This window comes from Crinia signifera, chromosome 11 (assembly GCF_055691185.1).
Source record: "Crinia signifera chromosome 11, ASM5569118v1, whole genome shotgun sequence".
Classification (NCBI taxonomy): Eukaryota; Metazoa; Chordata; class Amphibia; order Anura; family Myobatrachidae; genus Crinia; species Crinia signifera.
Window position 1 is genome coordinate 33,023,982 of NC_139227.1, and position 144,179 is coordinate 33,168,160.

General features: G+C 47.2%; 2 protein-coding genes across 2 annotated transcripts; one reads left to right on the plus strand and one right to left on the minus strand.

Annotated features, from left to right (window-relative positions):
- The first annotated feature begins 11,451 nt into the window (after window positions 1-11,451).
- ATP2C2 (ATPase secretory pathway Ca2+ transporting 2) lies at window positions 11,452-69,255 on the plus strand. Its single transcript, XM_083163734.1, has 28 exons — window positions 11,452-11,624; window positions 14,381-14,390; window positions 16,095-16,205; window positions 19,214-19,330; window positions 20,374-20,463; window positions 21,518-21,553; window positions 22,270-22,331; window positions 24,567-24,675; window positions 29,092-29,241; window positions 29,632-29,700; window positions 30,903-30,978; window positions 31,233-31,299; window positions 32,867-32,991; window positions 33,722-33,819; window positions 35,561-35,662; window positions 37,318-37,407; window positions 38,692-38,793; window positions 39,192-39,348; window positions 40,410-40,580; window positions 49,244-49,341; window positions 49,429-49,479; window positions 49,669-49,835; window positions 60,776-60,844; window positions 62,797-62,913; window positions 64,276-64,423; window positions 65,011-65,106; window positions 65,634-65,775; window positions 68,826-69,255. Exons 1-28 carry the CDS (start codon window positions 11,452-11,454, stop codon window positions 68,942-68,944), a joined length of 2,922 nt encoding a protein of 973 aa, XP_083019860.1. The 3' UTR covers window positions 68,945-69,255.
- Window positions 69,256-70,949: 1,694 nt separating this feature from the next.
- MEAK7 (MTOR associated protein MEAK7) lies at window positions 70,950-101,367 on the minus strand. Its single transcript, XM_083164043.1, has 8 exons — window positions 101,218-101,367; window positions 95,990-96,159; window positions 95,160-95,384; window positions 93,060-93,204; window positions 91,298-91,738; window positions 90,349-90,467; window positions 71,968-72,147; window positions 70,950-71,554 (listed from the first exon to the last, which is right to left on the minus strand). Exons 2-8 carry the CDS (start codon window positions 96,131-96,133, stop codon window positions 71,441-71,443), a joined length of 1,368 nt encoding a protein of 455 aa, XP_083020169.1. The 5' UTR covers window positions 96,134-96,159; window positions 101,218-101,367; the 3' UTR covers window positions 70,950-71,440.
- Window positions 101,368-144,179: the final 42,812 nt, after the last annotated feature.

A 144,179-nucleotide genomic window follows, 5' to 3' on the forward strand; every position in this document is an offset into this window, starting at 1 on the left:
CACTTACAATTCAAAATCAAACTGGTTTTGCAGTGTAAATGATTGCCGCTTTAAGAAAAAAACCTGGAGATTTCTTACCAAATGACTCACTTTCTGAATCTGTCATTCTATTAAATTTCACCCAGAGTCCAAGGTTTTTGGAGATGGCCCTGTACCCTTAAGAGATCTTGTGTTTGGTGATCATGGCACCTCCGATGGTCTACAGCAGGCTTTCCCAACCACGGTCCTCAAGGCACACCAACAGTGCAGGTTTTAGTGATATCCAGGCTTCAGCACAGATGGTTTAATCAGAATCACTCAGGTACTAATTAAGTCACCTGTGCTAAAGCCTGGATATCACTAAAACCTGTACTGTTGGTGTGCCTTGAGGACTGTGGTTGGGAATGCCTGGTCTACAGTATTGTGACAAAGGAAAAGGGAATATAAAAATGGCCTCTGTAAACATTAAAATGATCATTCATTGGGCGATCGAAGTCATGTGAGCACTGACAATTTATCTCACACTTTGTTAAAGTTTAATTTGTTTCACAGTCTAATCTACCCATTTGTTTTATTGATCAGAATTGCTGAAAAGGTGCCAGTAACTAATTGCCATGGCAAGCTTTCTATATACAGTAGGCCTGTGTGTGTATCTCTCATGAACTTTTTACCTTGTATTGTGTTTTCCAATTGTTATTATCCTTAGCTGTTTGGGTCTATATCCCAGAGCTTTTCTGAATTCCTCTTTATCAGGACTTAGTGGACTGTACATGGTGTAGTTAAATGTATGGGGTGCCACAAATGTTGACCATATTTACATTCAGACTGTGTCAGGTGATATTTTGAGGAAAGCAAGATGGCAGCTCCCTAGAGTCAGGTTGCTAGTGGCTGGTGTACACTACTATGCATGGATAAATACATAAATAAATGAATGAAGCTATTAGGCCAGTAATGGGTTCAATCCATTAGAACCGCACTGTGCCGCTGTATTAGCCGGGAAGTGAGGATAATGAGGCCTTTACCGCGTGGATAAAGAGGCAGGAACGGTGCTTTTTGGCTGTGCTGATGCTGGTTTGCAGAGCTCTCCAGCATAACGGAACCCACTGAGATCTTTATGTCCTGATCTTCTCAGCGTCTCCGGGATGGAGGGATCTCTATGTAAGAAATACTGGCAATGGGTGGCTCATTCTGTGCTTCCGGCGTTATCTCCCATGTCCCGTCCTCTATTGGGGCTGCCCCAGCAGGTGAGCTGTCCGTGGTCTTTAATGTGGGGTACAGTGGTGGCAGAAACCCCAGTCCTTTTGGGGATCATAGAAAAGGGGATTTTTCTTACTTTATGCTTCTGTAATTTACATTAATTTCATTTGTAGCTGAATATTTCCATTATGTCCAGTCATCAGGCATTTGGTAGATCTTAGCTGTCACTTATGAGGTGAAAGCAATCCGCTCTTCATGTGGAAACCTTCAATAAATACATAATGATGGAGCTACCCTGATGTCCCGGTACTCGGTGACTACCTGAGTTATTCCCTCACTTGTTGGCTGATATAATATGACAAGGAATCACATACTCTGGATAAATCTTGTAGCAGGTAAACAGCATACCGGGTACACCGCATAGGCAAGGATGGTTACAGCATTGCAGCATACAGGTGTCATAGCATTGTACAATCTCCTGACAGTGTTCCAGTGGTCCATTCCGTAGGCCACACCCCGGCCTATCACCTGGGCTGCTATTCCACCATAACCACCTGCCCTGGAAACACTTATATCAGAAAGCAACAGGTGCTGCTTAATCAGCCAAACCCTGATCACATCAGTTAGGAAACCTGGACTGGATCTTATTTTCCTGCTGCTGCTCTAAAACCTGGTCTGGATTTTCCTCAATATCCTCATGTGGAAATATGCTGAATCTGATAAGACAGAACACCGTATTATGTTGAGGTCCACCTTCTAAGTAATTTTACCCCCTGGAGTTCTTCTTATATCCTTCCTTATTGGTGCTTGTAAACAACCCGGTCTCTGACTTGCTCTGAATGCACATTGATCTTCATGATGAAGCTTTTGTTTTGATACGGACGATTTACCGGTAGGCCTTCAAATTGAATTTAAATTAAATTTTCCCATCTGTGTGAACACTTTTCTTATATACAGGTGGGCTCTGAGCGATTCATTGTGTGACCTCTGAAGAGAACTGGTTACATCATTGTTTATTTAGCCGTGCCTTTTGTGTTCCTATGAGTGAAGCTGAAAGTCTGGACTTTAAGTTCCATTGTACTGTGAATGCGGAAGGCGGCTCATTGGCAAAGGCTGGTCTGACAAAGTGGTAAATTAACCCTTTGCTGCTCTGGGATTATTTATTGGGATAAATCATGCTGGATAAATCATTAATCAGACTTTTAGCTAGCCAAAGCGACATATTGATAAACCGGCCCTTTTGGACAGCAATAACTGACTCCTTCAAATTGTCACAGCTAAGTGAATTTTGGGAAGGAGCGTGATTATAGGAATGTACTATAATGGAGTGCAATGTATCCTGGGGATAATTAGAACCATTAGTCAGCTGTGCAACTAAGGATGGTTATCTAGATACGTCATCTCCCCCCTCCGGTGTAGCGCAGTCGTGCAGCCAGGCTGATTACCCCACTGCAGCATATTAAATGACCCCTAATTACACGTATGTGAATGGGCTCATTGATCCGCTCATTGCTGCAGTACTGGGACCACTTGACTCGCATTGTTCTATTCAACCGTGTATAAACTAGAGATGTGCGGGCTCGGATATCAGAGATCCGAGCCCCCACGGACGTCATCATTCCGAGCCCGATTCCGAGCAGCGCTCGGAGATTCCCGCCTGACTCGGTCCGTCCGCGTGATTAGAACGTCATCTCCCGGCGTCGGATTTCGCGAGGCTTTATAAGCAGCTGCCGCGCCCCCGCCATCTTCACTCCAGTTAAGTAGTGGGTTGGGAGAGGGTGTGTTGGTGCTGCTGCTGGGGCTTAAACTTGAGCTTGTCCTTGAGCTTTTGCAATCGCTGGTGCTGTCTCTCAGTGCTGCTGTGTAGTAGTCTAACTGTGTACTTGTAGTACTACTGTCTCCTCTGTGCGGTCTACCTCTGGTGTGCTGTGCTGCCTGTAATTGATTATTTTATTTGCTGGGGCTGTCTCCCTCAGTGCTGCTGTGTACTCTGTTCTCAGCTTAGGACAACAGTCTAACTGTGTACTTGTAGTACTACTGTCTCCTCTGTGCGGTCTACCTCTGGTGAACTGTGCTGTAATTAATTATTTTATTTGCTAGGGCTGTCTCCCTCAGTGCTGCTGTGTACTATGTTCTCCTCTGCTTAGGAGAACAGTCTAACTGTGTACCTGCCTGTAGTACTGTCTCCTCTGTGCTGGGGCATACCTCTGGTGCTGTGCTGTGCCATTTATTATATATATAATTATTAATTAATTATATTAAATATAAATATATATATAGTCCACTGGTGCTGCACTGCTGCCTGCACTGAATCTGCCAGTCTAGCGGTCTGTGGTCTGGGGCTCACTGGCTAATAAATAATTAAATACTGCCTGCCTAATAAATAATTAAATACTGCCGTATATCTCTACCTTTGTGGTCTGGGGCTCACTGCCTATACTGCCGTATGTACCGTCTGGTCTGGGGCTCACTGGCTAATAAATAATTAAATACTGCTGTATATCTCTACCTTTGTGGTCTGGGGCTCACTGGCTATACTGCCGTATGTACCGTCTGGTCTGGGGCTCACTGCCTAATACTGCCGTATCTACCTGTCTGATCTGGGGCTCACTGCCTAATACTGCTGTACCTGTCTGGTCAGGGGCTCACTGCCTAATTTTTTTTGGAGCCTTGAGACTTTTAGGGATGCTGTACTAGCCGACACCTTTAGGTGGACTCTGGTCTGTCTTGTATCAAGCACAGTGGTCTCATGTGCATGAGATTGTTCTCTGTCCTCTTTTAAAATTGTGTCACCATCTTTATGGGTGAGAATGTGATCTCCCTGACTTGGGGGAGTCAGGGCTGGGGCAGGAAGGGTACAGGCTGAGTGGGGGTAGGGCACCCTTGTACTCTGCTGCTTTTGCCGGCTCCGGCCGGTAGCGTCTCCCTGGTGTCTCCCTGGTGTCCCTGGTGTCTCCTCCGGCACAGTTTCATTTCACCTCTGACCTCTCCTTTTGCGCTCCTGTGCCAGTGCCCCTGTAACTGTGTGGTGCAAAATAGTACCTGAATCTGGAGCTGATTACGGCGGCAGCTTCTGGATTCCTCACGGCTTCCCTCTTGCCTCCCTCATGATGCTGGCTGCTGGCTCTCTCTGTGTGCGCTGCTGTCCATCACCGCCGGGTCTCCTGCACGGAAACGCTGCCCGGCTCTCTCCTCTCTAGCGGGTCTCACTTCTGCACGCTTCCAGGCTGCGCACTCTGCTGCTCTCCTCTCTGTGGATCTTTAGGGTGCCCAGCCTGTCTTCTCTCTCTAAGCACGTGTCATCCTCTCTCACGCTGCTGCAAACCCTCCTCCGGCACAGTTTCATTTCACCTCTGACCTCTCCTTTTGCGCTCCTGTGCCAGTGCCCCTGTAACAGTGTGGTGCAAAATAGTACCTGAATCTGGAGCTGATTACGGCGGCAGCTTCTGGATTCCTCACGGCTTCTTCCGGAGAACCTGTGGCAGGGAATGGCACAACCCAAGGAGAACCCACAAAAGACAAGGCTACTACGGCTAGCAGCAACAAATATTTATTTAAAGGAGATATGTAAATGGGTTGCTGCAATACACTCACGTACTTATGCAAAACAGTCACTTTATATCATTCAGTAATTAAAGCTATAACTAATCAATGACCAGATTAAAGAGAGAACGATTACGCAAAAAATTACATCACAACAATAACAATATGACAGAATAATATTACGTCACAACATGTCCGCCAAGTGGCGCTATGCACCCTATATACACTGCGCGGTAGTCCCTGGTGCAAAACAACACAGTTCCTGAATTTGAATAACGGTCCCGCGAAGGAAATCCTCACAAGGTGATTAGGCCATAACTTAGTGTGCACACTACTTTTATGTATAACAAAAGTGATCAAAAATCCTCTCTAAGAGGGGCAGGCAGATTCCCATCCCTTAGGGCAATCTCCTGTATCAGAGGCAAACAGGCAGTCCTGTTAGTGGGGGTATCCAACACCCCAGTACCTGAACAATCAGCTGCAGTTGCCAGCTCCTGCTGGTCACGACTCCTGGCTGGCCACTGCCTGTCTTGGGTGCTGTGTGGTCCTCTGGGTGACTCCCAGATGGGCGGCAATGTCCCTCTCTGCCTAGTTCCGTGCTGTAGGTCTCTGCAGTCACTCCTACTGGGCTCTATCTCCCTTCACATGCTGCTCACCCCTTCTTCTGGTCAGCAGTGCTGGCTGTCATTAACTGCTGGGTCCTTGCTCCCAGTGCCTGGTCTCAGATGTGTGCTTCTCTCTGCACAGCATCTCTGTCTGCATGCTTCCTGGCTCAGGATACAAGCTCTTCACCCCTCTGCACACTTTCTCTCTCTCTCACACACTGCTGCTGGGATCACCTCTGACCTCCCAGCTTCCTGTCTCATGTGCAGGGGAGCTGGGACACTAGGACACTAGCTGAGTCTGTTAACCCCTCACAGACCTGCAGCTTCCACAAGCAAAGGAGGTTTTCCTCTGAGCAGCATTGGCTGCAATTAAAATCTCTTTGGGGGCACAAGAGTACACCAGGGGTGGACTGCCACAATCCCTGGGCAGCCAATCGGGGGTGTCAGGCTCCCTGCACGTGGACTGAGCTGGGGCTGTTTAACCCCTCACATCCCTGCAGTTTTCCTCTGAGCAGCATTGGCTGCAATTAAACTTCTTTGGGGGCACTCCAGGGGCACAGGGGGTATCCTGTAGTGGGCTGCCACACAAGCCCATTCACATTTTTTGAAATATGGCTATCCACAGGTTGTTCAGTCTGCCATTTGAGATTGGGATCTTTCAGCACAGAGACAAACTGCACATCAGGGTCAGGATCAACCAGGTTGTTAAACGGGGTTTCGACCATGAATCAATCACATCAAAAAATTAATTAATAATCAATCAATCATAATCACAATCAAGCCAGATAGGGGTCTTGTTAAATATTAAACTGACCAAAACAGATACACACACAACTAATACTGCCTCATCTACCTGTCTGGTCTAGTGCCCACTGCCTAGTACTACCGTATCTACCGTCTGGTGCCTAGTACTTCCTAGTACTGCCTTATCTACCGGTCTTGTGCCTAGTACTGACTTATCTACCGTGTGGTGTCTAGTACTGCTTCATCTACCTGTCTGGTCTGGTGCCCACTGCTGAGAGTCATTCGTATGAGGGACTTGTCTTTTAAATGCATACAACTGATTGCATTCCACTAATGAGAGTAATTGATTGCTGCACCAATCGCCCACTGCTCCTCGGCTGCACTGTGTAAACAGTGCACAATCAAGCCAGATAGGGGTCTTGGTGCTTGTTTTGAGGTTGTAGCAGGGGAGTGCAGCTACGAGTCGTAACACCTTGAGAGAAGATCAGTACTTCTCTACCGGCAAAGGACATCCTCCTCGACAGAGCGCACAGCTTCACGAGGGACGCATGTGAAGCAGTGAGCAAAGGGAACACCCGCCTAGCGAGCCAGATCACCTGAATCCACCCTAGCGATCAATAGAGTTACAGAAGTCGCAGCCAGATAGAACTCTTCCAGCTGCCACCTAGTCATTGATTAGCCCCCTCCCCTCCACCCATTAGGCAATGATTGACGAGACGAATGGTAATAATAAATAATAAATGAATAATATTACTAATCACCAAATTAAAAATCAGATGAAATTAATTATAAATAATCATAATCACAATCAAGCCAGATAGGGGTCTTGTTGGATGTTAAAGTGATCGAAACAGTTACACACTTGCAGACAAACTCTGTGCTGCACAAAATGCCCACCGCTCCTTGGCTGCACATGGTAAACAGTGCATGATCAAGCCAGATAGGTATCTTTTATGGGCCTATTTTTTTAAACTGCCATCATGTCTGCCGCTGCAGTGCCACTCTTACATGAGCCACGTGTTTGTGCCGCACACTTGTGTGGCTTAGCATAGTTATCCAGCTACCTCAGTGCAAACTTTGGCAATAAAAACAATATTGTGAGGTGTGAGGTGTTCAGAATACACTGGAAATGAGTGTAAATGAATGTTATTGAGGTCAATATAGCGTAGGAGCAAAAAAACCACCAAATTCTGCCATTTTAGCTGTTTTTAGGCTTTTTTTAACAAAAAAATCAGAACCCAAAACCCAAATAAATCCAAACACAAAACACTTAGGAGGTGTTTTGCCAAAACCCATTAGAACCCAAAACCTCAAGGTAATCAGAACCCAAAACCCAAAACCCGAAAAGTGGCCGGTGAACATCCCTAGTATAAACCCGGTCAAGTTTCTCTGGGACTTGATCCGACAAGGAGTCTGTAACAATCGGGCTCTTAGTGGGGCCCCCTGGGGAGGTACTGTTCTTCAGTATAGAATTCTTTTCTTCAATGTACTTCCGTCTCACATGTATTACTTTTATACACTTCCTTTTTTTTTTTTTGGTAACATTTGGGCACATTGATGATTGATTAGTAAATGCCCAACATTTTGTGGAATTTGTTTTTATTCTTGAAATTATTAAAGTGAAATTAAACTGTAAAGTAACAAACTCTGGCGTCACCATTTTGCTCCCTACCCCCCACTGCGCCAGTGGGAGGTGGGGAGCCGGTGTATGAGACCACACCTTCTCTTAATCTACCTCTGGTAACACAGCAGGGGGGGCGCAGAAGTGAGATGTGCAGAGATCATTAACTTTGGGACATGTGTGACCGATATCAAATATAAATTGCAGTGTAAGAATAAAGCTGTCTTTGTGGGCTACATGCAGAATTAGAGAGTATTTACCCTGCATGCACAATAGTAAATGTATTTCCCCCTTAATCATTGCAACATGGTTCATGCTCCGGTTTTTGCACCTTTTATAATACATACATGCTCCGAACTCTGCCCCGCTATGTCCCAGATTATGATATGCTTCAGGTGCAGAGATGACCCATGCACAGAATTCAATACCTTTCATGGTAAGACCCACCCCAACTTTGAGTTGGATGCAGGTGCGTCTGCATCTTTATGGCAGGTGGAGTTTCTACAGCAACAGGTCTGCAGCAGCTTCACCCCTCTTAAGAATGTCGACTTAAATTCATAGTCCTTGAGAGAAATTCAATTGCTTTTCGCAACAGCTGCCTGTTCTGGGCACCTGTTCGAACAATTCAATTGTCACACCGTTTGGGTGTGAATATCTGCTGGCTCTGGTATTTCAGGTTGCAGCCTAGGGGTGGCGAGCTGAATGAGAGAATACTGCCCCCAAATGATACTTTGGTGCCCAGTAGGTAACTGCTTTATGCGGCTAAAACCAGTCTAATAAGGTGCTATAGTGAAAGGATGCCCAAAACAATTGAATTGCTTCATTGGGTGCCCATTTATTATTGCAGTAAATTATAAACACCCCCCATTAATTAGTGACCGCTGGCAATCCCAACACTTGAACTGTATTTATTGTGACCACATCTGACAGGGGTGGTAGCCATGTGTGCTAGGGGTGTTTGTCCCTTTTAGGCCACCCTTGTGCCCCCTTCCTTTTTAAAATCTCCTGGCAGAATGCCGCCCCAATAGCCCTGAAACCTCACAATGGTCGAGACAGTGCCCTGAAATTGGAATGTCTGTCTCGAAGTACATTTCCAAAATCTCCTGGTCAGAAGTTTCCACCTATGGTAACAAGGCAGAGCACAATACATTGGCTAATTATACACACACAGGGTCATTTAGTACCTGGGTATTTGTCCTAGTTAGGGTCCTCCAAAATTACATGTCTGAGGTGATCCTGCACGATGAGACACGCCAATTGTACTTTGTGTTTCACGTGGTGGGCGGGATTAAAATCAATGAGTATTTATTTTTTTTAGCAAAAGTCGCCATGTTTCCTGATGGGTGCGGAGCCCATAAAATACACTATTACATCTAGAACATTTGGCCCCAAATTGCCTCACATTTGTTTTCCCAATAAACGGTATCGGGGATTGATTCGGATTTTAATCACATGACGGAGAAATCGGCAACTTAGGGGTAATTGTTGTGAGCAGTGATTTGTCAATATCCAATTTTCTGGCGTTTATTTTCTGCCGCAGGATATAATGGAGCAATTTTAATACTAGCGAAGCTTTATTTTATTTTTTATTCTTTTTCATTTACTTTAAAAATCCTTCACTAAAACTGCGTCTGGGTGCAAATTGTGCAACAGGCTACAGTAGCCAATGGGATTCTTGCTTCCATTACCTAAGGGAAAACACAAATGAATGCTTACAGCTGATTGGCTGCTGGACCTTAAAAAAAAAAAAAAAAAAGTTAGCGATGGTAGGGCCTCATTCTATTACAGGAATTACACTCCCATAGTATGCTATTGTGCTATACAGAAATCAGTGGCTTTGTGGCGTACGTCATTGGTAGAACGTGTGTGTAAACTTACTTGGGTGTGTCAGACTCGCAGTGTTTTCCTTTTCATTATAGTGGAGCTAATTTCAGGCTAAAAATAACTATATTAACTATTTAATCTCAATGACTGACATTCTACATACATGCAGGAGAATATCCGGACATTTCATTACGATGCTGAACTTTCCCACATGAACCTGTTTATCCAGATAAACCTGTCACTGGGCTGTATCCTTGTATAATCCTTTTGCATGGTAAGTTGCCCGGTGACGATACCGTCGCCCATAGACCGTGCAATCGGCGCCATCTCTGAAGCCGCACGTCTCATTGGGTTGTCTGTTGATTTAAACCTGAATGATGTGTTTTAGGTAGAAGATTGGTGGCTTCAGTGTCCCCATATTTATCTACCCCAAGGTATGCAGTAGCGGGACCCGGGAGGCTGCTGCAGAGATGATGCTGATGTGTTATCTGCTGCGATCCCGTACGTATCTATTGAGCCCCAAACAGCCACAGGTGTCAATCGCTACCCATCGCTGGCTGCCTTGGCATGGACGGCTCATGCATGCACACAGCGTACCATGGCCATGCAGTCATCCGATAATCGCCCAGGCTGCAAATTCGCAGCCCAGTTATCCGAATCAGGCCCTATGTGCGAAAATATGCCAGTGCTGTAGATGGGTGTGGATCGTATTGTCGACCCGACTTAGGTCGACAGTCATTAGGTCGACACCGTTGGGTCGACAGGCAGCAAGGTCGATGGGTGTCTAGGTCGACATGGGACAAGGTCGACATGGTTTTAGGTTGACAAATGCGTTAGGTCGACATGGGTTAGGTGGAAAGGTCGACATGGTTTTTTACACTGTTTTTTTTACCCGAATGTCGACACAGTCAACATGGACACAGTTGGAAGTCAACCTAAGCCCCTCGCATCGCTCGCTATGCTTCGGGCACACTATTTTATTCTCCCACCACGCCCTAGTGGATGGTAGGGCATGAAATACCGCATGTCGGCTAAAAAATCAGTGAAAAAAAACCCATGTCGACCTAACGCATTTGTCGACCTTGTCCCATGTCGACCTAGAACCCTGTCGACCTTGCTGCCTGACGACCCAACGGTGTTGACCTAATGACTGTCGACCTAAGTCGGGTCGACAATACGACCATATCCCGCTGTAGATGGGGGGGCCTCGCAAATATCTGCAACTGCGCACACAGACGCAGGGGGCGGTTACTAAGCCTTCCATCTGAGTAGTCCTATGACTGCGCAGTATTACGTAGTCTTGTATTCTGTATACGCACTTGTAAGCTGAGACCAGCTCCGAAAATGGTGGTGACAGGGCTGCATTTTTGCAGACACTTCCCGTAACAGCCCCCTAAGCGCTTCCAGACTGTCACTTGCAAATAGTTCCATACTGCAGGGGACGTTGATCAGGTACCTTAGAACCTGCGCAGTGCCACCCTGGATACATGCGCAGATTGCGGATCATCGCTCAACTGCAAAAAACATCACCATGTATAAATCTGACCCAGGCCCTTACTTACAGATGGAATCAATATTATTATTATTATTATTATTATTATTATATATTTTTTTTTTGTGGCTCCTTTGATCTGTAACCCATGTCCCTACCCCACCGTTTTTGACCGTCGGGCCCCCTGACAGTGTTCTGAGTGCTGGGGCCCTAACCCCATCCTACTCGGTTACCCTGGGAACGTCTTGTGGTTGGTGGGAAGCCTGAGTAAACCATACTCTGTGTATGGTTTGTTCATACGTCAGACTACTTTGATGCCTCTGTGTGACTGCGGTCACCTCGTACCTGTGCTCTCTACTTACGGTTCTGTGGTGGACGTGGAAAATATTTGCTTATCAAAAAAAAAAAAAATGACTGCATTCCATTACAGCTGTACGAGCGATAAGATGAGTTTGTATTACCGCAACCTGATAGCCTGCGGCCCGACACCCATGTTTACCAATTTTATGGCTTCTCCAGATTACAGGACGGCTTTCTCTTCTATGCAGTACAAGGACAGTAACGGGAATTCCTGGCAGCTGTGTAATGGCATTCTCCAACTTTTACAGCCAATAAAGTGGTATGTACAGTACAGTATGATGCACTGTACATAGATACCGCAAACAGAGTACCTGGGACCATTACAGTGGGTAGTGGGCGTACACGGATAGCCTCATAAAAATCAACAATTGGTAACTTCTTACAGTGCGGTGCTCAGGTGAGATTCGTCTTCTGACCTTTGTATCCATCATCCGTATACACACGGGGCGATTTAAACCTCATTTCCTAAGCAATCTGACTAGATGTTTGGAAATCCCTCCTACGTCGCTCTGTGTGTAGGGGCCATAGCTATGTGTGGCCCGCACGTCACTATCTCTGGGAGATTAAGATTCTTCGTGCTGGATAAACCCAGTAAGATCGCCTGGCAGGACCAGCGTTCTCACCAGAGACCAATGGCCCTGACAGATCGCTCAGCACACAACGCTAACACAACACTGTGCAGTGCTGTGTGCTGAGCGATCTTGTTGAGTGATCTAGCATCGCTCAGCAGACACCCCATTGAAGATGAAGCACTGATCACTTCGTATGTATGGCCCCGGAAGACGGCAATGCTATTGCGCGGTCCCGCTCGTAGCTATCTTCTGCAGCGCTATCTTAAGCTATCTTAAGCTCCATACACATTACTCAGAAGATGCAGGCAGAGTTTTGGAACGGTTTTAAAAAGAAACAAAATGACTTTATTTTTTATTTTTTTCATATACCTGATCTACACATTGATGATGCCAAGTCTCTGAGATGGTGCCGGAACTTTTCTAGGGGGTGCAGCAGGTATGGGACCCCAGGGATGGGGCTGCCTATAGCAGCCACACATCCTCCTGTAGCTGTAAGACCGCCACTACCAGCAGAGACATGCGTGTGCAGAGCCCTGAGCGTGCTCCGCAGTGCCCGGTCTGAATACTTGGTGAACATTGATCTAAACCTCCTGTATACCAGAGCCCGTGCCCTGCGGAGAAACCATGATCTGTGTGTACCCTGCACTTCCCAGCAGATGCCGTTCAGACTGAATCATCTCATTTCCACTGAATCGGTGTAAATTCAGAACAAGGTGCAGCCAATTAGCCTGTCGGGCTCCCAGCCAGGGAGTAGCTGCATTGTATCACTTGCAGAACTAGGTCACTTGGAGGGGGGGTGCTGGGAAAAAGGGAACAGGTTCTCCAGAATTTAGAGGAAGAGCTGTCTGTGCGGGGGGTACCAGTCGCCGGAATGTTGACTTGGTGAATGGCTCCTCCACATACGTGACTGAACTGTACAATGGTGACATCATTTATTCGGCTGCGTGTTTGCTGGAAATGGTTCCCTGCTATCGCTGGGCGCCACCAGGCGCAGAGCTTTGTTACCTCAGGAAGTCTGTATAAAGGGTATCGCTGCCTTTACAAGTGTGAATGGGAAGGTCTACAGTGTTTATGTCCACACATGAAAAAGTTGACATGAGTCTTTTACTTTTTGCGTCAATGTGGACACGGACCCCCAATAAGTGTAGCGCATACCCTGGAATGGCCAGCTTTGCTCACCCTATTTCGGGAATGGCACCTCCCTCCTACTGCTGCGCTGTCAATGTTGACCTTTTGCATGTCAACGTTTTTTCAACTTTAACCTTTTTCATGTTGATCTTTTGGTGTCGACCTATTGACCTAGACACTGTAAACCAGATATTGCTTTTACTATCAGTATTTCTCATTTCACACCTGTACAGAGCTGCAGCTAGTATACAACTCGTTGGGTATATCCGTTATTTGGGCCCGCTTATCATGACAATGATATTAGTGCCCAGGATGCTGTATTTATGGAGGCATGTCAGTGACTCCTACGGATTTCCAATCCTGATGACTATATGTGAGTGACTGCCATTGCGTGGGGAACCCTCTGCTGGGTAATCCTGCTGCAGCACCCTGATACTCCTCTCGGGGAAAGAGAAGGGAGAATTGTTTTCTTTTTTGTGGGGGGTGGGGTGTGCGCATGTATTTGCAGATCAAGATGGCACCGTCAGTGTGTATTTGCCTCTGGTGGGCATATCTGGTGCCTTCCTTACTAGGTACGCCCTCATATGTTCCAGGATGTGATTTATGTACCTACACAATGGCAGGGTAGCTATGTTTTGTGACTGCGCATAGTCCGTTATGCGCATGTGCAGCCACTGTGTGCGAGCAGCCACGGCGAATAGATTATTTGCCGGCACTCGCTCACATCGGTGCTGGTGCGGGGCGTGGGTTTTCAGGCCGGGGGATTCGCCCATTGGAACACCCAGCGTTTCATGGGTGTTCCCATGAAAACGCTGCATCTGACGTCAGCGGATGTCAGATGCCCGCCCACTTCCTGTACAGGCACTCGCAGATGTAAGACACCAAAGAGGTGTCTTTCATTTGGGAGCGCTAGAAAAATCATGCGACAATCGAATGTTTTTGGTTTTTTTTGCCTGCACGCAAGGCTGCGAATGGATGAGTATGCTACTCATCCATTCTGATGCCTGCGGACTTGCAAGCCTGCAAAATTCACAGACTTGCTAGTCAACCAGAATAAGGACCAGAGGGGGAGGGGGGTGCATGTTGTCAGTGGTGATGGGGCTGTGTTCTGTACTAGTACCTGGGTGCCCCATGTGCCTTCCAGGATCTTCCCAAGAAGAATAAATCTATAAAAATCCATAGAAATAATTATTTCTGAGTGGGCCATAATGTCTGGCTAGTCAGGATTTGTCTGAGCGGATCACAGGTGTATATAACAGAGGACAGAGTTCAGCGTTTCCTGTATATTTCTGTGAGACTTCCTTGTCCCTCTCAGGTATCTCTATGTAATGAGAGCAGCTGCCATCCATCAAACTATATACATCTAGCTGGCTTGTCTGTAATCCTGACTCCTTCCTTCGTGGTCTAAGGTGGGGCAGTCACTGTATTGTGCCGGATTCCTCCGGTATCTACACTACAAACATAAGGGCATTGTGGCTTAGGAAACAGTAGGGATCGGCTTGAAGGAAATACACTTAAATATACTGCTGTGGTATGTGCCACAATGTCCCAGTGCTGTGTGGTAGCAAATAGAGTGTGTGTGTGTGTGTGTGTGTGTGTGTGTGTGTGTGTGTGTGTGTGTGCGCGCGCGCTAGGTGGATAGTATGTATTATAGGAAGTGTTTGTGTGTGTGTGTGTTTGTTTGTTTTTATTTTTTAACAGATTCATTGATAGTTTATGATTTTGTTCTATACATCTATAAATGTGTGAGAAAGTTCTACAGTACAGTCCCCTGGGTGAGGAAACTGTGGTAATACTATAGCTGAGAGTACCACCATTCAGGAAAATGCTACGGTACAGTCTCCCACGTGAGGAAACGGTGGTAATACTATAGCTGAGAGTACCGCTATTCAGGTGAATTCTATTGTACAGTCCCCCATGTGGGGAAACCATTGTAATACTATAGCTAAGAGTACCAACGTTCTGTAAAAGTGCTACAGTACAATCCCGTGCATGAGGAAACGGAGGTAATACTTTAGCTGAGAGTGCTGTGTGAGAGAGGACATGACATGATGGGGGTTGTAGTTTCACCTGGACGTGATCTTTTTCCCTCCAAGCAATATAAGTTAACCCTCATTTTTCTCATGGAAAAGGTTTTGTATAAAGGTGTACCCGACACAGGTATGGATCATATGGTTGACCTAAAAATTGCCGACAGTCATTAGGTCGACATACTGCAAGGTCGACATGGGACAAGGTTGACAGGTCATTAGGTCGACAGAAGCATTAGGTCAACATGGTCTAGGTCAGGCATTCCCAAGCACGGTCCTCAAGGCACACCAACAGTGCAGGTTTTGTAGATATCCAGGCTTGAACACAGGTGACTTAATTAGTATCTGAGGGATTCTGATTAAACCATCTGTGCTGAAGCCTGGATATCACTAAAACCTGCACTGTTGGTGTGCCTTGAGGACCGTGGTTGGGAAAGCCTGACCTAGGTGGACAGTCAAAATGTCGACATGAGGTTTTTCACTTTTTTTTACGGAATGTCGACATTGACACAGGATTAAGTGCACCGCGTCCCCTTGCATGTTTCTCTGCACTCTATTTTATTCTCCCACCACATCCTAGGTTTATGAAATACCACCTGTCGTCTCAAAAAAACTGTGACAATCCCGATGTTGACCTTTGTGACTGTCGACCTAGACCATCTCGACCTAATGCTTGTGTCGACCTAATGACCTGTCTACCTAGACCTATGTCGAACTAGTGGTGTAGACCTAATGACCATCTTTAGGTCGACCAACCACAGCCAGCGCGATTGTAAAGTATGTAAGCATTAATAATGTGTATATTTTCATGCAGTTTTGTAGGAAATTGATTGGCTCTAAGTGACATGATTAGCTGCACTGGGGAAATGTCTGTGTGTGGGCGAGCCGCCGTTACCAACTCGCTACGGTCCAGCCTGTTGCTGATAATTACTGATGGTCAGGCCACTGGGGAGTTATGTCTGTATTTATCAATAACTCTCTTACTTTCCCCGTGTACAGGCAGAGGAACAATGCGAGCTAAAATCCGTGGAACAAGACGATGACGTCACGCCGCTACCTGCCAAAGAAGCCAGCCGCCTCAGCGAGGACAACCTAATACAATATTTACATGTGAGCATTCATTTCATTTACAAAAAAAATTACAGATTACGAGAGAGCTCTAATTATTTCCCCTAATCAATAATCCTGTGACACGTTGTTTTATATGTCACCATAAAGATAAGTCATTGTAATGAGAGTGTCCTGGAGTTTAGCCTTTAGTGATCCATCATTACCTGTGTTTGTATTCGAGGTAATTATTAGGTGTAGTTCCAGGATCTCTTACAGCCATAGACGAGATGTAAGAAGCTGATTCCATTGTCAGTGTGTTTTAGAACACACCAACCTCTTGTTGGACTACAACCCCCAGCAGCACAGCAAAGTTTGGTTGTGGCAGTGGCTTCTGGGAGTTGCATGATTGGTATAGTAGGAGGCCTAATGGTGTGAGGTTCCACATTACCAGAACCCTGAAAGCAGGTTCCCAATGCTCCTTACATTGTTCTGTACCCATGGAACTCCATTATATAGGGCTGTGCATTCACCCTTCTGATCACAACAGGCAATATGAAACCAAAATGTGCATCCTTTATCTAATAACCAATCAGTGTTCATGCAAACCGCCCCAAACTAGCACTTTTTTGTCGTATACTGAAGTCACAATTGCGTATATATATGAAGCAGTGATAAGGGAGGAGAAGTAATAAAGTGCCTGGTACTTTATCACCGGCCAATCAGCTCCTGACTGTTCAGTTACAGGCTGCGTTTAAAAAAGAAAAAGGGGGTTTGCTCTACCAGAGAGCAGTAAGGGCGCCTATAGTATGTGGTGTGTCTCCAAGCGGCTGCTGGGGTGCAGGGGAAGTCACTCCCTGCGGGTTGTTTTTACAAAAAAAAAATTTGTAAACAAAAAGAAGATCGAAAGAGCAGCGCTGAGTTTACAGTGAAAAGAATTGACCAATTGGCAATAAAAAATTACTTTATATAGCAAATGAAAATATATATAAACAGTACATATAATCACATATATTATAACATAATAAAAAGATAAAAAATGATATTAAAATTCTCACTCTTGGATTGGATCAAAATCTGGGGTGGCCAATGCCCAATTAGATGTCAGTCCGAATGGAAAGTGCACTTAACCATTGATCATTCTGCTGAGTTGGGAAAACAGGAATCAGGGGTATTGTTGGAAGGAGATCCACCGGTCCTCTCTAGTAGTGCGGATGGATGTTAATGCCGCTGGAGGAGTCGATGGAGGAATATCCGTACTGTAACCCTCAGGAGTTCCTCTATCAGTTAAATGGAAGACATCCTTTGGCTCAAGGCCCAATTTGAACACCTCCTATTGATGGTAAGAAAGTCACAATAGATGTTATAAAGGAGGGTGGGCGTCTATTCTCCAATCTGGACTTGATTTCGGGGGAGGGGGGGAGGCAGGACTCTGACAGGTGGCTGGGATGGTAGTCTGCTCACCCGGAGGGATACACTGCCAGTAACCCCAGTCGCTTGTGATGGAGACGGCCAAGCTCTTATTGCAGACACACTATTCTCAACAGGTGGCAGAGGATGGCGTGGCTCACCTGGAGTTAAGTGTGCTGAGGGGAATCCTGGAGGGAAAGTCGAGAAGAAGGTTCCCAATTTGAAGCAGCAGTGGACTGAAAGTGGTTGGAGGTCCACTCAGATGAGTGAGAGGCTGCACCTAACGCGTTTCGCCACTAGCTTGTGGCTTTTTCAAAGGCGTTTAAAAAAGGACAGTTAGGAACTGATTGGCCGGTGATAAAGTACCAGGAACTTTATCACTTCTCCTCCCTTATCACTGCTTCATACATCTACCCCAATGTTTCTAGATTGGTGTCTCCAGCGTGACTAGCTCAGTAAGAATAGCGTATTACAACACTATTTACTTCTTTTAGAGTCATATTTTCATTTTTCTCACAGTATTGGTGGTCAGTTTACTAAGTGGGGTATCTTATTAGTGGCGTTGATGTACTGCCGCAAATAGGTTTGGCCGGGGCTATCCTATTAGCCCAAATGCCAGCATCCTTTCCCCCGATAACCACCATTACCCAGGTGTTTTTGCCAGATAAAAATGTCCGCTTATTGGATACCGTGATAATGACCAATGGGCCTCAATCGCGATATCGGAATTTTTAATAACGGCCGGAAGGACTTCGGGGATAATAGGGTAACCCGCTAAATCTTCTAAAAATGAAGAGGTGCTTTTGCCCATAAAAACCAATCTGATTCAGTGAATAAATCACTTTTCTATTGCATCCTAGAAAATTATAGAGAATTTGATTGGTTGCTTTGGGCAACATCACCTGTTTTCATTTTTAGAAGCTTTAGAAAATGTACCTCATGGTATACTTTGCATCATTTTGTAGTGATGTATAGAGACTTTTTCATCTACGTTGAAAGTAAAGTTGTTAGCCTGGATTTTTTTGCCTTCCCTACCATCACTGCCTTACTGCATTCCTATGAGGTGAGAATGATGTTGGTGCACAGGTGTAGGCATTACTAACTGTCACATTGTCAAACCTGCTGCATTCAATCCTACTATAGATCCACAGGTTGCCTGAAATACATGAACTGTTGGTAGATCCTGCGGACAGGTTTTGCCGCCCCTGCTCTAGGTTACTTATATGGGGAGTTTGTGTACATCTGGTTGCACCTCTTACTGCAATGCACCACTCTCTGTCATGTTACTGTGGGCAGATTCCTCTGAGAAAGAGCCTGTACTAAGGAACAAGGACATTTCCAGAATGCCTAAGGCATTGGCTAGTGGTGACAGAGCGGTCAAGCGCAGCTTCTGGGGTATAATCTGGAGCAATGGCAATCAGATACAAGGCCTTGGAGTTCCCACCAGAATATATGCCCCCTTTGGGGACCGAGTGCCCATTTTGTCTCATGACCTGATATCCATGAGAAGCAGCCATGATGTATTATTATAAGGATAGTGCATAGTGTTTCCACAGGCCTCACGCCTCTCAGTTACTAGAAGGGTCGCTGCTGTCAGGGCTCAGCGATGTCCTATTACTGTGTCTGGATTGTGCGCTTATCACCCGTTCTCTCTCCTGTAGGTAAACGCGGACCGTGGACTGTCGGAGTGCTCTGTGTTACAGCGCAGGGTGAAACATGGCTGGAATGAGTTTAAGGTGGACAATACGGATCCCGTGTGGAGGAAATACCTGGGACAGGTGCGACACATTTACTATGGGGCCTGTGGAATAACGGGGCGTCTGGTCTTCTCTTCTCGTATTATTCCACAGTGTAATGTATGGTAGTTTTGGCAGTAACGGCACAGCATATAGTGCTACAAGGTTATGGCAAGCTAGGATATTCTAGTACAGGCAAAATCACATTTATAAATATATAAAATGAGTGTCGGGGACTTCTACTAAAATGGTAGAACGCTACATGCAATAAAAATTGACTTTGGGGGTCATTCAGATGTGATTGGATTTGCTATCACTGTATGGTAAGGCTTCATCCACGTGTCTATATAAAATGGCTGCCGTTACTGTGACACTAATACAGGTCGAGTATCCCGTATCCGAATATCCGTTATCCAAATTATTCCGAAAACCATACTTTCCAGAAAGTGAAAAAAAATATTTTTTTTTGCTAAAAACTCACTGGGGACATTTGTAACAGTATCACTAGGGACATGATATGTAACTGCCACTATATATGTGCAAGACAATGATTGCTTGGCATTCAAATTCAGTGCTGAGATAGTACACACATTTTGTTTCACGTTTTGAAACCTTGTTTTTTGAACAAGTTAAATATATTTGTGTGTATATTAAGTGTTTATACAGCATAAATGCAAGATACTTCAAAATACATCATTGAAATATAAAAATATTCCGAAATACGGAATAATCCGTTATCCAAAATTCTCCTGGTCCCGAGCATTTTGGATAAGGGATACTCAACCTGTAGTTGGTCAGTAATGTACTGGATGTGGTTAAGTGAGAGATGCGCAAAATATCAGCAACAAATTTCAGTGTGTCACATTTGTAATATAGATGAAAATAAAAAATGTTATTAAAAAAAGAGAGAGAGATTAGATTTCCTATATGAGGAAACATTACAGGTCATTATAATGAATAAAAATGTTTGCTTGGCAATTTTGACAAACTTGGCACTCAAAGGGTTAATAATACCCAAACTTTTAATTCTAGCATACATGCGACCATTCATTACAAAGAACATTTCTTTGCTTTTATTTCCGTAGTTTACAAATCCCCTCATCCTGCTGTTATTGGGCTCTGCCCTGGTCAGTGTCATAACGAAGGAGTACGAAGACGCAGTGAGCATTACTGTGGTAAGTGGACTAGGCCCAGGCAGCCATGTTGGTTACTGGCAAAGACCAGACAGACTTCTCCTTCATTCTGATTTGTGTTCAGCAATACATTTGCTTCCAATCAGAGCAGAACACGTATGTGGGTATTTACCAGAAGCCTAGCCCGTGGGTTTCATAAGGAGCATGAGGGCGTTCCAACACCGTTCCATTATTTGGGATGGGATCACTTGCACAAGATGTGAGAGAATGCAGTTACCGAATAAATGCTTGCATTGCCAGGGCCAGAGGGAAGAACATTTCCCTCACTCCATTTCTGAGGTACTGTTCCATTGCTTATAATGCTGCACATTTCCCGCCTTCCGTTGTACAGTACATGTGCTGCGGGCTCATATGCAAATGCTCACCTGCTCCTGGAATACATTCCTTCTAGCCACATGTACAGATGTATAGTGACCGCTTGGTGCAGCAAGTTGCACCCGTGACTCGGAAACGCTGCACTGGGTGCCGGCTAAGGTATTCCCATTGAGTCAAAGGCTTGTTTAGCGCGCATTAATGCCAGTTCCTACCACAAACTGGGAAGAACAGCTGGACATGCTGCATCCAGTTTTGGGAAGAGGGTGAATCCTGCATTGTTTTAAGGAGATAAATCTGAGTTTTAAAGGGGTTTTTGCAAATCTCGCCATACTGTGTTGCTATTAAAGGTCCTTTAGTGTTGCGGTGCATTATAGTTGCCTTAGTGACCAATACAATGGGTTACAGGTATTAGAGCCTCTCTATCTGTTGCAAAACTGTTGGCCCTAGCATGCTCTGCTGATATTTGGGTATGCTAAAACTATGGCAGGGCATGCTGGGATTTGTAGTTTTACAACAGCAGAAGAGTTCCTGGTTGGCCGGGCCTGCAGTAGAGGCTGGTGCAGGACAGATCACAGGCCCTTTCACTGATTTCTTGCACCCAGTCTGTCGCCAAACTGCTACGAACCTGTAAATAACAGTGCCCCATGCTCTGCTATTGTCAGCCCTGTGCTGGAATTTACTGATGCCTGATGGGTGACCTGTCTCCCTGTCTCTCCCTTAGGCGATACTCATCGTGGTGACTGTGGCCTTTGTGCAGGTGAGGACTCTCCCATCTGGGTGGGGTACCTTTTAAAGGGATTTTATACAAGATATATTGAAGGTTTATGCGTATTGACACAGTAACATATTGTCCTTATCTCGTACTGTCCTCTAAAACAAACCTCACCCTGCATCACTTCTCTGCCAATAGACATTACTGTAGTGTATGTGTGTTGTATATATGTCATTAGTTTGATCGGAATGTGGCACCGCCTGCACCCCGCAGTACATGTGTCTGGCTGCTTAAGTTGGGGGGTCGCCACCACACACAGTGGCCGACGCCCCCTATATAGGAAATTCTGTGCTGGTTGGAAGCCTAAGCAGTGAGCAACCAATCAAATCTGGCCCCTAATGATGTAGATACCCACACACACCCATACATACCCATACATTTCCATTGTCTTATTCAGCAATCTACAGTTTAGTCTGTTGTATACATAGGATAGAGCAGAGGTTCTCAAACTCGGTCCTCAGGACCCCACGTTTCGAGGTCACCCAACAGGAGTACAGGTGCATTTGTTACTCGCTGACACATTTTGAAAGATCCACAGGTGGAGCTAATTATTTCACTTGCGATTCTGTGAGGAGACCTGCAAAACATGCACCGTGTGGGGTTCTGAGGACCGAGTTTGAGGACCTGTGGGATAGAGGTTCAGGTAACTGCACTAAGATGCAGTGGAAGATGTTCTCTAATTGTTTTTATATTATTTCTAGGAATATCGCTCAGAAAAGTCTCTTGAAGAGTTGAACAAACTGGTTCCGCCAGAATGTAACTGGTGAGTAGAACACGGATACACGGAATCCCCCCCCCCCCCGAGCGCCTGTTATATTTGCGTAGAAATTTTATTTCCTTGCCTCTTGGTGAGCCGCTCCTAGTACTGTGGCCCCGACCAGCTGCCTCTCACACCTTCCCAGATTCTACAGCTGTGGTAGTAATTTACAGGGGCAGATTATAAACCAGCAAACTCTCAAAGGCTTAGTAACCCTGGTGGAAGATTCCGCTACTCATTATATATAGCCGGATACTGATGCAGTGAATACGGTCATATATACATAAACATTATTCTGGTAACTAATGGACAGGTTCTCTTTTTCTAGTCCTGATTCATTGTCTATATCAAACACCCTGAAGCCTGGTTCTCTGGTATTTATGGCAGCCGTTTACACCCTGTAACTAACCTCTGAGCGATCCTGTTACCTGTACAATGGACCATTGTATATCTGACATCGTCAAGGACTTCTCCGGGACCAGTTTGCATTATTAGTTTCCCAATATCCAACATTAAATAAACACTATATAGTGTATAAGGGAAATAGTAAATGATCAGTTATATAAAGGTTTTACAATCGGGGAACTTACAGGAATAATAAATCATACGCAACAATGCTTTGAGAGTGATTAAGCGTAGAGAGTACCAACGAATCTTCCCCCAACTGTCATTTTTCAAACAATGGTCCAAATGCACTAAGCTTCAAAAAGTGATAACCAGCTCCCAACTGTCATGTTGCAGTGGGGCAGATGTACGAATCATCGTTATGGGGGAGAATGGTTATCGGCGCAAGTTACGTGCAGTGGTGTGTGCCAAATGACAGGAGTGCTATGCGCCCTTGTCCATATCGGCACTGCTATCCAAATGATAGCAGGGCGAATGTATGAACGGTCAGCAGCGCTGATCGTTCCGCCCGCTGCCGCTATCTGCTTCGCCAGCAGTAGGGTGGTGCAGCCCTATCTCCACAGCTGGGACAGCGCTGTTACTGCTGCTGGCTCTGGTCTGCACTAGAGATCTCGCGTGAGTAGCAACATCCCACGCATGCCTAGTCCAGCCGGCTGGGGGGGGAGGAGACAGCGCGTCAGTATGAACATCGCGGGCCCCGCTTCGGCAGACTAGATGTTAATACATCTTGTTGAAGTCCCTTCCTGCTTCACCTCATTAATGAGGCGAGGCAGGAAGTATTATAGGGGTGCACTAAACTCCACTATAATACATCTGCCCCAGTGTTTGACAGGAGCTGAATGGTTGTTTATCACTTTCACCGCTATCCATTTTTAAAGCTTAGTTCATCTGGCCCCCAGTCTGTAACATGGCAGTTAGGAGCTGTTTGGGCCAGATGTACTAAGCTTGAAAAGTGATTAAATGGAGTATAATTAACTACCAGCCAATCAGCTCCTACTGTCACATTACAGGCTGTGTTTGAATAATTACATTTTTAAGAGCTGATTTGTTTTTTGCCCAGAACAATGGCGGATCCAGAGGGGGGGAGCGTTAGGGGATTACTTTTCAAGTCTTCATACTTCTCGCCCTTTATCTCTATTCACTGTATTGTACACACGGTGAGATTTTGACTAGATCTGCCAGATTTTCTCCTGCTTAGGGGGGGTATTCAATGCTGTCTTTCCCGACTGCATTGAACAGGGATCTAGGCAGAACGGACCCAACTTTAGAAGCAGTTGGGCCCCTTCTGCCGAGAATGGCCGTGGATTGTCGAGCACCCTGCCGCAGCTTGACTATCCAAGGCCGTATCTCGCGTCCACGCCCCCCTTTTCGGCGTTTGGCAGGCGGGACATTGAATCCCGCCTGCCGATTTTCAAGTCGAGCTGGAAGAGAATGGGTCAGGGTCATGTCTGTTGGGCCAGCCCCACAGTCGTGACCCTGAATTGAATATCCCCCTTTGTCAATAGGTCTAGCATAGATTGCTTAGCATAGATTGACTGATTGTGCAGGAAAGGCAATTTTAACTAGATCATAGACTATAATTACTTAGACAAAATCACTTAGTCAACATCTCTAATGCATCTAGCCAAAATCTCTTCTGCATCTAGTCAAAATTGGTCATTAGCCAATATCTCACCGTGTGTACGGGGCTTATCTCTTTACAAGTGTTGATGCATTTGCCGCAAATATTTACCCACTACAGCTAAATCCTACGGATCATCATGATGACATCATCATTACACTGTATATACTATGTGTGTTTCCTTGGTTTGTAATGTGCTGCCTCTCTCTGCGCAGTATCCGGGAAGGGAAATTACAGCACTTGCTGGCTCGAGAGCTGGTCCCGGGGGATGTGGTGTGTCTGGCGGTCGGGGACCGAGTCCCAGCGGACATCAGGCTGATAGAGGTAATGTCCATGTACGAATCCATGTGAAATCAGAGCTCCATCCAAATGATGACATTATCCTCCATCTAAACGCAAACAATGAAGAGTGAAATAAATATTTAATTGCAGATACTGCAAAATAAAATGTTAAAGTTAGTTAGGCTATAAATGCGAGACAGAGAAACTCAGGGCCAAGAACAAATTCTCCCAGTCGCATGGCAGGAAATGTTTGGTCCCTGCTAGAGCCGCGTTTCACCGGAGCAGCCCATAGTATTGTATCGAGGTATCTGCTATTACCGTGACTGGATCATTGCAGTGATTGGTTCACAATGTGTAGACACGTCTTAGAAAATGTGCTCAGTGTAACCTTATTGCATTGCTATATTCCTGCGCCATCATGTGACTGTTCCCCCCCCCCCCCCCTGAATGGGATATTATGAAGCCCTGCACTATTAGCGCAGGTTTGGTGACTTTTGTCATGTTTACTTGGCCATGCTTGACGTCTCTTGCTGACCTCAAACTGGTTGTTTTAGACTACAGTAAAGTCCCACATTGGTGCTTATCCATTGGTGCATGACAGTCACCTGACCACCTGGTGCTGGATAGACTGAAAGTGTTAAAAATTCTTCTCAGATATCTGTTGTGTGCTTCCTACTTGGTAACAGCGGGGAAAAATGTGGAACAGTCCTGTGGTTAGATCAGCTGAGAAATAGTTATTTTTGGAACGCTGTGGAACAGACACTGGAACCTTTCATGTAAGTCCGGCCGCCAGTCACATTATTCCGTGCGAAGCTCAGATCGCTGACCGGACAGCAGTGCGGGTAATGCTTCCCCTTGCATTAACTCTAGACTGAGAATTTTTTTTTTTTTTAAATAATAATAAAGAAAAAAATGAGGTACTTGTGTATTATCTGGCCGCCCGATTTTATCATTGCATGCCACTACTTAAGGCATGCGATGCAAGTTTTCATTGTAAAGACCAGATTTTTTAATTGTATAGTCACCCATGGGTGATTTCATACCCCCACTATCCAACTATGCATGGAGTTGACTTTATATAGTGTGGCGAGCGCAGCGAGCCACCGAGCCTGAAGCGTGACGAGGGGACGCGGATTACGTTACATGTATTCTGCATCCCCTAACGGGGCTTGCCACGCTTCGGGCTCGCTGCGCTCGCCACACTATATAAAATCAACTCCATGCCTACTTGGATAGTGGGGGTATGAAATCACCCATGGGTGACTATACAATTAAAAATTGGGTCTTTACAATGAAAAATCTCATCGCATGAATTGTATGCCACTGTATTGCATGCGATGCTTTGCAATGAAAAAATCGGGCGCCCAGATATTACACAAGTACCAAAAATTATATTATACATACTGTATACACAACCAGAGTGTGGTACCGACCTGCCACCCTTTCTGTATGTAATATCCTCTATATAATATAATTACCCAGATAGCCGCTTTGTTTTATTCCTCAGGGCAGCATAACCAGACAGCTCTGGCTGATGATGTAATCACATGGCTGAGAAACACAGCTGATGCTGGTCAATCAGGTGTATAAGCTAATACATCAAAGTGACTGAAAGACCTTTAACGGGGGTCCCGTGCTGGGGACTGCAGGCTTGCATTGATCAATACATGAACTTAATCTCCACTATTCATTATTATTATATATTATGCAAGGGATTTTTGGTGGTGGACTTCATTAAGAGCAGAAGGAAGGAGGACTCTGCTCCTAGGAGTTTACAATCTAAAGGAAAGGAGGAGACCAACTGATGTCATGGGATGGAGCTAGTGAATGCAGACCAGAGGGCAGACAGTAAGAGGTACAGATGGCTGAGGTAAGAGGGTGGGGTAAGAGGCACAGATGGCTGAGGTAAGAGGGTGGGGTGAGATGAGGTAACCAGAGTAGAGCAGTATGATCCAGTCACATCAGCATTGGTCCAGGGTTAGCGTGAGGTGTGAGTGTAGGCTGAGAATTACATTGCATGTGCGGACTGTGGAGGGGAGGTAACAGGGTAGAAGGTCTTATGGAGGCTGTGTGGGTGGCTGTAGAATATAATAAACTTGTCTGACAAAGGTTAGCACTTGGGGAATGCTGGGTGGTTTGGAGACTAGAGGAAAGCCTATGAGGTTATTCCACAGAGAGGGCGCAGCCCAGTCACGTAATCAGTAATGTGTGTGGATGAGAGACACAGATCTTGCGTTCAGCGGAGGGTTCCAGCTGGAAGATGGTGTCATAAAAGTAATAAGATGTATGCTGGTTTAGGGTAAATGGCCTTATGTGAAAGTAGATGTATTCTGTAACATAATACAGATAACTAGTGTAGGCAGGAGTATAAGGGGACGCACGCCAGGCACTGATGAAATATATGTCAGGCCCCACACCAGTGGCTGTCTTGTCCATGTATTAACGTTTGCTGGCTCATAAGCACTTGTACAGCTAATGTACCAGTAGTCCAGTGAGGTGTGGATTATCTCCACCCACTCCTCCCTCAGCTCTCTTCGGCTCATTTCTCCTGAAGTCTCTCTAGCCAATAACCCCCCTCCGCCCATGTCTCTCCAGCTCCAAACCCCCCACCAACCATGTCTTTCAAACTCCTGAGAAATAGGGTTGGATGCATCAATGCTGAGTTTAGGGTCAGACCTCCAAAAATGCCATTTGTCTGAGGAAATATGCACCAAGATCCAGAATGCATTGGATGCGGTGGGCAACACCATAGATTGCATTGCTTAAAAGAAACCTATCTTAATAGCTTTTCCCACCTAAGAGGAATCCAATCAGATCTTCGCAGCACCTGCTTCAGTCGACACATGTTTAAATAAGACACTGGGTCATAAACCCAGAAATCCTATCATTGGAAGTACATATGCAGTTAGTATAGACGCTGTAAGTGGAGGAATGTATCGTATTGCAAACATTTTTACTTTGTACATCCTGTCCTGATTTTGTGTTGGCGTGAGGATATCCAAGGTGGAGTGCATGGCCTACACAATCTACCCTAAGGTGTAGCTGTATGAAGCAATGATAAGGGAGAAGTGATCCATGGAAACCAGTCAGCAGCTCTGTATAATTTTATATTATGCAAATTATAGATGTTAGTTCAGTGCTGATTGGTTGCCCTCGGCCACTTCTCCTCTGGCTCACTTTTCCCTTTTCACTGCTTCATACATCTGCCCATCAGTACTGCAGGCATACTGTAGACCAGCTGGTGCATTCTTCAGCCCCATTTACTGTGTTACAGAGAGCTGGGCCCGTTGCTGTTTCATGTGACACAAAACACTGCGCAGATCTTATAATGATCCTGGAACCAGCGTTTTAAGGCAGCAGCCCGTGTCAGATCCTGCCGGCTCTGTCAGCATCTGAGAGACATTCGCTGTATGATTGGATCTGTGGCTTTCTTGCATAATTTCAGCTTTTATTAAAGCTCTCTCTTTCTGTGATATATATATAAATAAATATATATATATAGCGTTTTAATACCGTCGCCTACTGCGTGCTTTGCGGCCACGTATAATGCGTGCGCAGAGATATTTGTCCTTGCAGAGCGGATACATTATGGACGGACACAAGGCTCCGCCGAAGGTTCTCACGCAGGTTCCCAGAGTCAGTGTTTGCTCTGGGCGTGTTCCCTGAGACACTTACAACATTGTGCCTGTTTTGTTTGCAGGTTTCTCATCTCCACATGTTATGAGCTTCTCTCACCCCTTTATTGTGTTAGCACAGCTATATACGGGTATACAGCATGTATTCATCTCCGCGGCAGTCACGTCAGCAGGCAGACCAATAACATCCCCACACTCTAGTTACCAGAGACTGCAAGATTGTGATAGAAGCTGAGTTTAGTGACTTTAGTCGAGAGCAGATGGTACTTCACTAGGGATGCAACGGATTGGGCTAATACGCTCTCAGCCAGCCCGGCGCTGATTCACATGGACAGTATGCAGGGCTTCACTAAACCCGTGCATTGTGCCGGTATGTCTCCATGCGCCTTGTTATTTTGGGAGGTGGGAACAGAATCCTTTTTTACTCCCAGTAATGTGGATGTGGTCTGTGACCTCATAGCGCCAAACTCATTCTAATGCTGTAGTAGAGGAGCATCAGCGTAACCTCAGCCAGTAGCATTACACTCTAATACTCCTGTCACAGGCCTGCGTTCTATACCCCAGCTGTGTACTCTAGCCGGACAGTCCAGTCCTATGCTCTGTCCCAACCCAGCCTAGTGCTGTAACCAGTCCTGTGTTCTAATCCCCTCAGTCTTATACTGTAAGCCTCCCCAGTCCCGGGCTCTGAACCGCCCCTGCCCCAGCGGACGTGGGCTCTGCACCGCCCCTGCCCCAGCGGACATGGGCTCTGAACTGCTCCTGCCCCAGCGGACCTAATCTGTTATCTGAAATATCATATAAAATAATGTTTTGTCCTTTTCAGACAACAGATCTGTTAGTGGATGAATCCAGTTTTACAGGAGAAACTGAACCATGCAGCAAAACTCACGGATCAGTGGACGAAGCCAGCGGCCTAACAACACTGAGCAACATTGTGTTCATGGGGACGCTGGTCCGATACGGGAAGGGAAAGGTAATTGCAGGCGCCGCTTTATTGAAGCATTGCAGACTGTAAAATAGGCCGTCTGTGCAGTGTGATATGATGTAAAACTCCCCATTCTCCAAGGAAATATAGAATCCCATTTTCTTTGTGCAAAATAATAAATTGTTAATATTTGAAGGTCGATATTTCACTATAAAATTGTGGAAAGCCTGTATTCTGTAAGAGCCATTTACACAGTAACCTGTTTTTATCAAAAGCATATTGTCATGGTTTTGCAGCCTACAAGGCAGACCTGCTCAGTCTGCCTTCTCCTCTCTCCTGTTTATGTACTGATACGTTATGGTTTAAAACCTTCCATCATTAGTCTGCTCTGTTATCCATGAAGTTTGTTCCTCAATCCCAATCTGTTCTGTAACACAGGGCCTGGTCATCGGTGTCGGGGAAAACTCGCAGTTTGGAGAAGTCTTTAAGATGATGCAAGCAGAAGAGGTTTGTATAACCCCCAGGGGTCCCGTCCGAATTTCCAGCTTCTCGTCAGTGAGGCCACGTTAATATAGTGATAAATACGCTCATATTGGAAACCTACAACAGGAGATCTGGTGTCTCTCCTCTGATTACTGGGGCACCTTGTCGGATGGGTTCCTGTGCGCTGTATTTTGCACCTAGTTAGTAAATCAGCCCATATTCTAATACAGTTCATTACACGCTTCTGAGATTACACTGTGTTCCAGCATGTACTGGTTGGACGGCTCGATAATCCTCCATAGATCATCTTCAATGATAGCAGGTAATTAATATTGTATGTCCCAATTTTAGATGTTAAATGCTTCATCTACATGTAGCATTTAAAGAGCATGTAAACTACGTGCTGTATATATTATAATCTATTTATAAATGGATATAATGAATTGGTGATCACCTTCTGGGTAGGGCACCGCGCGAGTACGTGACACAGACAAGTTGTCAGTCCGAATACGGCAGAAAACTCTGTAGAATCTAACATTTTGTAACTAGACATTTACTTAATGCTTAAACACGACTATAAATAACTTATAATGGTATAGTGTAGGGATGGGGAACCTTTGGCACTCCAACTGTTGAACTACACTTCCCAGAATGCCCTGCTGCAGTTTTCCTATTTAGCCATCCCTGGCCCAGTGCATTACAATACACACACTAGGTCCGATTTGATGTTCGGTCGCAAAGGGTAATCTCATGCAATGTACCAATGTTCGGTGTATTGCATGCGCAGGACCCATACAGTATGCTGTATCATTGTTCGCATAGAGGTAGCAGACATCAGATGACCGACCGCCTGCAGCCCTTTGGGGTTTTCACAAAACTGAGACACGTCACCCCATTTTATGGGAGCGCTGAGGCCAGGGTCTCCATCTCCTAAAGGAGATTGCCTGGTCCCAGCGATGCGGTGGGCCGATGCTGCATCCTTTGATCCAGCACCGGACCACGCATGCGCACAGGAAGTAAGCAGCCGATACGCTTTACACAACCGCAAGTGAGTAAGGCCCATTATGCGCTACTGCACTCTGAGATGGAACAGGTGACTCCTGGTGGTGTCTTCTCTTGTCGTCTTTGGTACAGTATCCCTTGTATCAGAGATTAGCAGGTGCCATTCTCACCATTTGCCCCATAGCATCAGTAATGTTACTGTTTTGTTTCATTTTGTTTTTTAGACTCCGAAAACCCCTCTACAGAAAAGCATGGACAGATTAGGGAAGCAGTTATCTCTGTTCTCATTCGGGATAATAGGTGAGCTAAGATAATGTTTATTAACAAGTGCGGGGTACAGGGAATGATTGGTAGCAGTGACCGTGCTCACCATGCATTACGGTACTGATATTATTGCCAAAATAATGACCTCAACATTTTACACCAGCTCTGCTTAAACCTGGATATCCTGATAACATGCAGTATTAGCAGTGCTTACAGTTGATGAGGTTGGGTCTTGCGGTCTTGTCCCTGTGATGTCAGTAATAGGAGCTGTTTCTGTGTATCTCTTGCAGGTCTTATTATGCTGATCGGCTGGCTCCAGGGAAAGCCGCTACTGAGTATGTTCACTATCGGAGTCAGGTAAGTCCCTGCCTCCCAATGTTCTCAGTGCTGAGTGATCACTGCCCTGAGGGCCCAAACCTCCCGCCCTGTGACAATATGTAGAGAAAGACACGAGCCTCAATAAGCACTCATTCCCTGGATGCTTGTAATGGAGCCAAGAGGTCAAGCTCCCAGGATTACCTCTGACCTTTGTGCTAATGCGTGCTGCCAGTGCGCTAATCCAAATAGATTACAGCAGTTGTAGGGATAGTGTGCAGCTCAGGCGGCCATCATTCTTGCACACAAGTTACAATAAGACAACTACAGTTTATGCACCTGATCCTGGGAGGGCAGCATCTGTGGACCCCCACTTTCCGCTCCTATACCTGACCGGCTTCCTATACTTTGTGTGCGATTATCTTACCATAGTTAGGGGGGGGGGCGGCGCGGCGCGAGGGATACGCGCAAGGGAATGCAGCCAATGGCCCCATGGGTAATTGAATCAATCCCTTTAAATTAAAGATATGCCGTGTTCTGGTTTATATTTTTAGTTTAAATAAATATTGTTTTAAATGTATTGGTAGGGTGTTTTTTTTTTTTTTGTATGTTTTTAGGTTACTGAGAATTAGCAACACAATTATAGTAATGTATTATTTGAAATACTACATTTTTAGCTTTTGTGTGTAAGTGATAAACCTGTCGCGTGGTATACTTGGGCAGTGAGATCAGCTGCGGACTGGGAAGGCAGATTAATTACTGGGATGAACATCTCAATAGTACATTCATCAGCTTCTATACATTTTGCCCTGAGTATTCGGCTCTGCGCTCTAAGACTATAAAATGTCTACAGCTGTAAATAGGTAGTGATGGGGATTATGTGTTGAGCCCCTCCAATGTAGGTTCTGGGGGATCCCCATAGAGCGGCCATGTTGCACATCTGAAGATCTACAATTATCGTTGTCTGGCAGACATCTTGATTTTAATGGGAAATATCAATTGGTCGGTTGCTAATCTGTCTCCTAGAGAGTTGGGCTCTTACATCAACCTTATTGGCAGAAAGTCCAAATTTCAGGAAGGGTCTGTGCCCTGGGTGGGTCGATGCCCAAGGATGAGTCAGCACTCCTATGTGTGGGTCACTGCTCCAGAGAAGGCCTATGCCTTACATTTTGAGGTAAAGGGGGTCTGGTTGATAGTGAGGCAGAGACCACTCCTCTGAGAGGGGGAGATTCCTTCGCCCAGGTAAGTCAGACCAGAAGGCTTGTAGAGGGCTCAGCTCTTGTACATACTGGGCCAAATGTAATAGGGTGAGAGTTTCAGAAAGTGAGAGATTTTGGGAGAGTTTTCCCATGTTTTTTAAAGCAGCAATTAATTACATGGCAAAATCAACCTGGTTTTGCTGTGTAATTGATTGCTGCTTTTAAAAAAAGGGGAAAACTCTCCCAAAATCTCTCACTTTCTGAAACTCTCACCCTATTACATTTGGCCCACTGTGTTTGTGGTGCTAGGAGTGATGCCTGTGCTGGTAGACTGCCCATGTTCTAGGTCTGCAAGGCCCAGCATATTTCTGCCTCCATCACCGTGACGCTGCATCCTTCACCTTTTTCAGTTTAGCTGTGGCTGCTATTCCAGAAGGTCTTCCAATCGTGGTCACTGTGACATTGGCCCTCGGAGTAATGCGGATGGCGAAGAAACGAGTAATTGTCAAGAAACTGCCAATAGTGGAGACATTGGGTGAGGCGTTCACGGTGCTGTAAAGCATAATACTGTTCTGTAGCAGGGTGGGGCTCTGGAGTATGGCGTGGCTGCATGGTGGGGCTCTGGAGTATGGTGTGGCTGCAGGGTGGGGTTCTGGAGTATGGTGTGGCTGCAGGGTGGGGCTCTGGAGTATGGTGTGGCTACAGGGTGGGGCTCTGGAGCATGGCGTGGCTGCAGGGCGGGGCTCTGGAGCATGGCGTGGCTGCAGGGCGGGGCTCTGGAGCATGGCGTGGCTGCAGGGCGGGGCTCTGGAGCATGGCGTGGCTGCAGGGCGGGGCTCTGGAGCATGGTGTGGCTGCAGGGCGGGGCTCTGGAGCATGGCGTGGCTGCAGGGCGGGGCTCTGGAGCATGGCGTGGCTGCAGGGTGGGGCTCTGTAGCAGAGTGGTGCTCTGGAGTATGGGTTGGTTGTAGAGCACGGTGTGGTTATAGTATGGTATGGTTGTAGGGTAGGGATCTGTAACCTGGTTTGGTATTGGTATGGCATAGAGCTGCGCTTACTGGCATCTGCAAGGTCTTTGAGGGAAATAGGATTGACCCCATATTCGGTGCCATTCCAAAGGTCATTTATCTGTTGGGACATTGTTCCCAGTTGAGCCCTCAGATTCCTGCACCAGAGACCCTCAGACAAGTTTGGTTATTTATACGACTCCTGCTATCCCCTCCATATTCTGATAGTCTTCCTCTATATACTCCTTGTGCATACAGGCTGCTGCAATGTCATCTGCTCAGACAAGACTGGCACACTGACAGCCAATGAGATGACTGCCACCAGACTAGTCACGTCGGATGGGTTACACGCGGAGGTGAGTCCTAGTAGCGTCTTCCATGTGTTTATATACAATTAGCCATATCTTGCTTTACAACTTACAGTCTGACCGGGGCACACAGTACTTTCTATAGCAGGCCTAGAGGTGATGTGCACTCACTTCATACCCCTTGCTGAGCATGAAAATAATATACTCCTACAAATGACTCCTCCTTGATACACTACTGGGCAGTTACTGTGTGTGTGTGTGTGTGTGTGTGTGTGTGTGTGTATATATGTGTGTGTGTATATGTATACATACATACATACATACATACACAACCCAAGACTCTGTTAACAATATCACTAATGAGCTTTTAGCAGAATAATTGATTGACGGCTGCTATACCACAATGTTCCCCGAGGGATGGATAACAAAAAAACAACATACACTTCCCAATAGTGGTTCAGCGCCTTTGACTCATTTCATAGTCCATATGTGTTCCTCCAATTTGAATTCAACAAAACTTTCTCAAAGTTAAAAGTTTATTTCCTCTTCCATGAGAAGACATTAATGTTTACAGCAATACAGTACAATCCGACGCATTTTGTCCACATCGACTTCATCAGGGGAGCAAAAGTATCTACAATTGTAAACAATGTTTGGTACTTGTGTAGAATCACGGCTCCCACGATGGGCATCGTATACGGAAAAATCGCATCGCATGAGATCGCATGCGATCTGATGCGATGCAATGTCATTTTTCACTGAAATTATGGGCATGAGTTGAAATCATGTAAAATGCACCCCAAATGTCATTTTTCACACTGTACCACCCCCACTATCAACGCCGAAGCGTGGCGAGCGCAGCGGTACGCGTCCTACGACCTTTTCATACCCACACTATCCACGTCGGCGTGGAGTTGAGAATAGAAAGTGTGGTGAGCGCAGCGAGCCACCGAGCCCGAAGCGTGGCGAGCGGACACCTGTGAAGCCCGTGAGGGGCCACGGATACCTGTGAAGGTATCCACGTCCCCTCGCGGGGCTCGCTGCGCTCGCCACACTTCGGGCTCGGTGGCTCGCTGCGCTCGCCACACTTTGTATTCTCAACTCCACACCGACGTGGATAGTGGGGGTATGAAAAGGTCGTAGGACGCGTACCGCCGCCCCTCGTAGGCTCGCTGCGCTCGCCACGCTTCGTGTTGGCGTTGATAGTGGGGGTGGTACAGTGTGAAAAATGACATTTGGGGTGCATTTTACATGATTTCAACTCATGTCCATAATTTCAGTGAAAAATGACATCGCATCAGATCGCATGCGATCTCATGCAAGGATCGCATGCGATTTTTAATAAAAACACAGTAAAATCGCATTGCATGCCACTACATATGGCATGCGATGGGAGCCGTGATTGTACACAAGTACCCAATGTTTTTGTATAGATGTCTAATCAGATGTTAAATCCATATGTCAGGATTGTATATTGAAATATTGTATACAATTGTAGATACTTTTGCTCCCCTGATGAAGTTGATTTAGACTAAATGCGTCGGATTGGGAAATATACACTATTGTGTGTGTGTGTGTGTGTGTGTGTGTATATGTATATATATATATATATATATATATATATATATATATATATATATATATATATATATATATATATATATATTCCTTTTGTAGTTGATGATCTGTGGCAAATCATCTGATCAAAAAGATATATGAATGAGAAGTGTCTTTTTCTGTCAACAGCTAAATAATTACTGATTTATTTCTGTTATTGTTGAATCCTCAGATCACAGGGATTGGTTATGACGAGAAAGGGACTGTCAATTTACTTCCATCAAATGAAGAGGTTCAAGAGTTCTCCAACGTGTCTGTAGGGAAGCTGGTGGAGGTGAGACAGTCCTCAATTTCCAGTATCCGGTCTCATGATAGATTGACTCTAGGTCGACAAGGTGAAAAGGTGGACATGCGTTTTTAAAAATAAAAATGTATTGGTATTTCACGCCCTACCATCCACTATGGTGTGGAGGGAAAATAGAATAGTGTGCCAAGCGTAGCGAGGCACCGTGCCCAAAGCATGGCGAGCGTAGCGGGCCATGTGAGGCGACGCAGTACACTTAGAAGTGTCCATGCCGACCTATGTCGACATAGACACCAAAAACACATGAAAACCACGTGTCGACCTTTTGACCCAGTCGGCCTTATGACCTAGACATTGTAGATCTAAAAAACCATAACCCAATTTCCTGGGTCAAAGGCTCATGTGAATGAAGTATTAGGAGAGCTTGTGCAGTACTGTATAAGAAATAATGTTCCCCTACCAGAGGTTCACAGTGTCTCTGGTCGGGGGTTTGGGGATTGGAAATGATTCCTCGGGCATGGCCTAATCTGTTTTACCTGGCAGGGCCTGGGTCAGCTTTGGAGGCAGAGGAATGCCCCCTCAGTGTGTAGTATACATGGTCAAACTCTGGCAAGGTCTTACAGGGTGCATCTTCGTGTTTTATCTCATGTTCCCACACATTCATGTATAAGCAGGTGTGATGTAGGAGGAGCTAGGCCAACATGCAGCACATCTGGGTATCTGAGCAGTAACTGCAGCACAGTGTTTTACCCCAGATTCCCACACCTTCATGCATAGGCAGATGTGATGTAGTAGGAGCTAGGCCAACATGCAGCACATCTGGGTATCTGAGCAGTAACCACAGCAGTGTTTTACCTCAGATTCCAACACCTTCATGCGTAGGCAGATGTGATGTAGTAGGAGCTAGGCCAACATGCAGCACATCTGGGTATCTGAGCAGTAACTGCAGCACAGTGTTTTACCCCAGATTCCCACACCTTCATGCGTAGGCAGATGTGATGTAGTAGGAGCTAGGCCAACATGCAGCACATCTGGGTATCTGAGCAGTAACTGCAGCACAGTGTTTTACCCCAGATTCCCACACCTTCATGCGTAGGCAGATGTGATGTAGTAGGAGCTAGGCCAACATGCAGCACATCTGGGTATCTGAGCAGTAACCACAGCAGTGTTTTACCTCCGATTCCAACACCTTCATGCGTAGGCAGATGTGATGTAGTAGGAGCTAGGCCAACATGCAGCACATCTGGGTATCTGAGCAGTAACTGCAGCACAGAGTATTTTACCCCAGATTCCCACACCTTCATGCGTAGGCAGATGTGATGTAGTAGGAGCTAAGCCAACATGCAGCACATCTGGGTATCTGAGCAGTAACTGCAGCATAGTGTTTTACCCCAGATTCCCACACCTTCATGCGTAGGCAGATGTGATGTAGTAGGAGCTAGGCCAACATGCAGCACATCTGGGTATCTGAGCAGTAACTGCAGCACAGAGTATTTTACCCCAGATTCCCACACCTTCATGCGTAGGCAGATGTGATGTAGTAGGAGCTAGGCCAACATGCAGCACATCAGGGTATATGAGCAGCACAAAGTAGTCAGGACCCTTTCCCACAATTATGGAAGATTGTGATGTCGGACGATTCTTTATTGTTTGTACAGCTGACTCCTTTTTCTGTTTTCTGCCAGGCTGGTTGTGTTGCCAATAATGCCGTCATCCAGGAGAACTCACTCTTGGGGCAGCCAACAGAGGGCGCTCTACTAGTCCTTGCAAATAAGGTAAGATTCGATTTGTGACTGAAAATGACTGTGATGTCATATAACGTACAGGTGGAGCACCTCTCCGCCAGCTCAGGGAATCGCCAGCTTCCCTGAGCTGGCGGAGAGGCGCTCCATCTGATTGGGATGCGCTTGTGTCAGCACGGTGGTGGGGATTCCCTGGCTTCAGGGAGATGGGCAGGGTTAGTGGGGGCTGCCGGCAGTGACAGGGGAGCCAGCGGGCAGTAATAAAATACATCGCCGCCCACCGCGATGCCAGCGCAAATGTACTAACATATGTGGCTGGCATCACGGTGCGGTGACGGAGACCCCCCGCGATACCTGTACTGTGGTGTGCAGGGGGTCTCCATCACCTCCCTGACTCCTGCTTCTCCCCTCACGCCGGGGACAGCTGTCTTCCTTACACATCACCTTGCATGGTAGCGACGAGTCTCTGTGTCGGTAGGGGGGGATTCCTGGTCTTTCCTGTGGCCGGTACATAGTGCGTTGGTTCTGTACCCGCACAATCCGTGTTCCTGACTACGGGGAAATCAGCTAATTGCTCCCTCACGCCCATGTGATGTGTAAGAACAAGAAATACATTTTCCTGCCCAATACTAAGGGAATCCATGTTGTGACGAGCGTCTGAGCGCATCTCTCTGACCTTTCTGTAAGACAGTGATGTTGTCCAAGGAGCCTCTCCAAAGATCACTGTGCTTTGTCCTTGGTGATTAGTGTGGTAGATATGTCTACAGGAGGGATCATACCTGCAGACAGTTGGAGGAAACCGGTTCTGAGAAACAGAGGACAAAAAAATTACCTTAAGTGCCAGTTGTATATGTCACAAATTGACGTTGTCAGTGTAACAATTAAAGGCCGGAGGTGAATATATCATTGCCAGGCTATTGCTGTCACTGCTAAGGTGATGTCTCCTTTACCTCCCATACCGACTCTAAGCAGCTGTTCCATAAGCACGGAATTCATCTCCAGCTCCCCCTCCTGCCTGGGGTTAGCTACTGCACTCTTTCAGTATTTGCGGTTCAGATAATAATTATCAGTTTTAATTAGCAGGTTAATCCCAAAGCAGTGTACCCATTTCCTGGATCATAATCTTCTCTCATATTCACTTCCAATAAATAGATTGTGGTTGTTAGTTGATTTGTAATAATGCAGACCATTCCCCCCCCAAAATCATACAGTAGTAGATGGATGGCCTTCCCCCAGGTCTGACAGTGTTTGCAGTTTATCTAATACAAACCAATTCTTACCTTCTGTTCTTCCAATAAATGCACCATTGTATTCCAGATGGGTCTGGGAAACGCGAGTGCAAATTACATACGCAAGAAAGAAATTCCATTTAGTTCGGAGCAGAGATGGATGGCTGTGAAATGCGCGGACAAACTGGAGGTAAAACGCGAAGCACTTCGCCAAACGGCTGCTGATACTTCACACAGTTGGGTGATACAATTGTATTCAGTGTGCACTGCTAGCTGGGGGGAGATTAGATTTTGTGTGATCGCAACAGAACAGAATAAAAGGTAATGATTTCCATGACGCCACTTACTGCCACTTACTGACGCCTATCGACATTCACAAATGCCGACATGTTCATAATGTCAACATTTTACATGTTGACACCAGAATTTTCAACAGTGCGGTTTTGTATGTCGCAGTTCTGACCGGCTCCCTCTACCAGAAAGCTGTTTATTGGTCGAATTATTTTTAGGTTTTGTTAATTGTGTTTCTCCGGAGAGGCCAGAAATGTGACTAAATCTCTCTCTTTATGGCGGTTGTTTTCTGGGAAGAATCCGGAAGAAGTGTACTTCATGAAGGGTGCATTTGAGGAGGTGATTCAGTATTGCACCACATACAACAGTGGCGGGATCCCCATGTCGCTCACACACCAGCAACGAGCACTATATCTCCAAGAGGAGAAGAACATGGGGAGCCAGGGACTGCGAGGTACGTGTCTGCCTTGTTATATTACCCCGCCATGAGCACATGTAATTCATGGTAACAGGATAGATAGGGATCCCATGTAATCCAATTTTCCTCATGTTATTTTACTTGGAGAACAGAGTTATGGAAATATTCCTACTTCACGGTCACTCTCTTATTATCTGCAATGTTCTTCCCCCCACCAGTAGGTATGGGTTATAGTCACACATATTAGGTCGACATGCATTGGTTTGACCACAGAAGGTTGACACATGAAATAGGTCAAAAGGTCAACACGAGTTTATCACATTCCCCCCAACATGGATACCGTCAAAGTGTACCGTGTCGCTTCTGTGGTCTCGCTGCACTTAGCACACTATTATATTCCACATGTCAGCTCAAAAAAAAAAAAGTGGAAAAACTCATGTCAACCTTTTTGATTGTTGACCTAATGTTTGTGTCCACCTTCCAACCCTGTCGACTTTAGTCATGTCGACCTATTCCATGTGTCAACCTAACAACCATAAACCGTAAGTATGGCTATGTGTTGCAGTTACGGTACCGCTGGATTTATGTTTGTAGGCCCATAGAACTTCATACAAAAATCTGTGACTTTGGGGCTAGAAAGGGTCATGGGGGGGGGGTAGAGTAATTATAGATGTTTGCCTGTATTCAAAGCCAGCGCCAACTATGTGGTGCACCTGCCCTTATAGGTCCTCTTGTGAAAGTAGCGTCCGTATCGGGGTGGATTTGCACCAGCCCTAACATTAGTTCTGTCTGGAATCCCTGAAGTTCCCCGGTGCAGTGACTCACCTGTGAGGCACGTATGACTGAATTACCCAGAGTTGCTTTGCACTGTGAGATGCATCTGCAGAGCGAACCTGCGTACAACGCTGACCAGCCCCTCAATGTCTCATTATATGAGTTTTTCATATGAAATATTTGACTCGTGATTCCCAAGGCAGTATGTAAGCCATGGAGTATTAGTCACTGACATGCAGACTGGGTTATGTGGATGGCCTGTGTATGTCTGTACGGTAGATAAGATGGTGTATATAACCCTGAATCTTGCTCCGTTCCTCCAGTCTTAGCCCTGGCGTCCGGCTCCGAGCTGGGGAAACTGGTATTTCTCGGAATGATCGGCATCATTGATCCGCCACGAAGCGGGGTGAGTGAAGCGGTCCAGATCCTGCTGGAGTCGGGGGTGTCTGTGAAGATGATCACAGGGGATGCACTGGAGACTGCGCAGGCCATAGGTGAGTGCGGGGGATCACTAGAAGTATGCTGTAGATTGCATCACTTGATACAGTAAAACTCCGTTCGTGTAAAGGATCCTACCTGAGCACACCTTCACCTGTTCTTACCCTAGGGCCTAAGGCATCAAACAGTTCTCTTGTTCTAACAAATAATACACATTGTTCTCATGCCAACAAGTACTAAGCTTCCGATCCTGTGTGACGTCACTGCTGGAGTGTGTGTGTGTGTGTGTGTGTGTGTGTGTGTAAAACAGCCAGTGTATAAGGGGGAATAAAACTACAGCTTGTCTGGTGTTTGTATCTTCGCACATATGACCACCAGTAGAGTTAGGGTATATGTGGGGGTCTACCACTGCAGGGGGGTCATTAAGATCACCATGCATTAGCTCAACCAATGAAGGTCGACAGTCAAAAGGTCATCACTAGAATTAGGTCGACATGAGTTTTTCACTTTTTTTGTCCTTAATTTCGACTGACCTCGCATGGCTAGGTGCCTCCCGTGCTTTGCCCATAATATTATTCTCCCGCCACGCCGTAGTGTATGGTATGACCTGTCGGTACATGTCGGCTCACAAAAAACCCATGAAAAACATGTCGACATTTTGACTGTCAACCTTCCCATTGTCGACCTAATGCTTGTGTCTACCTTAGCCATATCGACCTATTTCAGGTGTCGACCTCATGCATGTTGACTGTAATAGGGTTGACCTAATGACCTTATGCCCTGCAGGCATAGTATAGAGCAGGGCTGTAATCCAACATTTATAGTAACACTTTAGTCCCAAAATGAAGTTCCTGTACTTAGGGTAGTATATGGTATAAACCAGAGTTTGTCAGCACACAAATGGTACAAAAAAAAACATGTACACGATCTAAAAAATCTGAGCTTGTACAGTAATTCAATGCGTTTCTTCTTCACGACACAACTTCATACTGGAGATAAAGGGCTGAATGAATGTATTTATTGTAATTCTAGCTAACAAGAATGGAGGCCACATGTTCTCAAACATGACATCACTGCCTGTTCCCAAACATGACATCACTTCCTGTTCCCAGAGTACAAGAAATCACAATATAGCTACTAGGGAACAGTAATGTGGGGTACACACCACGACGACCCGCTCACGATGCACATTGTGAGCGGGTCATCCGTGTTTCTTCAGACCCGCTCACGATGTGCACCGTGAGCGGGTCCGATCCGATGGCGACCCGCACCCGGCTATATGGTCGTTCTTCAGATCCTACCTGCTGCAGGTAGGATCTGAATAACGACCGACCGACCCGCGGGACCGCGCATCGGATCGGTATCGGTCCACACCAGGACAGAAAAGGGCACAATCACCACACAATCTACATTCAATTGGTCGGAATTGGATCTAGATTGATGGGATCGGGCCCTAGTCGTCCTGGTGTGTACCAGGCATAATAAAGCCATAGAAATTCATGAACTCATGTGAATTTGTCATTTTCCTTACACACAGAATTATGTGCTTTTGCTGTGTTAAATCTTTGACAGACACTGTCAAAGACCCAGCCAATCAGCTCCCGCCCGTCATGTTACAGGCTGGGTTAAAAAAAATGACAAGTCGGTGTCAGAAATCACGGCGCGCATCTGCGTCCACGTGTCTTACCCGCGCGCTGGTGCGTCCTGTGCCGCAAGTCCCTGTTCAGTGCTGTCCCCAGGCATTCTCCAGGGCAAGATGTGCATGACCATTCCCTGGGGCTTAGTCGGCGTACCAAGCTGCATGGGCGCCGCCATGACACTTGCAGTCACATGTCAGATTCCTCCAGTGATTTCCCTGTGACCTTGTTACTCTGACCTGTGCACTTAATCATGTGATCAAGGTGTGCACTTCCTCCTTGCCTTGAACAACTAGTCTGAATCCTGAGTGACTCCCCAGAAGTTGGTGTTCTAGGCTCCAGGTTCCCTGTCCCAGAGTTACCTGTGAAGTGCCCCTGTGATCTGCTGCTGATTTTTACAAGAGCTCCCTGGTTAACCATTCATCTGCCATCTAATTACATCCATAGCTTCCAGGAGAAAGAGGTCTGAGTTTTTCCAGCTTCCACCAGCAGAGACAACCATTGGCTCCCAAGCCATATACCATCATCGACTCCCTAGTCGACACAGGTGTCGACTCTCAAAAGTGTACACAGTTTATCCACGGCTCCCAGGCCATCGACATACCTCCGGCTCCTAAGCAGGCGCAGTCCACAAGTCCCAAGCCGACACAGTTGACAGTTCCCCAAGACCACTCAGTCCACAGCTCCCAGGCTGACACTCAAGTTTACCAGCACTACCCATCACTAACCATTCCTCAGTGATTGGCCAGTTAGGTGTGGGTACTCTGGCAGAGGGCCACCACCTGTCCACCGAACCAGCAAAGTCCAAACCTCCTTACGGTGGTCCCTGGTGAAAACCATCGGTGGAGTTAGAATCCGCGCGTCTCTGCAACACTCCCACCTAGCTGTGTCATCTGTGCCCCTTGCTCTATGAACTCTCCATACCTCAAGCCTCCCATGTTCTAGTTCCCTGACCCTACCATTGGCTCAGTGCTGCCACAGATGGACACAGGTACCCGAGCCCTGACAGTCAGAGCTGATTGTTTAGCACTCTCCACTTTATCACTTTTTGAAGCTTGATGCATCTGGCCCTTTGTGAGTTTGTTCAATATGTCACCGTCACCCCCTGTCCAACCATGACCAGTTAGATAGCTTTAAAAGTGAATTGGAATTATTTTGAATATTGTGGACATGTTCAAGTTTTCTTGACCATTACAGGTGGTAACGAAGGGGTGAAACGGTCGTAATTCTTCCATTGTCGTTTTTCTAACAATTCCGATCTTCTTGTTTGACAGTTCTTCTTAGATGTCATTCTCCGGATATGGTCTCTCCTTAAATCTTTTAGCAGATGTCATTCTCCGGATATGGTCTCTCCTTAAATCTTTTAGCAGAAGTCCCTTATTTGTCACATTCTCTCTGGGTTCTACAGTTGAGTTTTATATGGCTAATTTGTGAGCAAGGAATGTTGGTTGTCCAGTTTCTGACATGACCGCGTGTAAAATGTAAATAACAATTAGTGTCCACTTGTTGTAGTTACAAGTGGCAACATACTTCTCTTTCCCTGCGAGGACTGGCTAATATGATGCGGCCAGATAATCAAAAGGACATTGATTTTGATGCTTATAAAATGTCACATGATTTAAAAAGGGTAATTGGAATAAATGTGAACTTCTTCCCAGGGGCAGGTTGGCAAAACTGGGAGCAAATATTGTCCCCATAGCAGTCAAAAGTAGATCGTCTTGAAATAAAAATAAAATTATGATGACTGTGGATACATCTAATGAAATCCAAAATCCCATTTTTATGGGATAAAGAATAAAGATGGGTCCAGATCTGTAATGTGATATCACCAACAGGCTTTCAGTCCCTTTTTCGGATGTCCTTCAGATAATGCTAATTTGGCGATTGAAAAATACAGATGGATTCTGACAAATGTTAATAATTGTGGGATTCCCTGGCAGGTTAATGAGAGGTTTCTGAATTTTTGGTAATAAATCAGTGTTTATAAAAGTCCTGAAATATTGATATTCATCTTTATTTAATAAATATGTAGGTAGTTTACTAATACCCCTTTCACAACAGCCTAAATTCCCGGGTTGAGTCCAAGAACAACCCGGTACTACCTCCTGGTGTGAAAGGTACCCGGGACAAATTACCGGGCTAAGGTAGCAGGGTTGTTCCCGGGTTCAACCCGGGGACCTGGCTGGTGTGAAAGGTGTAGGGTATACTTACCCGGGTTGCCGGGTCCTCCGTGTCCTTTACGACGGGAATTAAAGCAGGCGGCGGGCGCAATTGACTGGACAGCCGGTGGATGATGATGACGCAGCTCTCCGGCGGCAGTGAGGGCGCCCGAGAGCTGCTTCATTTGCGCCGCCGCCTGTGTGGATCCCTGGCCTGTGCGGAGGACCAGCAACTGGGGTGAGTATTCTCCTGTCCACCTCCGCCGCCGACTGCCCGACGTCATCCCGCCTCCTCCCCACCTCCTACCCACCTCCTACCGACCTCCTTCCCGCCCCCTTCACACACCAGAAAATGCAGGGACATTTCTGGTGTGAATGGGTCCAAACCCGGGAATGTCCCTGCTTGTCCTGGGAACTGAATTCCCGGGTTTGTCCCTGCATTTCTGGTGTGAAACCGTTCTGATAAATTCCTGTATAAAGCCTCCTTTTAAAAGCTAGACATGTTTAAGATCACAATCCCCCGCCACCCAATTTCCATTATCTGCTTGTTCCGCCAATGTTTCTTCCAGATAGATATAAAATATACATTACTAGGTGATTCATCGCGCCCTACGGGCGCTCTTCACACCGGCGTAAGGGGCTACGCCCCTTAATTTGTGAACATTTGTATTGTGAGAAATATGGTTAGAATTGTATGAAAGATGCCCTTTATTGCAGCTTCTGGCAGTGGGTGAGGGTCCAGCGTGGCAGCACAGGAGTACCGGACGGTGGCCCTGAGTCAGTGTCTCCTCCTACTGGGTGGGAGTTAGGGTGCATGAGAGCAGGAGGCTGGGATATGAGGCATGATAGGGGTATGTGGGCAACACAGCGTCAGCGATTACCCAGTGGTGGAAGTTACGGTTCAGGAGAGCAGGAAGCTGGGTAGTGATAGGGGTGTGTGGGCATACGGGGGACTAAAGAGGGTGGTGGACACTGTGCAGCTTCTGCCAGTGGGTGAGGGTCCAGCGTGGCAGCACAGAAATACAGGAGTCAGTGTCTCCTCCGACTGGGTGGGAGTTAGGGTGCATGAGAGCAGGAGGCTGGGCGGTAAAGCATGATAGGGGAATGTGGGCAACAGGGTGAGCGGGTCTCCACTGGCGGAAGTTATGGGGCAGGAGAACAGGAGGCAGGGCAGTGTCCTCCCACATTGATGGCAAAAGTATTCAACATCGGCCATAAACCATCGATTATTTGAAAATCATTGATGGTCGATGGGCATCCCTAGAACTGGAGGAGGGTGGGGGACAGTATGCAGCTCCCGGCAGTGGGTGAGCGTCTCCTCCCACTGGGAGGGAGTGAGCGTGCATGAGAGCAGGAGGCTGTATAATAGTGGTATGTGGGCAAGACATTGATAAAAGTTGTGGCGCTGGTGCAGAGGGCAGTGGGGAAACCTGCAGTGCGGCAGCCAGGGCCGGATTTCCCACCTAGGGGCGGTACCTGCTTGTGGTGGTACAGGATCCCCCATTGTCACGGGGGTACGTGAAATGCGGGAGCGGGGGCCGCGGTGGTCCGCTGGGGGGTGGAATTGCCGGAAGGGGGTCTGGGGGGTCTGCAAATTGCGGGAGGGGGGGTGGTGTGTGGGGATCCGCGGTTAGCGGGAGGGGGCGGGGGTCCGCAAATCGTGGGCGGGGGGGCTTGAATCGTGGGAAGGGGGGTCCGCAAATTGCGGGAGGGGGGTTGTCGGGGTTAGTGAATTGCGGGAGGGGGGGTTGCGGAGGTCCGTGAATTGCGGGAGGGGCGCGTGGGGTGCCGTGAGTCAAGGGGGGGTGGTGTGGGGGTCCGTGAATCACGGGAGGGGTCATGAATCGCAAGAGGCGGGGGTCGTGGGGGGGCTGCGAATTGCAGGAGGGGGGGTGTGGGGGGTTGCCGTGAATTGCATGAGGGGGGCGTGAATCAAGGGAGGGTGGGCGCAGGGGGGTGGTGCGGGGGGGTCCGTGAATCGCGGGAGGGGGCATGAATCGCGGGAGGGGGGGTCGTGGGGGGTTCCGAATCGCAGGAAGGGGGGTATGGGGGATGCCGTGAATTGCGTGAGGGGGGCATGAATCACGGGAGGGGGGATCCCCGAATGTGTGAATTACGGGGCGGTCGCAAATCGCGAGAGGTGCCGAGGGGGCCCGCAAATCGCGGGAGGGGGGCGCTACGGGGGGGTTTCGTGAATCGCGGGAGGGGGGGTCGTGGGGGGTTGCGAATTGCAGGAAGGGGGGTGTGGGGGGTGCCGTGAATTGCGTGAGGGGGGCATGAATCGCGGGAGGTGGGGTCCCCGAATGTGTGAATTAGGGGGCGGTCGCAAATCGCGAGAAGTGCCAAGGGGGCCCGCAAATCGCGGGAGGGGGGCGCTACGGGGGGTTCCGTGAATCGCGGGAGGGGGCGGCGCGAATTGCGGGAGGGGGGTCGCAAATCACAGTAGGGGGGGGGGGGTGCCCTGAATCGCGGGAGGGGGGGTTGCGGGGGGCCCTTTTAATGCCGGGAGGGGGGGTCGCAGGGGTCCCGCGAATCGCGGGAGGGGAGGATGCAGGGGTCCTGCGAATCGCGGGAGGGAGGGGTCGCTGGGGTCCCGCGATTTGCGGGAGGGTCGCAGGGGTCCCGCGTTTCGCGGGAGAGGGTGGTCGCGGAGGTCCAGCGAATCGCGGGAGGGGGTGGTCGGGTCTGGGACGGATATTAGACAGCACTTACATCGACAGCCATTACATCGACACCATTAGTTCGACAGCTCAATAGGTCGACATGGTTTTAGGTCGACATGTCATTATGTCGACAGCTCATTAGGTCGACATGTTTTTAGGTCGACACTGCCGTTAGGTCGACAGAGTCTATGTCGACAGTCAAAAGGTCGACATGGGTTTTTTCACTGGTTTTTGGCCGAAATGTCGACACAGTCGACATGGACACAGTTTGAAGTGTACCGCAGCCGCTCGCTATGCTTCGGGCACGGTGCCTCGCTGCGCTTGGCACACTATTTTATTCTCCCACCACGCCCTAGTGGATAGTAGGGCATGAAATACCACCTGTCGGCACATGTCGGCTCAATAAACAGTGAAAAAACCCATGTCGACCTTTTGACTGTCGACATAGACACTGTCGACCTAATGGCAGTGTCGACCTAAAAACATGTCGACCTAATGAGCAGTCGACCTAATGAGCAGTCGACCTAAAACCATGTCGACCTAAAACCATGTCGACCTATTGAGGTGTCGAACTAATGGTGTCGATGTAATGGCTGTCGATGTAAGTGCTGTCTAACAATAGTCCGGATACCGGGGTGGTCGCGGGGGTCCCGCGAATCGCGGGAGGGGGGTCGCGGGGGTCCCGCGAATCGCGGGAGGGGGGGTTCGCGGGGGTCCCACGAATCGCGGGAGGGGGGGGTCGCGGGGGTCCCGCGACTTGCGGGAGGGTGGAAAGCGGGGGTCCCGCGAATGGCGGGAGGGGGGGTTCGCGGGGGTCCCACGAATCGCGGGAGGGGGGGTTCGCGGGGGTCCCGCGACTTGCGGGAGGGTGGAAAGCGGGGGTCCCGCGAATCGCGGGAGGGGGGGTGCGGGGTCCTGCGAATGGCGGGAGGGGGGGTCACAGGGGTTCCGCAAATCGCAGGAGGGGGGTCGCGGGGGTCCCGCGAATCGCGGGAGGGGGGGTCGCGGGGGTCCCGCGATTCGCGGGAGGGGGGGGTCGCGGGGGTCCCGCGATTCGCGGGAGGGGGGGTCACGGGGGGTCCCGCGAATCGCGGGAGGGGGGGTCGCGGGGGGGCCCGCGAATCGCGGGAGGGGGGGGTCGCGGGGGTCCTGGCAGAGGGTAGGGATGTGCAGGAGTAATGGTGGCTGTGGAGTAATGGTGGATGGTGGGCGTGTACTGTAGCCCTGGCTGGGCGGGGGGAGGTGATGTCAAGGGGGTGGAACGTCAGAAACTGTTCTACACAGGAACGTTCTCCACAGGGGTTGAGTGACAGATCTGGCTAAATATATAAGAGATTCAAGCCCTAGTTATATTGTGATTTCTTGTACGGGAAGTGTTGTCATGTTTGGGCACATGTGGCCTCCAGATTTGCTATTCAGGGTTACTGTACATATGTTAAGCTAGCCCTTTAACTCCCAAGTCTTGCTGCTAAGACCAAACTTGCTCCTACTGTACCAGGACTTTCCCAGATTATATATATATATATATGTGTAGAATTACAAGCCAGCACAACAAAAATAAGTAGCCAAAAAATTATTTTATAGTGAAAAATATTTTCTGAATAACAGAGTATTTCCATCTGAGGCAACAGGTGGACACACCAGCAGTAAACAATACAGAGTCCATGTACAGAGGAATCTACCACATCCATCAGCTTTATACATGGTGGTCCACCTGGAGGGTCACTGATGTATATGTGTGTGTGTGTGTGTGTGTATATATATCTATCATACATACACACCTCCTAGCTGGCTACAGTGAACAGTGGTGCGGACTCCTATTACGGGGTGGGGAGTTGGAAGGGGACACGGTTACATAAGCACTGTTGATTATACATGTGATCGGCACAGGAGAGTAGTAAGTTTAATTTATATAGCGCACTTTCTCCACAGGACTCAAGGTAGTGACATTAGAACTGTGATTGGTATCTAACACTGGATGCTGAAAGAAAGGCTTAGCTAATAGAGTGCTCTGAATGCCGCAGTAGGATATTCCAGCTAGGAGAGTGGTCGGATTAGACGTTCTAACAAGTAGAGTGCACTGATGGAATGCCGCGGTAGGATATTCTGGCAAGTAGAGTGCTCTGATAGAATGCTGAAATAGCCTTGTCTGGTGATTTGTTCTAGTTCAGTGAGAATGTTCTAGCTATTACATTACAGATAGAATTAGATGGTGGTCTCTGTCTCTTTTATCTTCACATATTTCCCGTGTCCCATTCAGGCAGGAGCATCGGACTGTCTAATGGACACCTGAAAGCTATTTCTGGAGAAGATCTAGATCGCCTGGATGAAGTTGCTCTGTCCACAGTGGTTACCAAGGTCTTGCTGCAACTTTAGATTCCTTCTAGGCCGTTGTGTTTAACCATTCTAACCTCTGGCACTAACCATGGTTTGTGTAATTGGCAGGTATCTGTGTTCTACAGGACCAGCCCAAAGCACAAGCTGAAAATCATCAAGGTACGGTATTGCCCAGAGCGTTATTTCTGTAATGTAATGTGATGAAGTGGCTGGCTGGCCACCTAGGACTCCGGTCAGGGAAAGGAACCTTCGCCAAGGAGGGTGCCGGGGAGATTGCATCATGTCAGTTGTCTGCACAATGATTTATCAAGTGTCATGTGATCTAATAGCTGTGCTGTGTATTCTCAGGCTCTGCAGCGCACCGGTGCCATTGTTTGCATGACCGGGGATGGGGTGAACGATGCTGTTGCTCTTAAGTCGGCTGATATTGGTGTGGCAATGGGGAAGACTGGCACAGACGTCAGTAAGGAGGCAGCAGACATGATTCTGGTGGATGATGATTTCTCAGCGATCATGTAAGTAAATATCATCTCCCAAAGGCCGCTGACCTCCCGATCTCTCTGTTGTTCTTTCTATTCAAGTGATGCTTGTAGGAACAGCTTTAGTACATAATGCAGATGCGCCTGATGTTCCAGAGCAAAAGTAAGTGGTTAGATGGGACAGAGCAATGTTCTGCAGATCATCAGAGGTTTCAGCAATGTGATAATCTGCAGAATATAGCATTGTGTACTTATTAGGCAGGCATGTCCAAACTGTGGCCCTCCAGCTGTTGTGAAACTACACATCCCAGCATGCCTTGCCATAGCTTTAGCATTTCCTAATAGCAAAACTGTGGCAAGGCATGATGGGACTTGTAGTTTCACAACAGCTGGAGGGCCGTAGTTTGGACATGCCTGCATGGGGGGGGGGGGTGAATGGGCCAATGCAATGTTCTGCAGATCACTGGTGTGGTGTAACATAATTAGTATACAGGTGACCGTTCACTGTAATCGCTGTGGAGACAGGTCAGTGCGCTTGCTTCCTGGAACACAAGAAGTGCTTGCTGTGCAGTCACCCCTCTTGTAGTTTTTGCATGGAGTCTATATTGACTCTGAGTTAACAGCTGAGTCTAGTAACATTTCCACTCCATTAAGCAACATTAAGGGTCACAAACGGATGTGTAATGCTGGATAATTGAGCATAAATCTCCGTATATAGCGCGCCCTGTCTATCACAACGGCTCTCACCCCATACAGTGATAACTCACAAGTGCAGGCTCCTGTATTTGTGGAGATCAGGCGCGGAGACAGCTGTCTTCTGCCCAAACACTTATATGCTTTTCTCACATTTTATATTAATCATTGTTAGTGCTGGAGCAGAAACCTGTAATACTAACAATTATGGCTCCCCTTAAAATGGGCTAAGCAGCCCTACAGAAATGTTACCTATTCCTGCATAGATGCAGTGGCGTACTTAGTTACTGTACATTAATGGATCTCCTGAGCCAGAGCATAGACCAAATGATCAAGGACAAGTAGAAAATGTAGTTTAATTAAATGGAAAGAGGTGTAAAAATGTTGTACAGATCACATTCACATTAGGACTGAGAAGTGGTTCTGTGGTCCATGTACTTACCGCACCATTACTGCTTATCCCAGCACTAATAGGACCTTGTCCCCTGGTGAAGTAGTTCTGATTACGAAACGCGTCTGTTTACTCAGACTATTATGAATGAGAGACTTATGTGAAGTGTTACACCCTTTGGGAGTAGGGAGACCAATCCTGGGATCTGCGGGATCCTGGGATTTTGGTCTAAAAACGGCGGGATTTGAATCCCGGGATTGAGCCTTCCAATCCCGGGATTGCGGGATTAGTACCCGATTGTAAAATACCAGCAGATGGCTGTTCGGAACAGTGTGCTGTAGCGACATGGCAGTGTGACCCCTGACCTCACATCACGCTGCACAGCCCAGCCGCCGTCATGCCGCTACAGCACACTGTTCTGAACTTGGTCGCCTGCCCGCCCGCTGAGCAGCTGCCAGCCGCATGCCCACTGGAGATGGTCCTGCTACTGCCTGTCACCATGTAAGTGACAGCGCAGGGCAGGAGGGATAGTGAGAAACTGTTGGGGATTAGTCTGCCTTGGCGATATGCATGTTGGGCAGTTTGGGGAGGAGGGACGGGGGTGTTTTTTTTTTTTTTTTTTTAATCATGGAGGCAATCCCGGGATTGAGCATTTTTCAATCCCAAATCCCGGGATTTAAAAAATGTCCCGGGATTGGCATCCCTATTTGGGAGTAGCTTGTGTAGTCTTCAGATGTGGGCTTTAGTCTTAGTCACTTTCTTAAAATTTGACTAAATTATGTCTCATTTTAGTCAATACGTCTTAGTCAATATTAAGTGCATCTCCGATAACATTGTAGTCTAATTTTAGTCATTGATTTAGTCATAGCTTTGCAGATTAATGATACGGTGATAGATTTTGCCGAAGAACATTTCTCTATCGTTTCCTTGAATACTTTGTCTATCTTTCACTGTATTTAGTAATCTAGAGGATACATTTATTTATACCACGTTCTCACTGCCAGTGAGAACAACGCGGCTTTTACCTGGCATTTAAATGCCGGGGAATGCAGCGACGGACCCCTGTTCTCTCTGCTAGGCAAATTACTGCGTGAAGTAGTTCTACCCAGCAATGTGCCTTTCAACACAGGTTTTTTTGCAGTGGGAATGGGTCAACTCTGGTCTCCAACCTGAGTAAAAGGCAGGGTTGGAGACCCGGGAATCGCACTGAAAGAAAACCCGTTGAAAGTCATATTACCGGGTCGACATGCTTGACCTGCTAATTTGCTTGGCAGTGTGAACGTGGTATTAGATGGGAGTTCTATTTCACATGGAATGTGGCCAATCAGATACTATCTACTATCTTTTAGAAGGTTCTAAATAAATAAGGATTAGAATTTAATTGGTTGCCCATAACAACATACCACATGAAATAGAATTCCCATTTTAGTTTCGCTCTAGGTATCAAACAAGTTCAACACAAATGCTATTTCCTTCACCACAGGTCATTTCTTTTCTGCAAATATCAATTAAGGAATACAAAAAAAAAAAAAGTATTAAAATAATTTAAAGAATACAATAAATCACTAGAAAATTACAACCTACCGGATACAAGTAAGTAGTAAAAGTACTACAGTATTAGGCTACTGCGTAACTAATTAGCTAGCTACATAAACTGACAGAGATTCTCATGACAAGTGATTGCACAGCCGCAACGCAAATAAGTACATTTGGGGAGAGGATGGGTAAAACAGTATAAAATACAATATTATTAACTAAAGAATCCAATAAAATGGTCACTTGAAAAATACAACTTGGAGGTGTCCAGAAAAAGTTGATACAGCGTTTTCGTCTAGTCCGTTTTTGTCATGAAGGCATGGACTAATATTTTGTCAACATTTTCATCATTAAAAAATTCTTATTTTCGTTATATTTTAATCACAGAAAAAACCTTTGAGTCTAAATGAACACTGCTAAATTATGGTGTGTTTGGATCCCCAAATATGAAAGATAAGAATTAGTTGCAGTACTTGTGTATTATCTGGGCGCCCGATTTTTTTTTTCATCGCATGCCACTACTTAAGGCATGCAATGCGATTTTTTAATTGTAAAGTCACCCATGGGTGATTTCATACCCCCACTATCCAACTACGCATGGAGTTGATTTTATATAGTGTGGCAAGCCACCGAGCCCGAAGCGTGGCGAACACACGCGGATTACTTTACATGTATTCTGCGGGGATCGCCACGCTTCGGGCTCAGTGGCTCGCTGCGCTCGCCACACTATATAAAATCAACTCCATGCGTAGTTGGATAGTGGGGGTATGAAATCAACAATGGGTGACTATACAATTAAAAATCGGGTCTTTACAATGAAAAATCTCATCGCATGAATTGTATGCCACTATATTGCATGCGATGCAATACAATGAAAAAAATCGGGCGCCCAGATATTACACAAGTACCGTGGTTGCTGTAAGAGTCTGATCGCCACATGTGATTCTCAGCCTTCCCTGTAAAAAATAATAGTGTTTTTAGATTTGTGTCTCAATGTCGTTCATCCGCCTAATACCACTGTAACTGGGGTGAATGTCATTCTCATGTTACCTAGAAATACAGGGTTGATGCACATAGTAGTAGGTGCTTTACACGTAAAAATAACAAATCTCAGCACTGACAGAACAGAATGAAATAACTGTACTCAAGTTAGGATCACACCCACCACCTTTTTTTTCTGTTTTCTTTTTTTTTTTTTTAAGTTCAATCAATTTTTATTGAAGTTTTGTTGTTTACACATATTTATGCAAACATTTTTTGAGAAAAGAAAAACAGAAACATTAACAAAACAATACATGTGTGTACGTTGCTCTTACAGTTTTAGATGGCATACCAGATTTTGTGCATATACTGTCCTTGTACATATAATAAATTAACATGTATTAAACAAATCCATTAATGTACCAGTATTTATTGTGTAGTCTGTCAGTTTTCTTGCCGCACTGATTGCCCAAGTGCTCGCTGGTTTACTGCTGGCGTGCGAGCGCTTCCGGGGTATATTTGCATCACGTGCACATTATGATCGTGGTGCAGGTGTAGTTCATATGTCTATCCAAGCACATAGTTTTATTCTATACATCCCCCCTTACGTGATGAAGAGTATTTGGGTCTCTCCGTGACTGTCAGACCCGATTGGTGTCTTGGTGCATGTGTGGAGAATTTAACCATTTATTCCAAATATCAATATATTTCTTTTCGGATCCTCTGGCCAGGTATACGAACCTTTCGTGCCGCACCACCTCATTTGTTAGTGCTATCCACTCCTCCAGTGTAGGACCCCGTGAGGCTAACCAAGATCTAGCGATACATATTTTAATCAAAGTGCACATATTTGTAATATATTGTTGGGTGGGCCTATCTAAGCTGTCCTCTACGAATATGGCTAAGGTGCACATTTTTGGGGTGAGAGTATTGAGGGGGATACCGGTGGATTCTATTATGTTCGTGGTTTCCCTCCAGAAGTCTGAGACTATCCCGCAGTCCCAAAGCAGATGCCAGAAGGAACCGTCGGAGGATCCACACTTGGGGCATTTAGAGTCACTTCTCCCCCCCATTCTCATTAGTCTAATTGGTGTCAGATATACCCTGTGTAGTATATACAGCTGGATTTGTTGAAACCTGGAGGATGTTAAGGAAATGCGTGGGCTATTCAGTGCCATCTCCCAGGCTTCATCTGTTAAGGGGCCTATATCTATCTCCCACATCGCCCTCAGTTGTGGTAAATCCTGCTCGTGAAGAGAGGACAGTAGGTTCCCATAGAACCTGGATATTGCTTTAGAGGGGCAGCTTTTTTTTAGTAAGTTCTTAACAGGAGAGACACACATTAGTGGGGGGCCCGTGGGGAATTGTGTGTGGCAGGCGTGCCTGAGTTGTAGGTATCTGTAGAAGTGGACATTGGGTACCGGATATTCCACCTGAATTTGTTGGAATGATTTTAGTATAGTGCCAGAGTATATTTGCCCTATCGAAGTGACTCCCCATTGACTCCAGAATTCCCGTATCTGTATACCAGAGAGCTCTGGGAAAGCGTATGACCCATCTAGAGGGGCATCTGGATCGCATCCCGTCGCTTGAAGTATGCGACTCGCCTGTCTCCAGACCATTATCGCCTGTTTAAAGAGTGGCATATCAATTAGTTTTATATTGTCGCTAAGTAGCGCATGCATCGGCAACAGACCCGGCAGCTTTAGAGACACCAGTGAGCCTGGCAGCTTAGAGAGTGGATCCTCACCCACCCAATCCAGCAGATGGGCCAGCTGTGCCGCGTAGTAATATAACCTGAAGGATGGGAGTGCCATGCCTCCGCCACTACGTGTTCGTGTTAGAGTGTGTTGTTTGATGCGGACCCTCTTGTCAGCCCAGACAATGGATGAAAGCAGGCTTTCGATACGTTTAAAAATTTTGATGGGGAGGTATATTGGGGCGTGTTGCAATACGTATAACAGCTTGGGTTGAGCTGTCATTTTGATCAAGTTTATCCTACCTGTGACTGTCAGAGGGAGTTTTCCCCATACTGAGATTCTGGACTTTAGGTAGGTAAGTTGAGGTTGAACATTTAAGGGGACATATCTAGACGGGTCATTTGTTATATAGATGCCTAAGTACTTAAAGGAGTCAACCCACCTCAAGGGGAGGGATAACATGGGGCTATCTGGGACCTTGCCCTTAAGGGGAAGGATGCAGGATTTGTCCCAGTTAATAAGTAGTCCAGAGTAGGAGCCAAAGGTGTTTATAATATCTAGGACTGTGGGCATTGAAGATATGTAGTCAGATAGGAACAGCAGTATGTCATCGGCATAGAGGGCAATCTTATCTTCTATGGGACCTATCGACAGCCCTGCGATTAGGGGGGTGTTGCGTATGAGGCAAGCCAGAGGCTCTATTGCAATTGCAAAGAGGGCGGGTGACAGGGGACACCCCTGTCTGGTACCCCTCGCCAGTGGGAATGATGAAGAAGTGAAACCGTTCACCGATATTCTGGCCTGTGGGCATGAGTAGAGCAACTTAACCCACTTTATATATCCTGGGCCTATACCTACTTTGGACATGGTCTCCCACAGGAACGCCCACTCTACAGAATCGAAAGCTTTTGCCGCATCAAGTGACACGATTACAGAGGTACTGGCGTCCCCGTGAGAGACCTGCAGGTGAGTGAAGAGCCTTCTAAGGTTGATCATTGTGGACTTACCTGGCATAAAGCCAGTTTGGTCGTCATGTATAATTTGTGTTATTATCAAATTGAGCCTAATGGCCATAATTTTGGCTAGAATTTTGATGTCTGTGGGTATAAGGGAGATAGGCCTATAGGATTCCACTTTACTCGGGTCCTTATCCGGTTTCAATAGGACTATTATAAGTGCTTCAGACATGGACTGGGGCAGGGATCCTTTTCCGAGTAGTTCGTTATATATTTCTAATAGTTTAGGCGCGTAGAACAGGATATGTTTCTTATACAGCTCCAACGGTAGACCGTCTAGGCCAGGTGCTTTGCCATTTGGGAAGGATTTAATCGCTGCTACGACTTCATCCAGGCGCAGTGGGGCGTCGAGCATATCCCTGGCCTCTGGTGATATAGTGGGCATTGGAATTGTTTCGAGAAAGTCTCGGATCTCGGCCTCACTGCAGGTCACCTTAGAGCTGTATAACAACCTATAGTATTCTAAAAACTGTGATGCAATTTCGTGTGTCTGTGTATATTGTATCCCTGTGGGAGTGACAATCTTACATACAGTGTTATTAGTTTTATCTACATTAGCTAATTTAGTTAGGTAGCTACCAGGTCTGTCCCCGAATGCATAGTGGGAGTGTTTATTAAACAGCAGGCGGTACTTGGCCTTGTCGGCAAGTAGTTCCACCCAGGACTTTTGTGCCGCCAACCACATTTTTTTTGTAGATTCCAGGCCATCCCCTATATATTGTTGTTCTAGGTTCCTGCAGGAGGACTCTAGATCTTTCTCTACCTGGCTGTAGGACTTTTTAAGATTAGCCACTTTCTGGATCAAAGTGCCCCTCACGAAGGACTTGAAGGCGTCCCACACAACTGGCGCCTCTGCCGTGCCCTTGTTGTTTTCCAAAAATTCTGACCATAGATTTTCCATCTCACTACTCTGACCCATGCGGGTGAGCCAGAATTGGTTTAATTTCCAGAATATCTGACCTCTCTCTCCCCCCATGTTCATCTCGAATGTTAACGGGGAGTGGTCTGAGACCCCCCTTGGTTCGTATTGTATGGTGTTTATTAAAGGTATGGTATTCTTAGACACCAGGGCCAGATCAATCCTAGAGAATGCTGAGTGTGCAGGCGAGTAGCAAGAGAACTGTTTGGCGTCAGGGTATTTTTGTCTCCATGCATCTATAAGGCCCAAGCCCTCCACCATTGCCGCAAATTGTTTATGCCCACTTCTAGATCCCGACTGTGACCTGGAGTATCTATCAAGTATCGGGTTCAGCACATTATTATAGTCACCTACGCTTATTATCGGTAGGCTGGGGTAGAGGGCAATGAATTCGGCAGCTTGCTTCAATACCTCTGTCGAGTATGGAGGGGGTATATATATTGCTAGGAGCAACAGTGGTGTAGAGTGTATTGTACATTTAAGAAAGACGTAACGACCCTCTATATCTACCTTTACTTGGTCTGCGTTAAACGGGACTGATTTGCGCACCAGAATTGACACTCCCCTCGACGCTGACGTGTAAGTGGAGTGATATGACCAACCAATCCACGGCTTTTTCAAAGACAATATTTTGGCTCCCATTAAGTGGGTCTCCATCAAGCATATGACATCTGAGCCATATTGCTTTAGCTGTTTAAACACTAGGGTTCTCTTTATTTTATCGTTAAGCCCACGTATGTTCCAGGAGAGAAATTTTGTTATACTAGGAGGCATTGAAGATTACAAGCAGATATTGGTGCACAATGTGTGGCACAGGTGGAACCAGTTCGGCACATGTGAGTGATACATATAGGGTTGAATATACGTACCGAGGTCTTACATAATACACATCACAAGATTTGTACCAAGAGCATCTCATACAGAACAAATAGATAAACATAATACTGACTATTTCCAGTATGAAAACTAACCTATGTTTAACCTTAACCCCCCCCTCCCTGTATGTCCTTCGGAACTGTGACATACTTCTTCCCTTAACCTAACAAATCCCAATAGTCTATAGGTAAATACTAAAATGTCATACTACCCAAAGTGGGCAAAATATATAATGACTGAAAACGGCAAGTTGTTGCCGCCAGCCGCTGCTTATATAAATGTAAACGCTCATATATTATAACATAGTTGCCTCCTTACACAGGGAAAACATAACCACATACCCTGTTTGTCGACTAGTATATGGTGAACAGAAAAAGTATAACATAGAGAAGTGTTTAATTAGTTATAAGTTTCTTAAGGGTCTACTTGCATGGCTCTTCTGGCCGGTCTGGCAGTATCCAGCCATGCCGCAGCTTCTCTCGGAGTGGAGAAGAATTTTGATTCGCCATCTATGATCACTCGCAGTTTAGACGGGAACAGCATGGCATATGGGATATTGAGGTCCCTCAGTCGTCGCTTGACCTGCATGAATTGTGTACGATTTTTCTGCACCTCCACCGCAAAGTCTGGAAATGTGGATACCTTTGTGCCGTTCCAGAGTAGGGGGCCCTTGGCCCGGTTGAGTTTCAGAACCGTGTCTCTATCCCTGTAGTGTAGGAACTTCGCAATTAGAGTGTGGGGTGGTGCCCCCGGGGGTAGCGGACGCGTGGGAATTCGGTGTGCTCGTTCAACCGAGAAGAAGGCAGAGAATGCGTCTGCTCCATAGGTGTCGCGGAGCCACTTTTCTACGAATGCTTCAGGATTAGGGCCCTCTTCCTTCTCGGGGAGACCCACGAATCTAATGTTGCACCTCCTCAGGCGGCCTTCCATGTCGAGCATTTTATTCTGGATAGTGGAGACCTGAGTTGTTAGGTTGTCCACCTTGGTGGTCAGCGGGGTTATTTTGTCCTCCAGGGTGGACGTCCGAGTCTCAACCTCTCCCACACGCTCGCGCACTCTCTGCAGGTCATGGTGGATAATCATCAGATCGGATTGTACCTGACCTATTTTTTCAGACAATCTGGTTTCACTGGCCGTTACCGCCTCCAGTACCCTCTGCAGAGCTTCATCAGGAGTTCCCCGGGAAGAGGAGAGGTCAGTAGGCGAGGGGGTCTGAGAGGCTGAGTCGGAGCCAGCGGCCCCCGATGCAGTCTGGGGGTCTCTAGCGAATTTTTCCAGTTGGGCCGCAGTTGATGATCTTTGTGTTTTCCCCATGATGTTGTATCAGGGTAAGAAGCGGTGACCCCCACGCGCAGTTTCAGCGGCGAGGACCTGGGGGTCTGAGTTGTTATGTAGAAGTCAGTCAAACGAGAGATGCAGGGGTTTGCAGCTAGTGGTGACACTGATAGTGACTAAGGGAATGCTAAGCAGCTGGTGTGTAGCAACTGGGTTGTACAGTGTTCCAGAGGGCTTGGAGCAGTCAGTCTATGTGGGGGCACCTTGTGAAGGCCGACTTTCACATCTAACGCACAATGCCAGTGAGAGGCCAAGTATTGGTGCAGTAGCTGCAGGGTATGGGTGATCACCTACAGCAGTCAGGCATAAACAGGTCCCGCTTCTGCACTGTACAGGGTGTAGGTTATGCCCCTCAGCGCTACAAATGTCCCCAGGGCGAGCTGATCCCAGCTTCCCTCTCACCTCTCTCTGCGGTTCACAGTTCTTTTCGGGAGCAGGATCTTGTATGCCAGGGTCACTCAGGTGCTCCCCACGACGATGTCAGTCTCTGGGGGGGTCACCAGGTCCAGCCTGCCGGTGTAGAGGCTTATCTCTGCAGGACGCTTGTTCCGGGGGATAGCTGCTGCAGCAGCTAAAATGGCGGCGGCCTCCGTCCCAGCACAGTACGCCGGCTCAGTCTCCCGTCCCCACTGGGGTCCTCACTCCCCGCAGACAGGTGAGTGCACCCCGCTTTGGTGATGTGTCGCTTGGGGACTCTGTGTGTTTGTCCGGCGGGGCGCACGCTCCGGAGGGCAGCAGCCGCAGCAGCAAGATGGCGCCGGATCTCACTGTCTCCTCGCGCGCCGGAGGTTTAGTGCTGTTCTCCGGGCGCGCGTCCACCCCAGAGACCTCGCAGGGGGATCGGGCTGTGCACGGGGGTCTTGCACTGATGTGTGGCAGTTATTGAAGAGGTGAGCGCTAGTAGGATAGTGATCGCAGGATTTTTGCAGCGGGAGCAGCGAATAACGGCTCCTTCTACATGCCCGTCGTAGCCACGCCCCGCCTTCTGTTTTCTTTTTAATTATTATTTATACGGATACTGCAGAATTGTTTGTTTTGTATGTTTGTTAGTGCTGTCTTTTTACGGTTTCCGTTGCTGCCATGTTTACTGTGCTGGTTTTTATGCCATCTTTACCATAGCATTTATAACTATTGTTGGGTCTTTTAGTGAACATATATAAAGGGAAAATAAATGCCAATTATTATGATGCAGCCGGGTATAATGATATATTTATTAAAGTAAAGGGACCATACTGGTTTACGGATGGTTGGGGGGGGGGGGTTTGCAGCCTGCTCGCTAAATAAATCTGTCGTCCACATCATCAAATTGGCTGTCCTGAAATCTTATGGGGCCACTTGATGCTCTTCAGCTTCTGTGGAACTATAGGTCCCAGAATGCTCCGGCAGGGCATGGGTTTTTGAATAGCCACAACTCTTTTCCAGTAATGGTACTATATGGACATTTGGTTCTTCCCTGTACGTTGGTACTATGTACAGCGGTCAGTGACTCTCACTAATGCTGGGCTTGTACGGACTGTCTTATATTGCAGGAACGCCATTGAGGAAGGCAAAGGAATATTTTACAACATCAAGAACTTTGTCCGGTTCCAGCTCAGCACGTAAGTGACCATAATCTCATCCTCGGTAGTTGTTCTTAAAGAAAAAGCTCTGCCCAGACCGAATCCAACACGACACTATCAATGTTTCCCATTACTCTTCTCATTGCCAATTTTTCCCTGTGTACTGGATTTTTTGCTCTTAATGGTAGCTTGTAGTAAGCAACTTTTTTCCCATCGTAGGGATTTTTTTTTCCTTCCTTTTGAATTTATTCAATGTGCTCTCTTTTGTTGAAAATGAGATGATCCCCAGGCACTGTTCTGTCTGCGCTGTATGGTATGGATAAAATACGTTTTCTTGCAATTCTAGACATTATTTCAGTCCATTCCACAAAAGAAACCTACTTGTACTCAGTTTAACTCCTATTGTACATGGCACCAGTATTGTGTCCGTATTAATGCCACACAAAGCAGAAAGGATTTCATTATCAATGCTCACTAGTATACTGCAAATCTGGGTGTGTCTAGTAAATAAAAGCGCAGGATTTTGTTTATATTGTGATGACATTTTTAAGCTTCCAGCCTGTACTCAGGGGACCCCAATCCCCACAATCCCCTATACTAGCATTAATGTGTGACATAACATTACTCGCTCGGTCTGGACATGTCTGCGTTATGCGGATTGCTCTTGTCGATTGACGCTGGCACTGAAACGGTGATCGCAGTTTTGGGCCTTGCGCTCACAGATTTTCGTATATCAGCACATGGGTCTGAATTAGGCCCCAAGATCGGGATGCCTCTGAAAAAATGAGTAGTAATGCGTAAGATGTAAGATGAAATACAACTTTATAAGGTAGCCTGTACATTAAGAACATGTATGTGTTTAATGCATTGATAGGGTGAAGGATATTGCTGCTGTGTTTATCCAATCGGTACATATGAGTGAAGTCATGTGATGTGAGGCTTATTTTCCTATATATAGGTGGGCGTAGTATACAGGTCAATGTTGGGTACACACTTATAGAACATGTTAAAGATATTCTATTTAAACTAAATCATAAGAGAGTGCAGCCAATAGGAGTAATGCACCACATTTCTTACAGCTGTATAGGATTATTCATTATCCAAGCTCCTATCCAATTACCTGGATTATACTTGCCAATTGTATAGACACAGTTGTTATATCACGTTCCTGGAAGAAGCCTGATATCAGTGGGTGAACTACAATAGCCAAGCAGACTAACTCACATTACTGCTGACGCATGAAACACGCAATCCATAAACTGTACTCCAAGCAACTTCTACATATTAGCAGGTTATTGTCCACTCCTGAAGATCCTGTTACCAGCAGTGTATGTCATAGAGACTAATTATATTCGTTAAGTACAATGGCCGCATTTGAATTTTTAGCACTTTGTTAAAACCACATGAAACCAAATCTTTCCCAGAAACCACACGATACTTAATAAGGGCTGGAACAAGGAATATACGACACAAGATAATGTATTACCTGTATATAAAACAGAGAAATTCCTGATTTGGGTAAAGTTGCTTACCACACATTGCCACCAGTAGACCAAAGGAAAATCTTTATATATAGAAGTCAGTGGTCTGTTTGTGTATCTGGTTATGCATACGGCCATTTCTGTACTGATTTGGATGAAATCCACTCGTGGTGGTACAGTTCTATATTGGCCTGGGTTTTTTTTCGGGGGTGGGTGGTGGATGGACCCCAGATTGGTGTACGCTGGGCAGAACTGTGACACAGGAGCCTGTACTGGGCCCTCCACTGGATGGATTTGGGTGGAAACTTTAATAAACTATAGATCATTGCGCGCTGCAATACTGTGGTTATTTGTACAGTGCTTATCATAGAATAGCCCCACACATACCAGATGGTCCATACACAATAGGCACTGCTGGCCTCCCATGGTCAGCATGTCTGGCTAGGCCCTGAACGAATGGAAATCATTATACAATGCAGAGTGTGTGACCGGAGCTTCGTTCTGTTACAGGAGCATTTCTGCACTAAGTCTCATCACTTTATCCACCATCATGAACCTGCCAAACCCCCTGAACGCAATGCAAATCCTCTGGATCAACATCATAATGGACGGGCCCCCAGCCCAGAGGTAAGGCCATACAGTATACACACACTCTATAGACTGCATTATTATACCTAATAATAACTCATCACCTCTCAGTAATTCTGGCCAAATATGTGGCTTACAAACTAAGAGCAAACCAGATTACATAGAAAATGTCTTTAACATAATTGTGCAGAAATGACTCCTGGCACCTGTTGTATATAGTCAGCAGAGGCGAGCGTCCGCTATTCTAGACAGGAGAGTCAGATTCATCCTACAGTGCAGCAACCACCATCCCCTTCTGGTCACACATCATAAGAGGGGTAGTCCCACACCGGTGCACTCCGCTACCTTCCTGCTGGGTAACAATACTACCCCACAAGAGATGCTCCCATCCTGCATAATACCAATACTACCCCACCAGAGATGCTCCCCTCCTGCAGGGTAACAATACTACCCCACCAGAGATGCTCCCTTCCTGCAGGGTAACAATACTACCCCGCCAGAGATGCTCCCTTCCTGCATGGTAACAATACTACCCCGCCAGAGATGCTCCCTTCCTGCAGGGTAACAATACTACCCCGCCAGAGATGCTCCCTTCCTGCAGGGTAACAATACTACCCCGCCAGAGATGCTCCCTTCCTGCAGGGTAACAATACTACCCCGCCAGAGATGCTCCCTTCCTGCAGGGTAACAATACTACCCCGCCAGAGATGCTCCCTTCCTGCAGGGTAACAATACTACCCCACCAGAGATGCTCCCTTCCTGCAGGGTAACAATACTACCCCACCAGAAATGCTCTCTTCCTGCAGGGTAACAATACTACCCCGCCAGAGATGCTGCCTTCCTGCAGGGTAACAATACTACCCCGCCAGAGATGCTGCCTTCCTGCAGGGTAACAATACTACCCCACCAGAGATGCTCCTTTCCTGCAGGGTAACAATACTACTCCACCAGATACACTTTTTATTTTTATTTTTTTTATTCAATAATTTTTATTACATTTTTGCATGTATATAGCTAATGTTTATTGTTACTGGGACAACGGACCATGTGATAGTTGGGGCAAACTATACCCTTTCCTACCCAATCTAGCTACAGTAATAGGACGCTGCAGTGCTTGTATCCCCCTCTTCTATCTCAGTACTAGCAAACCACCACAAACTGATGTATGAATGTGTGTACCTACCTGGGCATCATACGAGCGATAGATGTTGTACACTGTAGCTAGTATTTGTGGGGTACAGTAGCAATAAGATGGCCAGGATTGGTCAGATTGTGCTGGCATTTGATTGGTGCATTTGAAACGTCTGCCTATTTTAGTAGATCTCCCATTCCGGGCTCCTAGCGGTTGTAGATATTTCTGTGTTGTAAAAGCTTCATTAACCATAATGTCACTGTGTGCAGTTTGGGCGTGGAACCGGTAGACAAGGACGCTATCAAACAGCCACCCAGAAACTCCAAGGAGTCGATTCTCAGCAAAGCCTTACTCCTGAAGATCCTTCTCTCTGCAGCCATCATCATTAGTGGGACACTCTTCGTCTTCTGGAAAGAGGTTGGAACATTTTAATTGCCAAAACAATTAGCTTTAACTGAGCAGTCGCTGAGGATGAGACTGTGCAGGAGCCCACAGCGCAGAGAATTTCAGGAACAGCAATTAAGCAGCGGATGGCAATTACTGATTAAACAACGAATTCCCAAAGCGAGGGCGAGATCTAAAATCTCTGTGACTGGGGTCATTCAGTAATTAGTTGCAGCCTCTTGCTCTCGTTAGAGCTATAATTCTGTACAGCAGAAAATAAACACCTACCCGGCATTAGACCCGAGCAATGTATCCGACATAATATACATAGGAGAAGATTTAGCTCAGAATCCGTCAGGGTATGTTATTAGATGCATACAGTAACTGCAGGCTGCGGGTGGATGGAGTGTAGAAAAAGAACACAAGCAAGTTTTTTGTGAACTGTGTAGCGTGGAGGTAATTGGGTAGAATAGCTTATCCATTACCCCTGCGTATGGGGGGTGTATTCGGTGATCTATCTCCAGCTAATAGGATAGATCTGAGCTTTAGTTTTCTGCACTCAGTCCTGCTCTATGTTTTTAGGCAATAGAATAATGTATTTTTCTTCTCCCAACATCTAGATCCCAGATGGGAAAGTTACCCCAAGAACAACAACAATGACGTTCACATGTTTCGTGTTCTTTGACATGTTCAATGCCTTATCGTGTAGATCTCTGGTAAATTGTTTTGTTTTTTTAATACATACTCATTTTACATTCTAAACCTAAAATACCAGTAACAGCCGACATGTAAAACCATAGCGGGAGAACCACTTCCCGGACCACACCTACATCACTGCCATACCTCATCTAACCGAGAGAGTGGTATCACCATGCCCCACGTCTGACACACGCAGAAAGAGAAGCCCCCTCAACCCACACCCAACTCAGGAGTTGTCTCCTGAAAATGACAGTGTTCATGTTTCTGTATTCCCTAGGTTCTCGGAAACAGAACGCAGCACTCCTAAAAATGGTGGTATCACAAACAGTGCTCAGACCCATTTACATACATGTCACTGGCTAGAAAACCACCAATGGGTTCCAAGCTGAAGTATAGGCTCCACCCACACAATGGCTGCTTCTCCTGTGCGCATTTCATGGCCCTAGTATAATAAAGGAGTGTACACCCCACATGTATACAACAGGTGCTATATATCTACAAGACTTACTTTGCCAGTGTAACCAACACAGATTCTCTCTTGCAGAATAAAACCATATTTGAGATTGGCATATTTAGGAACCGGATGTTCTGGTACTCAGTGATTGGATCCATCCTGGGGCAAATGTGCGTCATCTATATCCCTCCTCTACAGAAGGTTTTCCTCACACAGAATCTGCACGCATTAGGTGAGGCGCCGGCTGATGTCCTACATATGGGATTATATATTCTAAGGACAATGGGGCAGATGTATTAACCAGCGTTAAGTGCAAAAATGCACTTAACGCTGGTTAACTGAGGGGGATTACGTCTGTCCCTAATGTATTACTAGCGCACCTAACGTGCGCTAGTGACAGCCCGCCGAGTTACGCTCGGCGGGGCTGTCCCTGCAATTCCCCCCAGGGAATAACGGCCGGGGCGATGTATTAACAGCCTTCAAGGCGTTAATTCGCCCCGGCCGCTTCGCCAGCTCAGGGCTAGCGTTGTCCTATCCCCCACTATGGGGACAACGCTAGCCCTGCGTCTGGCTTGGGCTGCGCTGGAGATCTCGCGGTTTTTGCGAGATCTCGCGCATGCCCAGTAAGCCGGGCAGGGGGGGTGACGGGGAGTGCGCATGTGCGGGGCGGCGAGGGAGCCGATAAGGAGAGCCGTTAACGCTGGGCATAACGGCTCTCCTTATCGGCTTGGGGGATTTAAAATACATCTCCCCATAACGAGTGCCCGCTTCTCCTCGTTATGCAGGAGAAGCGGGACTCGTTATTTCACAAACGTTACAAGCTTAATGATACATCTGCCCCAATGTTCCAAGAACAGCAATGAACTGCAGTATAATCTCAGACTCTTCATGGAATGTCATTTACATATTTTGGGATTTATGTACTAGAATGCAGGTTTTGGACTAATTTCCCACCAGGCCAGAGCAGATAAACCACGGATTCCTCTCACATAAGTCATACTGTCCCAACATCAGGGGCTGGTAGAAACATGGTCACACACTTACAGTATGCTGCTTTCAGACTGCAAAACTGGCTTTGACCAGGTATTTTATAACGTTTCTAAAAGAGTCTGCCAAGCTAATACCCCTTTCACACCGCATGTCTTCTTAAAATGGTATTTCAATGCAGGTTTTGTTCCTTCACAACTCTGAACCCGTTTTAACCCATAGAAAACAGTGGATGAAAAAAAAACGTGTCTGAAACGGGTAGGACTCTGCTTTATTACCCTTTAGAAATACCAGTTCAATAGAACCGGTAAATTCACTCTGCACCTTTCAGACTGCACAAATTACAGTTTTAAAACGGCAAAATAACGGGTAAAAAGTGCGGTCTGAAACTGCATTAGGTGGGTAGTGTGATCAGTGCTCTAAAACTAAAGGGTACTGACATTCATCACCAGCTTGTCCAGACATACAGTGAAAATAACTTTGTCACCGACGCAGGTTTGGGATATGAGGTACAGCCTAATGCCTGTGAGGGGAAGCAGTGGCCCTGGTGAGGGGAAGCAGTGGCCCTGGTGGGAAATGAGAAGAAAATAGATATTATATACATGAGTTCTCGTTGCCTTACTTATGGGACCACCCTCCTATACACACCATCAGTGACTAAGGGGCGCATTTATCATTGGAATGCGATGCCGGGGCGGTGACATCGCATTGCGGTACCCTGCAATACCGCCGGGATGTATCATCTGGCAGGCGCAGGGACAGGGCTCCGAAAGGAGCCCTTCCCTGCGATGCTGGGAGGTCAGCGCATGCGCGGTTATGCGCTGACCCCCACCGACCCCTCTTATCTGCTCGGGCAGTGCGAAGTGTAGCCATAGGCTACAATGGGCTATCGCCATCCCAGATTGGCGATAGCCCAGGGCTGCCTGATGTTGATACATCGGGCAGCTTCGCATCCCCCATAGAAACCTATGGGGGATGCGGCCGGCGGCACTGCAGGGAGGATCGCAGCAGGGATCGGAGATCCCTGCTGCGGTCCCCCTTTGATACATTTAGGTGAAACTTAATATTTGCGGTTAACCCCCGAAAACGGGTGTTTTGGGGGATTTATCCGCAAATATTAGTTGATAAATGGGCCCCTATATGTAGTAAAAATAAGCACATCCTAATTCTCGCCCATATATTTTCACTAAACAAAGCTGCAGCATTACAGCAGAGGTCAGCGTATTGGTATAATCCCCATAATGACGGGTCAGTGAGTAATGGATGTATACTGGCTCATGTACTGTGTACTCAGGGTTACGCCTACAGCAGACCAAACCGTTCAAGCATTGTGTACTCAGGGTGACACCTGCAGCAAATTACACCCTTTGTGACCAGCAAGGAATGTGCCAGGTGCTGCTGACATTGGATTCTGTAGCAGAAGATAATGGCCCTTATTCTGGTTGGTGCGGTCAGAGCCGCACACGGGGCTCCGACCGCACAAACCAAGGGCCGCCCACCGGACGGATCGCCACGGCCGTCCGTACACGGACGGCTGGCGATCCGCACAAAAATGGTGGAGGCTACGCCTCCACCATGGTGGGAGCTGCCCCCTGCCTTCGATGGTCGACGACCATCGAAGGCAGGCCCGCACGCCGCGGCAGCTCCCGCAAGCTCAGACCACACGGACAATCGTCCGTGTGGGAGCTTGTAAGGGGGCTGAAAGCTGACATCCGGCGACGTCAGCTTTCCGCCCCCATGTCATGGTAATGAGGGCGTCATGCCCTCATTACCATGCATACGCCCCGCGTTTTCATGGGAACGCCCATGAAACGCGGGGCGTACACATAGGGAAATGAGGGGCTGAAGCCCCTCACGCCCCTATACGCCCCCTTTGCGTCGGCGAAATTTTTTACACGGTGAATTTCCCTGCACATGCGCAGAGTGACCTCTGCGCATGTGCAGAGAGAAAACATCGGCGGTACGGCCGCATGCGGGCCGTACCGCATCAATCTGAATAAGGGCCAAAGTCAGTGGGCTGCTACAGCCACACAATCCAACAGTGATTTATAGGTCTATGTATTAACATTGGAGAGAGATAAAGTACCAACCAGCTCCTGTAATGTTTTCACATGCAGCCTGTAACATACTACCTGCCATATCTCCATCCACTTCTCTTCAAGGTTTAGTACATAGACCCCTTAATCTCCCAAATGCAACAACAAATATTATTTATAGGTATATAAATACAGATTATATTAAGTCTCCTCAACTCCATTATTATAACTGATCTCTCTCTCTCTCTCTCTCTGGCAGATCTCCTCTTCCTAACTGGTCTGGCGTCCTCAGTGTTTGTAGTGTCGGAACTAATAAAGTTTTGTGAACAGTGTTGTTGCCGAAAGAAGACTGTGAAAGTTCTAGAGGAGGATATTTAAGCGGGAGCTGTTACTGGTGTACTGTCGTCATCCCGTCCTCACAGACTCTGTAACCTCCAACCCCATGATGTGATCCTCCCACGTCACCTGCCAATGCGCCATATTACATATTTATATAATGTTCTCACCACTACGTTTTATGGAAGAAAACTTTGTAACAACATGTACAAGGCATGATTACCAGAAAGACTCACAACAATATATTGCGCGTTTCTGATCAACCAACAAATAGCATTCCCTGCATCATCGTCTTTTTGTACTTTATAATTCATTTGAGAATAAAGATTAATCATTTTATTTTTTAAATAATACATGTCATGCTTCACTGTACACAAGCGGATTAACGTATGCAGTATTTGCAGCCCTGCCCCCTGCTGGCTGACTCTGGCAGTGCATCTGTGCTCCTTACGCTGCACCTACACAGTACAGGTATATAATGTACTGGGGCCTTCCAGGTGGAGGAGTCATTTCTATTTACTAAGGATCTCGCCAAGACACTTCATGGTCATCAGTTCCAAGTGAATTTCCAGGATACAATGGGTAAATCCACAAGACGCCAGCCTTGGTTCTCTAAACGGGATATGAGGCAGTGGGTAAATCTACATTTACTTGGATCTCTAAATGGGATATGAGGCAATGGGTAAATCAGACACAACAAGTTCTCAGCAATAAATACATTTTATTTAGTTAGGGTAAAAGGCATTGGAGCAAACACAGATTATAAAATCTGTGACACAGCTTCTCCCTTACACACGGCACTTGGTGGAAGCCACGCTCCTGAGATAAGTATGTGTATACAACACACTCACCAGACAATATATATATATATATATTTTCCTATTCCTGGGTGGGATGCTCTAAACCAGAAATGATGTAAAAACCCCATTATCTGGGTTTTTACTGCATTTCTGTATTCTCTAAACCCCCTACGCAGTGTCAGCGCTGCGGAGGGATTCGCCAGCAAAAGCTGACGATTCCCTTCAGAAGCCTATGGGCTTCTTACCGCAGTGCTGTGTAACAGTCACTATCCCTCCCAGCATGCTCTGCCCATGCGCAGACGGATTCCCGGGTCTTAGACCCAGAAGTCCAGCGCCGAGGCCACATCGAAAGGGACAGCTCTTATCGCAAGAGCTGTCCCTTGCGTTAATAATCGCATATGTTAGAGCATATGCGATTATCAACAATGCGGTACCCGGGGCGGAGTTAGAGGGCTGCGGATAGTAGGACATCCCGCCCACTGATCTGTTTAAAACTTTCTGAATATGGAGAGAGGGAGCTGTGAAGAGGTATGAGAGGATAGGGCCTTAAACTATCCATCACCAGTGCCCAACAAGTAGCCAGAAGCATAGGACTTAATGGAAGGAGCAACTTATTCCCCTCACCCCAGTACATATTGCTATATGGCTGGGCTACTAAATTTAATCTGCAGAGGTTACAACATTACTTGCAATAAATTCATCCCCACTACTGGTACCTCTTATTTATACATAACACAATTAATAGAATCAAATAAAAAAGGCAATAGCACCATTGTGTGAGAGCACAGATGTTAGAATAGTTCCCTAGAGCACCAGTCACTTACAGTGGGGGCGGCCATGTTTCTGTAGCCTGGCTGCTAGCACACAGACCTCAGTGATGTCATTAGCTCTTGATAGGCTACACATTCACGGATTTAGTGTGAATAATATATATTTATCCCCGACACTCTGTTGCCTCGATCTCGGTGCCTTCTTAAGGTGAACTGGTGCCCACTGTATATGCTCCTTGTAGTCGGCGGCACTCAGGGGCTCAATAGACTTTTTAGCTTAGTGAATATTTTAATCTAATTCAGATGATGAATGATTGTGATATCATGTCTATTGTACATACTTGCTAGGTGGTACCATTAGAGCGCACTCTGGACTATATATATATATATATATATATATATATATATATATATATATATATATATATATATATATATATATATATATATATATATATATATATATATATAGTGACATTCCAGACCACCATGCGACAACTCCATCCCGATCCAAAACCATGCACTTAAAAATTGGCATTAAGAAAATATTTATCTGATTCACATTATAAATATATAAAATTTGAGCCTAGGAGTCCTACATAGAGCAGAGAGCTCCCCCTAGTGGTGGTAACAAGGATAGTGGCTCTAGCACCCAGTAAAGGACACACAATAAAATCTTTAAAAATTGAAAAATAAAACAAAAAAATGAAATAATAAGCTATATACAGGGAGAGAAGACAGACTGCCGCCTTCAATCAGTGCATTTCATCTGTATAAAGCTGCAACCGCTCAGTCCCAAATATATACACCTTGAACGTGAAACCATTCCAGCACTGGGACAGAACGACCAGTAGAACCAGTGAGGTATGTGTATAGTGCGTCGCGACACCTGTTTCTGCGTTTACGGTCACCTCATTGTAAAGAGTCCGTTCGTTGTACAGAATCCTATCTGTCCCAGTATCTGGGCTCTAGTCGTCTTCCTCTTTCTCCCTCAGACCATCGCTCTGGCGGGTCCGGCCTGTCATTTCCAGCAGAGCCCGGGCCTCAGGGTCCACGTCAAGGATGCTTTTTTTGGTTTTGGCCTAAATGCAACAAATAATAGCTGTGACACAAGATCTACTGTCAGCGGTTACACTGCAACACGAATACAAAGCCTAGTACACCAGATTCAGCAGTCTCAGAGATTCCTGATATGTACAAAAATGCCCCAGCTGCCATTAGCACATTACTGCAGGACAGGACATCGATATCTAACTTTAGCAATTTGGATTTAAGTTATGCAGGGAAAATACACTGTTCAGGGATACCCTGTTATACAGTAACATACCCCTCTCTCATCTTCCATTACAGAAGTGGTTCCTAAACTAGGTGCTGTGGCACCCTGGGATTCCTAAGGGCACTTGCAGGGATGCCTCTGGGAATAAACGGCCCATGCAAATGGCGCTTGGGGAAAACAGATCATTCCAGGCAATAAATGTGGATCTCTAATACTTACCAGCACATGTTCAGGCAGTTCCCCGAGAGCCCATGCCTCCATGCCGTCTATATGGAACTCCTCTTTTGCAGACAGCTGGGGACTGTTATATGTGGTGCACCTTGGTTTGGCTTTGCTGTGACCTGTTCCGAAGTTACTGTCGATCCAAATTCCAAAATAGTCATGTTGCCCTCCCATTCCCTGCAAAGCAAAGCCAAGTTATTGGTATTATAAAGTGTTCCACCTGGTGACCGCAATGGCTGCATGTGACACCAGGGTATACAGCAACCGGGGGACACCGACAGTTCACACACCAGGTTATACAGCCGCCGGGCCCCACTGTGACCGTACACCCAGTCAGAGTATACAGCAGCTGGGCCCCTGTGACAGCTGGGGGACACTTTGGCAGGTATTCAATGCGGCCGGCGAGGGGGTTAAACAGCGAGGATTGCAGAAAACCAGCGATCCTCGCTGTTTAACCCCCTCACCAGCCGCTCGCCCTATTCAATGTTCTGGGGGAATCCTTGCCAAACAGCGAGACCCGCGGCTAATGCAGGAAACTCGCTGTATTTAGCCGCGAGTCTCGCTGCTTCTGGAGCCGCATACGCCGATTCCCCCTCGCTCAAAAAACTGAGCGAGGGGGAATTGGCGTATGAGGGGGGTGCATTAAATACTACAGGGTGAATGGTGACAGCGAGCAGGAAGCCCTGCTCGCTGTAGTCGCTCGCCCACGGCATTGAATACCTGCCTTTGACTGTACACACAACAAGGTATACAGCAATTCCTGAATGGAGCAGATATGACGCTATATAGCAGCTGCAGAAGACATACAACCACAACGGACAGCCATAGATCTTTCACAGATCACAAATCATTGATAGATTTAACGCCATTAGCATAACAAATCCTAGTTTGAGCTTCTTAACCCCTTACCGCCGCAGCCTGTTTTTGCCTTCCTGACAGCCCTTTTTTTTCAAATCTGACATGTATCACTTAAGTGGGGATAACTTTTTTTTGCTTTTACTTATCCCAGTGATTTTGAGATTGTTTTCTCATGACACATTGTACTTCAAGTTAGAGGTAAATTTTGGTCGATACAGTCTGTGTTTTTTTGTGAAAAATACCAAAATGTCGTAAAAAAATTGAAAATTTAGCAATTTTCAAAATGTTAAATTTTCTGCTTGTGAGACAAATAATCATACCACTCAAAATAGTTAATAACTAACATAGACCATATGTCTACTTTATGTTTCCATCATTATTTCAACATCCTTTTAATTTTTTTGGACACTAGGAGGCTTAAAATATGAATAGCAAATTCTCAAATTTTCAAGAAAATTTCAAACACTGATTTTTTTAGGGACCAGTTCAGTTCTGATGTGACTTTGAGGGACTTGTATGTGAGACACCCCCATAAATGATGCCATTTCAAAAACTGCACCCCTCACAGTATTCAAAACAGCGATTTGGAAGTTTGTTAACCCTTTAGGTGTTTCACAGGAATTAAAACAAAGTGTAGGTGAAATTTCAAAATTTCATTTTTTTTGCAGATTTGCAATTTTAATACATTTTTCTAAGGAACACAGTAGATTTTACTAGAGAAATGTGACTAAAAATTGATTCCCCCAATTCTTTTGTTTTCATAAATATCCTATATGTGGCCCTAGTGTGCACGTTGACCAAACCACAGGCTTCATAATAGAAGGAGCACCTACTTGATTTTGGAGCCTCCTTTTTATGAGATTATTTTTTAGGCACCATGTAGGTTTCTAGGCACCATAAGATGCTAAAAGTTAGGAACCCCCCCACAAGTGACCCCATTTTGCAAACTACACCCCTCAGGGAATTCATCTAGGGGTATAGTGTACATTTCAAACCCCCAGGGGTTTCACCAATTGTGGTACAACTGGGCTGTGAAAATGAAAAATTACATTTTGGTACTTGTTTCCTAGCACGGCCACACCGATTAAGATCGGGGTGGTCGTGCTGAAAAAAATCGGGTCGATCGCATCGCATGCGATTTGGTCGCATGCGATGCGATCGACGCGACCGACCGATTTTTGACCCGATTTTTTTCATTCAATCCAATGTAAATTGGGTCCCTGGGACCCAATTTTACATTGTATTCAATGAAAAAAATTCCCAACCCCCCCAAATTGAAGCGCGTAAACAGCAGCCCACGATAGACGCATACCCGAAGCGTGGCGAGCGCAGCGAGCCCGCGAGGGGCGGCGGTACGCGTCCTCCGACCTTTTCATGCCCTACTATCCACTAGGGCGTGGAGTGAGAATAGAATAGTGTGGCGAGCGCAGCGAGCCCGAAGCGTGGCGAGCGCAGCGAGCCCCGCGAGGGGACGTGGATACCTTCACAGGTAAACGCGTCCCTTCGCGGGCTTCACAGGTGTCCGCGTCGCCACGGACACCTGTGAAGCCCGCAAGGGGACGCGTATAACTGTGAAGGTATCCGCGTCCCCTCGCGGGGCTCGCTGCGCTCGCCACGCTTCGGGCTCGGTGGCTCGCTGCGCTCGCCACACTATTCTATTCTCACTCCACGCCCTAGTGGATAGTAGGGCATGAAAAGGTCGGAGGACGCGTACCGCTGCGCTCGCCACGCTTCGGGTTGGCGTCTATCGTGGGGCGACGACGGGGACATCTATAATGTGAAATGGGTCATATGGACCCATTTCACATTTTTTTACATTTTTACACCATTTCAATGTTAACATTTTTTTTAACATTGAATCCTATGCAAAAATCAGGGGGCATCGCGTCGGGACCAATGTTAATGGTCCCGACCGACGCGATGCCCCCGATATTTTACCTTCCCGACAAGATTTCAATGTTAAAATATTTTTTAACATTGAAGTCTATGGAAATATCGGGGGCATCGCGTCGGTCGCGTCGGGACCAATGTTAATGGTCCCGACCGACGCGATGCCCCCGATATTTTATCCTAGCCGGCAAAATGGACCTGATTTCAAAAGAAATCGGGTCCATCGTGGGTAATCGTGTCCCTTAAGTAAGGGACACGATTACTCACGATTGTGGCCGTGCTAGGAAACAAGTACCTACATTTTTTACACAAAAATGCAGTTCTGGCTCAAAATTTTTCATTTTCACAAGGAATGAAGGAGACAAAGCACCCCAAAATCTGTGCCCCAATTTCTCCCGAGTACGGCAATGCCTCATATGTGACCAAAAAATACCATTTGGGTGCATGGCAGGACTCAGAAGGGAAGGAGTGATTTTTGGATTTTGCAGCACAGATTCTGGTGGAATGAATGGTGGGTGCTATGTCGCATTAGCAAGACCCCCGAAGCACGGTGAAATGATGAACCTAATAATCCATAGATGTGTGGTATATTTTAAAGCACTCCTTCATACATAGGCCGGGTTTGTCGGGGCAAGTTTCACAGTGGAAAATAGTTTGCTTTCGTATTCCCTTTTTATAGCAAACTTTGCACCTTTTTTGTGTCCTGCCCTTTTTTCCAGTGGAGGGGATTTCGTTTGGAAAATGCTGCCCTGATACAATACGGGGGCCAGTACTAGAAGTACTGGGGCCAGTACTAGAAGTACTGGGGCCCTCTGCCTGCTGGTTCCCAAATATTAGGCCCTTTATGACTTCCTCTTGAAATTGCATAAATGTCCCCGTCTGGCTGGTAGAACGGAATAGTACGTAAGCGTTATACAGTGCCATCTGGATGATTTACACGGCCAGCTTCTTGTACCATATTTTTGTTTTCCGCAGGGCACTGTATGGCTTCAGTACTTGATCTGAAAGATCCACTCCGCCCATGTACTTATTGTAATCTAGGATACAAATAGGTTTTGAGGTGTGGGTACTGGTACCTCGTACAGGGACGGAGTTGGTACTGTCTCCGTGAATTGTTGTCAGTATAAGGACATCCCTCTTGTCCTTATATTTGACCAACAACATATTTTCGGTGCATATTCCCCTGCTTTCACCCTTTCTCAGTAATTGGGCAACGTGCGTTTTTGGGAGGCCTCTTTGGTTCTTGCGCACAGTACCGCAAGCTGCTGTACCTCTTGAACCAAGGGCCTTAAACAGGGGGATGCTGGTGTAAAAGTTATCCACATAGAGGTGATAACCTTTATCCAGGAAGGGGTGCACTAAATCCCAGACAATCTTTCCACTAACACCTACGAGGGAGGGGGGGCATTCTGGCGGTTCAAGTCTTGTGTCCTTCCCTTCATATACCCTAAACCTTTGGGTGTACCCTGAGGTACTTTCGCACAGCTTATACATTTTTATGCCATACCTTGCCCTCTTATTGGGAAGGTACTGGCGGAATTTAACCCTTCCTTTAAAATGTATAAGTGACTCGTCCACACAAATGAATTTTTGGGGGATGTACATCTCAGCAAATTTGGCGCTGAAATGATCAATGACCGGCCTGACTTTGAATAGCCGGTCAAAGGTGGGATCATCTCTGGGTGGGCACTGTGCATTATCGTTGTAATGCAAAAATTTAAGGATCGTCTCAAAACGAGACCGGGTCATGGCCATACGATGAAGTGGGGTGCTGTACAGAACATCTGTACTCCAATATTGCCTAATTTCTGGCTTTTTAACTATGCCCATATGTAACACCAGACCCCAAAACGTCATCATCTCTACTGCATCTACAGGGGTCCACCTAGCAAATGATGACGTGGGGTTTTGGGCAATAAACTGCTGGGCATATAAATTACTTTGGTCCACCATTAAATTTATAAAATCATCAGAGAAAAAGACTTTGAAAAAGTCAATTTCTTTGAGGCCTGTACTATCAAATTGGATTCCTGGGTTGGCCAAAAACTCAGGAACCTGGGGCTCAAAATTGTCTGGTGGTGGGGTCCATACGAGATCAATCATTGGGGGGGGGGGGTCTCAGCTGCTCTACGGGGGCGTCTTTGAGGGGGTCCCTCATCACTAGAGGAGGAAGAGGAGCTTAAGACAAATGCCAATTCATCGCTTACTTCACTGGCTGTGTCAGTGTCAGAGGCAAGAAGGGCATATGCCTCCTCCGCTGAAAACAGTCTTTGCGATGATTGGGACATTTTTATTATTTTTAAGTGTAGTGTTTCAACACGTGTATAGTGTAGGGGGGGGTACAGACTTTATTTCAACACGGGGGGTATGTAGTGTGTATGTAGTGCTTTAACACGTGTAAGTTTAAAAGAAAAAAAAAAAGCTCCTGCGCCAAAAATTGAGCACAGATGTTGGTCAGCAACGTCCGTCACTGATCAGCGCTCAGCGGGCACAGGACACCCACAAAAGCACCGTGGGTGTAAAAACAATAAAATAAAAAAAAAAAACCACAGCACTCTCCAAAAAAAAAACAATTAAAAAAAACTGCAGAAAAAAAATTATATCAACCCTGTGCCAAAAATGCTGTTCAGTGATGTACGTCACTGATCAGCGCTCAGCGGCCACAGGACACCCACAAAAGCACCGTGGGTGTAAAAACAATAAAAAAAAAAAAAAACACAACACTCTCCAAAAAAAAACAATTAAAAAAAACTGCTGATGACTCAAAGGTGTCACACCAGGGGGCTTAGTCGACGAGACTGAGACCTCTGGTGGGGACCTGGACCGGGGAGGTTGGAGAGGACCCTTGCGCATGGAGTACGCGACAGTGCACCCAGAGCCAATAAGCAGTCAGAGGTAAAATACAACCGGAGTTTATTTGCAGATGGTTGTAATATAAACAGGCAGTAAAGTATGCAGGAGAAATAACAGAGTTCATGCAGATTGCAATACTTTACAGATGGGATGTGATGTGGGATCGATGGTGGAACATCGGATGTGAAGACTGTGGGTCCGGAATGACGGACGGAAGACTTGAGCTTGACTGTGGGTCCGGAATGACGGACGGAAGCTTGGCTTGGAGATCCGGAATATCGGACTATCGATGATGATGTGGGAACATCGGATCCGGGTATCGGATATGGAAGCAGACTGTGGGTCCGGAATGACGGACGGGAGATGACTGTGGGTCCGGAATGACGGACGGAAGTAGGAGATCCGGAATATCGGACTAGCGATGAAACATCGATGGTGGATGATGCTGGAGCATCGGAAGGACCAGAGTCCCGGAGCTAGGCTTGGTCGCTGGGCTGAGAGGCAGGATCACAGGCGGTGGAATAACCTGGACTTCACAGGAGATGGAACAATCTGGAACACACTGCAGCAAGGAAGACAACACCAGCAGAGAATAGACTTGTACAGAGACAAGGACAGCTGACCATACACTGGAGACAACTGAAGCACTAGCAATGGTTCTGAGAGCTCCCAGCATACTTATCCCCACTGGGTGGCCAGGATTGGCCGAGGAAGTATGACAGGGAGATCAGAACCAACAGGATTGGACAGCACAGACATGTGACTGGGAAGAACATGGCAGCCCCCATGTCTGCTATGGCGGGAAAGTGTGTTTGTGCACACCATGCTGGATACTGGGAGCAATGGCGGCGGACAGGTGGATTGCCGTGCACTGGGGACTGTCACTGGGAGACAGGAGGCCGGCAGAGATGACGTCTGGACCGCAAGCTGAACCTGGGGAGGCACTTAGCCGATAAGAAAGTCTGTCTGACAGCTCGGATCGTGACAGCACCCCCCCCTTTAAGGGTGGCCCCAGGACACCTTTTAGGCTTGCGGGGAAACTTGGAGTGGAACGCCCGGATGAGTCTGGGAGCATGGACATCGATGGCATTGGTCCATGATCGCTCTTCGGGGCCGTAGCCCTTCCAATCAATCAGATATTGCAGACGACCATATCGGATGCGAGAGTCCAAGATTTTACTGACCTCATATTCTGTTCCACGCTGGGTGCAAACCTTAGGAGCCTTGGGGAGCTTGGAATGAAAGCGATTCAGAACCAGCGGCTTGAGCAGCGAAATGTGGAATATAGCTGGCACTTTCAAATAGGGCAGCAACTTGAGCTTGTAAGCTACTGGATTGACGACTCGCTCAACTGGGAAAGGACCAATATATCGGGGAGCGAACTTCATCGATGGCACTCTCAATCGAAGATTCTTGGTTGACAACCAGACACGATCTCCTGGACGGAGGGCTGGCACAGCTCTGCGTTTCCTGTCGGCAAATTTTTTGTACCTGCTTGAAGCCTTCAGAAGTGAAGAACGAATGAGCTTCCAGGATTTGACGAATTGCCGGATGGTCGTGTCGACCGCTGGAACAGAGGACACAGGTTGCAGAGTGAAGTCAGGAACTCGAGGATGAAACCCATAATTGGCAAGGAATGGAGTGACATTTGATGAAGAATGATATTGGTTATTATGGCAGAACTCTGCCCATGGAAGGAGTTGAGCCCAGTCATCTTGGGAAGAAGAGACATATGTGCGGAGAAATGCTTCAAGGTCCTGAATCACCCTCTCCGTTTGGCCATTGGTTTGAGGGTGGTAGGCTGTGGAAAACTTTAACTTGATTTGAAGCAAGGAGCACAGGCTTCGCCAGAACTTGGCTAAGAATTGGACTCCTCTATCGGAGATGATTTCAAGAGGCAGCCCATGAAGCTTGAATATCTCTTTGATGAAGAGCTGGGACAGCTTGGAAGCTGACGGAAGACCGGTGAGGGGAACGAAGTGAGCCATCTTGGTGAACCGGTCAACAATCACCCAGATGGTGGTGAACTTGTCAGACTCTGGAAGATCAGTTACAAAGTCCATAGAGATATGCGTCCAAGGACGATGTGGCACTGACAGTGGCATCAATTGCCCAGGAGGAGACTGACGACTGGTCTTGTGCTGAGCACATTTAGCACAAGAGGAAACAAAGTCCTGTACATCCTGTTTGAGGGACGGCCACCAGTAGGACCTGGTGATAAACTCGTAAGTTTTCTGAATGCCTGCATGGCCAGCGAATTTTGAAGAATGCGCCCAACAGAGCAACTTCTTTCTTAGAGCTGGCTTTACATATCTTTTCCCTGTAGGGGGCGTGAGATTTGAAACTCTCGTTGCGGAGAAGGCCACTGGATCAATAATGAAATGTTGATGTGTGGACTTGGACTCACTTTCTTGCTCCCATGAGCGGGAAAGGGCATCAGCTTTTCGGTTTTGTGTCCCTGGACAGAACGACAGCTTGAAACGGAACCTGGAAAAGAAAAGTGTCCATCTGGCTTGACGGGGATTTAAACATTGAGCAGACTTGAGATACAGAAGATTCTTGTGGTCTGTGATAATTGTGATCTCATGAACAGCGCCCTCTAGAAGATATCTCCATTCTTCTAATGCCAACTTGATGGCGAGAAGCTCTTGGTCACCGATGGCATAGTTACGCTCTGCAGGCAGGAACTTACGGGAGTAGAACCCACAGGGATGAAGACGACCATCGGGCGCTTTCTGCGAGAGGACTGCCCCAACACCCACGGAGGAGGCATCAACCTCGAGAATAAAGGGCAAGGTGGTATCAGGTTGTCTTAAAACAGGAGCGGAAGTGAACCTCTGTTTCAACAGATGGAAGGCTTCGATGGCTTCTGCCGGCCACTTCGCTGGATTAGACCCCTTTTTCGTTAAGGCAGTGATGGGAGCCACAATAGACGAGAAATTACGAATGAATTTTCTGTAATAATTGGCAAAACCCAGGAAACGTTGAATACCTTTCAGCGAAGAGGGAATTGGCCAATCTTGGATGGCCTGCAGTTTTCCTGGATCCATTTGAAGACCAGAACCGGAGACAATGTACCCTAGGAAGGGTATAGACTTCACCTCGAAGACACACTTCTCCAGTTTACAGTAGAGATGATTAGCTCGCAGCCGGGACAGAACCTCTTTGACCCAATAACGATGTTCTGTGATGTTATTGGCATAGATTAAAATATCATCGAGATATACAACTACATGACGATACAGAATGTCCCGAAAAATCTCATTGACATAGTGCTGGAACACGGCTGGGGCATTGCTGAGCCCGAAGGGCATGACGAGGTACTCATAGTGGCCGTCTCTGGTATTAAACGCCGTCTTCCACTCGTCGCCCTCTCGTATGCGGATGAGATTATATGCACCCCTCAGGTCGAGTTTCGTGAAGATGGTTGCACCGCTGACACGGTCAAACAGCTCGGTGATGAGGGGCAACGGATATCGGTTCTTTACTGTAATGTCATTGAGGCCGCGATAATCAATGCAGGGACGTAGGCCTCCATCCTTCTTCTTGACGAAGAAGAATCCTGCGCCAGCAGGAGAAGTCGAAGGACGGATGAATCCCTTTGCCAGATTTTCCTTGATGTAATTGGTCATGGCTTGAGTCTCTGGAAGAGAGAGAGGATAGGTTCTACCTCTGGGTGGTTCTTTGCCTGGGATAAGTTCGATAGGGCAATCCCATGGTCTGTGAGGAGGTAGGACATCAGCGCCAGACTTGCTGAATACATCTGAGTACTCTTGGTAGGGAAGAGGCGGAAGGTCTGCTGCATCGGCTGAAGAATGACGAGCTGGGAGTACCTTTTGGAGACAGGTACCGGAGCAGGAAGGATCCCAGGAAAGGATTTCCGATGTCTTCCAATCAAGACGAGGATTGTGAAGACGGAGCCAGGGTAAACCCAGAACCAGAGCATGAGTGGCTCGGGGTAAAACCAGGAAGGACAAAAGTTCAGTGTGCAGGACTCCCACTTTTACTGTAAGTGGCAAAGTTCTGCGGGAGACTGTCGCATCAGGAATCCTACTGCCATCCACAGCAGTAAGGAAGACAGTCTTGGAAAGACTTTCAGTGGGCAACCCCCACTTGCGGACCAGTTCTGCAGTAACAAAGTTGCCAGCGGCACCGGAATCAAGAAGTGCGGAGACAGTCTTGAAATGCTGACCAACTTGTAGGGAAACTGGAAGGACACAATCAGTTGCTGATGGAGAGGACTTAATTACTCCTAGCCTACCCTCTCCTTGACGGGCTAGGAGGAGGAGTTTTCCTGACGCTTTGGGCATGCAGAAATTTGATGTGCAGGATCGGCACAATACAGGCAGAGCTGTGCCAACCGACGACGTCGACGTTCTCCGGGAGACAAACGGAAGCGGTTTATCTCCATTTGTTCTTCTTTGGAATGGACTGCGGGAGCAGTGGGTAAAGAAGGTGGAGGAGTTGGTACTTTAACTGGAGCGCTCTTGTGACGTTCTACAGCCCTTTCTCGGAAGCGTAGGTCTACTTTGATACACAATGATATAAGGTCATTTAGACCTGAGGGTAAGTCTCTGGTAGCGAGTTCATCCTTAATACGATCGGATAGGCCATGCCAGAAAGCTGCGTATAAGGACCCATCACACCAGGAGAGTTCAGACGCCAGAATCTGGAACTGGACCAGATATTGCCCGACGGAGCGGGATCCCTGTCTGAGACGGAGGAGTTCAGTGGAGGCAGATGCTGATCGCCCAGGCTCATCGAAGATACGCCGGAATGTTGACACGAAGTCCTTGTAATTGGACAGGATGGCATCAGATCTTTCCCATAAGGGAGACGCCCATTCTAACGCTGCTCCACACAGGAGGGAGATGATGTAGGCGATCTTGACCCTTTCAGTAGGGAAGTTGCTGGGTTGCAGCTCGAAGTGAATCTCACACTGATTGAGAAAACCTCGACAGGTCTTGGGGTTCCCATCATACTTGGTGGGGACAGACAGATGAAGGCAAGGTGCAGCAGCCATTACAGGAGGATGAACTGGACTTGGAAGTTCTCTGACAGGCTCAGGGCCACTGAGAGTGGTCTGTAGCTTATCCAGCCGGGAAGACAGATCTTGCAGACAATGAATCACTTGGCTCTGCGCAGCCTCTTGCTGATCCAAGCGAACAGCCAGTTGCTGTACAGGGCTGGGTGGAGATGCTTGGTTTGCGGCTGGATCCATTTGGCTAGTGCTTACTGTCACACCAGGGGGCTTAGTCGACGAGACTGAGACCTCTGGTGGGGACCTGGACCGGGGAGGTTGGAGAGGACCCTTGCGCATGGAGTGCGCGACAGTGCACCCAGAGCCAATAAGCAGTCAGAGGTAAAATACAACCGGAGTTTATTTGCAGATGGTTGTAATATAAACAGGCAGTAAAGTATGCAGGAGAAATAACAGAGTTCATGCAGATTGCAATACTTTACAGATGGGACGTGATGTGGGATCGATGGTGGAACATCGGATGTGAAGACTGTGGGTCCGGAATGACGGACGGAAGACTTGAGCTTGACTGTGGGTCCGGAATGACGGACGGAAGCTTGGCTTGGAGATCCGGAATATCGGACTATCGATGATGATGTGGGAACATCGGATCCGGGTATCGGATATGGAAGCAGACTGTGGGTCCGGAATGACGGACGGGAGATGACTGTGGGTCCGGAATGACGGACGGAAGCAGGAGATCCGGAATATCGGACTAGCGATGAAACATCGATGGTGGATGATGCTGGAGCATCGGAAGGACCAGAGTCCCGGAGCTAGGCTTGGTCGCTGGGCTGAGAGGCAGGATCACAGGCGGTGGAATAACCTGGACTTCACAGGAGATGGAACAACCTGGAACACACTGCAGCATGGAAGACAACACCAGCAGACAGAGCCGGATTATAGCGGGGGCACAAGGGGTCAGTGCCCCTGGGCCCCCCTTTCTGATGGGGCCCCCCGTTCCCCGCCCGGATTGCTCTTACCAGCAATGAGCAATCCACCGCTGTCTAGAGCTACAGATCAGATCGGTGCTCCGATCTGCTGCGCTCCGGGGCCCGCCTCAGGGCTGGTGTTGATGCACACAGTGCGGTTGCCCGGCAGCGGCGGCTGCCGTAAATGATTGACAGCCGCCGGAGCCCGGTGTCCGCACGTACAAGTACAGGACAGCTGAGCGACGGCTCAGCTGTCCAATGGTTTTAGTAGATGCAGCCTGCGGCTCAGGGATTGGCTGAGCACGCAGGCTGCAATGAAGCAGAGGCTGCAGAGGCGTGTTTCCGGTCCGGCCTCAGACAGAGGAGCCGCCGGGGAAACGCAAGTGAAACAGGCAGGGGCAGCCCAACGCTCACCAGGCACATTATCATATCAAGGTAGTTGCTGTAGTCTGGAGTATATACATATATATCTATATATAGATATATATCGATATCTATCCATCTATATATATATATATATATATATATATATATATATATATATATATATATATATATATCGATATATATCTATAGATATATATAGATAGATAGATAGATAGATAATCTATATATAATCTATCTATATATAGATATATATCTATATATAAACATGTGCCTAATATGTTTATTCATGTAAGGAGAATCTTCCTCCTGTATTATGATAGGTTGAACACATATTTATCACTATTTCGCCGTGTGCCACACTGACAGATATGAGTGTTGAGCGCAGGGTCGGAATCCAGATATAGGCTGCTTCTTGATTGACATGTATGTTAATAATACCCGATGTGGCCTCGCCTACAATGGTGATAGGTGGAAGGCAATTGGCTATCCATCTATGCTGGCACTTTTAACATTACCTATCCCGACCGCTGTGGAGTGCACAGCCATGTTTGTTGAATGTGCGCTCCAGGTACGGCATTGTAATTTTGATATTAGACCTTAGGGCCCCCCTATCTTAAGTACCCCGGGCCCCCCAAAGTCTTAATCCAGCTCTGCCAGCAGAGAATACACTTGTACAGAGACAAGGACAGCTGACCATACACTGGAGACAACTGAAGCACTAGCAATGGTTCTGAGAGCTCCCAGCATACTTATCCCCACTGGGTGGCCAGGATTGGCCGAGGAAGTATGACAGGGAGATCAGAACCAACAGGATTGGACAGCACAGACATGTGACTGGGAAGAACATGGCAGCCCCCATGTCTGCTATGGCGGGAAAGTGTGTTTGTGCACACCATGCTGGATACTGGGAGCAATGGCGGCGGACAGGTGGATTGCCGTGCACTGGGGACTGTCACTGGGAGACAGGAGGCCGGCAGAGATGACGTCTGGACCGCAAGCTGAACCTGCGGAGGCACTTAGCCGGTAAGAAAGTCTGTCGGACAGCTCGGATCGTGACAAAAGGCAACAGAAATTTGATAAAAAAAATAAATAAATTAGATCAACCCTGTGCCAAAAATGCTGTTCAGTGATGTACGTCACTGATCAGTGCTCAGCGGCCACAGGACACCCACAAAAGCAACGTGGGTGTAAAAACAATTTAAAAAAAAAAAAAAACCACAGCACTCTCCAAAAAAAAAACAATTAAAAAAAACTGCTGAAAAAAAATTATATCAACCCTGTGCCAAAAATGCTGTTCAGTGATGTACGTCACTGATCAGCGCTCAGCGGCCACAGGACACCCACAAAAGCACCGTGGGTGTAAAAACAATTTAAAAAAAAAAAAAAAACCACAGCACTCTCCAAAAAAAAAAAAATTAAAAAAAACTGCTGATGACTCAAAGGCAACAGAAATTTGAACAAAAAAAAAAAAAAATTAGATCAACCCTGTGCCAAAAATGCTGATCAGTGATGTACGTCACTGATCAGCGCTCAGCAGCCACAGGACACCCACAAAAGCACCGTGGGTGTAAAAACAAAACCCCACAGCACTCTCCAAAAAAAAAAAAAAACTGCTGATCAGTGATGCAACACTGTGATGCAACACAGTGATGCAACACTGATTAGCAGTGAGGGGCAGCAGGCACACAACTGTGGGTGCAACCTGACAGGGTATATATATAAAAAAAAAAAAAAAAAAAAAAAAAAACCTGCACCCCAAAAAAAGGTGCTGATCATAGGCGAATCTAGGGGGTGGTCCGGGGGTGCACAGGACCACCCATTAGCCCATTTTGTAGCTGAGGGATGGGGCTTTCCAACAAGCCCAGCCCCGTGTCTCTAGCCCCCTGGGAACCAGAGATATACGGCCAGGCAAAGCTGGAACGTTTTCCCTATAGGATAACATGGGACCCGCTAATTCCGACCCCCACCCAGTTCAATGGCTGCCAGTTCCCCCTTCGGCGTCACTGAAGCTCGAGGTTGATCTCAGTCAAAACCAAATCGCTGGGCCTTCAATCTGATACCAGGCTGGATCCATATGGGTTAATTGGTTCCAGGGATATTGAGGTTAAACCATTTTTTTCATTTCTTAAATGTAATTTCATGACTGTTTATGTTCTTAGAGGGCAGATTTCTCTGGAACCAAACAGCCCAGTTTCACTGGACCAAAATCATTCTAAGCCAACTCAAAAGTTCTTCAATATGATATTACTCATGTAAATGGGTCAGTTGGTTCTGAAGATATAGCTGGTTGGTTAAAGGGGGGTAGGGAGAGGGGAGTGGTTGTCTCTCCTCCTCACACCAGAAAATGCAGGGACTAGGCTGGTGTATAAGGGGTCAGCCTGGGAATGTCCCTGCATGACCATATTCCCGGGTAAATCCCTGCATTTTCTGTTGTGAAAGGGGTATTATTTCAAACATCCATGACTTGCAGTGCTCAGAATACAGCCGGGCAGCCCCCTGCTCTCTGTCAATGACTGTCACCCCTGCAGCTTCAGCTCCAATTATTCATGCCGCTTTCACCTCAACCCGCCCCCCCTTTAATCATGTGATGCCGGCGCCCGGCGTGCTCCCCCGATGTCACGCACAACAACAGCGCGCACAATATTTAAAATGTCCACTCGGCTAGAGGGGACACCAGGAGGGGAGTGGGAGTGTGCTCTGCGCTGCGCTCTGCTCTTCTCCCCATAGAAGCAGCTACACCGCTCTCCATCTCTCCCTGCAGCAGCAGCGAAGACTCAAATAAAGATTTACAGTAAGTGGCACTTTTGGGGGCATTGCTTAAGGGACACTACAAGTGGCGGTATGTGGGGGCATCACGCATAATGTGTCGCTTAATGTGTAAGGGGCATTACGGTGTGTAGCATCATGTGTAAGCGGCATTATGTGTGCAGCATCATGTGTAAGGGACATTATGTGTGCAGCATCATGTGTAATGGGTACTATGGTGTGCGGCATCATGTGTAATGGGTACTATGGTGTGCGGCATCATGTGTAATGGGTACTATGGTATGCGGCATCATGTGTAATGGGTACTATGGTGCCATCAAGCAAGAACCCCCTAGCAATGAGCACGTAGGTAAGAAACAATTATGTGGCAAATATGTAATGGGCATTACGGTTTGTTATATAGTACGTAATGGGCATCATGATGTGTGGTGCAATGTGTAATGGGCATTAAGGTGTGTGGCCTTATGTGTAATTGGCATTACAGTGTGTGGCTTTATGTGTAATGGGTATTACGGAGTTTGCTAAAATGTGTAATGGGCATTACTGTGTACGGTCTAAAGTGTAATACCACACCCCTTTTTGTGATGCCACGCCTCCTTCCCATGAGGTCACGCCCCTTTTTGGCGCGCGGCTACGCCGCGCAAAGTGCCCCCAGCTGTTATGTCTAGATCTGGGACCACCCATTACCATAATTCTAGATTCGCCTATGGTGCTGATCACTTAGTTTATAGTGATCAGCACAAAAGGGGGGCAGCAGGGGGGAGCAGATACAAAATTATAGCACAAAATAATAGCACACAATTTAAATCTCTGCCACAATGACGCTGCTGCAGCAGCAGCAGCAGCAGCAACACAAGGAAGTCACAAGGAAGTCACACCAGGAGCTGGCAGCACGAATGCCACCAACGATCAGGTCAGTATAGGGCACAGATGGGCACGGAGACCGCTCTGCACGCTGTTCCTGACCGGAATGGCGGCTGCAGGGCTGTCTCCGTTACCTCATCTGAGGTGAAATGGCTGTGATAGGTCCGTCGGTCCGACGGACCAATCACAGCCTTTTGGGGGCAGGTGGGGTGAGACCAGTGTCACCCTTACACCTGGTGGTGATTGGTGCTGTACTTTACAGCACCAATCACCACCGATCCCTGTGTCACCGGCGAACGTTATTCGCCGGTACACAGAAAACGCTGTAATTGGCTGTTCACATTGAACAGCCAATCACAGCGATCGCCGAACGGGGGGGGGTATCGCTGCCCCCCCTGGGCAATGAGGGAAGATGTCTGCTGTCAGGGACAGCAGACATCGTCCCTCTGTCACCGCGTCTCTAGACGCGGTGGCACTTTAAAGTCATGACGTACATTTACGCCATGTGTTGGGAAGTACATCCCGGCCATGACGTAAATGTACGTCAAATGTCGGGAAGGGGTTAAAAGAGCCAAATAATCCTTTGAGCCCCTCACTGACATCATGTATTTTCTACCTTGATGTGAAACGCTGGGAGGACTTTGTTATTCTCCATATGTGATATAATAATCACCGAGTCATTGCTATGTTCCAGGAGGACTAAAAGCACTTTAAATTTGCAGGACAGAAACCATATTACTAGGGAGTGTAGCTTCTTCTGGGTGTACTCATGTACCTGGTACCATGCATTGGGGAATTGAACACAGTTCCAGAAACATAAAGCTTTCAGAAATGACTAAAAAGCCCCACAGATTGTACATCCTGCCACAGAAGTACCAGACGAGGCAGCCATCTTGGGCACCTGAGTGTAACAGGAAGACATTACAGTCCTATTGTGCGCGTCCCAAAATACAATACACAAAAGGTAGTTGTAAAAAGGCAGCAGATATGTCCAACACATACGCCATTTTACACCTAGGGGAAATATAATAGGATGAGAGAATCAGAAAGTGAGAGATTTGGTAAGAAATCTCCAGTTTTTTTAAAAGCAGCAATCATTTACACTGCAAAATCAAACTGGTTTTGCAGTGTAAATGATTGCCGCATAAAAAAAAAATTTGGAGAATTCTTACCACAAATCTCTCGCTTTCTGAATCTCACATCCTATTACATTTCACCCCTAGTATTTTGTCCGTGTATGGAATTAGGTGGTATCTGTTGCTAATTAACAGACAGACAAAAAAGAGCAGAGCAAATGTAATGCAACATATCTTTTGCTGCCATCTTGTGGTGTTCTTAGTTATTGCAGGAACCAAAATAACTGCTATAACTGTGGTAATAATCCATCTAAAATGGGCCCATACACTCACACTGGTGATCCTCTATCCACCCGACACCACTGGGCAGCAATGATCAGTGATCAGTCAGGGGATCACGGTTATTTAGCACGTTGCCAAGTCCCGATTCCGCGATCCCTACCAGGATCAGGGAATCACGATTTGTACGCATGTTTAATTATCCCCATCCCGGCTTGAAGGTTAGGGGATCTTCCGATTGTCCCAATACACGCCTGGTGTATGGGCCCCTTAAGGCAATGTATCGACAGAAACATGAGGACTTGTTTCATGATGCCAAATTATTCTTACACCCCAACACTGTCTGTAAGCACCCCGGCATGCCCTGCAACAGTTTTGCTAGAGGGACATTCTAAAACAGTGGCAGGGCATGCTGTTATCTGTAGCTCGACAGCCCCTGTAGAACTACATGTTTAATAAACATTATAGGCATAAAATCACTAGAGGAAAGTAATTTAATATGTGAAATTAATCCAAACCGAACAGAGCTCTCGAAAAAGCTAAATATGGGAGCAAAGTCTGATTCTACCGGTATAGCGAGAATACTATTGTTTTGTCCTTCAATATACAAAGGAAGCTTTCAATTCAAGATAATATCGTTTAACAAGCAACAAAAAGCATAGAAATAGCAGCACACAATAAATAGAACACAAAGGGCCAGATTCTCTAAGCTTCAAAAGTGATAAAATGGAGAGTGATAAACAGCCAGCCAATCAGCTCCTACCTGCCATGTCACAGACTGTGTTTGAAAAAATGTCAGGCAGGAGCTGATTGGCTAGCTGTTTATCACTCTCCATTTTATCACTTTTGAAGCTTATAGAATCTGGCCCTAAGTGATTACAGGACAATAGATATTTTCATGCGCACCTTGCATTAAGCGGATACTACAACATAGAGAAGCCCACGTGTGATAAGTATTGGGTTACAATCTACAAGTGCGGATGGTATACTTGCAGATACCCCAACCCATACAGAATGCAGCATCATGGGGGAAATCACCTCATGATACAACATGGATTCTGTCCTACGTCCAGAGTATATTCATGCACCAGGTTTCCGAGATTTTAATTCAGTAGAGGTCAACTAATTATTAATATTTCAAACAGAAAGTCTCCTTGTACATTTACTGGCAAACACAGGTAGTTAATAGTATGGTTGTGTCTAGATGCACTTCTGTTTTTTAACCAGGATGTGACGTAAGGTGAGGGCGGAAGTTGTTAGATGCCCTCACAGCATTTTTTGTTATCTGTAATTTACGTAGGTGTAGGTTCGCTCGCCACAGATTTATGATGGGAAAAAGTAAAAAAACAGAAGTGGTTCTAGCTGCAACCATACCAGTATTTGGGGTGGGTAGCATTCAAACAACGCAGCTCATACAAGATACAGGCACCAAACAGGAAACATTTGTACTCACCAGACCGTTTGGCATGGTCTGCTGCCCGTGATTAAGGTACATATAGTGGTCATTATACCCGGTATACGTGTACACGTCAAGTCGTGGAGAAATGCTGAACAAGAAGCATCTGCTGTCTCCTGGCGAGTACAAATAGAGATAATGAGGAGTCACATACAGAACACCCAGCGAAAAAAAATATTTTCTACATAAAAGTAATGACGCTCACTGGTGAGATCATATGGGGTGTGATTAAGACATGACATCATGAGGGGGCGTGATTAAGACATGACAACATCAGGGGGCGTGTATGTGTGAGATTTAGGTTCTCTTTAGTAGTTTTAAAACCGCTCTTATTTCAATCCTCTTAAAATTGTAAAGGAACCCGGCGCTCATTAAAGAGGGACAGTCTCCTTAAGATAAATAATTAAATTTTTTATATACAGAGGACTACTGCAATTCGTGATATTAGTCCCACGACACAAGTTGTGTCACTGCGCCACCAATTTGGCCTGAAATTTCTCCTAAAAACCTGACACTATTTTCTGTTTGGGTGACATTAAAACAGTAATTTATTTAATTTAAAAAACAATGAGATTGTGGATGATTGTTCAGATAGGCCCAATAATTAAGCCTACATTTGGCAGTGTACTACGGGCATTGTGGTGTGTGGCATAATGTTACAGCGGAATTGCGGTGTGTGGCATAATGTGTCAGGGGCATTAATTTGTTTAGTAGGATTTTTTTTTTTTTTAGATTTTTTTGTAGATCTTCAGAAAGTTTATTTTGTCCCGATTAAGGTTAGAGACCACTGGTTTATACCTACAGGAGAAGAATAATCACATTTCTATAATGTCATTGGAACGTGGCCATGGGATGTGATGCAGGCCCACATTTATGATGTGTGTTCTGTGATTTCAATAGAGAGAACCCAATTCCATAATGCGTGTAAAATTTGTCTATTGCATACCTTGAAATTGAGGTTTGACCTCCCAATTCTGTGATGCGAAGCCGCCAAAGATGAACCCATCGCGGTCCTTCAGGACTAATAAGCTGGGGCCCTGGTCCACCAGGTTGCCACACAGCTGGGAGAAGCTCTCTCCGTGGATGCTGGTGGAAAACAGGAGCCGCCACTTATGCTGCATCTCTGAGGGAAGGAGAGAGTTCAGGAACATGACAGAAGGAAAGTCCAGGAGGCTGACGAAGGGTGCGTGTTTCCCTCTCCGGTACTTCGGGACCAAACTGCTCATGTCTATGTGGTGCTCTGCATTCTGCTTCATGACAGATAACCCCAAAGTCACCACAACTCTAAGGAACATGGAAATCATTGGGACTTTATACAGCCAGTCCTCAACAGACGCCCTTGTGTAGGAGGATGTTATAAGCTCTGGTCCTTCAAGGGCTTGTCCTCCTGCAAAATAAACATATGCGAGGATACAAATGACATTATTTGCAACCTGTGGAACACCAGCACACAGCATTCTACAATCAAATTGTTTTATAGATAATACAATAGCTACAAGGAGATCCGGGTCTGGGATTATAAAGGTAATTACATTTCCACTCCCTCCATAATAAAACAACTAAAATCACATCCTACTTACTTTGATAACAGGTGATTGTTGATGCATAACAAAAAGCTGTTATAACAAAGCATAGCATGTCAGTTTTGCTTGCCATAATGTTATTGTAATGTGTTGAGTATTACAGTATATCACCAGGAGTGGGGTTGTTACCTAAAAGAAGGCAAGTTAAACGTGAATCCTAATCCTCTCTTGCTGCAATCTAACGCTACCTGCATACTAACCCCTCCCACTACCATAATCCCCACCCACATGCTCAGGATGCCCAGTGGAGATCACCACATCGAAAATGGTGGGAAAAAAAGCATGTTATTGTGGAAGACCCTGAGTGAAGGTATTTGTGAATGCTGAGGCCATAGACATCTCGACAGAACAAGTAAAACTGCAGATTAAGAAGCCCTGTGTGATGGGGCTGCGATTGCCGAGGCAAAGGAGCAGTCAAAACAGTGGACATTGAAAGTACGCTGAAAAAGGCAAAGAGAGTTGAATCAGCAAGAAAGGGAATAGCTACAGTTTTTTTGGATTCCTAAGGAATTATCCTAACTGACTAGAAGGTTGTAAAAAATAGCAGGAGAGAACTGTGCAACATTATTGGACCGTTTGAAAGAAGAGCTGGAACGTACATCCAAGATCACCGCTGTCCCACAAGTCGACCGTGACCATGGAAAAACGATGGACTTCAAACTGATTCCCCAGCCACCCTATTCTCAGGATTTGGCACCGAGGGACTTCTTCCCATTTCCAAATATGAACATCTGGCTCAGAAGTAAGAATTTCATCTAATGAGGAAGCCATTAGAAGTATTTTGAAGGCTTTGAGACACCCTACTTTTTCGAAGGTATTAAATATTGGACCAAGTGTATCGTCCTGGAGGGAGACTACGTCGAGTAATAAAGGAGATTTTTTTTTATCACAAAAAAATAGTTTTTCTTGCTTTTCTGACACAAAAGATCCGCATACATTAATTTCTAGCAGTGGGATCTCTGGCTCTATAAAATATAAAGCGAAACAATTTGCCCCTTCTCAGGACTGGAGAGAGAGGGGACAACCAGAATTCTAATTTCCTAATACAGGATCCCTGAAATAACTGTTCGTGTCTGTGGAACCCCAGAATAAATTGTACAAATTATCAATAAAAACATACAGTACCAGGTGGTTTTATCTGTGACAATAGCTGCAAGGCCAGAGCGCAGGCCCCCGTGTCACAGTCACGAGTGTTCTCCAGACTCCATCCACTCAGTGCATTGCGATGGCGCAGAACGTGAACCACCGCATGGACCAAATCTTCCAAATACTAGGAATAAGAGACAAAGTTGGGTCACATGGTCAGGATGTACAGATACAGAGATTAGGGCTTAGGCCAGTGGTAGCCAACCCTAGCCCTCGAGAGCTACCAACAGTTCACATTTTTCAGACAACCTAGCTGCTGCACAGCTGCACTCATTAATCACTGACACATTTTAAAAGACACACAGATGGAGCTAATTAGCTCACTTGTGATTCTGTGAGGAGACCTGCAAAACATGCACTGTTGGTAGCTCTCGAGGACTAGGGTTGGCTACCCCAGGCTTAGGCTATAAAATTATTGGTACTATACGTCAAAGCCCAGACACATACAGTAATACGTCTAGTGCAGGCATTTCCAACCTGCGGCCCTCCAGATGTTGTGAAACTACACTTCCCAGCATGCCTTGCCATAGTTTTAGCATTCCCTAATAGCAAAACTGTGGCAATGCATGATGGGACTTGTAGTTTCACAACAGCTGGAGGGCCGCAGATTGGACATGCTTGGTGGAGAGCAGTGGTTCTCAACCTCGGTCGTCAAGGACCCCCCAACAGTGCACATTTTCCAGGTATCCACACAAAATCACAGGTGAAATAATTAGCTCCACCTGTGGATCTTTTAAAATGTGTCAGTGCGTAATGAGTGCAGCTGTGGCTTCCTTTTTTTTTTTTTTTTCTCCTTTTATAAATAATTTCATCTAGCATTTTAATTTTATGCACACCTTAAATTAACTTGAGCATTTATTTGCTGGATAAAGATAGTATTCTAATCATTTTTAACCTGTTGCAAAGTCAGCCACTTAAAGCGATTTATAGCCCAATGTATTTTGCTTTTGGACAGTAAAATCTATAATGTGATCCAATTTTTCTTTGCATGTTTTTATGGCACAGACGGATTTCCGCAGGTTTTCAATATTTGTATGTTTTTGAAAAAAACGATCGCGTGCATTTTTTTTGTAATTGCATGCCACTGGAATCGGAGGAGTGAATAGTTGTGTTAATCAGCAATAGGGTGCGATGGGAATGTTCATTTTTATTGCACAAACCTGGTGGCTAATTGAATACGCCCCTGTTAGAGAGCCATGAGGAAAGAGTTTGGGAAACACAGCCTTGAACGTTGGTCCTGCTCCACACTTAATCGCGCAACTAAATATTACACATATGGTACTTGTGTATTTTGGCGGCGCCCCCGATGTCCATCATACGATGAACGCATCGCATGCCATGTACCCGATGGTAAAAAATCGTATAAGCACCCTAATGGGTGCTTACAATGTTAAATGCAGCCCCACGCCACCCCCCCACTATAAACGTGAACCCGAAGCGTGGCAAGCGCAGCGAGCCCGCGAGGGGCGGGGGTACGCGTCCTACGACCTTTTCATACCCCCACTATCCACGTCGGCGTGGAGTTGAGAATAGAATAGTGTGGTGAGCGCAGCGAGCCACCGAGCGGACGCGGATACCTTCACAGGTAAACGCGTCCCTTCGCGGGCTTCACAGGTATCCGCGTGCGCTCGCCATGCTTCGGGCTCGCCACACTATTCTATTCTCAACTCCACGCCGACGATTTATAGTGGGTGTATGAAAAGGTCGTAGGACGCGTACCGCCGCCGCTCGCCACGCTTCGGGTTCACGTTTATAGTGGGGGGGTGGCGGGGGGGTGCATTTAACATTGTAAGCACCCATTAGGGTGCTTATACAATGTTTAATCGCATCGCATCGTATGCATTGTATGCCATGTACAATGGCATACAATTTGAAAATTGTATGCCATCGTGCACTATTGTACGATATCGCGTCGCATCGCATACCATCGTATGCGTTATGGTATGCGATGCGATGGGCGCCGCCAAAATACACAAGTACCACACATATTGCTGTATAATAACATACACGGCAGTCAGAACTGCTTTTCCAATGTGGGAATATTACACGCAATACAAAGTGGATAATGCTGACATTAACCTGCTTGAGCTGACTTCCTGTTACTTGCTCGTTGTCAGTGCCAACCATCCGAATGATGATAGCGCTCTTCTCCTCTGCCGTTCCCCTCAGAATGTCGATAAGGAACAAAGTGAACTGCTCTTTGCCAATCTCCGAACCAGAAGTCTTGCTGGTAACGGTTATGCTTTGCATGCCACGAAAAATTGACAGGCACATGGTGGCTGGTAATGAATTCCCAATGGCATTCTGGGGAAAAAAGCAAAGGGTTCTGGGTAAAGTTACTGTACAACATCCAACCATGGCGTTATTTTGCATTTACCAAAGTGACGTTAGAACAAAAAGTACAATAGTATTTTTAATAAGACACATTAACATCATAATCATAGATCATATTAGGTTATTCCTTTCATGAATGCAGTGGTTTTAAACCTCAACCCTCAAGTACCCCCAACAGGCCATGTTTTCAGGATTTCTGTAGAAGTAGAAAGGATAATCACTAGTCACTGCATTTTTCTGCACTCAGCAGACAGTGAACTCTGCAATGACTGATAACAGAGAGCAATAGCAGGTGCTCAGCAAGACAATATGAAGTGCAAGTAATATATAAGCCGTACCCAACAGTCTCTGGGCCAGTGGAGCTTACAATCTATATTACCTATTGCATGTTTACATATAGGCATGGATTGTTTAGGTCAACATGGTTTTTTGGAAAGTTAAAGGAAATGTGGGGAAAACATGCAAACTGCACACAGATAGGACACCAGGTTTGGGCTCTTTAAAGAAGAAGCTTATATTATTCACCAATCTGTAGTAAAGACCACGATATAGAGAAACCCTTCATCGCATCCTACCTGGAACGCAGTCAGTCCCAGCGATTTCTTACTGGCGTCCTTCATCTGACATAGATCCTCAAACCGCCTCCCTACCTCCGTCTGTTCCGCTGAAGAGAGCCTAGACAGCTGCGTCTGGTAATCTCCGCTCTCCGTGTTCCCCATCACCAGTCACTGCCGGGGGGTACACTCTGCACAATAACAACACAGTTTTATGCAAATGCAGAAAACATAACAGGGCAGGTTAGATGGGCCACACGCTACTTTCTGCCATCCAATCACATTTCTATGCTACCGCAAAGTGAACTTCTGGGCCGCGCCCTATTCTCGGTCCATGCTGTTCCCTAAACAATGCTAATAAAACATTTACCTCCATATGACACGTCCATCATGTACGCAAGGAACAATATACAACAAGAAGCAAGAAATCACAAGAGTGTAGTGGCGGCGATAAGCATTCAGCAGGCAGGAGAGAGGGATTCCGGCCTGATCCCAACGGTCAGTACACAGACATCGTAATCCTGACTGACGGATATTCTCCCTCGTGGGGGGTCCACAACCCCATAGAGGGAGAATAGTAGTGTTCATTCTAGCACCCGCCATATTTGAAAACCCATGCAGTTCCTCTTCCCTGCCTGGAGTGTCGCTGTCTGCTGTGGTGTTTCTAGCACATGTCTGGTTTGCATATCAGTGCTGATATATAGACCACACTGTGCTAGAACCTCTACAGCAGACAGCGACACCCCAGGGAAGAGAAACTGCATGGGTTTTTAAATATAGCGGGTGCTAGAATGAACACTAGAACACTGTGGCGAGCACGCCACGTACCAGCGGCTGTGATTCTGATGTCGGTGTACTGAGTATCAAAATCTCGACTGTCGGGCATCCATACCACACCCAGGGAGAGAACAGGTAATTAGCTGCTGCTGGGCGATATACAGGTAGCACTACATATCCCAGAGAGGTCACACACACAGCTGAGACTCTGCATGCACTCCGGTATGGTGGGTTGTTCCTGAATACAGCGGGTGTGTGCAGAGCGGAGTATCCTGTGGCCATGCTATAAGCGTGTGGATTAGTGTCAGCAGTAATTAGGTCGATAGGTGGACCCTAAAAGTCTACATGGCAAAAAGGTTGATAAAAGAGAAGGATGGCATAAACTAGTGTTTCACATTTATTGGTGTCAGTTCGTCCATGTGAGAATGTGGCCCCTGATCAGTGTACAGCCACTAGCCCTGCTTCAGCCACATGCCTCACTCCGCTAACATTGCGCTCAGCAGGAGCAAATTTAAGGGTCAAGTCATCCCTACGCAAATATTATCGAACACCCCAAACACATCACTCCTCTCCTCATGTTAGGGCTTCCTGATTACCAACGCAACAGTAACCTAACCCCCCACCGCACTGTACTGCTCATTGCCCCCCACCCCATCCACCACCATAGTGTCCTGCTAATTTCCCCCCCATCCACCACCGTAGTGTACTGACCATTGCCCTCCCATCCACCACAGTGTACTAATCATTGCCCCCCCATCCACCACCATAGTGTACTGATCATTGCCCCCCATCCACCACAGTGTACTAATCATTGACCCCCCCATCCACCACCACCACAATGTACTGATCATTGCCCTCCCATCCACCACAGTGTACTAATCATTGCCCCCCATCCACCACCATAGTGTACTGATCATTGCCCCCCATCCACCACCCCAGTGCACTGATCATATCCCCCCATCCACCATCACAGTGTACTGATCATTGCCCCCATCCCAACCACCACCACAGTGTATTGATCATTGCCTCAATCCACCACCACAACCAGTGTACTGATCCTTGCCCCTCCAATCCACCACCACAGTGTACTGATCATTGTTCCCCCATCCACCACCAGTGTACTGATCATTGCCCCCCCCCATCCACTACCACACTGTACTGATCATTGCCCCCCCCCCATCCATCACCAGAGTGTACTGATCATTGCCCCCCCATCAACCACCAGAGTGTACTGATCATTGCCGCCCCATCCACCACCACAGTGTACTGATCATTGTTCCCCCATCCACCACCAGTGTACTGATCATTGCCCCCCCATCCACTACCACACTGTACTGATCATTGCCCCCCCCCCATCCACCACCAGAGTGTACTGATCATTGCCCCCCCATCAACCACCAGAGTGTACTGATCATTGCCCCCCAACTACCACCACAGTGTACTGATCATTGCCCCCCAACTACCACCACAGTGTACTGATCATTGCCCCCCCATCCACCACCACAGTGTACTGATCATTGCCCCCCACTATACTGATCAATGCGTGCCCGCCAACATCCACTACCACACTGTACTGATCATCGCCCCCGCCATCCACCACACCGTACTGATCATGGTCATGCCCCCCCCCCCCCATCCACCACCACATTGTACTGATCACTGCCCCCCCATTCACCACCACAGTGTACTGATCATTGCCCCTTATCCACCACCAGTGTACTGATCATCGCCCCCGCCATCCACCACACCGTACTGATCATGGTCATGCCCCCCCCCCCATCCACCACCACATTGTACTGATCACTGCCCCCCCATTCACCACCACAGTGTACTGATCATTGCCCCTTATCCACCACCAGTGTACTGATCATTGCCCCCCTATCCGCCACCACCACACTATACTATGGGAACAACCATTCAAATCGTTCTGTGCATCGTTAACAATGCGTGTACCCGCCAATCGTTAACAATGGTCTATGATCATAGACCAATCGTTTGGTGTGTACGCACGATGAACGATTTGATACACCCGTGAACAATGTCAGAACGCTCCCAGCATCATCCATGTGTGTATGCACCTTAAGTAATGGCAAAAAAAATAACCTAACCATCGTCCTAGCAGTGCGGACTCTGTGCCACCCCCTCTGCCAGCAAGTGTCACGTGACTGATGGGAAATCTACCCCTGGAACTCAGACTCAGCACACTTTGCCCATACCAATCACAGTCCGCATGTATGAAACTGATCCAAAACAGAAGAAAACAAAATCGGGAAAAACTCATGCCAGCTGCTACATTTGTTGACTATTACCATGCTGACAACATGTTGCTGCATTGGCCCTTATTCAGATCTGAGCTCAGTACAAATTTGTTTGGAAAATGGGCAAAACCATGTGCACTGCAGGTGTGGCAGATGTAACATGTGCAGAGTGTTAAATTTGGGTGGGGTGTGTTGAAACTGAAATCTCAATTGCAGTGTAAAAATAATGCAGCTAATATTTACCCTGCACAGAAACAAAATAACTCACACAAATCTAATGCTGTGTACACACGGTGAGATCCCCTTGCTATTCGACTAATGCGGGGTACACACCAGGACGACCCGCTCACGATGCACATCGTGAGCGGGTCGTCAGTGTCTCGTCCGACCCGCTCACGATGACGCGGGAGGGCACGACCCGCTCACGATGTGCACCGTGAGCGGGTCCGATCCGATGGCGACCCGCACCCGGTTCTATGGTCGTCATTGAGATCCTACCTGCAGCAGGTAGGATCTCAATAACGACCGACCCGCGGGACCGCGCATCGGACCGGAATCGCTCCACACCAGGTCAGAAAAGGGCCCAATCAGCACACAATCTACATCCGATTGATCGGAATTGGATCTAGATTGTGCTGATCGGGCCCTAGTCGTCCTGGTGTGTACCTAGCATTAAGATTCGAGTGCTATGCAATCTTTGCTATCTCTGTGCTTTTTACAAACAATTCATCCAATCTGCACTATATAGTCATTGCTGCCCTGTCTATCTGGGTTTCGATTTGTGCTGTCACAGGAGCGCGCATGGAGATAGCAAGTTAAAAAAACCTGTACGATCTGCATGCTGCACATACTTTTTGTACTGTCTTTTGATCGCATCGCACGCACAAAAAGTACAGGGAAATCGGTGTGTGTATGGGCACCTTAACTCTCTCTGCACGTTACATCTGCCCCACATGCAGTGCACATGGTTTTGCCCATTTTCCCAAAAAATTGTTCTGCGATCAGATCTGAATAAAGGCCATAGTATGGATCCTGTCCAGGATAAGCCCATGTTTACAGGTAGCACAGGACGTCGCACAGAGGAAGTGTTTCTACCCTAAATATTGATGGTAATTACAGTGTGAATAGACAGAAAACACATGACTGTGTCTGTAACCTACCTGTACACACACCTCCCCCACCACAGGATGAGAGAGCTGTCCTAGAGGTGGGGGATTGATACAGTCCTAGAGGTGGGGGTGACAGTTGTATTGAGAAGGGGGGGGGGGGGCATACTGTCCTAGGGGTGACCATCCTAGAGGTGGAGGAGTGATACGGTCCTAGAGAGGGGGCATACTGTCCCAGGGGTGACAGTCCTAGAGGTGGAGTGATACAGTTCTAGAGAGTGGGGATGACAGTTATAGAGGAAGGGGAACATACAGTCCTAGGGGTGACAGCCCTAGATTTGGGGGAGTGATACAGTCGTAGAGAGTGGGGATGACAGTTATAGAGGAAGGGGAACATACAGTCCTAGGGGTGACAGTCCTGGAGGTGAAGGAGTGATACAGTCCTAGAGAGGGGGCATACTGTCCCAGGGGTGACAGTCCTAGAGGTGGAGTGATACAGTTCTAGAGAGTGGGGATGACAGTTATAGAGGAAGGGGAACATACAGTCCTAGGGGTGACAGCCCTAGATTTGGGGGAGTGATACAGTCGTAGAGAGTGGGGATGACAGTTATAGAGGAAGGGGAACATACAGTCCTAGGGGTGACAGTCCTAGAGGTGGAGGAGTGATACGGTCCTAGAGAGGGGGCATACTGTCCCAGGGGTGACAGTCCTAGAGGTGGAGTGATACAGTTCTAGAGAGTGGGGATGACAGTTATAGAGGAAGGGGAACATACAGTCCTAGGGGTGACAGCCCTAGATTTGGGGGAGTGATACAGTCGTAGAGAGTGGGGATGACAGTTATAGAGGAAGGGGAACATACAGTCCTAGGGGTGACAGTCCTGGAGGTGAAGGAGTGATACAGTCCTAGAGAGTGTGGCTGTGGATGACCGCCGTAGTGATGAGGGGGGGGACATACTGTCCTAGTGGTGGAGGAGTGGGGGGGGGGGGGGCGACAGTCCTTAAAATGGGGGTATATACAGTCCTAGAGAGAGATGTGTGTGGGGGCGATACAGTCGTAGAGATAGGGGTGTAGGAGTAGGACTGATGGTCCCAGAGAGGTTACACTCACCCGAACAATGAATTTCGCAGCTCTCAGCACACGCCGGGGAACCATGGATGTCACTAGACTCCGCCCACCCAGCTGCACTGCCAGAAGGAGGTGGAGCCGGGGAGGCGTGCGGCGCCATATTAAGGATTGGCAGATTTTGGCAGATCCTCCTGACGCCCGTTACCTGCCCTATTTGCTGTAATGAGGGCCCTGGGGTTATCCCCGACAATGACAGGGCGAGCTGGGTCGGGTGACCGGAATTGTCGGGGTGAAGGGATGAGAACTGGGTACAGGGAGTTCCCTGCAAGGTCGGAATTAAGTAATGTTACTTTTGTTACGGTTGTAGGGGACTATGTAAAAACCGGACCGGACAAGACTCCAGACCGCCGGACAGGACATCAAAATCTGCAGTCCGGAGCTTATAGGGTCCGGTCCGGGGGGTGTCCTGTCCGGGGGGTGTCTTGTCCGGGGGGGTCCCTGTGATATCTATCACCAGGGACATGGGGAGGGAGATTACAGCCTCCCCCTGTAGTCCGGACCGTCCGTTTTTTGCTACATGCCCGGACCATACAGGGAGACTTTATTCTACCCCTCCTCCTCTACCTGGTGACAGGTGTCACAGGCAGAACCCTCAGGCAGGACACCCCCGGACAGGACACCCCCCGGACCGGACACTACAAGCTCCAAAATGCAGAGTTTGATGTCTGGTCCGGCGGTCCGGGGGTTTTGTCCTGGTCCGGTTTTTACCCATACCCCGGTTGTAGCTAGGACCCATTAGGCCGGTTTCACACACTCCGGCTCCTGCCGGACGGCGAAATCCCGCACGGCCAGGGAGCCGTTCCGCACACATTAGTTGTGAATGGACACTATTGTGTCCATTCACACGGGACGGCCACGACCCGGCCGCACGGTTGCAGCCGGATCCCGCCACTGGAAGGGACGGCTGCCGGGCTGTGGCCATCTCCTCCATGATAAACTAATGTGTGCGGCACGGCTCCCTGGCCGTGCGGGATTTCACCGTCCGGCAGGAGCCGGAGTGTGTGAAACCGGCCTTACCCCTCCAGGGAGACGTGGACCCAGTGCATGATGGGAAAGGTCTTTCCGGCGAAGGGATCTAGCTGGTACCATGGAGTAAGGGCTACAGTCACACTGCACTGCAATTGGCCACTAAAGAAGTGGAGGAGCATTGGTCAATGAATGCAGTCAGGGTAGATGCTAACCATGCAGTCAGTGCACTGCGTGGGTGTGGCTATGGCCTGGTGGGCGTGTCCTCCCCTGCACACTCCGCCCCAGTGTCTCCATAATTACATACAAATATTGAAAATTTTAAAACTTTGTGTGGACTCTGGAGGTAAAAATGCTGCAGCAGATGTAATGCCTGACTGTGCTAATTATGTGCTGCCATCATGTTGGGCCTATGGGTATGTGGGGCCTGGAGCTGCAGCGCCATCTGCAGGGTTTCTGGGGGGAGGGGTTCAGAGCTAGGGGACACAGGGATTCAGAGATGGAGGAGAGGGGTTCAGAGCTGTGAGACAGCAGGTCACGGACTCAGAGTTGGGGGAAGAGGGGAAGAGAGAACAGGATTTCAGAGGGTCAGAGCTGGGGGACAGCAGGCCAGGGACTCAAAGCTGGGGGAGAGGGGCTCAGAGCTGGGGGACAGCGGGCCAGAGGCTAGGGTCAGGGGGTTTAAGATGTGGGGTACAGGGTTAGGCACTAGATGGGACAGAGAGTTAGTGGACATGGGAAGTTAAATATACTTGCTTGACCCCTGTTTGGATTACCTCCTACAGGATGCAGGTGTCGGTATTCTGGCTGTCGGCATCCTCACTGACAGTCATCCACATGTATTTATACAAGTGGTGTAGAAAACTGGGTGCTGGGTAATCCTGAATCCCTGGTTCTCTGCACCCTGCATTTAGAAACATCAAAAACTCAAAGAACAAGAAAACATCAAACAGAAATGAGGAATACAGAACCAAAGTGAAGTTGTATCTCTATTTATTCATGTTCTCATATGTCTGAAAATGGAGAGCATCCAGTTTTCTACACCACTTGTATAAATATATGATTTCAATGTGTGGTTTTCTTTTTGGGACATAGCCTGAGGTATAGAACAGGCAGATCCCTTAGCTTTGTTACTCTTCAACAACAAACTTTTTGCATAGTCATCCATATTTATCCTGAGCTGAATTGTATGATTATATAATCTATAGAGGGTACACATGGTGAGATATTCACTATCAAATCGAAATCGTATCGAATGCCAGATGTGCGTACACACGGTTAGATCTGGCCATTCGATTCGATCTGGCATTCTATTCAATTTCGATTCGATATACCGTTCTATTTCTATTATATAGTCTTGCCTGGCAAGACTATATTTCTTTTCGATTACCACTATATGTGAACGTGCATTGGGATCGAGTCTGCATCGAATGTCGCTAAAAGCATTTGATTTCTATTTAATTTTTCTTATATAAGCAAAATAGAATAGAAAAATAGTGCATATCTCATCATGTGTACCCTCTATAACACACATCCTGTCTCACCTGCTTCTACCTTCATACCTTGATTTCCTAGATACAACACTTCCTTAATGGCCCAGCTCTAAAGAACCTTTAGTGGTATGTTTGGAAATTTTCCGGGTTCAGCCGTGCTGCCGCAGCAGGCTGTCCCGGAAAATTTTCCGGCATACCACTATGCAGTAGGTGCGCGCCAGTGGTGCCTCCAGCTGTGCACCACTGGTGCGCCACCTCTAGGCCCCCCCCCCCCCCCATTACCTCCACTTCGGCGATCGTACGCCGGAGCTCCCCTGCCGCTTCCCCAGCCACCAGCCGCCATTCACAGCAGTGATGAAGGCGGCAGGTTTGGGGCGGCTCGGGGGGGACTCGAGAGCACTCAGGAGTTCAGGCACCCGAGTCCTCCTGAGCCACGACGAACACCCCCGAGCCTGCCGCCTGAGCTCACTGCTGTGACTGGTAGCTGGGACAGCAGCTGTATGGGCACGGGAGCTCCAGCATACAAACACCAGAGGGGGGGGGGGGGGGGGGGCTACATTCTGTGGTGGGTTTTGCTGGGGCAGGACAAACCTGCCCTGGTAGGTTGTCCTGCCCCAGCAAAACCCACCACTCAAGGGGTTAATAATTAAATTCTAATCATCCCCCCCTTATATCGGGACAGGTGATGGCTAGGAATCATGGAATAAATTAGGCCTTAATTTTATTCCTCCACTGTCACCTGCAAGGCCCACCCAGTCCTGGCGCCATAGGCTGCAGCCTAATCTGCCTTTTGGTTAATCACGCACTGGCCATGCCAGAACTGAATTCTCCCCTCTCATTTATGGCAAACCTGCTATATTGCAGATCACAATATTACATGTTGCCACTAGGTGGCATTGTTGCAGTGTTCTGTGAGTAAAGGCCCAGGCAGGAACTGGACTATAACAAGTTAAAGAGTTTTGGTTGATTTTTTGGTACTTGTTTCCTAGCACGGCCACAACGATCATGATCGTGGGCATCGTGAGTAAAAATCGCGGGCATCGGGTGTCATTTTTAGTGGTCTGCGACGCGACTGACGCGATGCCCCCGATTTTCCCATTGAAATGCATTGAAAAAAGTAAAAATCGCGTTGGTCGCGTCATATGCGGCTAAAAAAGGCTTAAATGGTCCAGACGCGATGCCCCCGATTTCCCCATAGGGAACAATGTTAAATGCCTCAATTTACCCGCGATGCCCCCGATTTCCCATAGGAAACAATGTTAAAAGGCTCAATTTACCCAAATCATCATAGGGAACAATGGTAAATGGGCCAGAAACCCCCCAAAACACCCCTGAACAGTGAAATGTCCCCCCAAAAGTAGTATACGCCACCCCACGATCAACGCGAACCCGAAGCGTGTCGAGCGCAGCGAGCCCGCGAGGGGCGGCGGTACGCGTCCTCCGACCTTTTCATACCCCCACTATCCACGTCGGCGTGGAGTTGAGAATAGAATAGTGTGGCGAGCGCAGCTCGCCACCGAGCCCGAAGCGTGGCGAGCGGACGCGGATACCTGTGAAGCCCGCGAAGGGACGCGTTTACCTGTGAAGGTATCCGCGTCCCCTCGCGGGGCACGCTGCGCTCGCCACGCTTCGGGCTCGGTGGCTCGCTGCGCTCGCCACACTATTCTATTCTCAACTCCACGCCGACGTGGATAGTGGGGGTATGAAAAGGTCGGAGGACGCGAACCGCCGCCCTTCGTGGGCTCGCTGCGCTCGCCACGCTTCGGGTTCGCGTTGATCGTGGGGTGGCGTAAACTACTTTTGGGGGGACATTTCACTGTTCAGGGGTGTTTTGGGGAGTTTCTGGCCCATTTACCATTGTTCCCTATGATGATTTGGGTAAATTGAGCCATTTCACATTGTTTCCTATGGGAAATCGGGGGCATCGCGGGTAAATTGAGGCATTTAACATTGTTCCCTATGGGGAAATCGGGGGCATCGCGCCTGGACCATTTAAGCCTTTTTTAGCCGCATACGACGCGACCGACGCGATTTTTACTTTTTTCAATGCATTTCAATGGGAAAATCGGGGGCATCGCGTCAGTCGCGTCGCAGACCACTAAAAATGACACCCGATGCCCGCGATTGTGGCCGTGCTAGGAAACAAGTACCGATTTTTTTACAAAACAAAAATAATGTTGCTTTAGTTAAGGCATCTGGTCAGCATCACTCACTCAATTCCATCGGCATATGACAGACTATTAACATTAGCAATACCTGCTAACAGTCCACATCATTTTCCACAACTCATTTGGGGGAGGGGCTTTAGCTTTGTGGCTCCAACGCTTTATCGCTCACTTGAGCAGTATGAGAGGCCTCCGCTTTAGAAACCTTCAGAGGCAAAGAAAAGTAATAAAAAAAAAAAAGAAACCTTCAGAGTCAGACTCAAGAAGACTAATGGGCCCATTTAATATTGAATATATGCGGCTAATTACCCCAAAACTCTTTTTTGCTTGCTTTCAGCCACATCGATGGTTCAATATCGGGCAGCATCGCATTGGGTCCCGACTCCCGGGGCTACCCGAGATGGTGGTGGCCTATCGGCTACAAACTGCACTACCGGTGGAGAGTGTGGTCAGCTCTCCTTTCTGAGCCCCTGTCCCTGCGCGTGCAGGGTAATACACCCCACTGATAGGATCGTATATTACAATGCGATCCTGGGCGGTAGACTCCACCCACATCACATTGCAAATGTGATCCAATAGTAAATGGGCCAGCAAAGGTGGCAATATACTTGTGCAATTTGGGCCCTTTTCACACCAATTCGACACATTGTGCTGATAAATCATGTGAGAAGTGTCATATCGTATGTGTTTTACTTCCGATTCAGATCCGATGCGCGGTCACGTGATCATTGGATCGAATCCGGAGATTTGTCCTATCCCATAGTGGTGAATGGGATTGCATGCAATACATCGTATGCAAAAGGACCGCATTCCATGTATCACACCTCACACTAGTACATAGGTGCCGATTATGTTAAAATATAGAGGAGTGGCTTCATGGGGAAGAGGCGTGGCCACAAAATAACACCAATTTATATTACGCAGCACAGTTGTCTCCAATATTCAATATTCCCCCTTTTTACACATTACGGCACAATGTAACGCATTGCAAGTAATCAATGTCACCAAAATGACTTAGTATTAATACTCACATGACTATATTGTACATCACAGACCAAATGCACAATCCTACACCAGCACGGATGTGAGACACTGCTGATATAGTGAACCCATAGTGATATATCTCCCGCTGCACTCGGCCCTGTACCGGCAGCTACCTAGGGGCTTTAGAATCTGGGAGGCGCATCTGAGTCTGACTATCATGAAATTAAGGATGACTCAGAGAGGATTGAACTTCTATAGGGGCCTATACACAGAGAGATTTGCTGATCGCTCAGCACATGTGTCAGCGATGGGTGCTGACCGGTCTGTCAGGGCCTGTGTTCTCCACTGAGAACATGACCCTGACTGGTGATTAACTAGATGTATCCAGCATGCTGGATATTAATTGCCGGGAGATATCGATGCGCGGGGTTGCGCATCGCTATCGCTATGGCCCTTACACATGTAGCAATGTAGGGGCAATTTCTAAGCAATCCAGTGACATCTCTGCATGTGTAGGCCCCATACGAAGCCGCCTCCACACTGTCACCTGAGGTTCTGGGAAGTCGGTATTACTGCGTGGGTGGTGGCAGCAGTGAGCTGAAGTTGTGCCTAAGGTGCTGAAAACCCTGGTACCAGCCCTGCCTTCTAATGCCACAAAGGAAAATACCAGCCAAGTGCTTCTGTCTACTGTACGCTAATTATTATACTTATGGATCTTTTGTGTTGTGCTTAATTACAATGCAATTGTGAAACAGTAAGGCCTTATGGGGGGGGTTATAAACAAAATAACTTTATTACGCGTGTTCGGGGCCTGATGCAATTAATAAAAGGGTGTCAGAATACATGGAGGTTACTGTAAATGGTTATTGTGCTCTATAGCGCAGAGCATTATGCATATCATCATTGCTCTGCACACAGTAGCATTTCCACACGTGCTGCAGCACACCTAGGTCACTGTACTGGAAGTGAGAGCTGCTGTATCCATATTCGGTATCCGTGTAGCAGCTATGACACATGTGCCACATCCTGTGCTCAGATCATACAGGTTCAGTCAAACTCGGCCTCCTTGCTTCACTCGACACATGTTCTGTATACCGCTGGGACGTTGCCTATTATGCAGCCTGTTTAAGGAATTACTATATATGGTAAAAAGATCTATACGGTGACTCAGCAGCTGATTGTGCAGCCTGAGGAAACACGTGGTTCCCAGTTACACCCCTCTGAGTGGTTCTGTCACAGTACGGCCTGCAGGTGACCGAGGGGCATTGTGCTGCAGCTCTGCTCTCACCTTATACCACCTGTGGTACTTGCAGCCCCTTACCCCTGCATTTGCTGCTGTCCTTGCCAGAGGAAGGAGAGACATGGATTCTCTCCACGTGGATCTGGTGCCTACACACCATTGGATCTAATCTATGCACTACAAACTGGTGGCATGTCTGAGGCACGAGGCACCTGTATAGTGGCTCATGCCTCAGTTATGTTACTAGGGGGCAGATGTATCAACTACCGTTACGTGCATGGGTGTGGTACATGGGTCCGACAGTCGGGACAACACTAGCCCTGCTGCTGGCTCTGGGCTGCGCTCGAGATCTTGGGATAATAGCGAGATCTCGCGCATGCTCCGAGAACCGGCCGGGGTAAGAGAGGGTTTTTCATACAATGCGCATGCGCAGCACTGCGGGGGCACCGATAAGGAGAGCCACGGCCGCTGGACATAAAGGCTCTCCTTATCGGCAAAGGGGGTTAATACATTCGGCCGTAACAGGTGCCCGCTTATCCTAGTTATGGAGGAGAAGCGGGAACCATTATTTTTATAACGTTAAACCAATATTAATACATCTCCCCTTGGTCTCGGTGAACTGAAAAGCTGTATTCTTGGGAATACCATCTTCTGTTTAAGCAATCAGAGTTGGCAACAGGCGCACTCCAGAATAACGTGTTTGGTCGATTTGGTAGGCCGACCACAGGTGAAAGTACAAAACTGTTTTTTGATGCATGCCTCAGCCGCATTGTGGGGCAGATATATGAAGCAGTGATAAGGGAGAAGTGAGCCAGAGGAGACGTGGCCCATGGCAACCAATCAGCTGCTCTGTATAATTTTATATTATGCAAATTATACTTCAGTTCTGATTGGTTGCCATCATCGGCCACTTCATCTCTGGCTCACTTCTCCCTTATCACTGCTTCATACATCTACCCCTGTGTCACATGTGTTCCCCCGACCCACGGCGTCCGTACAAAGGGTGACCATAATCCTTTCCTTCCTACTTATCTCCTTGTCCTGTGCGACTTCCTCCCAGCGGTTACAGAATACATCTCTTCCTGCTGCTCCATGCACAGGTCATATAACGTGACCTCTGATCCACGGAAACGTGGCAGCCCATCCTGCATCTAGCAGCCCCAGCTCCTACCGTAATGAAGATCATATATAAATGATAAACTGAGACTGAATCTAACGGGTCCTGTATGTTTAATACACCCAATTCAACCATAATGATATACATATACTTTTTAAAATTATTATTATTGCATAAAAGGAAAATACAGCCTTTATCTGTATAACCTGGCCCTGGAACCTGCACCCAGGGCCACCACAGGGGGGTGCTGTGGATACAGTCGGGCCCCGGCCCCTAGAAGGGCCCGGGCAGCTCATTTTGCCCTCCACAAACTACCCCCCCCACACACACACACACACACACACTGCATCCGCTGTGCTGCCTGCTTCTTCAATGCAGAACGCCAGCGGCCAATTAAAATGCTGCGCAGGCTTTTGAGCCAATCAGAGCTTGTGTACCGTTAGCTAATTCGAGCGGCTGCCAGTACATGAGCTCTGATTGGGTCAGCAGCCGGTGCTGCTGACCCAATTGGCCGTCAGTATCCTGCAATGAAGAGGCCTGTGCTTTGGGACCAGTCGGCAGTAAGTGAAGGGAGGGGGGGAGATGGGGGGCCCCACACTGGAAATCAGTCCCGGCCCCAAGATTCCTAGTGGCAGCCCTGCCTGCTCCTGGACATTAATGCAGGTGAGGAGTGGTCACATGACTTGGGTACATGCGACATTCCCCCCTGAGCATGCCCAATGCTTTCCAAAGCCAGCTCACCCCCTTCGTCTCCCCTAAACCCTGCCAAATAGTGGCCTATGGCTGGCTCCATTTTGGGACAGGTAGGACAGAACCCTCCCATGGAGCATAAAGGCTCCCATACAATACACACTGAGCAATATCATTAACAATATCGTTCAGTGACATCATCAAGTCACCCGTGGTACATGCAGTCATATGTAATTGAGTGGCGGAGGGAGGGGGGGTTGATAACCCAGGGGAGCATGCTACATTCACACTGTACACACTGGGCGGTATTTGAAACGATAGGGCCAAAATGAGCGATATTGTTTAAAATATTGCATAGTGTGTATGCACCATTACAATAGTTGAGGCTGTGTCTATAGCTGTATATAACCAGTGAGCACTATATGGGGGATCCCCGGCTCCTGTGTACATTAGTCTGGGAGGAATTCCTCTGCTGATACCTGGAATTCCTTATACATGTAATCTTATACTCTGTAGATAATGCTTGTGTCAGTGAGAGGATAAGTCATAACACGTCATTATGTCACATGCCCATTGTACGATAACTAGGAGTAGGGACAGCAATTGTTGCCATCGCTGGCAATAGTGCAAATGACCATCAATAGTGGCATACTACGCAATGGATGACCATCAATGCTTTTACCTCTCGATTGTCAACCATTTTCTTTGACTGATGGGCCTGTGGGCCTATCAAAACATGGGGTTGGGCTTCAATGGTGTCAGGGGTGGAGCTATGCACTGTGTCCCGGCCCCTTTGGAAAAAATAAAAAAATATGCTTGATATGGAGGGGGAGGGAAACATCTGGTTCTCCCTATTGGTGGCAAAACTATTCTCCTCTGAATCATCAATGGTCAATGGCCATCCCTAACTAGGAGGGTAGGAACCTGCAGACCTGCAGTGCTATTTGTGTATCCGCTTTGCACCATCTGGATAAACCACAGATAGAACCGTAGGGAGGAAGACGGGGAAACATTTAGTATAATGTCCCCAAATAACTTGTAATCTGCAGGAAGCTGCTGTTCTGTATAAATGACGCTCACGATCAGCTGGTTGCAAAGAACCTCAGACTACACAGATGCAGGGCAGATGTACTAAGCTGTGAAGAGTGATGAAGCGAAGAAACATAGGGGGGTATTTAATCCCAGCCATCAGAAATAGGAGCCAACAGTATTCCATCCTGGCCCTGACTCGCCTGTAGCAGGTTTGCCCCCCTACGGAGGCAAATCTGTATTGTCGGAAATGGCCGCTGTATGGTTGAATCCACAGCCGTTTCCGTTTTTGCCGATTCCGGGACTTTCAACATAGACACCAAACAACATGAAAACTCATGTTGAGCTTTTTCCATGTTGACATTTTGCTTTTGTCGACGTATTGTGTGTCAACCTTTTTCATGTCGACTTTTTGACCCTATTGACCTATTGCGCATAAGCCTTTTCATCTAATCTCTTGACACTGTAGATCTTTCAACCAGAACCAGAGAAGAAAAGTCAAGGATTAGGACACTGGTTTTGGATCGGCCTCTATATAGGAGGAGAACATGTGTGGTACCCTATTTATCATGCATTGCTGTGACAGAAGGAACATTACTTCTCAATGGAAGCCAGATCTATAGAAATATAATAAAACGCTAAGTCATGTGTTGCTCTGTTCGTTTGTGCTCAGACATTATGGTTATGATGTTGCATCATTTTAATGGGCTGGGAATATAACTAGTAATATATATATATATATATATATATGCAACAAGGAATATCCTTACAGCGCTGATCGTTTGTAGATCAAATATAGCATCCAAGAGATATCTATTTCAGGCTTGCGCAGCTCTCCTTATGTAGGGCTCTTCCAACTAGCCCAAACTGTAAAGCATAGAGAAATAGAAAAAAAGGAGGCGCACCATAGTGTAGTATATCAAATTTTAAAATTGACAATCCTTTACTTGATGGATTAAAAACACTCACAGGAGTAAAAGTGTTATATCGCTATAACACAAATATTGCATAAAAACACAGTGAATCACAGTATATCACCGCATCAGTGGCAAACACGTCTCTCCAGCCTGGCTCCAGGACCTCGCCGCGTCACAGCGTCACGACCAGCGTCCTCTCAGCTCCGCCCCTGGGCGGAGCTGAGAGGACGCTGGTCGTGACGCGGTGACGCTGTGACGCGGCGAGGTCCTGGAGCCAGGCTGGAGAGACGTGTTTGCCACTGATGCGGTGATATACTGTGATTCACTGTGTTTTTATGCAATATTTGTGTTATAGCGATATAACACGTTTACTCCTGTGAGTGTTTTTAATCCATCAAGTAAAGGATTGTCAATTTTAAAATTTGATATACTACACTATGGTGCGCCTCCTTTTTTTCTATTTCTCTCTCTCTCTCTCTCTCTCTCTCTCTCTCTCTCTCTCTCTCTATATATATATATATATATACACACACACACACACACACACCCCTTTCTACCGGTTTTTCACCAATCAATGATCATTGTGTGTTAAATGGTTGGTACTGCATGTTCCAGCTGGATATTTTTTTTAACAGTCTTGTTCTTACTTCACCATTCACATCGCCATAGAGTCCAAAGCATCGTGAGTCAAACAAATCATGTGAAGGTGCATGTTACACATATTGGGGGGCCATGTTGACAGTCGTTGACATAAATGCTTTTGAAATGCTCATGTTAACCTTTTCATGTCGACCTTTTGACACTATGGACGAAATGCATTAAGGGGCAAATTTTTTTTCGCACCTTTCGTCCTGAAATCCCACCAAAACGCAGTTTTCAAAATTAAAAAATTTTTGACGCAAATTTGCATATTTAATAAGATACTAATTCGCGGCAAAAAGTGCAATATGGTAAGATTTTTAGTCATGAAAAGGTGCGAGTGAAAAAAAAAATGGCGTAACCAGCCCCGGGCTCATTGAGCCGGATCTGGCTCCAAAAATATGGGGGACAAAAAGCATAGGGGTCTCCTGTATTTCTGAAACCAGCCCCGGACTCTTGGACAGAAAATCTGGGGGTCCCCCTTATTTTGAAACCAGCACCGGGCTCCAACAGCCCGCGGTGTCATGCCACAGCCAGGGGACACTTTTTACATAAGGTCCCCCGGCGGCCATACCATGTCCTAGTGCTATAGAGGCTGCTAGCATCGTTGGCTCTATGCGTCTCCATGGAGATGCATAGCTCAGCCCTGATTTTGGGCTTTTTTTTAACCAAAAATCGCACATGTCTACAAAATCGCCCCGTTACATTTCGCCCTGTCTTTCTAATAATCTACACCCTTTCTTGCCTAGGTTCTCCCATGCTCTCACCACGGTGAGGGAATTTACTATTCCATATGAGATGTTGCTATGGGCAACCAGTCTATTTCTTATTTATATAGCACCTCCTGGAAGATAATAGATACTATCTGATTGGTTACCCATAGCAACATCCCATGTGAAATAGAACTCTCATCTTAGTAAATTCCCCCCGGTGACTAGAAAATAAGTTATGCGTCATATCCCTGGGCAACATAATAAACATTATTGCCTGATGGTATAAGCACCTGGTCGAAGATCATAGATGAGAAAAAAAAAAAACAGGCCGGTTACACAGTACACTTGTTGACTATGTCGACAATTGGCACAAAAAATGGGAAAGACCCATGTCAACCTTTTGACTGTCGACCTAATGCTTATGTCCGGTTGACCTAATGTATGTCGACCTTCAGCCCTATGACCCATACCAGTGCGCGATCTCTCGTCAGGAATCGTTAGTTTCTGTCTGTAAGATGCTGGTTGGGGCAGATCCGCGCAGAGGGACACAAATGAGGGCACTACCCCAGTAACATTCTTGTAGTGTGATGCGCAGAACGTGCAGCACACGCCCCGCTGCTCTGTGAGCTGCACATTAGGGGATTCATGCGTGAGATAAGCTGAGGTCAGTGTGATGCAGACACAAAGGCAGCTGCTGGCCCCCCTGGTAATGCTCATTCCTCATCTACACCACGCCCAGACCCAGATGTAGGCTGCTCACACTATGTATTGCCGGGTCTGCTTGTGTGTCCTGTGCAGGGCGATAGAGCGTCGCTTTATGCCACTTATAGGGCGCGCTCATATTTTATGTGAAATTAAGCCTAAGAAGGACCTTTGTGTAGTGTTTAATGTATGTAGCGTGTAATTCTGTAATTCTCAGTATCTGTTCTTATTCAGTATGTATATACAACAGCACAGTATCACTTCTCTCATCCTGTATGCTGGGTGTAATCCTCAGTATCTGTTCTTATTCAGTATGTATAGACAACAGCACAGTATCACTTCTCTCATCCTGTATGCTGGGTGTAATTCTCAGTATCTGTTCTTATTCAGTATGTATAGACAACAGCACAGTATCACTTCTCTCATCTTGTATGCTGGGTGTAATTCTCAGTATCTGTTCTTATTCAGTATGTATAGACCAGAGCACAGTATCACTTCTCTCATCCTGTATGCTGGGTGTAATTATCAGTATCTGTTCTTATTCAGAATGTATAGACAACAGCACAGTATCACTTCTCTCATCCTGTATGCTGGGTGTAATTCTCAGGTTCTGTTCTTATTCAGTATGTATAGACAACAGAACAGTATCACTTCTCTCATCCTGTATGCTGGGTGTAATCCTCAGTATCTGTTCGTAATCAGTATGTATAGACCAGAGCACAGTATCACTTCTCTCATCCTGTATGCTGGATTTAATTCTCAGTATCTGTTCTTAATCAGTATGTATAGACAACAGCACAGTATCACTTCTCTCACCCTGTATGCTGGGTGTAATTCTCAGTATCTGTTCTTATTCAGTATGTATAGACAACAGCACAGTATCTCTTCTCTCATCCTGTATGCGGGGTGTAATTCTCAGTATCTGTTCTTATTCAGTATGTATAGTCAACAGCACAGTATCACTTCTCTCATCCTGTATGCTGGGTGTAATTATCAGTATCTGTTCTTATTCAGAATGTATAGACAACAGAACAGTATCACTTCTCTCATCCTGTATGCTGGGTGTAATTCACAGTATCTGTTCTTATTCAGAATGTATAGACAACAGAACAGTATCACTTCTCTCATCCTGTATGCTGGGTGTAATCCTCAGTATCTGTTCTTATTCAGTATGTATAGACCAGAGCACAGTATCACTTCTCTCATCCTGTATGCTGGTTGTAATCCTCAGTATCTGTTCGTAATCAGTATGTATAGACCAGAGCACAGTATCACTTCTCTCATCCTGTATGCTGGATTTAATTCTCAGTATCTGTTCTTATTCAGTATGTATAGACAACAGCACAGTATCACTTCTCTCACCCTGTATGCTGGGTGTAATTCTCAGTATCTGTTCTTATTCAGTATGTATAGACAACAGCACAGTATCTCTTCTCTCATCCTGTATGCGGGGTGTAATTCTCAGTATCTGTTCTTATTCAGTATGTATAGTCAACAGCACAGTATCACTTCTCTCATCCTGTATGCTGGGTGTAATTCTCAGTATCTGTTCTTATTCAGTATGTATAGTCAACAGCACAGTATCACTTCTCTCATCCTGTATGCTGGGTGTAATCCTCAGTATCTGTTCTTATTCAGTATGTATAGACAACAGCACAGTATCACTTCTCTCATCCTGTATGCTGGGTGTAATTCACAGTATCTGTTCTTATTCAGAATGTATAGACAACAGAACAGTATCACTTCTCTCATCCTGTATGTAATCCTCAGTATCTGTTCTTATTCAGTATGTATAGACCAGAGCACAGTATCACTTCTCTCATCCTGTATGCTGGGTGTACTTCTCAGTATCTGTTCTTATTCAGTATGTATAGACCAGAGCACAGTATCACTTCTCTCATCCTGTGTGCTGGGTGTAATTTTCAGTATCTGTTCGTAATCAGTATGTATAGACCAGAGCACAGTATCACTTCTCTCATCCTGTATTCTGGGTGTAATTCTCAGAATCTGTTCTTATTCAGAATGTATAGACAACAGCACAGTATCACTTCTCTCATCCTGTATGCTGGATTTAATTCTCAGTATCTGTTCTTATTCAGTATGTATAGACAACAGCACAGTATCACTTCTCTCACCCTGTATGCTGGGTGTAATTCTCAGTATCTGTTCTTATTCAGTATGTATAGACAACAGCACAGTATCTCTTCTCTCATCCTGTATGCCGGGTGTAATTCTCAGTATCTGTTCTTATTCAGTATGTATAGTCAACAGCACAGTATCACTTCTCTCATCCTGTATGCTGGGTGTAATCCTCAGTATCTGTTCTTATTCAGTATGTATAGACAACAGCACAGTATCACTTCTCTCATCCTGTATGCTGGGTGTAATTCTCAGTATCTGTTCTTATTCAGTATGTATAGACAACAGCACAGTATCACTTCTCTCACCCTGTATGCTGGGTGTAATTCTCAGTATCTGTTCTTATTCAGTATGTATAGACAACAGCACAGTATCACTTCTCTCATCCTGTATGCTGGGTGTAATTCTCAGTATCTGTTTGTAATCAGTATGTATAGACCAGAGCACAGTATCACTTCTCTCATCCTGTATGCTGGATTTAATTCCCAGTATCTGTTCTTATTCAGTATGTATAGACAACAGCACAGTATCACTTCTCTCACCCTGTATGCTGGGTGAAATTCTCAGTATCTGTTCTTATTCAGTATGTATAGACAACAGCACAGTATCACTTCTCTCATCCTGTATGCTGGGTGTAATTCTCAGTATCTGTTCTTATTCAGTATGTATAGACAACAGCACAGTATCACTTCTCTCATCCTGTATGTTGGGTGTAATCAGGGCCGTTTCTAGAGGCGGACAAGCCGTGCAGCAGCCCGGGGCGCCGCACGGCTTGTCCGCCTCTGATAAATAGCTGGGGCGCCCGGCAGCTTCTCCAGTGCCGCCGCCACCTCCCCCCTTCCTATCCCTTGCCGCCCGACGCCCGACGAGATCATCACGATCACGGGCCCGGCGGCCGCGGCGGGACATTGCGACTGCGCAGTTGCGTCCTGGCTCCAGCAACAAGCTGGCTGCCGGGACTCTGCAGTCTGCACAGGAATCCCCCACCGATGTGTGCAGCGTGACATAATGACGTCACGCCGCGCTCGTTAAACGAGGAGCAGCGCAGCAAGACTTGCTGCATGCCATGCTGCTTATCTGGAGAGAGGAGCAGCCTGACAGCCACGGGCTTAAGGTAATTAATTAAAAGTGCCCGGAGAGGGGATGGAATTGAGGGGGGGGGAGGGAATTGAGGGGGGGTGCGAAGTGTGCCCACTGCCCACCAATGTGTATACATTTATACATCCACTGCCCACCAATGTATGTATTTTAATATGCCCTCTGCCCACCAATGTTTATTAACAATAGGTGGTAACGTATAAATTAATGGCGCAGGCCAGCAATATATATGTTACTGCCTATTATTAATAAACATTGGTGGGCAGTGGTGTTTAAATAAATATACATTGGTGACAGTGGGCATATAAATATTGGTGGGCAGTGGGCATAAAAATATATGGTACTTATGTAGTAACTGGGCTGCCGATTTTGAAATCGGGTCCATCGCATCGCATCGCACCCGACCATATCGCATGCGATGCGATGCGATGCGATGGACCCGATTTTTCCATAGGATTCAATGTTAAAATGGACTGAGTCCATTTTAACATAGAATTCAATGGGAAAAGGGGTCCTTTTCATACCCCTACTATCCAAGTGGGCATGGAGTTGGATATAAACCTGTGGCGAGCGTAGCGAGCCACCGAGCCCGAAGCGTGGCGAGCGTAGCGAGCCCCGCGAGGGGACACAGAATACCGTCCCCTCGCGGGGCTCGCTTCGCTCGCTACGCTCGCCACAGGTTTATATCCAACTCCATGCCCACTTGGATAGTAGGGGTATGAAAAGGACCCCTTTTTCCCATTGAATTCCATGTTAAAATGGACTCAGTCCATTTTAACATTGAATCCTATGGAAAAATCGGGTCATCGCATCGCATCGCATCGCATGGTCGTATGCGATGCGATGCGATATCGCATCGCATCGCATCTGATTGTATGCCTTAACTTAAGGCATACAATCAAAAAATCGGCAGCCCAGATACTACATAAGTACCAAATATATACATCAGTGGACATATAATTGCCAGCGGCGGCACTCCAACAATAAATAAACACACCAGAGGCGATGCAAGTTCAAGCCGACGTTTCAAGGCCGTTCAGCCCTTTTATTCAGTGGACATATAAAAATATATATTGCTGGGCAGTGGGCATATACAAATATATACATTGCTGGGCAGTGGGCATATAAAAACATATACATTGGTGGGCATCGAACATTGGTGGGCTCATCACATTGTGCAGCGTAATGTGTAATTGTCATCACAGTGTGCTGCGTAATGTGTAATTGGCATCACAGTGTGCGGCGTAATGTGTAATTGTCATCACGGTGTGCGACATAATGTGTAATTGTCATCACGGTGTGCGACAATGTGTAATTGTCATCACGGTGTGCGACAATGTGTAATTGGCATCACGGATAAATAGTGTATAATGATTCAAGTAGCCTGCTAACTAAAGTGCGGGAGTACAATGACAATTCCTGCGGTAACCAATGTCTGGACATGCAGGTTGCAAAGGTGAGATGTAAGGTAATTGTTTTTCTGCTAGACCACGCCCATATATTAAGCCACACACCCCTTTAAAAATAAACCACGCCCCCTATTTTGGTGCGCGCGCGCAATTTCTTCTATGTCGTGTTGACTTTTTTTGGGGGGGGGGGGGCGCATTTTTTATTCCTTTGCCCTGGGAGCTAAATTGTCTAGAAACGGCCCTGGGTGTAATCCTCAGTATCTGTTCTTATTCAGTATGTATAGACAACAGCACAGTATCACTTCTCTCATCCTGTATGCTGGATGTAATTCTCAGTATCTGTTCTTATTCAGTATGTATAGACCAGAGCACAGTATCACTTCTCTCATCCTGTATGCTGGGTGTAATTCTCAGTATCTGTTCTTATTCAGTATGTATAGACAGCAGCACAGTATCACTTCTCTCATCCTGTATGCTGGGTGTAATTCTCAGTATCTGTTCTTATTCAGTATGTATAGACAACAGCACAGTATCTCTTCTCTCATCCTGTATGCTGGGTGTAATTCTCAGTATCTGTTCTTATTCAGTATGTATAGACCAGAGCACAGTATCACTTCTCTCATCCTGTATGCTGGGTGAAATTCTCAGTATCTGTTCTTATTCAGTATGTATAGACAACAAACCAGTATCACTTCTCAGTACCAATATAATTCTTCTCTCCTTATATTACAGTTTGAGGTAGAGATCTGCTGTATTACCTTCAGAGGAGCCGCAGGAGATAAGTAATGTATTACTCCAGTCAGCTATGTGATGACTACACTATGGGGGCAGAGAGGAAGCTTCACTCCTGTAATCAGCACATTCTTCTAGCCTGAGACAGCATCCTGCGGGAGCGTATCGCTGCTAGGACGGATACCTCACTATCACTACATAGTACATATACTGCGAGCCTAAGACAGCATCCTGCGGGAGCGTATCGCTGCTAGGACGGATACCTCACTATCACTACATAGTACATATTCTGCCAGCCTAAGACAGCATCCTGCGGGAGCGTATCGCTGCTAGGACGGATACCTCACTATCACTACATAGTACATATACTGCGAGCCTAAGACAGCATCCTGCGGGAGCGTATCGCTGCTAGGACGGATACCTCACTATCCCTACATAGTACATATACTGCCAGCCTGAGACAGCATCCTGCGGGAGCGTATCGCTGCTAGGACGGATACCTCACTATCACTACATAGTACATATACTGGCAGCCTGAGACAGCATCATGCGGGAGTGTATCGCTGCTAGGACGGATACCTCACTATCCCTACATAGTACATATACTGCCAGCCTGAGACAGCATCCTGCGGGAGCGTATCGCTGCTAGGACGGATACCTCACTATCACTACATAGTACATAAACTGCGAGCCTGAGACAGCATCCTGCGGGAGCGTATCGCTGCTAGGACGGATACCTCACTATCACTACATAGTACATATACTGCCAGCCTGAGACAGCATCCTGCGGGAGCGTATCGCTGCTAGGACGGATACCTCACTATCACTACATAGTACAAATACTGGCAGCCTGAGACAGAATCCTGTGGGAGGGTATCGCTGCTTGGACAGATACCTCACTATCACTACATAGTACTGTACATATACTGCCAGCCTGAGGCAGCATCCTGCGGGAGCGTATCGCTGCTAGGACGGATTCCTCACTATCACTACATAGTACATACTGTATACTGCCAGCCTGAGGCAGCATCCTGTGGGAGCGTATCGCTGCTAGGACGGATACCTCACTATCACTACATAGTACATATACTGCCAGCCTGAGACAGCATCCTGTGGGAGCGTATCGCTGCTAGGACAGATACCTCACTATCACTACACAGTACATATACTGCCAGCCTGAGACAGCATCCTGCGTGAGCGTATCGCTGCTAGGACGGATACCTCACTATCACTGCATAGTACATATACTGCCAGCCTGAGGCAGCATCCTGAGGGAGTGTATCGCTGCTAGGACAGATACCTCACTATCACTACATAGTACATATACTGCCAGCCTGAGACAGCATCCTGCGGGAGCGTATCTCTGCTAGGACAGATACCTCACTATCACTACATAGTACATATACTGCCAGCCTGAGACAGCATCCTGCGGGAGCGTATCTCTGCTAGGACAGATACCTCACTATCACTACATAGTACATATACTGCCAGCCTGAGACAGCATCCTGCGGGAGCGTATCGCTGCTAGGACGGATACCTCACTATCACTGCATAGTACATATACTGCCAGCCTGAGGCAGCATCCTGAGGGAGTGTATCGCTGCTAGGACAGATACCTCACTATCACTACATAGTACATATACTGCCAGCCTGAGACAGCATCCTGCGGGAGCGTATCGCTGCTAGGACGGATACCTCACTATCACTACATAGTACAAATACTGGCAGCCTGAGACAGAATCCTGTGGGAGGGTATCGCTGCTTGGACAGATACCTCACTATCACTACATAGTACTGTACATATACTGCCAGACTGAGGCAGCATCCTGTGGGAGCGTATCGCTGCTAGGACGGATTCCTCACTATCACTACATAGTACATACTGTATACTGCCAGCCTGAGGCAGCATCCTGTGGGAGCGTATCGCTGCTAGGACGGATACCTCACTATCACTACATAGTACATATACTGCCAGCCTGAGACAGCATCCTGCGGGAGGGTATCGCTGCTAGGACAGATACCTCACTATCACTACATAGTACATATACTGCCAGCCTGAGACAGCATCCTGCGGGAGCGTATCGCTGCTAGGACGGATACCTCACTATCACTGCATAGTACATATACTGCCAGCCTGAGGCAGCATCCTGAGGGAGTGTATCGCTGCTAGGACAGATACCTCACTATCACTACATAGTACATATACTGCCAGCCTGAGACAGCATCCTGCGGGAGCGTATCGCTGCTAGGACGGATACCTCACTATCACTACATAGTACAAATACTGGCAGCCTGAGACAGAATCCTGTGGGAGGGTATCGCTGCTTGGACAGATACCTCACTATCACTACATAGTACTGTACATATACTGCCAGACTGAGGCAGCATCCTGCGGGAGCGTATCGCTGCTAGGACGGATTCCTCACTATCACTACATAGTACATACTGTATACTGCCAGCCTGAGGCAGCATCCTGTGGGAGCGTATCGCTGCTAGGACGGATACCTCACTATCACTACATAGTACATATACTGCCCCGAGACAGCATCCTGCGGGAGCGTATCGCTGCTAGGACGGATACCTCACTATCACTACATAGTACATATACTGCCAGCCTGAGGCAGCATCCTGTGGGAGCGTATCGCTGCTAGGACGGATACCTCACTATCACTACACAGTACATATACTGCCAGCCTGAGACAGCATCCTGCGGGAGCGTATCGCTGCTAGGACGGATACCTCACTATCACTACATAGTACATATACTGCCAGCCTGAGACAGCATCCTGCGGGAGCGTATCGCTGCTAGGACGGATACCTCACTATCACTACATAGTACATATACTGCCAGCCTGAGACAGCATCCTGTGGGAGCGTATCGCTGCTAGGACGGATACCACACTATCACTACATAGTACATATACTGCCAGCCTAAGACAGCATCCTGCGGGAGCGTATCGCTGCTAGGACGGATACCTCACTATCACTACATAGTACATAAACTGTGAGCCTGAGACAGCATCCTGCGGGAGTGGATCGCTGCTAGGACGAATTCCTCACTATCACTACATAGTACATACTGTATACTGCCAGCCTAAGACAGCACCCTGTGGGAGCGTATCGCTGCTAGGACGGATACCTCACTATCACTACATAGTACATATACTGCCAGCCTGAGGCAGCATCCTGTGGGAGCGTATCGCTGCTAGGACGGATACCTCACTATCACTACATAGTACATAAACTGCCAGCCTGAGACAGCATCCTGCGGGAGCGTATCGCTGCTAGGACGGATACCTCACTATCACTACAAAGTACATATACTGCCAGCCTGAGACAGAATCCTGTGGGAGGGTATCGCTGCTTGGACAGATACCTCACTATCACTACATAGTACTGTACATATACTTCCAGCCTGAGACAGCATCCTGCGGGAGCGTATCGCTGCTAGGACGGATACCTCACTATCACTACATAGTACATACTGCATACTGCCAGCCTGAGGCAGCATCCTGCTGGAGCGTATCGCTGCTAGGACAGATACCTCACTATCACTACATAGTACATATACTGCCAGCCCGAGGCAGCATCCTGCGGGAGCGTATCGCTGCTAGGACGGATACCTCACTATCACTACATAGTACATATTCTGCCAGCCTAAGACAGCATCCTGCGGGAGCGTTTCGCTGCTAGGACAGATACCTCACTATCACTACATAGTACAAATACTGGCAGCCTGAGACAGAATCCTGCGGGAGCGTATCGCTGCTAGGACGGATACCTCACTATCACTACATAGTACATATACTGCCAGCCTGAGGCAGCATCCTGTGGGAGCGTATCGCTGCTAGGACGGATACCTCACTATCACTACACAGTACATATACTGCCAGCCTGAGACAGCATCCTGCGGGAGCATATCGCTGCTAGGACGGATACCTCACTATCACTACATAGTACATATACTGCCAGCCTGAGACAGCATCCTGCGGGAGCGTATCGCTGCTAGGACGGATACCACACTATCACTACATAGTACATATACTGCCAGCCTAAGACAGCATCCTGCGGGAGCGTATCGCTGCTAGGACGGATACCTCACTATCACTACATAGTACATAAACTGTGAGCCTGAGACAGCATCCTGCGGGAGTGTATCGCTGCTAGGACGAATTCCTCACTATCACTACATAGTACATACTGTATACTGCCAGCCTAAGACAGCATCCTGTGGGAGCGTATCGCTGCTAGGACGGATACCTCACTATCACTACATAGTACATATACTGCCAGCCTGAGGCAGCATCCTGTGGGAGCGTATCGCTGCTAGGACGGATACCTCACTATCACTACATAGTACATAAACTGCCAGCCTGAGACAGCATCCTGCGGGAGCGTATCGCTGCTAGGACGGATACCTCACTATCACTACATAGTACATATACTGCCAGCCTGAGACAGCATCCTGCGGGAGCGTATCGCTGCTAGGACGGATACCTCACTATCACTACAAAGTACATATACTGCCAGCCTGAGACAGAATCCTGTGGGAGGGTATCGCTGCTTGGACAGATACCTCACTATCACTACATAGTACTGTACATATACTTCCAGCCTGAGACAGCATCCTGCGGGAGCGTATCGCTGCTAGGACGGATACCTCACTATCACTACATAGTACATACTGCATACTGCCAGCCTGAGGCAGCATCCTGCTGGAGCGTATCGCTGCTAGGACAGATACCTCACTATCACTACATAGTACATATACTGCCAGCCCGAGGCAGCATCCTGCGGGAGCGTATCGCTGCTAGGACGGATACCTCACTATCACTACATAGTACATATTCTGCCAGCCTAAGACAGCATCCTGCGGGAGCGTTTCGCTGCTAGGACAGATACCTCACTATCACTACATAGTACAAATACTGGCAGCCTGAGACAGAATCCTGCGGGAGCGTATCGCTGCTAGGACGGATACCTCACTATCACTACATAGTACATATACTGCCAGCCTGAGGCAGCATCCTGTGGGAGCGTATCGCTGCTAGGACGGATACCTCACTATCACTACACAGTACATATACTGCCAGCCTGAGACAGCATCCTGCGGGAGCATATCGCTGCTAGGACGGATACCTCACTATCACTACATAGTACATATACTGCCAGCCTGAGACAGCATCCTGCGGGAGCGTATCGCTGCTAGGACGGATACCACACTATCACTACATAGTACATATACTGCCAGCCTAAGACAGCATCCTGCGGGAGCGTATCGCTGCTAGGACGGATACCTCACTATCACTACATAGTACATAAACTGTGAGCCTGAGACAGCATCCTGCGGGAGTGTATCGCTGCTAGGACGAATTCCTCACTATCACTACATAGTACATACTGTATACTGCCAGCCTAAGACAGCATCCTGTGGGAGCGTATCGCTGCTAGGACGGATACCTCACTATCACTACATAGTACATATACTGCCAGCCTGAGGCAGCATCCTGTGGGAGCGTATCGCTGCTAGGACGGATACCTCACTATCACTACATAGTACATAAACTGCCAGCCTGAGACAGCATCCTGCGGGAGCGTATCGCTGCTAGGACGGATACCTCACTATCACTACATAGTACATATACTGCCAGCCTGAGACAGCATCCTGCGGGAGCGTATCGCTGCTAGGACGGATACCTCACTATCACTACAAAGTACATATACTGCCAGCCTGAGACAGAATCCTGTGGGAGGGTATCGCTGCTTGGACAGATACCTCACTATCACTACATAGTACTGTACATATACTTCCAGCCTGAGACAGCATCCTGCGGGAGCGTATCGCTGCTAGGACGGATACCTCACTATCACTACATAGTACATACTGCATACTGCCAGCCTGAGGCAGCATCCTGCTGGAGCGTATCGCTGCTAGGACAGATACCTCACTATCACTACATAGTACATATACTGCCAGCCTGAGGCAGCATCCTGCGGGAGCGTATCGCTGCTAGGACGGATACCTCACTATCACTACAAAGTACATATTCTGCCAGCCTAAGACAGCATCCTGCGGGAGCGTTTCGCTGCTAGGACAGATACCTCACTATCACTACATAGTACATATACTGCCAATCTGAGACAGCATCCTGCGGGAGCGTATCGCTGCTAGGACGGATACCTCACTATCACTACATAGTACATATTCTGCCAGCCTAAGACAGCATCCTGCGGGAGCGTTTCGCTGCTAGGACAGATACCTCACTATCACTACATAGTACATATACTGCCAATCTGAGACAGCATCCTGCGGGAGCGTATCGCTGCTAGGACAGATACCTCACTATCACTACTACATAGTACATATACTGCCAGCCTGAGACAGCATCCTGCAGGAGCGTATCGCTGCTAGGACGGATAATTCACTATCACTACACAGTACATATACTGCCCCGAGACAGCATCCTGCGGGAGGGTATCGCTGCTAGAACAGATACCTCACTATCACTACTACATAGTACATATACTGCCAGCCTGAGACAGCATCCTGCGGGAGCGTATCCCTGCTAGGATGGATACCTCACTATTACCACATAGTACATATACCGCCATATCCTTCCTATAACTTTTCTCATTGTGTACCTAATGCATGTCTAACTTTTGATGTCAAATTATTAACTGGCTGACTAGGCATTGACAGTGAGCTATACCACAACCATTGTTATCACTAGAAGTAGTATTCCCACAAAGCAGCAGTGCCCCTTACACAGTATTCCCACACAGTAATAGTGCCACTTACACAGTATTCCCGCACAGAAGTAGTGCCCCTTACACAGTATTCCCACACAGTAGTAGTGCCACTTACACAGTATTCCCACACAGCAGCAGTGCCCCTTACACAGTATTGCCACACAGTAATAGTGCCACTTACACAGTATTCCCACACAGTAGTAGTGCCTCTTACACAGTATTCCCACACAGTAGTAGTGCCCCTTACACAGTATCCCCACACAGTAGTAGTGCCCCTTACACAGTATCCCCACACAGTAATAGTGCCACTTACACAGTATTCCCGCACAGAAGTAGTGCCCCTTACACAGTATTCACACAGTAGTAGTGCCCCTTACACAGTATTCCCACACAGTAGTAGTGCCCCTTACACAGTATTCACACAGTAGTAGTGCCACTTACCCAGTATACCCACACATTAGTAGTGCCCCTTACACAGTATTCCCACACAGTAGTAGTGCCCCTTACACAGTATTCACACAGTAGTAGTGCCCCTTACACAGTATTCCCACACAGTAATAGTGCCACTTACACAGTATTCCCACACAGTAGTAGTGCCTCTTACACAGAATTCCCACACAGTAGTAGTGCCCCTTACACAGTATCCCCACACAGTAGTAGTGCCCCTTACACAGTATTCACACAGTAGTAGTGCCCCTTACACAGTATTCCCACACAGTAGCAGTGCCTCTTACACAGTATTCCCACACAATAGTAGTGCCTCTTACACAGTATTCCCACACAGTAGTAGTGCCCAGGGCTGCCATCAGAAATTTGGGGGCCCGGGTCTCATTTCCAGTCCCCTCCCCCCCCCACCCCCGCTCACTTGACTTACCGCAACCAGGCTCCTGCTCTCCAATCTCCTCTTCCGATGAGCTGCAGCATGGAGGTCCCGGGGCGCAGGCTTCTTCAATTTAGGATGATGGCAGCCGATTAAAATGCAGCACTGACCGCTGAGCTAATTAGAGCTTGCATCCCAGCAGCCGCTCTGATTAACTGCCAGTACGCAGATTAACTGCCAGTAAAGCCGGTGCAGCATTTCAATTGGCCGCCGGCGTCCTGGGTTGAACAACCCTGCGCTCCGGAACCTGGTTTGTTCAGCGAACTGAGCGCAGCACATTGGAGGCAGTCAGGGGGAGGGAAGGTTGCGGTAGGCAAAATGAGCAGCCTGGGCCCTTCCAGAGGCCGGGGCTCAGGTCAGCTGTACCCACAGCACCCCCCTATTGGCGGCCCTGGTAGTGCCCCTTACACAGTATTACCACACAGTAGTAGTGCCTCTTACACAGTATTCACACATAGTAGTAGTGCCTCTTACACAGTATTCTTACACAGTAGTAGTGCCCCTTGCACAGTATTCCCACACAGTAGTAGTGCCACTTACACAGTATTCCCACATAGTAGCAGTGCCTCTTACACAGTATTCCCACACAGTAGTAGTGCCTCTTACACAGTATTCCCACACAGTAGTAGTGCCTCTTACACAGTATTCCCACATAGTAGTAGTGCCTCTTACACAGTATTTCCACATAGTAGTAGTGCCTCTTACACAGTATTCTTACACAGTAGTAGTGCCCCTTACACAGTATTCCCACACAGTAGTAGTGCCACTTACACAGTATTCCCACATAGTAGCAGTGCCTCTTACACAGTATTCCCACACAGTAGTAGTGCCCCTTACACAGTATTCTTACACAGTAGTAGTGCCCCTTACACAATATGTATTGTCCACACAGCAGTAGTGTCCCTTACACAATATGTCCACACAGCAGTAGTGTCCCTTACACAATATGTCCACACAGCAGTAGTGTCCCTTACACAATATGTCCACACAGCAGTAGTGTCCCTTACACAATATGTCCACACAGCAGTAGTACTTGTCTCAACAAAGAAATAGATCCTCAGCAGTGTATTGTAGTCTGCATATATGCCATGGCATCTCTGTGCAGACACTACAGGAGTAGGGGAAGAGCCAGGGCCGGTGCAAGGCACCAGAGCGCCCCAGGCAAGTCGGGGTGGGGGCGCCCCGGTGCCGGGGGGAGGGGGGGTGGTACCTGTGTAAAAAACTTGCGGCCTCGGCGTCCCTGCAGTGCTGGGGCGGTCAGGGGTGTCCGTGCCGTAGGGGTACCTGCGGCGCCGTCATGTGTGTAAAGCTGGCTGCGGCCGGCGGGGTCCCTGTAGTGAATAGAAAATAACTAGCGCTTCCCGCGCCGCCGCGCGCATAGCGCTAGTTATTTTCTATTCACTACAGGGACCCCGCCGGCCGCAGCCAGCTTTACACACATGACGGCGCCGCAGGTACCCCTACGGCACGGACACCCCTGACCGCCCCAGCACTGCAGGGACGCCGAGGCCGCAAGTTTTTTACACAGTTCGCTGGGGGTGAGGGGCGAACTGCCGCCCTCCAGGTGCCGGCGCCCTAGGCAAATGCCTAGAGCTGCCTAGTGGTGGCGCCGGCCCTGGGAAGAGCAGCACAGGACAGTCACTGGCCGTTGCAATCTATATTAGTAGTGGTGCACCAGGCAGAGAAGGAGCCAGGTGCATGGCTACTAAGATGCATGCAGTGGGCGCTAGTTACAACCTTATGTGTTTATACCCCTGGCGGCGGATGGCACTACTGGATGGTGCTACAGCCCCCCACCCTGTTACCCCATTTCATTTACTGTGAGAGTTCAAGATGATGCAAGGTATTTAAAAACAATATAAATGTCAGCTATCCCCATGTGTGTAATTTCATTGTGCATTATTCTACGTGGCTGCTTTGGGAAGGGGGTTAATTATGCAATAGTGTCATATAGAATAGATTCAGCAACCTATATTACCATTACTGTGTCCGTTATTAGCGGCTGGCATTTAGAAATACAAACACAATTAAAGTAAAACACTTTTACTCTCCATCTGTGCAACAATAAGAAATAGTGCCGCGCTTATTGTGAAATAAGCAGAACTTACGCTTTGTAGACATACACGCACAGGAATAGCAGATTTGCTCCTATAGGCAGAGCTGGAGACGCATTTCAATCAATAACAGCACCATGCGCCTCTAGTTTATAGCAGTCATATTTCACAGACACTTATGTTGCACTCGCGCTTGTGTTATAAACAGGTTTATTGTATGTGCAGCAGAAGCATTCACTGTAGTGCCTCAGACTAGAGAACCCTCTTGCAGAAACATCAAAGGTAGACAGTGGGTAAGGTCGACAGGATAAAAAATGTAGACATGTCAATGGTTGACGCAATAGTTGACACTTTGGGGGTTATTCAGACCTGATCGCTGCTCTGCTAAATTGCCGCCCAGCCAGAGTGACATCCCGTCCTGTGCAAGACTACGAATTGCTTAGCACGGTTTGCGAGAACTAGCTGGATCAGCGATTATCTGCAAATCCATACGCAAGCCGCTCACCATCGGATGATTTTCCCATGTGCGCGGTCTGTGTGTAGTCCAGGAGTTACTTGGCCGCTTTGATAGAAACAGGCTGATCAGGGCCGACGTCACATGACTTCCTCCAAAACGCCTGGGCACTCCCAGAAAACGGCCAGTCACCACCCCCAAATGTCAATCAACCTGCATACAGCCAGCGATTAGCGGGATTTTATCACAAGACGGCCTTGCACATACGTACTACTGGCCATACGCATGCGTAGTCTATCCATAATCGCCTGGCCTGCAAATTTGCAGCTGTGCGATCAAGTCTGAATAACCCCCCCAATCCACAGTCAGTGGAAACGTGTACCATCGCCACAGGTTACTAATCCCACTTATTGTCCAAGTGGATTTTAAATAAAGCAAAAGCTGAAAAACATGACCCCCCCCCCTTCTCTTTGTGTGAGGGATCCGTCACTGTTCCCTCCCAGCATGCCCTGCGGCCGTCACCGTCGTCTCGGACCCAGAAGTCCAGCGCTGGAGCAACATTGCAAAGTACAGCTCTTATCGCAAGGGATTGATAATCGCATATTTTAGTGCATATGCGGTTATTAATGTGGTAGCTGATGATGTGGGGCGGAGGATGTAAGTACATACCCCTAGATCAGTAAGCTAGTGAAACCGCCATTCAGATTCATCCAGTAGTTTTTGCGTGATGCCGGAAAACAGACAATAATTCCGAAATATTCCTTTGCATCTCCATAATACATACACAGTTGCTTCTCGGCCTTTTGGCTAAGATTGCGTGTAGTATCTGTTCTTATCAGTGGGTCTGGACCGGCTCCTGGCAGGAATGGGAAAGATTGGACTTAGTATCTAGCACATGCTGGGGTTTGCCAGTTCCCCTCAGTTAGAATGCAGTTAAGTACCTCACCCTGCCAAGGGTTTTATGCCACCCCATTGGTATGGGGGGGGAGGTGGATCTCTTTCCTGGGGGTTTGTAGCCCCTGGGGAGAGAGTCATAGAGTCATCGAAAAACCTGGCCTAGTATCCAATCCCAGCAAAACAGGAAACTATGGGACTGAGAGGCCCCTGATGTAGTGACAGCATAAAGCCCATTCCCGGGAGGAGAGAAACATCCGGACTGAGTAGGCATTACCCCGGGGTAACTATGGTCCCCGAGGGAGAGATGCATCAAAAAAGCCTGGTAGGGTATCCATTCCCATGCTGGGGGGCTGGAAAGGGCCGGCTGGTGGAGCAGAGAAAAACTTGGTTGGACGCTGTGTGGCCGCAGCTTAGATCCCGAGGTGTAGCGTGCCTCTGAGGAAACTGGTGCATGTTTTGGCACTAGCACTGCGCACTTCCCTTTAAGTATTCATTGAACATCCTTGCCCAGGGCTTTTTGGCTGGGGCAGGTACATTTTTTCACACCCCCACCCGGCACTCTGGCTGGGGTCTCTTTTAATTATTTATTTCTCTTCACCCTTTTCACGTTTGTCACTTTTTTCACGTTTTCTGTTTTTCGTTTGTTTTGCCCAAGATTTATGGGCTGTAGGTACGACCCTTATGGGCTACCTGCTCCCCACGTGACAAACCTTTCTTCATCGGGGGAGAGCTGTGATCCCCAAGGGCGACCCTAAGCCGTAAGGTGAAGGGAAACCCAACGAGGGTCTCTCCAAGCTTCGGTAAGGAGGACCCACCCGCCCTAGCCCTTTCGAGGGTTGAGGGAAGAGGGTCTCTTCGAGCTTTGGCGAGGAGGACCCACCAATCTCTATTTTCCCCTCTTGGCTGAGAGGTGCTAGGGGAGAGACCCTCTCCTTTGGAAGAGGGTCCATACGTACGTACGCCCCCTATGCACGATTTAGGTCACTGCGCAAAAAAGGCATAAACAGACTCCAGAAGTATATATCTAAAAAAATATTTCTATGTACAAACACAGCCCTTAAGTGTTATTGTATGTACAGATATGAAGCATACAGATTAAACTATAGTGCTGTAATATCTCCAACCACTTCCTCCGCTCCAGCACTGTAATTAGGTTCTTATACAGAGCCTGTGACCCAATTCCCTTTTTCAAATATTTTATCACCGCTCATCAATCCTGCGCGTGGGTCACTGCACAATACGAGCCCGGCGACATTTACATTTTAAAGGAGAGTTACAATATTTTATAGTGTAATATTGGAGTAGAGGGCGCAGTCACTGGTTATTGATCCACAGCAAACCCGGTCTGACATTAACTCCTTCAGTGCTGCAAGAGGTGAGCGCAGTACAGACCGAGGATCTGTCATCCGTCATCTGCAGCCGATGGGTTAATCCTCTGACGAGTCGGCTGACCCCATCAAGCACTCTGTCTGACATTTCAGCTGTAATAGCTGTCATACTGAAGTGGATGAGAGCGCAGTAAACACGCAATTCCGATCAAGCACAGAGCACTTCATCTTATTTATTTATTATCAGTTATTTATACGGCGCACACGTAAAATGAATAGGATTTGTCTCTGAGAATTAAGTCGAGTGCGTGTGTGTGGGAGGGGGCTCAGGGAAGAGTATGACTTATATGTAGTTACCGGTTTCTGACATTAGGCCTGTCAGTTAGAACCTACTAACAAAAATCTGCAGCTGACTGTGGGGTAGGATATGTTATTCCTTAGAGAGAGATAAAGCACTAACCAATCAGCATCTAATGGGGCCTACACACGGGGCAATTTCAGGGCATTAAATAAGCAATCTCACTAGGGGGCACATTTATCAAACAATATATGCAAAAAACACCCGTTTTCGGGAGTTAGCCGTAAATATTAAGTATCACTGAGATGTACCAGAGTGGGACTGCAGCAGGTATCTCCGATCCCTGCTGCGATCCCCACTGCATCATCGCTGGCCGCATTCCCCATAGGTTTCTATGGGGGATGCGAAGCTGCCCGATGTATGAACATCTGGCAGCCCGGCTTCGCACCCCTGGGCTAGCGCCATTCTGAGATGGGGATAGCCCATTGTAGCCTATGGGCTACGGGATCACACTGCCCCCCCCCCCCCCCCCCCGCTCACCGCCTGGCTCCGCCCTCACCTACCGCCCCCGGCTCTGGGTCCCAACACCCACCTGTGCTGCCACCTATTCAGTGCGCTGCGGCTGAACAAAGCCCTGCACTCGGAGTGCAGGCTCCTTTGCCTCCCGACGACGGCAGCCAAGTAAAATGTCGGACTGCTGGTGAGCCAATCAGAGCTCGTGTACTGTTAGCCAATCAGAGCGGCTGCCAGCAGTACGTGAGTACTGATTGACTGCCGGCGTCTGTAGGGTGAAAAAGCCTCCAGGACTCTGTAGGTCTTTGTTTAGCGCACTGAGAGCGCAGGCAGCACAGCAGAGGAAGTAGCGAGGGGGTGCGGTGGCCAAAATGCCCACCTGGGTCCTTCCTTCTCTCTCAGAGAGGCCGGGCCCAGGACAGCTCTACCCACAGCACCCCCCTATTGGCGGGCCTGCCCTTAACTGCCATGTAGCATTTGTATGAATAATCGTTACAGGGGAGAAGCTGTATCAGTGCTGTTATCTGCTAAATTACTCTATCTACAAGATAGCACGCCGCCATGCTGGGGGCAATGTATGAGCGGTCGATTTCCACAGCTGCAGGTGGAGCTGGCTGCAGGGACGACGGCAAACAAGCGCATCAGCTGATGCATTGTCAGCTCTGACAGGCATCGTTGGGGGTCATATTTATTTAAATGTGCTTTAAATATTTTAGGGAACTCGGCGAGTATAAGAGAAGTGCATTACATCAATAGGGAAGTTGCAGCATTAGTTATAGGGTGAAATGCAGGATAAAAGGAAATGTTATTTCACAGCGTTCTAAGAATACATCTGAGCGGTGAGAGGCCGGCGGAAGCTACTTCTGCAGGGTGGTGCGAAGCTATAAAGAATCCAGAAACAGCATTGGGTGACTTATAAGGGCTTACTTAGGAACAGGTGCATGTCACTTTTCAGTAAGATAATCATTTCCGTGTTGCGCATGTGTACGCATCCGCATAAGTCTTTACAGACAGGAGCGGACTGTGTACTGTCATTCTGTGATAGCATAACTGCAACACAATACAACGTGGTCATGTTGGCAGGAGGCGTATCCTCTGTAGGTGCTGGTAGGTTGGTGCACCAATAAAAATCTGATTGGCTGATTGCATAGTCTTTTGCATTGCATATGTCTTTTGCACCACCGTTATATTACATCAAGCAGCAGCTATATCCATGTAGGCGTCTGCAGAAAGACCGTCACCATTGGGGCATTAGAGGGTAAAATAATGGATAGATTTAAGCACATTTTATATTGAAAATAGACAATTAATTTATAACTGCAGACAATATCCTCTCTAGAGTGTGGGAAAATTCATTCCATTATTATATTGCGAACTAATAGGAGAATATAACTGATAACATCTGTTATGCCAAAACTTAAAGTACCAGCCAATCAGCTGCTGACCTTTTGGTTTCGACCTATCGACTGTCTATCTAGACCAGGGATGGGAAACCTTCGGCACTCCAGCTCCAAACTAGACATGCCCTGCTACAGTTTTACTATTTAACCATAATTAAACTGTTGCAGGGCATGCTGGAATGTGTAGTTCAACAACAGCTGGAGGGCCAAAGGTTCCCCATCCCAGGGTTGTCTATATCCTGGCTGGGTAGCCAGTTCAGTGAGACACGGGGGCGGGGCAGCCAGGTGATGGTCAGTGTGGGGGGCGTGGCCAACGGGATTGTGTCCTTGTGGCCCCGCCAGCTGTGCAATGCCGCTATTTCAGCCATTGCACAGCGAGGGGTGGGGCTACAAAGATGCGAATCGCCTCATTTGCTCACACGGACCCCCCTCCGCGGTGGGGAAGGGGGGTCGCGGGAGGCTGTCGGGATTCCGGGAGGCTTGTTAACCCCATTCCGGGAGGGTAGGCAACCCTGATCTAGACACTGTAGACCAGGTCTAGCCAACCAGTCGCTCTCCAGCTGTTGTGAAACTACAAATCCCAGCATGCCCTGTCAGGTTTGCTATTAGGGAATGCTGAAACTCTGGCAGTGCATGCTGGGACTTGTAATTTCACAATAGCTGGAGGGCCACAGGTTGGCCAGGTATGCGGTAGAAATTGTAATCCAGAACCGTCCCCCATGAAAGTTAAAGAATAGTCTTTCACCACAAATTAAAACATTCAGTATGTGGAACATATAACAGGTTCCCAATAGATTAGGCCCATGTCACTAAGTTCTGCTGACATGTAAGTGGTTCCTCTACGCAGGCAAAGACAGACTCAGCAAGAGTTGTAGTAGTGTAAAAATGGGAGAAGTTGCCTGACACTGTCACTCGGTAATTACCAGATTCACTCTCGTTAACATAGTCATCAAGTCCAATGTTTCAGTACCAGGCGTCAGTTTATGTGAGATGACCGAAGTAACAAGCGCTCTAAGTATGGATTTCCAATATAAAAAAGTGTGGCTCATCCCACGGGGATTATAATAAAGTCATCTGGTTACAATAGCGTTATGTCACCTGTCACCGCTCTAATCACTTCTCAGACATCTGCCACCCTGTAACATTGGTGACTTTACCCTTCCCCCCTCCGTGTCCTCATCCTTACCCAGCACGTCTTCTCAGCTGCGGCCCCTGATGTGATCAGCCACAAGCTGCTTCCATCAGAGACAGGGGAATAACAGGATGGAAGGGGGGGCTATGGATAGTGGGGGGGCTGATATTATTTCCTCAGACTGCTATACTTAGCCTGTAGCTGGAGATATTGGGGGCAAATTACCGCTCACACTCCAGAAATACATACTGCTGGTAGGTTAATTGGCTACTACTGACAGAGAGTAGGTAGATGTAGCAGGGGATAGACTGCAAGCTCTATCGTGCAGGGACTGATGTGAGTGGCTGATATATTATACTGTCTGTAATGCGCTGTGTAATGTGTGTGTGTGTGTGTGTGTGTGTGTGTGTTTGTGTGTGTGATACATCGGTAATCAATAAAACATTAATTCAAGACCATGGGACCTATTTATAGAGTGGAGATAACCCTCCTAACAATGGCTATACTCACCAATGGGACGAGATAGAGCCAGGGCGTGCCACATTTCAGTCAATATGCTACACATAAGGATGGTTAACTAAAGCCCATGGTCTTGCATCTAGTTCAAAACACACTCAATACACTACAATAGAGTATATTTTGTACTTTGCAATGTTAGGTGCATGGTAAAGGCAAAAACATGCAGGGGGCCCAGAGCATGGGGCCCCTGACAATGAGCATGGGACCTCTGACGACGAGCATGGGACCCCTGATGACGAGCATGGGACCTTTGACAACGAGCATGGGACCCCTGACAACGAGCAGGTAATGCCACCTCCCTTGAACAAAATGGTGACCTCTGTGAAGCTCGCTCCCTGCCCTTTACAATGGAACACTGGATGGAGAAGATTTCAGGATGCGTGCAAGGGCCTAAATATCAGTCACCTCCAGGCATAGGCTGCACAGAGCCTGCTGCATGCTGGGGGATAGCTGACAGGTTGACTGACTTATGAGAAGAGTTAATCCCCATACATTAGGCCGACTTGTCCTAAGGACAAGTCGGACCCAATTCTCCTGCGAGCTGCCCGGCAGCTCCCCTGGGGAGGCTCACATACCATTTGGGGTACTTGTGGAGTATCACGGCTCCCATCGTATGGCATCGTATGCCATATGTAGTGGCATACGATGGCATACGATGCGATACGATGTTTTACCGATTTTTGAGCATTTTTGCTCAAAAATCGTATGGCATCGTATGCCATATGTAGTGGCATACGATGTCATACGATGCGATACGATGTTTTACCGATTTTTGAGCAAAAATGGTCAAAAATCGGTAAAACATCGGATATCATCGTATGCCATATGTAGTGGCATACGATGTCATACGATGCGATACGATGTTTTACCGATTTTTGAGCAAAAATGGTGAAAAATCGGTAAAACATCGCATGGCATTGTATGCCATCGATGCGATACGATGTTTTACCGATTTTTGAGCCATTTTAGCTCAAAAATCGTATGCGATGGCATCCGATGCGATGCGATGGCACCCGATTTTGCACTGAAATGCATCAGAATGCATTGAAATGTGTATTAAAGTAGTGAAATGCCCCCAAATGCCATTTTTCATAGTGCACCACCCCCACTATCAACGTCAACCCGAAGCGTGGCGAGCGCAGCGAGCCCGCGAGGGGCGTCGGTACGCGTCCTACGACCTTTTCATACCCCCACTATCCACGTCGGCGTGGAGTTGAGAATAGAATAGTGTGGCGAGCGCAGCGAGCCACCGAGCCCGAAGCGTGGCGAGCGCAGCGAGCCCCGCGAGGGGACGCGGATACCTGTAAAGCCCGCGAGGAGACGCATATAGCTGTGAAGGTATCCGCATCCCCTCGCGGGGCTCGCTGCGATCGCCACGCTTCGGGCTCGGTGGCTCGCTGCGCTCGCCACACTATTCTATTCTCAACTCCACGCCGACGTGGATAGTGGGGGTATGAAAAGGTCGTAGGACGCGTACCGCCGCCCCTCGCGGGCTCGCTGCGCTCGCCACGCTTCGGGTTGACGTTGATAGTGGGGGTGGTGCACTATGAAAAATGGCATTTGGGGGCATTTCACTACTTTAATACACATTTCAATGCATTCTGATGCATTTCAGTGCAAAATCGGGTGCCATCGCATCGGATGCCATCGTATGGCATCCGATGCGATCGCATACGATTTTTGAGCTTAAATGGCTCAAAAATCAGTAAAACATCGTATCGCATCGATGGCATACGATGCCATGCGATGTTTTACCGATTTTTCACGATTTTTGCTCAAAAATCGGTAAAGTATCGTATCGTATGACATAGTATGCCACTACATATGGCATACGATGTTATCCGATGTTTTACCGATTTTTCACCATTTTTGCTCAAAAATCGGTAAACATCGTATGACATCGTATGCCACTACATATGTCATACGATGTTATCCGATGTTTTACCGATTTTTGACCATTTTTGCTCAAAAATCGGTAAAACATCGTATGACATCGTATGCCACTACATATGGCATACGATGTTATGCGATGGCATACGATTTTTGAGCTAAAATAGTCAAAAATCGGTAAAACATCGCATCGCATCGTATGCCATCGTATGCCACATGCGATGCGATGCGATTTTTAGCATACGATCTGCATACGATGCAGGTCGTGGGAGCCGTGATACTCCACAAGTACCCAATTTGGTACTTGATGTGCCATATTTTACATGTAACAAATCGCATATGATTTATCACATGTAAAACTGTCGAGCTGAAGGAAGGTGAGGAGCAGCGGGCCAGGCGCAGCGGCAGTGAGGAACAGTGGGGCAGGCGGCGGGTGCAGCGGCATTGAGGAGCAGTGGGGCGGGGCAGTGATCAGTGCAGTGGGAAGGCAGGGTGGCTATTAGAACTTTAAAATAATGTGTCAAATGACTGACTGGCCTCTGAGCACTCTGAGCCAATCAGCGGCCTTCCCTTCCAGTCGCCGCTGCCGGTGGTCGGATGTACATGCTGCACGTCCGACCTACTGATCAAGTCTGATGCGCACGGGACCACGCATCGGATTGGATCAAATGTCACACACATGCGATTTTGGGACGCTTTCACACCCAAAGTGCAGAAATCTGGTGAAATCGGCACAAAATCGCATAGTGTATGGGCACCTTCACATATTCTCTGCATATTGCTGCGTAAAAGTGTGGCGTTACATAATGGTTGATAAGAATAAAGTGATGACACCACATTGTAGTGCACAGGGATGATAGGTCAGTGGACAACTAAAGTACTGTGAACAGGGCTCTGGCAGTTCTGTCGGGCCACTGTAAAATAAGGGGGGGGGGGGGGGGGGGGGGTGACCAACGGGAGGGGGCGTGGGCACACCCCTGTTAATAAAAATAAAAAATAAAATAGCAGGGACTGGCTGGTGGCATCGCACGCTCAGTCAAAGAAAGAGATATGACAGGCTGTTGCTGCAGCTGCCTCTGTCCCCAGCCCTGAGCAGCATGTGCTGGGCTGGGGAGAGAGGCTGCTACAGCGGCAGTTAGTTTGCTCTCTCTCTGCCCAACTATTTTCACCGTGTGAGGGTGGTAGTGGGCCCTTCCATCAGACCAGAGCCCAGGTAAAAAATACTTTGAGTGTGAAGCTACAACCAGACTCCCCACCCTTAATATAATGGAGGAGGAAACAGATATAGATCAGGGGTTCTCAAACCTGGTCCTCAGTACCCCACACAGTTCCTGTTTTCCATGTCGCCGGCAGGTGCACAGGTAAACTCATTACTCACATTTTAAAACACCCACAGATGGAGCTAATTATTTCACTTGTTATTCTGTGAGGAGAACTGCAAAACATGCACTGTGTGGGGTCCTGAGGACTGAGTTTGAGAACCTATGCATTACTTAATTGCCCCATTACAGTTCTAATTCAGTTTGGATCACTAATCAGCGAGTTCGTAAATCACATCTACCCTGATACCACTGGGAAGATGGTGCATTGGAGGAAAAGGTATCTGCTGGCTATCATAAGGAAAAATGTGTGTGCTGCTCAGGGAAGGCTGAGCTGCTGCACACGGGTCCTCTTGGGCGTTAATCAATGTGGTAGAGAGGGTTGGAGGCCTGGGAGGAGATGGGACTGTGCATAGAGTTAAGCAACAAAGCTATAGGAAGAGGGCAGAGTGAAAAAGCAAGTGTAATGTTGAAGAACAGATGGTGACGGAGAAGGGGGTGGGGGTGGTCTGGATAGGATGGCAAGGGCAGGCAAAAGTGCATTGCGGATATGTATACCTTGGGTTAAAGAAACCTTCTCAAATGTCCCAAGGACATTTAAAGAAAACAAGTAAAAAGCATATTACTGTATGTTCGATTTACCCAGTGTTCTTGTGACTGCTAACCTGGTTGTACATTTATAGTGTCTGGGGGAAGAATCCTTGCCTCTCTGCTGGGGTGAGGTCCGAGTTACAAGTTGCCAAACAAAGATGGCTGATCTGATACACAGAGTCAACTCCAACTTGCACCCACACTCCACACTATTTTTATTACCACCTCAAGTCCCCCACTTATTCCATGTGTGTCCCTACAAGCTCCGCAGCCAACAGCTGTACAATAAATAATACCATGTTTACAATGCTGTTGGTACAGAATTAGAATTCCCCATATAGTAGTACAGTAGGGTTCCATTATACCTGTTGTCCATGCAAACATTTACCTGGCAGTGTAAATCCAGCAAAATGCAGATTTATAAAAGGAGAGAACCGGTTCTTCGCCCCATTGTGCGGGGAGAAAAGGACATTTGCAAACACATTTGTAGTCCTGTTTGTGAAACCTCAGCTGCCATCTAGTAGTTATTTCCTTTAAATACACATGGAGCTATTATTCTGGAGGGACACAGCAAGTATCCTTATTACAGTCCCTTGAGGTCAGCAGGTTAGATGCAGGGTCCCAGACACATGTAATACATCTTCTTGATAGTGGGACCCCTAAAAAGGGGACGTGATGATCGAGTACCTATAGAAAATGCTGGACCCACTACAGATGCTGTATATTTCCTTCAAGCCTGTAACATGGCAGTTAGAAGCTAAATGGCTGGTACTTTATCTCTCTCCACTTGATCGCTCTCTATCTCTTAGTACGACTCCTCCCTTATGTATGGTACGGCATGCTGGGATATGTAGTTCCACCACAGGCTGCTTGGCTGTTTCTAGACAGAATAACTGTCAGTGACACACTGTAAGCAGCCACTTAGTAGTAATAAGTCCGATTCCTCATCGGCCAGTCACATGAGCACGTGTAATAGGAGCCCCTGAATAAGTAGGTTAATTACTCTCCGTTAGTCAGAATCATCTCAATTCCCATCGCCAGCAGCCCAGGACACAGAGCAGAAAGTGACATTTATTTTCCTAGACCTACACTGCAGGATAAGGGGCATTTCAGGTTGTATCATAGAAAATGCTTCTTGTACAGGATGTGTTACCATTAATTATAAAAGGTGGAAACTTCTGTGTTCATACAGGGTCATAACCAGGGGTTCGAGACCGGAACTGCTTTCAAGGCTGCAAGGTTGAGGAGTCAGCACAATGTCTATGTCTACCCCCAACGGCACCCTGAAGAGGCTCAGGCGCCCCACTTCCCTTTTCCACCTCAGGACAAGCCCAGCAGCCATATGCCTGCACTTCTGATGCTCCCCCACACTTGCTGCGTGTCATTATGATGTTGGCAGGTTTTCATCATATCTGGGACAGTGGCTGCCACAAATCTGAATGATATCACATAACGGCTGCATATCTGTACTGTGTCTGAGGCAGAGATACATGCTAGTCTGTTTTGCAGAAGGACGATGTTCATACCTCCCAAGTTTCCACAGCGCCGAAGAGGGACCTTTGCGCGCGGCATGACCAAAATTTGGGGCGTGGCCACGCCCTGTTTTGCCACTGCTGCCCCTCTGCCTGTGGGAAATCTATTCACCACTGCCCAGCGAGTGTCAGCGGGGACTCCCACCTGACACCTCTTCCCCCTGCTACAGGACACTGCTGGTCCTGGTTGGGACGCGGGAACGTCTGCAAAAAAACTGCAGAAAGCGGGACAGTTGCTATGCGATGTGTTCAGGGCCGGATTTACGGCATCTTGGGCCTGCAGCTGGAAATGTTCAAGGGCCTGTGATGAGAAGTGGAGGAGGTGAAGCCAATCCCATGTCTGCATGTAGACCCCATACACTATACGCCCCAATGTCTGTAAATATATAAAAGTACAAAAAGACATAAATGTGTAAAATTATAATGGAGTTTTAGTCCTTATGATTTATGGCCAAACATGTGGGAGTTGCAGCTCTATCCACCCCATTGTGAATCTGGCCATGGTTGTGTTTCCTAGCGCATCTACATGTTATTACAACAGGGCTAGCAATGCTAATGAGGACAGCTACGGAGCCATGTGTATGGTAGAGGCTAGGGTGGCCAATCCCGGTATCGGTATCGATGGGATCCCAGGATTTGGCCCCAAAAACGCCAGGATTGGAAGCTCCAATCCCGGGATTTCAGGATTAGACTGCGCAGTCTAATGCTGGGCAGCGCCTGAGCACTCGCTCAGATGCTGCCCGGCTGTTCCCGATGCCTGGCTTGCAGCACTGCGCAGCGTGACGGTCAGAGGTCACACTGTGCAGGCCGCACATCCGCTCAACCCTCCCACAACCGCACTGCATGCCCTGGCCCTGATCCCGGCGGTCCGGCTCCCAGCTACCCGGCGCCCGGCTGCCCCCATCCCCCACGCCCAGATCCCAGCTGCTCCCGCCCGCACCCTGCCATAAAGGTAATGGGGCATTTTTTTTTTTATTAGGCAAGCCACTCCCAGGATCCTGGGAATCCCAGGATTGGGCATTTTTCCATCCTGTGATGGAAAAAAATGCCCCAGGATTGGCATCCCTAGTAGAGGCATTGTGGTTGTATAGATGCGGGCAGCTTGGCATATGGCTGAATATGATTACCAATGCAAGTAGGATTGGGGCCAACTTCTATACAACCTCTGCATCATCCCCTTTAACCCACTTTGTGCGAATGCAGGGGTGACCATGCGGCCATGCGATGTTTGGAGTGCAGCCATACACTGGCTGAACGTCAGGATCAGACAGATCTGAAGGTCAAACGTTCCTATTTCAGGCAGTGAATGATTCTAATTATCGTTCATTCATACACAGGGCAGTAATTGCACAGAAGAATGGTAGTCTCATTGGCTGACCTAAACAATTATTTTAGTTTTGTTAAACAATTATAATTTGAGTAAATCTCCAGCTTAACTAAAGTCAGACAATGATTCCAGAAACAGAACCAAGGCTGGGAGTACATTATCCCACCGCACAAATATACAACGCCGCAGAGCGTTTCATGTCCAGACTAAAAAAGTCTTATCATCAGGTAGGAAACAGTGGAGCATGTTTACCAAATGGGCAGAGCAGTGTTTGCTTGAGATCTACAGAATATACAGGTGGCCGATGGCTCCTTCTGTGCTATTTGCAAGTCAGAATCCAGCCCTGAAACTCTTGGAAAGTACCAGATATAACGCTTTATGTGGATTATAAATAAATTCCGGATTACTCTACTCTTATACGTGACGCATGACATGTATGAGGAATCTATGATAGGAAATACGATTATATTACGGTTACTGCGGGGCTGTTGAGAAAGCCACAGGACCTGGTTCTAACGGTGGCTAGAGCCTTAATAAAGGCAATAAAGTTAAATGTCAATTTAAATGCCGCAGCCAGAACCACTGACATGCAGCCGCGCTTAGTAAATATACTCCTGGGTATTGTCTGTTAGAGATAATTAAATAGAACAGACCAATAAGCTCATACAGAAACAGCTTCTCACTTTCCGCTGGCTAATTCCCGACAACAGACTGATTCGATTCTGAAAGACCATAGGTCCTGGAGCGGACAGGTTCCGATATAAAGGTTTACTGTAGCTCTGATAACTAAATAATGACACCTTTACCTTTCTGATTTTGCAAACCCCCTGAATCAGCACAACCAGTCGCTGCCGATACAAAAATGGGTGTCAGGCCACAAGGGGTGTACATAGGCACCACTAAAAGGTGCACTATACTTAGCAACTCTCCCTGGCTGTCAGGGAGACTCCTTGAATAGTAGCAATCTTCCTGACTCCCTGAAGAGTCTAGCAAACTCCCTGATTGCACCTTAGCCCTGTTATGTTGCTGTTATTTACTGTATGTGAGGAAAAATAATAATAATAATAATCTGAGATATATACATTGAAATGGGATCAGCAGTGCCATTTGTCTGCATTGGTTAGAATGCACAATGATGCATGGAGCATACAAATATCTAGTTATGCCACCGCTGGAAGGGTTTAAAGCTTCATATATACTAGAATGCTGCAGAAAGGGGAAGCCTGACTCAAGGCGAAGCAAGTTAACTGCGTTTTTCTTTCGACCTTTAACCATGCATTGCTCCTTGGATGTGCTGCAGACAAGTCCACGCTTTTGTGAATACAGTGCAAGCCCACGAGCAAGACTCCCATCCACAGCCAGATCAGTCTGTGTTCCAGCTATTCATATGAATTGTACTAGCTGCAATATCCTGTGTCTGTGATGGATTTAAACACTTTTTGTTGGTGCATTTCACTCTTTAATCCCTCTCACATCAGCTCCCACTATCAAAGCCACATCCAGTACATGAAATAGTTGCCTACCCTCCTGCATTCTGCAGGAGGCTCCCTGAAATAGCAGCAATCTCCCTCTCTCCCTCATTAGTCTAGCAATCTCCCTCATGTCACCTAGCCCACATTAAACTATTACATTTTTTTGGGAAAAAAGAAATGAGAGACAGATACATTTACATTGATTCATCAGCACCATTTCCCAGCACTTTAGCAAGTATAGTAGCTCTTACAAACTGCTTTGGGGCTCATCTACATTTGGATATAAGTCATTTTAAATTTCACACCCACGCTTCTAGGTGCCACGTTCACAATCTCTTTTCACAATCTCTCGATATGTGGAACTAGACACGCCCTTTGGGTGGAGCATGACACGCCCCCTGAATGAGGCGCTGTGCAAAATTCTCTTATCAACTATAATCTCCCTGAAATTAGTTTTCAAATGTAGGCAAGTATGGTACATGATCAGCAGCACTCAATAAACACTCTACTAACAGTTCATGTTTTCCAGGCCACATTTGGATCTGTAGAATGTAG

What these genes read in the sequence shown, in the direction of transcription:
- ATP2C2 (XM_083163734.1), top strand. Translation starts at nt 11,452, where the DNA reads ATGAGTTTGTATTACCGCAACCTGATAGCCTGCGGCCCGACACCCATG. An exon ending in GGAGGAAATACCTGGGACAG is followed by an intron (nt 19,331 to 20,373) that starts GTGCGACACATT and finishes TTATTTCCGTAG; the next exon opens with TTTACAAATCCCCTCATCCT. An exon ending in TGTCCACAGTGGTTACCAAG is followed by an intron (nt 49,342 to 49,428) that starts GTCTTGCTGCAA and finishes TGTAATTGGCAG; the next exon opens with GTATCTGTGTTCTACAGGAC.
- MEAK7 (XM_083164043.1), bottom strand. Translation starts at nt 96,133, where the DNA reads ATGGGGAACACGGAGAGCGGAGATTACCAGACGCAGCTGTCTAGGCTC. An exon ending in AGACCATGCCAAACGGTCTG is followed by an intron (nt 72,148 to 90,348) that starts GTGAGTACAAAT and finishes TTTGCTTTGCAG; the next exon opens with GGAATGGGAGGGCAACATGA. An exon ending in AACTGCCTGAACATGTGCTG is followed by an intron (nt 71,555 to 71,967) that starts GTAAGTATTAGA and finishes TGTTGCATTTAG; the next exon opens with GCCAAAACCAAAAAAAGCAT.